Source organism: Salmo salar, chromosome ssa25 (genome assembly GCF_905237065.1).
Source record: "Salmo salar chromosome ssa25, Ssal_v3.1, whole genome shotgun sequence".
NCBI classification, from domain to species: Eukaryota; Metazoa; Chordata; class Actinopteri; order Salmoniformes; family Salmonidae; genus Salmo; species Salmo salar.
Genome location: NC_059466.1, coordinates 33,360,175 through 33,486,469, shown reverse-complemented (window position 1 = coordinate 33,486,469; position 126,295 = coordinate 33,360,175). Strand labels below are relative to the sequence as shown.

Sequence of the window (126,295 nt, the reverse complement as noted above, 5' to 3'; positions counted from 1 at the left end):
GTATCTTCAGATAACAGTTTGCAGTATCAACATTTCAAAACAAACAAAAACAGGGAGAAGGTAGAATCTGTAGACACGCAGAGAAAAAAGAACACACTCTTTGCCAGAATTCAGCCAGCCTTCACAAGACCATAACAAATCCAAATACAGGTGAAGTCATTAAAACTCGTTTTTCAACCACTTCACAAATTTCTTGTTAACAAACTATAGTTTTGGCAAGTCGGTTAGGACATCTTCTTTGTGCATGACACAAGTCATTTTTCCAACAATTGTTTACAAACAGATTATTTCACTTATAATTCACTGTATCACAATTCCAGTGGGTCAGAAGTTTACATAAACTAAGTTGACTGTGCCTTTAAACAGCTTGGAAAATTCAAAAAATGATGTCATGCTTTAGAAGCTTCTAATATGCTAATTGACATAATTTGAGTCTGTGGATGTATTTCAAGGCCTACCTTCAAACTCAGTGCTTCTTTGCTTGGCATCATGGGAAAATCAAAAGAAATCAGCCAAGACTTCAGAAAAAAAAATTGTAGACCTCCACAAGTCTGGTTCATCCTTGGGAGCAATGTCCAAACACCTGAAGGTACCACGTCCATCTGTACAAACAATAGCACGCAAGTATAAACACCATGGAACCACGCAGCCATCACACTGCTCAGGAAGGAGACGCGTTCTGTCTCCTAGAGATGAACGTACTTTGGTGCGAAAAGTGCAAATCAATCCCAGAACAACAGCAAAGGAACTTGTGAAGATGCTGGAGGAAACAGGTACAAACATATCTATATCCACAGTAAAACGAGTCCTATATCGACATAACCTGAAAGGCCGCTCAGCAAGGAAGAAGCCACTGCTCCAAAACCACCATAAAAAAGCCAGACTACAGTTTGCAACTGCACATGGGGACAAAGATCGTACTTTTTGGAGAAATGTCCTCTGGTCTGATGAAACAAAAATAGAACTGTTTGGCCATAATTACCATCATTATGTTGGGAGGAGAAAGGGGGACGCTTGCAAGGCAAAGAACACCATCCCAACTGTGAAGCACAAGGGGTGGCAGCATCATGTTGTGGAGGTGCTTTGCTGCAGGAGGGACTGGTGCACTTCACAAAATAGATGGCATCATGAGGAAGTACAATGTATGTGGATATATTGAAGCAACATCTCAAGACATCAGTCAGGAAGTTAAAGCTTGGTCGCAAATGGGTCTTCCAAATGGACAATGACCCCAAGCATACTTCCAAAGTTGTGGCAAAATGGCTTAAGGACAACAAAATCAAGGTATTGAAGTGGCCATCACAAAGTCCTGACCTCAATCCTATAGAAAATGTGTGGGCAGAACAGAAAAATCGTGTGCGAGCAAGGAGGTTTACAAACCTGACTCAGTTACACCAGCTCTGTCAGGAGGAATGGGCCAAAATTCACCCAACTTATTGGGGGAAGCTTGTGGAAGGCTACCCGAAACGGTTCACCCAAGTTAAACAATTTAAAGGCAATGCTACCAAATACTAATTGAGTGTATGTAAACTTCTGACCCACTGGGAATGTGATGAAATAAATCAAATCTGAAATAAATCATTCTCTCTACTATTATTCTGACATTTCACATTCTTAAAATAAAGTGGTGATCCTAACTGACCTAAGACAGGGAGTTTTTACTCGGATTAAATGTCAGGAATTGTGAAAAACGGAGTTTACATGTATTTGGCTAAGGTGTATGCAAACTTCTGACTGTATGTCCCCTTTTGTGTTTTACACCTCCAGCAGAGGAATGATATTTGAGTGCATGTAATTCAGTTTCACTGGCATATAGTAGGTTCTATGGATGGTCTTAAACTACAGCAATGTATGTCTGAGATGATATGAACATGACTGGGCATTCAAACATATCTGTACCTATTCATCATCATCATCAATAGCTTCTACCAGGTCTTCCTCATATTTTCTTTACATGTTTTGTGTCACCAGGAAAAGTTTTTATCGACCCTTGATACAGTTTGGAAATCAACTTTGGAGATTTGTCAGACTGTCTTAAAATAGCATCTGGCTTGACCAGTGTTTGCTGCCCTGTAACGGCCGTCGTCAAAATGAGACCAAGGTGCAGCGGAGGATGTGTTCATCGTGAATGATTTTAATGGACCGAATGAACACTATACAAAAATAAACCAAAAAACAACCAGCAACAGTTCTGTCAGGTTAACAAAACTAAACAGGAAAATATTCACCCACAAAACCCAAACGAAAAACAGGCTGCCTAAGTATGACTCCCAATCAGCAACAACGGTGTACAGCTAGCTGTTCCTGATTGGGAGCCATACCCGGCCGAAACAAAGCAATCCCAAACATTAAAAAACAGACATAGAATGCCCACCCAAATCACACCCTGACCAAACCCAAATAGAGACATAAAAAGGATCTCTCAGGTCAGGGCGTGACATGCCCAGAGAGAATAAAGTGTTGTATCAAAAATTCACATATTTTTTGCATTATTATTCACACACATTTGCTGCTTCAACTTCAGTAGTCTGCCTCTCCTAGTTGGACATGAGAGTTCAAGTACGCCTAGCATGTGTGGTCTCAATGAAATAGAGTAGGCTGCCTACATGAACGGAGAAACACATAACAGTTCACTTGAATATGAAATTAACTTAAATATGATTTGACTGTAGTTTACTACTGCGTCTGTAAATAAATATTGATAATGGAAAGAAGTGGATGGCGCTCAACCAACGGGAGTCGAAGTACAAAAATACAAAAAAAATCATAATTGAAATTGAAAAGGTACAACGCGCACATAGGTTGGGCTACTATGGTGAGCGAGCGTTGCCCCTTTTCGTTTTCAATAAGTATTGATTACCCATTTATAGGTCTCTGCCTGCAAATCGTCCTTCAACGAAGGCAATATCCAATAGACCTATGCAAAACTTAGCAAGTGTAGCTGTCATCGTTCTTGCTGCTTCTAAGTGGTGACCCACTTTTTTAGCAAAAAATAAACATTTTCAGTTTTGCATGTTATGTTGGCATTAATACGTGTCAAATATCAGTTTGAAAACACTGTAAAAAAATATCTAATAATCATGGAGTTAATAAAGCCTCAAACAAACATGGTCTCTTTTTTGTTTTCTTGACTAAGGCAGCTCCAAAATGCCGGTGTTTCAGCCTAGCTCAGTGCTTTCTGTGGTGGTGGGGCAGCCAGCGGAAAATACAGAGGGTAGAGGTTGGTAATGTTCTTTAGTTCCACCATGATTGGCTCAGTGTTCTGTCACTCATGGGGACACTACATCACCGCAAAATCTACTGGGAGAGCTCGGAAATTCAAGCCCGTTGGGTGCTGCCATAGAGTTACATTAGAAATGCCCATCCAAGAAGGCTCAAGGTCTTTGGCCACAGATAAAATAACGTCAAATCACGTTATATCTACCGTAGCCTTGATTGAACTGATCGTGTCAACATCATACTTTCAAAATCTTATCTAACAAGCTAGCAGTTATCATCATGAATCAAGTCAACAATCTACTGGCAAATCCTTTTCAATCCTTGTCATATGAAGAGAAATAATGAAGAGAAATTATGGATAAAATGTATCGGTGCACATCAGCCATTGGACATAAACATTACATAAGTTGGAAATTGCAAATTCAACAATGGGGGGTTTGGAAGGAATCCGTAGCCAACTGCAAGCATTGCAAAGCAATCACTAGCCTACTATTCAGTGGGTGTGTGGTCCAAGTCTGAGTTTAAGGGTCTCTTTTCCAAGCTTAAGAGGATTGTCAATGCAGCATGACTTCTGCCACATTCAAAACAACTGGAAACTCGGAACTGGGAAATCTCAGACTTCAGTGAGTTCAAGATAACTGGGAACTCTGAAAAAAATTAGCTCTGACTGGGAAAATAAGTTTTGAATGGTCATCCAACTTGGAATTGCAAATCGGGGACTCAGTCCTCTTTCTAGAGCTCCGACCTAAAGATAACTGACGTCAAGATTCAACCTTGTTTTTTTCCGCAGTCCCAGTTCTTGAAAGCACCATAAATCTAGAGAATGCCAGAATTTGATAACAAAGTTTGATGGCAAAATTTGCCCACAAAGAACTGCCACGCCACCTTCCTGTTCAAATGAGCACAGCACAACAAGATGAGTCCAAAAATGTATTTTATGCTGCTGCATAAATGATGTAATATGCCAGGGAGATATGTATACCATAGATAAGAAAGTAATATTAAGTGTATGTTGTGTAGTAAGCTGTTAGTAGCCCATGTGCCTCACCATAATAATTTGGTCCCTTCCCCCTCATAATTTAGACTACTGATCTGACTTGGTGGTGCACATCTAGCCTACAACCTGTTGTATTTTTAATTTAAAATTTGTATTTAACCTTGACTTAACTAGGCAAGTCAGTTTAGAACAGATTCTTATTTACAATGACTGCCTACACCACCCAAACCCGGACAACGTTGGGCCAATTGTGCACCGCCCTATGGGACCCCAATCACGGCCGGTCGTGGAACAGCCTGGATTCGAACCAGTGTGTCTGTAGTGATGCCTCTAGCACTGAGATGCAGTGCCTTAGACCGCTGGAGTTTTAGAGAAATGTCATCATCGAATATTGTAAGAGTTTAAATTGGCTGCTTATATGCCCCCTTTATTTATCCTACGGTTCTGACTTGGTGTACAGGGAGAATACTGTAAGAAAGGCCCATGTACTGCATTGTGTCGCTGTACATTTCAAAAGTGCTGAACACTACGTCCGCCCTAGCTCGCTCTTTAATGTCTTAATCTAATTTACGATTGCCTCTTATCCGCTCGTCATCCCCTTATACCATAGACAGACAAGGTTCTGCTGATAGCCAGGTGTAGCAGTGGTAAGGTGTTGGGACTGCTGTTGGGACTCTGCTGTTGGGTCAGCTTTATGTAGGCCCTAACAGTTTGTGGGCACCATTTGTCAACATTATAGTGCAATTAATGTTTGTCACATCGTTGTGTTGTATAGTGTCTTTGCTGGCATGCAACATTTTTGGGGGAGTTTGCCCCACCAAGATTTACATACTAAAATCACCCCTGCTGCTTCCAGTTCAGTAGCCATACCTGCAAGAACAGGTGTGCGTGTGGTCTCAATTAAATAAAGTAGGCTATAGCCTATGCATAGGTGGAGAAGCACGGGGCAGTTATCTTTCCAAGGAAATGTACTTCCTAAATAGGCCTATGATTAGGCTATAGTTTACTACTTTGCCTAGAAAATTGGCCTAAATATTGATCACCCATATTTCTCCGTCTGAAAGTCTTCCCACTCCTAAAAGGTAGGCTATCAAAATAGCTCAAGAGAAAGTGCAAATCTTTCCAACTCTGCTCTCTCCAAGTACGTCTAACATATTGGCTGATATAGCCCAGTAATACAATGTAAGGGCCATGTGAGAACCTCTGATAATTTAACCTATTTCTTAATACATTTTTGTGCATTTGACATTGTCTATGGGGCGCAAAATTGCTGGGACCATAGCTTGCAAGTGAGCTGCGTCACATACGGTTAAAATAACATTGAGGGACTGCGGTTGGGTTTGGGACCAGTTCTTGTTGTAACGGGAGTCGGACAAAAAGCCAGCAGGTGCAGGCGGGAACTGGAAGAAATCGGTCACACAGACCTCTACTGTGCACCATGACAGTGAAGCCTGTAATGTTAGAGCTGTTTATCACTGTGTCAGTGTGAAAAGTAGGGAATTAGCTAGGGAAACTGACAGATCAACAATGTTACATTGCCATACTGACTAATAAAACTCACATTGCACTGAAAATATCAATATCAGAATATCAATATTCAATCGCTTGGCCAATGGTTTCATCGTTTGATTCAGGTCTAGTGTGATTAACACAAAAAGAAAAGCTAAAGTTAGCCAACTTTTGGCCAGCTCTCTCTCAAACGGTACAGCAACTGGCAAAAGCCATCCAAGTTAATTTACTTCTGAAACGGGACAAAACAAAGGCTACAAAACATTTCCATACAAACAACAGCTGTTAGATAGCAATATGAGGTTGCTATTATTACTATCTGACATAACTACAGGCTAGAGCTGACCTGGCTGCGGTAGCTACTACTAGATAGCATAGCTTATTCATTCACCTCAGTCAAGACAGGATGAAACGTTAGCTAACGTTGCATGTCAGTTGCAATACTAGCTCAGCACTGTGAATAAACACTAGTTTCATTTTTTTCTGTTAAGTTAAACAGCAGTTACCTTGCCAGCAACATCAGTCAACTAATCAACACAATCAATGGGGGCCCCGAAAGGTCAGGGCTCCTGGGCACGTGCCCTGCATGCCTAGTCGACATGCAAGTTTAGATAGCTGGCTAAACTAAATACCATTTGAAAAATTGTTAGCTGGCATGGCTAATTGAGTGACTGCAAGTGACCGACATAAGAAATACACTGCTGATGCTCAACCAAATTTGGAAATTTCACCAGGTGTATTCTACTATTCTTACTGTCAAAAGTAAGTTGAGACCCTGACTGAGTTACAAAACAAACATATTTTTGGTGGGTTGGAGGCCCTAAGCGAACGCTTATGTCGCTTATGCCTTGAACCGGCCATGATAAGAGTATTGCCATACTCTGCCTACTTCCATAATCACTTTATTATATAATTATTAGCGTGCATGTAAACTTACTCAAACCAAGATGGCAAAAAAACTAACATTTGAGAGAACCAAACCCATTGCACAATTTCTGAGCGAATATTGCATTAACGGCCTCCTTTCCAGACCAGTGTGGTTAAAGCTGTTCCTGCGCTGTAAGTCACGTGGGCCTCGTCAACCAGGCTACTTGCATCTACCCAGAACACAATGCCTGCCTCCCCAGATGAAGTTATAACACCTGCATACTTATGTTATTGACTCTTAATGTTATGTCTCTAAGATTATCAAGCAAACATACACAATATACATCTTGAGCTCCATTTATTGAATCATTTTTTAATATTGGTTTTTATTTACAGACCATGATATATTCATTCTGATATTAAAAAGTTAGAATTTTCAGGAGGCCAGACATTCACATAATTTAGTTAAGCATTCACATGTGTAGAATAAAACGATGAGTGCTAAGTCCAAACATTTCCCAGAACACTTAAAAACAGACAAAAGTCAGAGTTCCCTTGAATAAAATACCAAATTGACACGCATGTTATTTTATTATATATCTAGAGGTTTTGCCATGTACACAAATCACATTCAATAATTTACCCTCAAATAAAACTGCAACATCATGAGTGATGACAAGCAGAGCTTTTTAAACATTTAAAACCAAACATCCTGTACTAAGAGCCTTAGAGTTCCCATAGTCACTGACCAGCAGGTATACTAACCTACTCCCGTCTCATTGGAATACATTACAGTCTGACAGTCAGACAGACACAACTTGCTAATAGGAGGGAGCAGGTTTATGGAAAGCTTTGTAGAGCGATGGAATGGAATCAGTAGTCAGTACTGCTGTCATTCCCTTTGTTACAGTGGTACTTCTTTTACAACCAGTACCACCTCTAAAAGCTACTGTAGCTAGCATCAGTATTACTTTTACTTTAAGTCAGCACATTCAGTCTTGTACTCAGAGAGCCCAATAACTACGACTCCGTTCCAGTTTGTGTCAGTTAATTGTAGATTATTTTAGAGTACCGGTATCTCAAATATAGAATATCCTATATAGACATGGAGTGTTCAGACTCAACCAAGTAAAGTAAACAATTCAACATTCAAAAGAACATCCCAAAAGATTGCCATTTAGCTGGCATACGCCTATAATAAAACATTGCTTTCAGCAGTTGTGGCCATTCTACAACATTCAATTGCTATAGTTCCAGTTCTCATTTCCTCAGCGTTCTAAGCTCTTGAACCTTGTTGGAGATCTAACTCTCCATGGAGTCCAGGAACTCTCCCTCAGTGATGTGCTCCAGTCGCTTCAGGACTTGGTGGGCGCTGGCTGTGGGGTAGTCTGCCACAGGGTAGTCTGCAGGGCTGCTGGGTGATGTACCCTGGAAGGAACAGCAGAGTGTATGGAGGAAGGGAACCAGCTGGGTGATGGAGGAGAGAGAGCGACGGGTGAGGAGGGGGAACTCCAGACGCTCCGTAGACGACTCGTCACTCAGCGCCTGGAATTATAGGACATAACATCAACAGAATGAGATGAGCAGATCGCACGATTGAGTCATGTTGTTATCATGGTGACTATAAGGACATGAGTTATCTTGCTCTATAGTGGTGTTTGCGTTCTCTTACCCCGTAGCGTTGGTGTAGAGCCTCTAGTACTTTGACAACATGGGGTTTGCACTCCTGCTCTTCCTCCAGGAGACCATTCTCTGGGCCACTGTAGCGGCTCATATCCACCTCTGGAACAAAGGCCCAGCGATACCTTGACACACACGCACACAGAATGAGCAGAGAACATTTAATTGTAATCATGCTAAGCACAGCCTATATAGATGCTAAGCTGATATTAAGCAGGGTGAGGCTCTCACATCTGAAAGAGGGGCATCTTCTCTGGGGGGAAGGCCAGGGCAGTGTCCAGGAACTTGCAGGCAGACATGTACATGTCCAACTCTGGCTGGGGGAATGTCAATGGCCCATTCCCCATGGACCCACGTACCACTTTAGTCAGCCTGACAGAGAGAGGAAAAGAGGAGGGAGAACAAAGAAAAGGGCATTAGACAACATATTGAAACATGGTGGTGATAGTTACATGAGAGACTGTCTCCTACATATTAGATAGATGGACAGATACAGTGATGCGTCTACAGTAGACTGAGTGATCATGGACTCACTTCGACACCTCTTTTTCTTCCGACAAGGCTTTCTCCAGACGAACAAATGTGTGAATCTGACAAACAAAGATCAAAGACACCATTAGAAGACAAACACTACCAAAGACTTTTTTGACATGCCACCTCCCTGCTGAAAACAATGTACATAGCTACGGTGTATACATGCATTGAAATGAGAAAATTAGGGCTGTGATGATATTTTCCATGGCAAAAAATAAAACTCGAAGCAGACAAAACTCTTTGGTCGTTTAAAAACCTGCTGTATGTAAAATATTGTGTGATATTGTAACGCCCTGGCCATAGAGAGGGGTTTTTGTTCTTTATTTTGGTTAGGCCAGGGTGTTACATTGGGTGGGCGTTCTATGTTCTTTTTTTCTAGGTTGGTTTGTTTTGTTGATTTTGGCCGTGTGGCTTCCAATCAGGCACAGCTGTAGTTTGTTGTTGCTGATTGGGAGTCACACATAAGTAGCCTGTTTTTCCTTTGGGTTTTTGTGGGTGATTGTTTCTGTCTAGTGTTTTCTGTTGAGTTTTTCCTGACAGGATTGTTTTGCTGACTTTGGTTTATTTTTGTATAGTGTTCTCCTTTTTTCATTAAATATCAAGATGAACACACATCCTCCGCTGCACCTTGGTTTTATTACTACGACAGCCGTTACAGATATAGCTTTGAAGATAAGCAAATGTGAATGAATGACAACATAATGATGTTTGTTTCAAACACTAGGGCTGTTTTCCTAAATGAGTTAAATGCGCTTCGTGATTTGTTTCCTTGCCATGATATACTAATGAGTATCTCGATACTGGTTCCTTCCGGCCCTACAGGAAACCAACAGTGACAGGAATTGATGTCATCAGGGTGGGGGTTGTTCCTCACCAGTTCTGTGACCATAATTGGCCAGAGGGAGGTGAGGTGCTGCGGGGAGATCCGCAGCATAAGAACACGGAACGTCAGAAACATTTGGGCAGAAACGGAGGGTGTTTGACCAATACGCAGAGCCTCTGTCAGCCGCTCTGAGGGAGAGGGGAGGAGGAGAGAGGATAGGATACCCGCATTACATTATACTGTATATTAATAATGAATATTGGCCTTATAAAATGTTAATGTCACACACACTCTCATTATCTATCAAATGTGATGGTCTACACCAGTATTTCTCAATCCTGGTTCTGGGGACCCAAATGGGTGCACATTTAGTTTTTGCCCTAGCGCTCACACACTTCATTCAACTAATCAGGTCCTCATCAATCAGGTGTGTGAGTGCTAAGGCAAAAACACCCATTTGGGACCCCAGGAATGAGAAACTGGTCTACACACTTTGTCAATACGCACAATGAAATGCCCAGAATACACAGAAACACAAAAAGCACACCCACCTTGGATGAGGGGCAGGTAGAGGTGGTACTGGTCTAACTCGCCACTGAACATGGCAAAGGCCTGACGCTTCAGTAACATGGGCTTCTGCTCTGCACTGGGGAACAGCTTCAGAGAACTGCTCTGCATGCCTGCAACACACACACATGAGTTAACACACTTACAAATGCACGCACACGGATGCACACACACATCTACTCTACTTACTCATGAGATCTTTGAACATGGTCTTCTCATGGGTCAGCAGGTGGTCGATGATGGACCTCCAGCTAAAGAGACAGAGGTCAAACACAGTCATTTTCTTTGAACAATTTATTTGATAATATTGATTTGTCAATATTTACATGGCATACACACACTCAAACACAAGCACACGCACAAACAAAATCTTACTGGGGGGCACAGGAGACATCCATGGTGAAGAACAGGGGATCCATGTAGAGTTCGAAGGCCTCTTTTTTCCAGGCCCTCTTGGTGTAGGCGTACCCACTCAGATTGCTCAGGAGCTGGGCACCTGCACCGAAACTGGGCATGTTGTATGCACTGTGGTTCTTCAGGTAGGGGAAGACGTAGTACATGAGGCGAGAGATGAGAGGGACGGCTTTCTCCTTTTCATCACTGCGATACACCATGTCCAGAAGAGGGGCTAGAACCTGCAGAGGAGGAGGGTCTGTCAGAAATAGAAACCCATACATAGGCATGAGAGCAATAGGTGCACAGATCCACACACGGACACACCTACCTCTGCCAATAGCGCTAGGGCTTGTACACTGTACACAGAGGGGGCTGAGGAGGACACCATAGTGCTGGCCTGAGCTTCAGAGTCTGGAGAAACGGAGAAAAGAGAGGAAAGGAAAGGAAAGAAGGAGATGGGAACAGAAGGGAGTTGTTACTCATGAATATGTATGACTTTCTTCTCCAGTGCCTGCCCTGAGGGCCGACCCAAGGCTTAACCTCCTCAGGGTAGAAGGATCTCCATCTCATCCTTCAGCCCACATCCTGGGTGCACTGCTCCCAGTGACGCAGCAGGGCACTTAGTTCCACTACTGTGGACCGGTTGACATGGGTAACACCAGAGGAGAGGCAATTTTGTGAGAATAGTGTCCTCCTTCCTCACTGGACCACTACACTGGGGGACATACTGTCGTGAGGAAGTGCTGCGTTTCCATGGTTACAGTATAAGTCTGTGGTCTCTCTCAGTGCACTCTAATGTAGACCTGAAGAGAGTGGAGGAGAGGATGGAGAGGAGAGGAGACTGTTGGTCGAGGTGGGCCCTCTTGCTTTTCTCAACTAATGATGTGGAACGTGCATTAGGTGCCGGGGTTTGGTTGCCATGGTTACTGAGGAGCATGTCCTGAGGGTTAAGGAAAGGGGTGTCAAAACTCATTCCATGGAGGGTTTAGTGTCTGCGGGTTTTTGGTATTTCTTTTCAATTAAGACCTAGATAACCAGGTGTGGGGAGTTATTTACTAATTACTGACCTTAATTCATCAATCAAATACAAGGGAGGAGTGAAAACCCACAGACCAGCGCTTCCCAAACTCAGTCCTCGGGACCCCAGGGGGTGCATGCTTTGTTTTTTGCCCTAACACTAGACTACTTGATGATTAGTTTATTATTGGAATCAGCTGTGTAGTGCTAGGACTTAAACCAAAATGTGCACCCCTTGGGGTCCTGAGGACCGAGTTTGGGAAACCCTGCTGCAGACACTAGGCACTCCATGGAATGAGTTTGACACGTGGTTAAGGAGGTTAGCAGCTCTGACCCATTTTAAAGCCTAATGTACACCTTCCACTTCAAAATAACGTCAATTGAACATCCGCTTCCATCCGCAGCTCCTTGGAAAGTGTCCTGGAAAAGTGCAGACATGTACGGACAGGAGTAGACGTTCGATATTGCATTTTTAGAGTGGACCTAGCATATGGTGCGGAAGCACAAGGTGTAAATTAGGCTTCAGTCTGTTCCTGATTGAAGCCAGGGATGTCTCCAGGTGTGTGTGTTTGGTTACCATAGAGGTCCAGGTTCAGTTCGTTGGATGGCTCCTCGGTCTCAGGACACACCTGTGGCTGGTTCTTGACCTCCAGATTGCGGCTGAGCCAGCTGGTCTGCTCCAGAGATGACCCCGCCACCCCGCCCACCGCCTCCAGGATCTTCTGGGTCACCTCCTACAGGACATCACCATAGTAACCATCATTATCATGCATCTCACACTGTAATCTCACACTGAAGCTTAATTTAGGCCTTTCGTTTTAATGAAACGTCTAGTCCTGTCCACACCGAAGTGTGTGGACATGGGTGGACAGGAGCGGACGTTTGATATTGCATCATTTCATTCAAGCGGACCTAGCTGATGGCGTGGAAGGTGTACATTAGGCTACAGCTAGGGCTGTGCTACATGTCTTACCTGCATGTCTCTAGTGTCCTTCTTATTGTCCAGGTTGGAGAGTCGGTTTACAAAGTCATTGAGGATCCTGAAGTAGGAGAGGAGAAAGATGTCTGTACAGCTATGGATTGGTAGACTAGAGTGCAATAATATCTTGTTGATTCTGATACAGTAGCAAAGCAAAGCATGTCTATTGATGTGGGATGTACTACTTATGTTTGGACATTTACATTGTTTCAAACAACAGAGTGTGTTACGCTGGGAACAATGTCTACAGTAACAAATTACTATGACCACAGATGTATGCACGCATGACTGTAAGATCAGTTATTTGTGAATCGAGTGCTGACGTCATTTCCTGTCACAACTTGTGAACTTGTTTACGTGCTGCTGTGCGTTTTGTTGCTAGCGTTACTTTGCTACCTGCCAACTAAGTATTTTTTTAATTACCGTTTTATATTTTCATTTTTTCCCCTCGCTCAACTTTTTTCATTCAACTTTTTCACCCTGGACACTTTATCTGGACATGGTTCTACAGGACCTCCACCAGCCGAAGCTAAGTAGTAACATTAACATCATCCCTTCTAATTGCAGTCGCTGTACTCATAATATACAGGAGAACAAATCGCCTTATGGTGAGGATAGCCGTGCTGCAAGCCCAGCTTCAGACGCAATAGTTAGGCAAGGGTAATTTGCCCCATAGGCAGGGCTCTAACTCTAGCTCCACAAGGAGATAGGGTGCAGGCCAGGCAGCAGGCTGTGCCACCAATAAGTACAGATAGTAGTATAAATCCCCTCGCACAGTCCCCGCAGCCGGACAATTTTCTCATGGCTTCTGGAAGGAAATGCTGTAGGAATGCACAACTGGTGTCGCTCATTCAGCCGACAGAAACTTTCAACCGTTTCTCCCATTAAGCAACGAGTCGGAGTCAGAGGCCGAGCCTTCTCTGGTCTCTCCTCCACCCATTACGGGGTCTGAGGCGCCGAAGCCTCCCACCATTAGGTCTGACAAATTGAAAACCCTAGTCATTGGCGACTCCATTACCCGCAGTATTAGACTTAAAAAGAATCATCCAGCGATCATACACTGTTTACCAGGGGGCAGGGCTACCGACGTTAAGGCTAATCTGAAGATGGTGCTGGCTAAAACTAAAACTGGCGAGTGTAGAGAGTATAGGGATATTGTTATCCACGTCGGCACCAACGATGTTAGGATGAAACAGTCAGAGGTCACCAAGTGCAACATAGCTTCAACCTGTAAATCAGCTAGAAAGATGTATCGGCATCAATAAAAAAAAAAAAAGACTACGTTTTCGTCTTTTGAGCTTCTAGTCATGAAATCTATGCAGCTACTCAATCATGTTTATAGCTACTGTTTACAGGCCTCCTGGGCCGTATACAGTGTTCCTTTCCGAGTTCCCTGAATTCCTACCGGACCTTGCAGTCATGGCAGATAATATTCAAATTATTGGTGACTTTAACATTCACATGGAAAAGTCCACAGACCCACTCCAAAAGGCTTTCGGAGCCTTTCCTCATAATCCTGGACTATCGGACCACCATTTTATTACGTTTGCAATCGCAACAAATAATCTGCTCAGTCACCAGCCAAGGATCATCAAAAGCCTTGCTATAAATTCTTGGACAACCCAAAGATTCCTAGATGCCCTTCCAGACTTCACCTACCCAAGGATGTCAGCGTACAACAATCAGTTAACCACCTAACTGAGGAACTTAATTTAACCTTCCGTAATACCCTAGATGCAGTCGCACCCCTAAAAACATTTGTCATAAGAAACTAGCTCCCTGGTATACAGGAAATACCCGAGCCCTGAAGCAAGCTTCCAGAAAATTGGAACGGAAATGGCGCTACACCAAACTGGAAGTCTTCCGATTTAGCTTGGAAAGACAGAGCAGCAGTGAGGGTACTATCATCCAATTTTTCCATCTTAATTGATGAGAATAAGAACAATCCTAAATTTATTTTTGATAGTGTGGCAAAGCTAACTAAAAAGCAGCATTCCTCAAGAGAGGTTGTCTTTCACTTCAGCAGTGATAGATTCATGAACTTCTTTGACAAAAAGGTAATGATCATAAGAAAGCAAATTACGGACTCCTCTTTACATCTGCGTATTTCTCCAAAGCTCAGTTTTCCTGAGTCTGCACAACACTGCCAGGACCTAGGATCACCGGAGACACTCGAGTTTTTTAATACTATATCTCTTGACACATTGATGAAAATAGTCATGGCCTCTAAACCTTCAAGCTTCATACTGGACCCTATTTCAACTAAACTACTGAAAGAGCTGCTTCCTGTGCTTCGCCCTCCAATGCTGAACATAATAAACGGCTCCCTATCCACCAGATGTGTACCAAACTCACTAAAAGTGGCCGTAATAAAGCCTCTTGAAAAAGCCAAACCTTGACCAAGAAAATATATTTAAAAAAAATTGGCCTTTATCGAATCTCCCATTCCTCTCAAACATTTTAGAAAAAGCTGTTGCCCAGCAACTCACTGCCTTCCTGAAGACAAATAATGTATACGAATACTTCAGTCTGGTTTTAGACCCCATCATAGCACTGAGACCGCACTCGTGAAGGTGGTAAATTACCTTTTAATGGCATCAGACCAGACCATCTGTCCTCGTGCTCCTAGACCTTAGTGCTGCTTTTGATACCATCGATTACCACATTCTTTTGGAGAGACTGTAAACCCAAATTGGTCTACACGGACAAGTTCTGGCCTGGTTTAGATCTTATCTGTCAGAAAGATATCAGTTTCTCTCTGTGGATGGTTTTTCCTCTGACAAATCAACAGTAAATTTCAGTGTTTCTCAAGGTTCCGTTTTTAGGACCACTATTGTTTTCACTATATATTTGACCTCTTGGTGATGTCATTCAGAAACATAATGTTACCTTTCACTGCTATGCGGACGATACACAGCTGTACATTTCGATGAAACATGGTGAAGCTTCAAAATTGCCCTCCCTGGAAGCCTGTGTTTCAGACATAAGGAAGTGGGTGGCGGCAAATGTTTTACTTTTAAACTCGTACAAAACAGAGATGCTAGTTCTAGGTCCCAAGAAACAAAGACCCTGATCTCTCTTTTGACGAACATATCAAGACTATTTCCATCTACATAACATTGCAAAAATCAGAAACTTCCGGTCCAAAAATTATGCAGAAAAATTAATCCATGCTTTTGCCACTTCTAGATTAGACCACTACAATGCTCTACTTTCCGGCTACCCGGATAAAGCACTAAATAAACTTCAGTTAGTGCTAAACACGGCTGCTAGAATCTTGACTAGAACTAAAACATTTGATCACTGTTAAGGCAAGGGCTGATTTCAAGGTTTTACTGCTAACCTACAAAGCATTACATGGGCTTGCTCCCATCTATCTTTCGGAGTTGGTCCTGCCGTACATACCTACACGTACGCTACGGTCACAAGACGCAGGCCTCCTTATTGTCCCTAGATTTTCTAAGCAAACAGCTGGAGGCAGGGCTTTCTCCTTATAGAGCTCAATTTTTATGGAATGGTCTGCTGCCTATCCATGTGAGAGACGCAGACTTGGTCTTGACCTTTTAAGTCTTTATTGAAGACTCATCTCTTCAGTAGGTCCTATGACTGAGTGTAGTCTGGCCCAGGTGTGTGAAGGTGAACGGAAAGACCAGTTCCCCTCTCTTCACTGGGATTCTCTGCTTCTAACTCTATTACGGGGGCTGAGTGACTGGCTTACTGGTGCTCTTCCATGCCGTCCCTAGGAGGGGTGCGTCACTTGAGTGGGTTGAGTCACTGACGTGATCTTCCTGTCTGGGTAGGCGCCCCCCTCGGGTTTGTGCCGTGGGGGAGATCTTCGCGGGCTATACTCAGCCTTGTCTCAGGGTATTTAGTTGGTGGATTGAAGATATCCCTCTAGTGGTGTGGGGGTTGTGCTTTGGGAAAGTGGGTGGGGTTATATCCTGCTTGGATGGCCCTGTCCAGGGGTATAGTCGGACAGGGCCACAGTGTCTCCCGACCCCTCCTGTCTCAGCCTCCAGTATTTATGCTGCAATAGTTTGTGTCGGGGGGCTAGGGTCAGTCTGTTATATCTGGAGTATTTCTCCTGTCTTATCCGGTGTCTTGTCTTCCCCCTCAGCCCTAGGACCATGCCTGATGACTCCTTGCTGTCCCCAGTCCACCTGGTCGTGCTGCTGCTCCAGTTTCAACTGTTCTGCCTGCGGCTATGAAACCCTGACCTGTTCACTGGACGTGCTACCTTGTCCCGGACACACACACACACTCACACTCACACTCACTCAAACTCTGAATGATCGGCTATGAAAAGCCAACTGACATTTACTCCTGAGGTGCTGACCTGTTGCCACTCTACAACCACTGTGATTATTATTATTATTATTTGACCCTGCTGGTCATCTATGAACGTTTGAACATCTTGGCCATGTACTGTTATAATCTCTACCTGGCACAGCCAAAAGACGACTGGCCACCCCTCATAGCCTGGTTCCTCTCTAGTTCTTCCTAGGTTCCTGCCTTTCTAGGGAGTTTTTCCTAGCCACCGTGCTTCTACATCTGCATTGCTTGCTGTTTGGAGTTTTAGGCTGGGTTTCTGTATAGCACTTTGTGACATCGGCTGATGTAAAAAGGGTTTTATAAAATCATTTCATTGATTGATTAGTCGCTTCGGATAAAAAAAAAGTCTGCTAAATGGCATATGTTATGTGATCAATGACTGAGACCGATTTCTGGACATTGGACATCAAGTGAACATTTTAGTACGTGTCAGACGGATAAGAAGTTGATGACTAACCCCAGCAGCAGGAAGTGGCCGGGCGGGGCCAGGTTGAGCTGCACAGACTCTCTGAGGAGACTGAGGAGGGGCACCACGTTCTCCTGGAGCGCCTGAGCTGAAATACTACCACAGACAGACAGACAGACAGACAGACAGACAGACAGACAGACAGACAGAGACAGACAGAGACAGACAGAGACAGACAGAGACAGAGACAGAGAGACAGAGAGACAGAGAGACAGAGAGACAGAGGGGGGTGAAACATTGTTAAATAATATCACATGTAGGCAAGAACTGAAGTGTATTACTAACTACATGGCAGTGTGAATCTCTGTGTTGATGTCGTTGTTCGTTACCTCTGGGTGTAGGCATAGCTGAACTGTAGCATGGGGATGTCTACCAGGGTGGACTTCTGCCACACAGACGAAGGAGAGACAGAAGGGAGTTGCATCAACTATGACCTTCAGATGACCACTATACCATCATGTCATTTCTCTCTGGGTTTAACAGTCAATTCTTTGTGTGTGTGTGTGTGTGTGTGTGTGTGTGTGTGTGTGTGTGTGTGTGTGTGTGTGTGTGTGTGTGTGTGTGTGTGTGTGTACCTGGTCTCCTTTGATCTGGTGAGGTTTCTTTACCACCTCTTTGACCATCTGCAGGATGTTGTCTGTATGGAGCGTTCCCAGGGACTTCACCAGATCCACAATGGTCAGATGAGACTCACTGGACACAGGCAATATCTACAGAGATATGGAGAGAGGAGGAGATAACATAGAGAGAGTGGGGGCATACTTTGTGTGTCACCCTCTTGTTGTGATGGAAGGGTGTGTGTGTGTGTGTGTATGTATGTATGTATGTGTCATCCGCTTGTTGCAAAAATAAATAATAATAATTTTAAAACACTCACTTTGTTTGTGGTGTGTCTCTTGCTCCTCCGGCTGCTCCACACTGCTCCCACTGAGGCCATGAGCTGCACCCCATACTGCCCCGTCAGAGGAGTCAGAAACTCCAACACACGCTGCCTCAGGATCTACACACACACACACACACACACACACACACACACACACACACACACACACACACACACACACACACACACACACACACACACACCAGTACCATCAGAGTGACACACAAATTCACATGCAATACATATCATAGCACTACTTACTTCCCATAAGAACACACTCCCACGCAAACATAAACACAGGCATACCTTGAAGCTCCTGAAGTAGACGGATGTGGAGGCATGTCTGGTGGTCTGGGCGGAGTCTGAGCCCCTCCTCTGGGACTCCTCCCTCTTGACCACACCCCACAGCAGAGCCATACTACTGACCATGTGCGGCAGCTCCTTGATCACAGCATTGCGTGCGTTTCGGACGTCTGCAGGGTCACAGGCCACCAGGGACTGAGAGGGACAGATGGAGACATTAAACATAATTGTTTTCTGCATTCAACTCTGTGTGTCTGAGTGGGTAGCAGAGTGATCCACCTACATGTTGCCAAATCAGTAGTGTATGTGTGTGTGTGTGCGCACGACTCACCTTCTTGTTGTCCAGTAGACAGTGGTGAGTGAGTGTGGTCAGTCCCTCCAGTAGGGTGAGAGGGTAATCAGGAGCAATGTTCTCCTTCCTGCTACTCTGCGTAGCCTTCCCCCCGTCGTGATCGTACTGTTTGACCAGCTCGTCCAGGTTCCTGCAGATCTGGGTGATGAGCGGAGCCACGATGATGCCCAGCGAGCTCCCGAGGTAGGGCAGAGACGAGCACAGCAGCGCCACCCAGTGGGGGTGCATGGCATAGCCGTACTGCGGCTGCAGAGCCTGGGCTGCAGCAGACACAAACATCCCCTGGGCTGTGATGGGCTGGGTCTGGACATACTGAGCTGCCTTGATGGACTGTTGGAACAGAACCCCTGTCTGCCATTCCTGCTTCATGGCTGAGGAGGCAGGGGTAGCTACAGGTGTGTCACGGGGCTCATCGGGGTGTGGGGTTGAACCAGACCCCCCTGGCCACACGTAGTACTCCAGGACGATGAGGGCCTGTAGGAGCTTGAGCAGCTCCATCTGTAAGGGGTATTGCTCCTGCCCCCCTCCCCCTCCAAGATTCACCAGGCTCTCCTCAGACAGGCCCACCTGTTCATCGAACAGATTCAGACACCCCATGGCAGAGTCCTTCTCCACCCCTTTCTGGCTGATGTACATGGAGGCTGAGAGGGTGAGAAGGGCGTACTGCTGCACCTTACACCCGGCCAGCAGCTTGCGGATGGCCTCTGGGCCGACCCCAGCCTCCCGCTGGGTGGAGCTGTCCCTCTGACCCCGCACCACACACCCCAGCTGGGTCACCAGGCGGGTCAGCACCCCCACGCTCTTCACCTGGACCTCCCTGTTCCCCTGCAGCTCCCTGGGGCCCAGGGTGAGGTAGGACGGGTAGTGGGAATGTAGGAACCTCAGGCACAGCGATACCAGCAGCTCGATGAGCAGGGAGGGGGGAATGGAGGGTGAGGAGGTGGGCGAGAGCAGGCGTCCATGGAAACCTCTTCCGTCCTGGGCCTGCTGGTGGCGCTGGAGAAGGTTGGAGACCAGGTTGAGGTGGGCGGCTGAGCTGGTGTCCAGGGAGGTGGAGGTGAGGGCGTCCACTAGAGGGCGCTGGGCGCTGCTCCTCAACAGACTGTCCAATAGGGCCAGGCCGTGGAGCAGGCGGGGCCAGCCGCCAGGCACAGAGTACAGCAGAACATGGCGGAACAGAGAGTCAATGACTTCACGCTTCTCACGCTCCTGTTTGAGGAGCCGCGACTGAGCCATGGCTTCACGCTCCATGTCATCGTCCTCGCTCGACAGTGAATCGGACACCTGCGTGTGTTCCGATTCCACCCTCCTCAGGCAGCTGACCACACCTCCTTCCTCTACGCTACAACCATAAGTGGCGGAGCTGGAGTTCTCTGTGGAGACCTGGGCACCACTGGTGTCAGCTGACTCGGTGTGTTCGCTCTCTTCCTCCTCCTCCAGCTCATCTTCCCCCTCTGTGGCTTCGCTCTCACTGCAAGACACCCCTGTGGAGTCAGCCGCTGGATTGGTCGTCTCTGGGTCACGCTCTAGCTCCCCCCACAGGGCCTCCCGGTCCACCAGGATCATGTGACCCAGTGTACCCTCATCTGGTTGGGTGCTGGTTGCCATGGCGCCCGTGGAACCCTTGGTGGTGCTTCGACTTCTGCTGTTTAAATCTTTCAGATTACCTACAGAGAGAAAGAGGTCTACCAAAACATATACACACTAGGAGAGCAACATCCCTAAACACTCCAACAGTCACCACTTAACACTCCAGAACACACAAACACCTGCGGTTAGCTTCTGTTTGACACTCTGGATGGTGCAGCGCTGGGTGGAGGGGTGGAGCAGCAGCAGCAGAACAGGCTCCAGGATGCGGACCACGTCCTGCAGGGAGAGAGCCCTGACCAGCCAGCACTGGGCTGCAGCACTCACAGAACCATCTGGGCTGTTCAGACAGTCCACCACCACACACAGAGACCTGGGACAGAGATACACAGAGTCAGTCATAGGGAGATGAGGGACAGACACAGAATCTTAAATAGTGCTCAGAGAGAGAGAGACAGACAGACAGACAGAGACAGACAGACAGACAGACAGAGACAGAGAGAAAACGAGTCCATCGCAGTGATCTGAGGTAAGCAGAACAGGTTCCTTATGGTAGTACAGTCGTGGCCAACATTTTTGAGAATGACACAAATATACATTTTCACAAAGTTTGCTACTTTAGTGTCTTTAGATATTTTTGTCAGATGTTACTATGGAATACTGAATTACAAGCATTTCATAAGTGTCAAAGGCTTTTATTGACAATTACATGAAGTTGATGCAAAGAGTCAATATTTTCAGTGTTGACCCTTCTTTTTCAAGACCTCTGCAATCCACCCTGGCATGCTGTCAATAACTTCTGGGCCACATCCTGACTGATGGCAGCCCATTCTTGCATAATCAATGCTTGGAGTTTGTCCGAATTTGTGGGTTTTTGTTTGTCCACCCGCCTCTTGAGGATTGACCACAAGTTCTCAATGGGATTAAGGTCTGGGGAGATTCCTGGCCATGGACCCAAAATATCGATGTTTTGTTCCCCGAGCCACTTAGTTATCACTTTTGCCTTATGGCAAGGTGCTCCATCATTGTGGAAAAGAGATTGTTCGTCACCAAACTGTTCATGGATGGTTGGGAGAAGTTGCTCTCGGAGGATGTGTTGGTACCATTCTTTATTCATGGCTGTGTTCTTAGGCAAAATTGTGAGTGAGCCCACTCCCTTGGCTGAGAAGCAACCCCACACATGCATGGTCTCAGGATGCTTTTCTGTTGGCATGACACAGGACTGATGGTAGCGCTCACCTTGTCTTCTCCAGACAAGCTTTTTTCCAGATGCCCCAAACAATCGTAAAGGGGATTCATCAGAGAAAATGACTTTACCCCAGTCCTCAGCAGTCCAATCCCTGTACCTTTTGCAGAATATCAGTCTGTCCCTGATGTTTTTCCTGGAGAGAAGTGACTTCTTTGCTGCCCTTCTTGACACCAGGCCATCCTCCAAAAGTCTTTGCTTCACTGTGCGTGCAGATGCACTCACACCTGCCTGCTGCCATTCCTGAGCAAGCTCTGTACTGGTGGTTCCCCGATCCCGCAGCTGAATCAGCTTTAGGAGACGGTCCTGGCGCTTGCTGGACTTTCTTGGGCGCCCTGAAGCCTTCTTCACAACAATTGAACCGCTCTCCTTGAAGTTCTTGATGATCCGATAAATGGATGATTTAGGTGCAATCTTACTGGCAGCAATATCCTTGCCTGTGAAGCCCTTTTTGTGCAAAGCAATGATGACGGCACATGTTTCCTTGCAGGTAACCATGGTTGACAGAGGAAGAACAATGATTCCAAGCACCACCCTCTTTTTGAAGCTTCCAGTCTGTTATTCGAACTCAATCTGCATGACAGAGTGATCTCCAGCCTTGTCCTCGTCAACACTCACACCTGACATGATGTCAGCTGGTCCTTTTGTGGCAGGGCTGAAATGCAGTGGAAATGTTTTTTTTTTTTTTGGCGATTCAGTTCATTTGCATGGCAAAGAGGGACTTTGCAATTAATTGCAATCATCTGAGCACTCTTCATAACATTCTGGAGTATATGCAAATTGCCATCATACAAACTGAGGCAGCAGACTTTGTGAAAATAAATATTTGTGTCCTTCTCAAAACTTTTGGCCACGACTGTAGAGTCATGAAACAGAATACACTGGGGACCACAGCACAAACTGCTTTTGGGCCCAGAGACCAACTACTGACCATACTTCAAGCTCTGTACTCACCGGTCAAATGAGCGGTTCAGAGACATGGTCCGGTTTGACTGGTTCTCCCTAGTCAGGTGCCACAGCACTGAGAACCTATGTAGGGCCTCCAACCGTACAGCCTGAGGGAAATACACACAACATAACGGACATGCTAGTTAAACACGATGACTTATTGTTTGTTATATCACATGAGTTTAGGCTGGAGAATTTGTTCATATGGCTATATGTAAAACTTTGGTGTTGTTTAAATGCGTTAGGAGTATTGGATGGCTCTTTGCTGTAGGCGTCTAGTGTCTTGATATTACAGTAGAATCTTGTTAGTGTGTGTTCTGTACCTTGTCTCTGTGCAGTAAAGCCTGGCAGACGATGTCCTCACAGATGGATGCGGACGGTGCCAGGCAGTGGAGCCGATAGAAGAGCTCCACACAGGAGGTGTGCTGCTCTCGACGCTCCACATCCAGCTGACCCCACAGCACCTGGGCCACCCGCTGCATGGGATCACAAAGGTGAAAGGTAAAATGTTAGAGGTGATGATGATTGGTGTTCATTTGGGTCAACTTAACACAGCAGCATCAGATTACTAATGATCCTGATCTGGTTAGCTAATAGGCAGCAGAAATGAAAAAGGTGATGATGCTGTTGGACATAGAGTTACAGATGACACATTCACTAAGGAAACGTACACATTTCATCATATTATACAGTAACACGTCAGACCAGCTAGGACTATTCATATTATGTTCCCTCTTTATGTGGCAGTAATACAAGCCACCTGCCATGGTAGACCATGATTTCCTGACCTGGTAGAAATCTGTGCTCTGCTCGATGGCGCTGAGCAGGCCTGGGTAGATGGGGGGCACAGTAACCATCTGCAGCCGCCCGCTCAGGGGGTTGGCGTTGCTGGCCTGGTAGCGCCTGGTCTTGTCCTGGATGACCAGGGCCAGGGACTGGGAGTGGTTGATGAGCTCCAGAAGAGAGGACACAGCCGTGTGCTGCACCTGGTAGTCCCTCGACAGGCAACACAGGGTCATCAAGGACCTCAGCCACAAAGGCAGGCAGCCCACGTCACTGTCTGAAGAGAAAAAAAAAACAATATTTTGGTTACTTCCCATTCAATGAGTTCAAATTAGTCAAGATCATGAAAGCATATCAGTATACTGACTTTAACCATGATAAAGTGGTCAATTCAGTCCTGTTAGTAAGCCATGTTAGGAGTAGGAGTACACACTAAAGCTTTAAGCTTTTCATTTGAATAGACAAACCAGCACCCCAGTAAACCTTTTGGTTAAGAGTAGAGTTGCAGAGTTATACAAATTCCCCTATGTGGACTCAATTGTGCGAGTCTGACATGCAAGACTACTGCGTGGCTAACTAACTACAGTAAGTTTGTGTAGAGCTGTATAGACTGACCTGTATGGGTAAACAACCATTATTGTGTAAAAGTGTATACTGTTACCTGTATGGTGGAACATGTCGCTGTAGAGCACCTGGCTCTCCTCCTCACTCAGGTACAGGGGGAAGGTGGTACACTCCAACAGTAGGTGGCATGCTGCGGTGAACGCCTGGCGGCACTCCTCTGAAATCTCCGCCCTGCCCCGGGGCATGTACCCTGCCCCCCAGTCCACCCCTCCTCCCGTGCCGCCTCGTCCTTTCTTCTTCTCTATAGGGGGGACAGGGAGGTCTGGGACAGGGGAGTCCGAGGTAGAGCGTGGTTTGTGTTTGTTGGGGGTGAAGAGCTCGGCTAGCTTGTCTTTGATCTGGGTCGTGGTGATCTGAGGGCCCTCCTGGAACGAGGTCTTCCCACCAGGGGAGAGTGCAGCGGGGTCCGGCTGTACAGCCTCCTCCTGCCCCCTGACGTCCTCCACCTGAACCAGCAGGTACCTGGGAGGGGACAGGAGGGAGAGAGAGATGGGGAGAGAGAGAGAGTTGATCAAGTTGTTTTGATTGGTGCATGCTGTGCTTGATGATTGTGTGTTACATGTTTTCCAGATGTGATCATGTTCTCTACCAGGTGGTTATGAAGGCCAGTATATCCAGCAGACACTGGGTCATGGTCTCCACATTGCCCCCCTTCCTCCACACACCCTGGCACTCTTTCACAATCCCCGCCCCCTCGGGGCTCAGTCCCGCCCCTGGTAAGAGGTGCAGTTCCGAGGGTGAGGCGCTGATGCCCAATCCGCTGTCTTCAGACCGAAGGAGCGGGAAGGCGCTTTCTCCCTCTACCGGGCCAGTCTCCTGCTCCACAACTCCATTCAGCTCTTCCTCTGGTTCTGCGTTGTCATGGTTAACGCTGACTCGACTGCCCTCTTCCTCCTCCTCGACCCTCTCCTTCTCCATATCCTGTATCTAAGGGGAGAAAATGTATGATCCAACCAGAATACCACCAATGAGTGAGAGGGTAGTATGACCTTAAAAGGATAGTTAGAGAACCGTCTCCTTGTCCTTAAACTCAAAAAATATTTTCTAAAATTCCTTACTGAGAAATCCCATCATGATCCAGTCAGTGACTGAAAGAAGCTAAAGATCAGTGGGAACTGTGTTTATCAGACAGACAGACAGACAGACAGACAGACAGACAGACAGACAGACAGACAGACAGACAGACAGACAGACAGACAGACCAGTGTTACAGCTGGACTCCAGACCTTGTTAATATCTGCAGGGAGAGTGAAATTAGAAGATTGGTTGGCCTATGTAGTCTGGATCTACCATCAAGACAAGAGGAGTACAGTACATGAGAGACAGCCTGACAAGGAGCTAACCCTGCCAGGAATGTTATCCCCCAGTCAGACAGGTCACCTACCAGACAGTTCATCCTGAGGGCATGACCATTCTTAACCTGTTAGGGCTAGGGGGCAGTATTTGCACGGCTGGATAAAAAAAATGTACCCGATTTAATCTGGTTACTAATCCTACCCAGTAACTAGAATATGCATATACTTATTATATATGGATAGAAAACACTCTAAAGTTTCTAAAACTGTTTGAATGGTGTCTGTGAGTATAACAGAACTCATTTGGCAGGCAAAACCCTGAGACATTTTCTGACAGGAAGTGGATACCTGATGTGTTGTATTACCTTTAAACCTATGCCATTGAAAAACACAGGGGCTGAGGAATATTTTGGCACCTCCTATTGCTTCCACTAGATGTCACCAGCCTTTACAAAGTGTTTTGAGTCTTCTGGAGGGAGATCTGACCGAACAAGAGCCATGGAACGATGATGGCCCATTAGACACCTGGCGCGCGAGTTCATGTTGGGTACCCTCGTTCCAATACGTTATAAAAGAGTATGCATTCGTCCACCTTGAATATTATTCATGTTCTGGTTAAAAAGGCCCTAATGATTTATGCTATACAACGTTTGACATGTTTGAACGAACGGAAATATATTTTTTCCCCTCGTTCATGAAGTGAAGTCCGGCGGGCTTAGATCATGTGCTAACAAGACGGAGATTTTTGGACATAAATGATGAGCTTTTTTGAACAAAACTACATTCGTTATGGACCTGTGATACCTGGAAGTGACATCTGATGAAGAGAATCAAAGGTAATGGATTATTTACATAGTATTTTCGATTTTAGATCTCCCCAACATGACGACTAGTCTGTATCGCAACGCGTATTTTTCTGGGCGCAGTGCTCAGATTATTGCAAAGTGTGATTTCCCAGTAAGGTTCTTTTTAAATCTGGCAAGTTGATTGCGTTCAAGAGATGTAAATCTATAATTCTTTAAATGACAATATAATATTTTACCAATGTTTTCTAATTTTAATTATTTAATTTGTGACGCTGACTTGACTGCCGGTTATTGGAGGGAAACGATTTCCTCAACATCAATGCCATAGTAAAACGCTGTTTTTGGATATAAATATGAACTTGATAGAACTAAAAATGCATGCATTGTCTAACATAATGTCCTAGGAGTGTCATCTGATGGAGATTGTAAAAGGTTAGTGCATAATTTTAGCTGGTTTTATGGTTTTGGTGACCCTGTCTTTGAATTGACAAAACATTACACACAACTCTTGTAAATGTACTGTCCTAACATACTCTAAATTTATGCTTTCGCCGTAAAACCTTTTTGAAATCGTAAAACGTGGTTAGATTAAGGAGATGTTTATCTTTCAAAGGGTGTAAAATAGTTGTATGTTTGAAAAATTTGAATTTTGACATTTATTTGGATTCAAATTTGCCGCTCTTGAAATGCACCTGCTGTTGATGGAGTGCACCACGGGGGGGACGCCTGCGTCCCACCTAGCCCATAGAGGTTAAGTACCTCAGTAGTGCTGCATCCCTAACTCCCATTTTCCTTCTACTCTCCATACGCATGCCAGTTTCTCTGAACCACTGCACACACTCACACAGCCACTGACCGGAACAAATTTGAAGCTCTCCTCCTGTGTCTGTGACTTCACTTTCTGTGTCTGTGACTCCACCTCCATGTCCATATAAGTCACGGGCATCTGGATCTTACTGAGCACCTTGAAGCAGGTGCGCAGGCCCTGTGTGAGCTCCGATAGGTCCAGACAGGTCATGTGGGTGCGGAGTGCATGCAGCATGCGGCCAAGCATCTGAGGCAGGAACTGAGACTGGATGTCAGCATGGAGCTCCTATTGGACCAGACACACAGAGACAGACCAATCAGATAGGGTTAGAGAGAGCAAGAGAGAGAGAAAGAGAGCGAGAGAGCGAGAGAGCGAGAGAAAGAAAGAGGGATAAAAAGAGAGAGAGAGGAAAAATAGAAGTGCGTGTGTGTGTGTACCAGAGGGATGACATCCAATAGGAATATGATGAGCGTGGAGATCTCTGTGACAGAGGGAGTAGGACAGTCACTGTGATACTGCAGAGGGGGCGGCGGCATGTCAGCTGGGTCGCTATGGAGACACAGAGACAGGTCAGCTAAACAATATAAAAGACATTCGAGTTGGAGAAAGATGCTTTATAACAGCAAAGCTACAGTGACTATTCCAGAGCAAGTACAGCAGGTGTTAGTAGAGGCGTTACCTACCTGAGGCAGGTGCAGAATTGGCAGGTAATGTAATCCCACAGGAACTCACTGTTCATGGAGCTCACCAGCATGTTCACCGTCTTTATGATTTCTGATGCGTTCTTGTTCTCTTTTATTTTACTGCACAGACAACACATCTAGGTAGTCACTATCATGTCAATCTCTTTTAGGAAAATTCCCAATAAATATCATTCATCTATATTAGTTCATTCTCCACTCGTCCCATCCTCTGACCTGGCTAGCTTGTTTCCTGTCAGGCCAGCGCTGGTGATAGACTCCTCTCCCAGCATCTCTCTGCAGTAACTGTAGAACGCTCTCACCACCTCCAATAACACACTGCCCACTACCAGAGGACCTGAAAGAGACCACCATCATTATCATCACACACAGCCCACTATCAGAGGACCTGAGAGAGACCACCATCATTATCATCATCATCACACACTGCCCACTACCAGAGGACCTGAGAGAGACCACCATCATTATCATCACACACTGCCCACTACCAGAGGACCTGAGAGAGACCACCATCATTATCATCATCATCACACACTGCCCACTATCAGAGGGCCTGAAAGAGACCACCATCATTATCGTCACACACTGCCCACTATCAGAGGACCTGAAAGAGACCACCATCATTATCATCACACACTGCCCACTATCAGAGGACCTGAAAGAGACCAACATCACTATCATCGCACGCTGCCCACTATCAGAGGACCTGAAAGAGACCACCATCATTATCATCACACACTGCCCACTATCAGAGGACCTGAAAGAGACCACCATCATTATCGTCACACACTGCCCACTATCAGAGGACCTGAAAGAGACCACCATCATTATCATCACACACTGCCCACTATCAGAGGACCTGAAAGAGACCACCATCATTATCGTCACACACTGCCCACTATCAGAGGACCTGAAAGAGACCACCATCATTATCATCACACACTGCCCACTATCAGAGGACCTGAAAGAGACCACCATCACTATCATCGCACGCTGCCCACTATCAGAGGACCTGAAAGAGACCACCATCATTATCATCACACACTGCCCACTATCAGAGGACCTGAAAGAGACCACCATCATTATCATCACACACTGCCCATTATCAGAGGACCTGAAAGAGACCACCATCATTATCATCACACACTGCCCACTATCAGAGGACCTGAAAGAGACCACCATCATTATCATCACACACTGCCCATTATCAGAGGACCAGGGAGAGACCACCATCATTATCATTATCATCACACAGTGCCCACTATCAGAGGACCTGAGAGAGATGAACATCATTATCATCACACACTGCCCACTATCAGATGACCTGAGAGAGATGAACATCATCAACCACTACACCCTTCTTACCAGCAGAGGGCTTAAGACAGATGGAGAGAGTGAGAAGGGGAGGGGTGGGAGAGAAGAGGCCTGAAGTAGGGTAGGTGTGTGTTCACCTATCTCTGGCTTATCTAAAAGGCTGATGATGATGCGGAAGGGTCGTAGATAACCAATCACGCTCTCCGGGTCCGCCTCCACATCCTTCTGATTCAAGATGTTGATCAAAGCCTAAGGACAGAGACACAGAGGACACACGGTTACACCACTGGGTATTTACTGAATTCAAGTTCACCTTGTTTTCATTGTTTCATATTAAAATGAATGACTTGCATTTAAGGGCAGGTGTTTTAAGTCCTTCATGAGGTTTAATCATCTGTAACAGTATGATTTATATACTGCAACTGATCAACAGTAGTGTTAGCTAGTGTGTCCGACCTGCACTAAGAGTTCTCTGGAGTGGGTGTTGAAGTAGAAGGCTGTGTGTTCCTCCATGGAGATGAAGAGGTCAGGGTCTGCAGCAACCATACCCCCCTTAATGTCTGTGCCTGGGGAACAGCAACACACACACAGATACAGTAATTCACTTATAATACCAAGGCATACATTTTAGTCTCTGAAAGGAGAGGTGCAAACAATTGAGGCTACATGGATACATTTATTAGGTAGACCTAAACGACATTAGCTACAACTTCATTTATTAGCTACATAGTGAAGTATATTCAGGCCTACTGCTAGAATACAACTCAAAGCCATAACTTCATTGTGTGTGTGTGTGTGTGTGTGTGTGTGTGTGTGAACATGGCCGTGGTGCATGTCTATCCACACTAAGTACCTAGCAGCCAGGCGTAGAGGCGTCTGTTGAGGGACATGTCTCTGCGGAGCAGCGTGAGGGAAGCAGCAGACACCACTGTGATCGTGTCCTCCCTAGTCATAGGAATACTGCCTTGGGTTGGGTCCTGAGGTAATAACAGGGACAGTTACACATGGGGCACAGGGAAAAGGAAAGGGGAGAGGATGAAGATAGAGAGGCAAAGAAGGATGAGTTGGAAGAGGAGATGAAAGAGGATTAAGGGAGGAGCAGGACAGAGAATATAAGGAGGAGGTGAGAAGGAGAATGAGGAAGAGGTGAGGAGAAGGAGGTGAGAGAGGAGAAAAGGAATAGGAGAAGGTGGTGGTGGAGGAAGAGGAGGAGGTAAACCTCTAACCTCTGAGAAAAACATTGACGCTTACACGGACACGGTGACTGAGTTCATCGGGAAGTGTACAGGGGATGTTGTTCCAACAGTGACTATTAAAACCTACCCAAACCAGAAACCGTGGATAGATGGCAGCATTCGTGCAAAACTGAAAGCGCATTTAACCATGGCAAGGTGACTGGGAATATACAAACAGTGTAGTTATTCCCTCCGTAATGCAAACAAACAGGCAAAATGTCAGTTCAGAGGCAAAGTGGAGTTGCAATTCAGCGGCTCAGACACAAGACTTATGTGGCAGGGTCTACAGACAATCACGGACTACAAAGGGAAAACTAGCCACGTCGCAGACACCGACGTCTTGCTCCCAGACAAGCTAAACACCTTCTTTGCCCACTTTGAGGAGAACACAGTGCCACCGACGCGGCCGGCTCCTAAGGACTGTGGGCTCTCGTTCTCCGTGGCCGATGTGCGTAAGACATTTAAACGTGTTAACCCTTGCAAGGCTGCCGGCCCAGACGGCATCCCTAGCCGTGTCCTAAGAGCATGTGCAGACCAGCTAGCTGTAGTGTTTACTGACATATTCAATCTCTCCCTATCAAAGTCTGCTGTCCCCACTTGCTTCAAGATGTCCACCATTGTTCATGTACCCAACAAAGCAAAGGTAACTGAACTAAATGACTATCGCCCTGTAGCACTCACTTCTGTCATCATGAACCTCTCTACCTTACCTGACATGCTAGACCCTCTTCAATTTGCATACCGCCCCAATAGATCCACAGATGATGCAATTGCCATTGTGCTGCACACTGCCCTATCCCATCTGGACAAGAGGAATACCTACGTCAGAATGCTGTTGATTGACTATAGCTCAGCCTTCAACACCATAGTACCCTCCAAGCTCATCCTTAAGCTCAGGGCCCTGGGTCTGAACCCCGCCATATGCAACTTGATACTGGACATCCTGAAGGGCCGCCTCCAGGTGGTGAAGGTAGGAAACAACAACTCCACTTCGCTGATCATCAACACAGGGACCCCACATGGGTGCGTGCTCAGCCCCTTCCTGTACTCCCTGTTCACCCATGACTGCATGGCCATTCACACCTTCAACTCAATCATCAAGTTTTCAGTCGACACAACAGTAGTAGGCCTGATTACCAACAATGACGAGACAGCCTACAGGGAGGAGGTGAGGGGCCTGGCAGAGCGGGGCCAGGGAAATAACCTCTCACTCAATGTCTACAAAACAAAGAAACTGATCGTGGACTTCAGGAAACAGCATGCCCCTATCCACATCGACGGGACCGCAATCGAGAAGGTGGAAAGCTTCAAGTTCCTCGGTGTACACATTACTCACAATCTGAAATGGTCCACCTACACGCAGACAGTGTTGTGAAGAAGGCACAACAGCGCCTCTTCAACCTCAGGAGGCTGAAGAAATTCGGCTTGGCCCCTAAAACCCTCACAAACTTTTACAGATGCACAATTGAGAGCATCCTGTTGGGCTGTATCACCGCCTGGTACGGCAACTGCACCGCCCACAACCGCAGGGCTCTACAGAGGGTGGTACTGTCTGCCCAACGCATCACCGGGGGCACACTGCCTGCCCTCCAGGACACCTACAGCACCTGATGTCACAGGAAGGCCAAAAATATCATCAAGGACATCAACCACCCGAGCCACGGCCTGTTCACCCTGCTACCATCCAGAAGGCGAGGTCAGTACAGGTGCATCAAAGCTGGGACCGAGAGACGAAAAAACAGCTTCTACCTCAAGGCCATCGGACTGTTAAATAGCCATCCCTAGCCGGGTCCCACCCGGCTACTCATCCCTACAACCTTACGAGGGTGCTGCCCTATATACATTGAATCACTGGCCACTTTAAATAATGAAAGACTATTCACTTTAATAATGTTTACATACTGCTTTACGCATATCATACAGTGGCAAGAAAAAGTATGTGAACCCTTTGGAATTACCTGGATTTCTGAATAGATTTGTCATAAAATGTGATCTGATCTTCATCTAAGTCACAACAACAGACAAACACAGTCTGCTTAAACTAATAACACACAAACAATTATACGTTTTCATGTCTTTATTGAACAGACTGTGTGCAGAATGGAAAAAGTATGTGAACCCTTGGATTTAATAACTGGTTGACCCTCCTTTTTGCAGCAATAACCTCAACCAAACATTTTCTGTAGCTGCGGATCAGACCTGCACAACGGTCAGGAGGAATTTTGGACCATTTCTCTTTACAAAACTATCAGTTCAGCAATATTCTTGGGATGTCTGGTGTGAACCAGTCTTTTGAGGTCATGCCACAACATCTCAAATCGGTTTGAGGTCAGGAATCTGACTGGGCCTCTCCAGAAGGCGTATTATCTTCTGTTGAAGCCATTCTGTTGTTGATTTACTTCTGTGTTTTTTGTCATTGTCCTGTTGCGTCACCCAACTTCTGTTGAGCTTCAATTGGTGGACAGATAGCCTAACATTCTCCTGCAAAATGTCTTGATAAACTTGGGAATTAATTTTTCCATCGATGATAGCAAGCTGTCCAGGCCCTGAGGCAGCAAAGCAGCCCCAAACCATGATGCTCCCTCCACAATACTTTATAGTGGGGATGATGTTTTGATGTTGGTGTGCTGTGCCTTTTTTCTCTCCACACATAGTAGTGTGTGTTCCTTCTAAACAACTCAACTTTAGTTTCATCTGTCCACAGAATATTTTGCCAGTAGCACTGTGGAACATCCAGGTGCTCTTTTGCAAACTTCAAACGTGCAGCAACGTTTTTTTTGGACAGCAATGGTATCTTCCGTGGTGTCCTCTCATGAACACCATTCTTGTTTAGTGTTTTACGTATCGTAGACTCATCAACAGAGATGTTAGCATGTTCCAGAGATTTATGTAAGTCTTTAGCTGACATTCTAGGATTCTTCTTAACCTCATTGAGGATTCTGCGCTGTGCTCTTGCAGTCATCTTTGCAGGACGGCCACTACTAGGAAGAGTCGCAACAGTGCTGAACTTTCTCCATTTATAGACAATTTGTCTTACTGTGGACTGATTGAACATCAAGGCTTTTAGAGATACTTTTGTAACCATTTCCTGCTTTATGCAAGTCAACAATTCTTAATTTTAGGTCAGTTGAGATCTCTTTTCTTCAAGGCATAGTTTACATCAGGCAATGCTTCTTGTGAATAGCAAACTCAAATTGTGTGAGTGTTTTTTATAGGGCAGGGCAGCTCTAACCAACATTTCCAATCTCGTCTCATTGATTGAACTCAATGTTAGCCGACTACAATTAGCTTTTATAGAAGTCATTAGCCTAGGGGTTCACATACTTTTTCCAACGTACACTGTGAAAGTTTAAATGATGTATTCAATATAGACAAGAAAAACACAATAATTTGTGTGTTAATCGTTGAAGCACACCATATTTGTCTATTGTTGTGACTTAGACAAAGATCAGATCAAATTTGATGACCAATTTATGCAGAAATCCAGGTAATTACAAAGGGTTCACATACTTTGCCACTTTATGTATATACTGTTTCTATTCTAGTGTATTTAGTCAATACCACTCCGACATTGCTCGTCCAAATATTTATATATTTCTTAATTCCATTATTTTACTTTTAGATTTGTGTGTATTGTTGTGAATTTTTAGATACTACTTCACTGTTGGAGCAAGGAACAAAAGCATTTTGCTACACCCGCAATAACATTAGCTAAATATGTGTATGTGACCAATAAAATGTTATTTTAACATTATTTACCAGGCAGGTGGCCAAGGAGAAGAAGAAGAGCAGGATCTCCAGCATGTTCCTCTGCACCAGAACATTAGAGTCCTGTAGAGACAGACACAACGCCTTCACCTGGGACAGACAGACAGACAGACAGACAGACAGAAAGGTTATACAACATATCCAACGTGGCCAACACAACCCTACACTCGCTCACACTAACACGCAGAAACACACAATAACTCACCACCAGGCGGTTGTCATAGCCCAGCATGCGTGTTTGCTGGTGCGGGGGGGTTAAGCGGTCAAAGTGTGTGACGATGAAGAGAGAGGCGGGCAGCCGGACTAGAGGGCTGACCAACACACTGCCCCACAGAGCCCCATAGAACACCTGCTGGCCCACCAACATAGACAGTCTCAGTAGCAACGCATCCGTCCTGGAGAGAGGGGGAAGAGGATTAGTAATATCATGCAATTATCTATGCAAAAGAAAATATACCGAGTGTACAAAACATTAGGAACACCTAATATTGAGTTGCACCCCCTTTTTCCATCAGAACAGACTCAATTCATCGAGGGATGGATTCTGCAAGGTGTGGAAAGCGTTCCACAGGGATGCTGGCCCATGTTGACTCCAATGCTTCCCACAGTTGTGTCAAGTTGGCTGTATGTCCTTTGGTGGTGGTCCATTCTTGATACACACGGGAAACTGTTGAGCGTGGAAAACCCAGCAGCGTTGCAGTTCTCAAACTGGTGCGCCGGGCAACTATTATCATACCCCGTTCAAAGGCACTTAAATCTTTTGTCTTGCCCATTCACCCTTAATGGCACACATACACAATCCATGTCTCAATTGTGTCAAGGCTTTCCCCTTCATCTACACTGATATTAAGTGGAATTAACAAGTGACATCAATAAGGGATCATAGCTTTCACCTGGTCAGTCTATGTCATGTTTTGTACACTCAGTGTATATTGCAATATATATTGCAATTTTGCAGGTGTGTGTACGCACGCGTACCTGTCATAAACCTCAGCCCCCTCCTCCAGGCCAGGCAGTAGTCCAGTGATGAAGGCCTGTAGGCTGGGCAGTAGGGCCCTCTGTAGGGGGAGGTAGTAGCGCTCATACAGCGTCAACAGGGCTGGCTTCACTGCCATTGCAGCATGGCCCAGCAAAGGGAACAGCCCCGAGCTAACACACACACAAAGATAGAGCTCAATACAACACATTAACTCACACACACACACACATTAACTCAACACACACACACACACACACACACACACACACACAAGTACAGGAGAACACACAATCCATTAACACATGGACAGGTAAATAGGCTTACAACACCTCAGGACAGACAGACAATACAGACAGACAATACAGACGGACGGACAGACGGACACATCCTATGGGTTAGCATGAGTCCTACACCTGTAGATGAAGAGGTCCTTGGCCAGCCATTTGGTGCCGATGATCTTGAAGATGACCTCATAGGTCTCCAGGGCCTTGATGTGCACTCCGCTGGGCAGGGCCGGGTGCAGACACTGGGCCAGACGCTTCCCAATGATTAGCCTCTTGGGCAGCAGAGAGTAGCGCAGGTTACTCTGCAGGGCCTGGGGAGGGAGGATTAGAGAGGGAGAGCGGTGATGAAGGGGGGTAACTACCTGGTACCAAATGGTGCTTGTGGTGGTAGTTAGTGGTGTGTGTTGTAATGAATACCAAAGAAATAAGTAATTCATGGGTAATTATTGTGTATCTAATATGTCATTTGTCTGGGCTATTGACAAAAAAAGAGGTCATGCAGTACTTACACTGTCAATATAACCAAATAGATGAGCAGGAACTGGAAGTGTTGCTTTGTTTACATGACAGATTAAAGTGGCCTGAAGGGATCCTCACTCATTCTCACATAGCCCCTAGACACACACAGGCATTCTACCATAACACTCTGAAGCAAACATCCTTCTTGCTAAATGTGTCACAAGCAGTGACCTACTAGTGTCCAAAATCCCCTTGAGTGGAACAAGAGACAGAGTTAGGCCATGTATTCTGGGCTACTGCAGTAGAACAGTTTACAAGAAATGTTAAACTGCGTGCCTGCAAAATCAATCAATACACTCTGTATGATATGTCAATGAGAGTTTGAATAATGTATTGTCTTCTAACTGCTTTAATAGTTAGAAGCATATACATTATCAAGTAAAAGGTATAGACTATCATCCTCTCCATTGAATGATTGTGGGCTAAGTGAATGAACACTGATGTAGGCTTATTTTCTGAAACTCGATTGATAGATTGGGAATGTTTTTCCATCTCATAGCGAATGCCAATCTCACAGTCCACTGATCCTGGAGCCAGATCCAGACAGAACCAGACGCAACCATGGCAACACCAGCAGGACGGACAAGTGACTGCAGGTAGTGACTGGGCCCAGAGCCAGAGAGCCACTCAAACACAGAAAGTACAATACACTGACCAAGAGCCCAATAACATGGCTAATTTGTCAATGCTAAAGAATAAGCAGTTAGCTTACTCTGTAAGGACATAAATACACTCAGAAAATGCAACCATTGATTTGGTCAGTCACTCTCACTCGGATATCAGAGTCTATTGACGTACAGGTGCGTCAATCTAAATAACATAATACAAAAATCTCCATCAAAATCAGTGAGTTTAAGCTGGAGATATCTATGGCGGCCTTCCACATCTGTGATGGAAGGTGGCTGAGCTACAGCGGTGTTTGTCAGAACATGAGACATCCTGAAAATTGGTCTTCTCACGAAAACGTCTGTGGCGTCCGAACGGTTTGGCCTTCAAACTCTATGGAAATATGAGATTCTCACGAACACGATGGTGGTCTCTACGACCCCCACAAGCCCCAAGGGAGTCGTCAGAAGTCAGTGCTGACAATGTGCCAACTTATGTTTGTGGAAAGGGGAGATTCTCATGAACACGATGGTGTTCTCGTTTTGCTCTAAGACCCCTACAAGTGTTGCGGGACTCGTTTGAAGGTAACGGTTATTAAAAAAAAAAAATGGTATGGGGGTAGTTTTGTGCCTACCCAAAAAAAGGGGTTAAATATGTGTTTAAAAAAACGAAATATTTATAGGACAGACACTTCAAACCCTTATTCCTTATGAATCATTTTTTGACTTTTTTTTGTTGCCAATTTTGGTCTGCCTGGTGACATAGCATTCATGAGCTTGGGTCCCAGGAAAACACTGAATTTCGCATTTTGGTCCCAGGCTGAAAAAGTTTAAGAACCCCTGGTCTAGAATGGCTTCATGTCTGAATATAATGTATCAGCCATGTCAACCGTACCTTGTTGAGTTTACCCAGAGAGGAGATGAGGTCGGCCCATTCGCTGGATGACTCAAAGTTCCGCAGGGCCTTCTCGATGACTGCCGCGTAACTACGGTAACGGTAGTCATTCTGCAGCTCCTGCTCCTCGGGATCCATAATGCCCGACTCACGTCCCAGCATGCTCAGCGTGTGTCTGAGGAAAGGGGGAGGAGAATGGGAAACAGAGAGGAGAGGGGGCGACAGAACATATATTTGTTGTCAGACATCAATCCCTACATCAGGGTCATGTCCACTAGGCTCAAATTGGAAGAAAACAGAGTGAAAAGTGGAGCCTGGTACTAGCCTACATGTACCTGAAATTGAATTGTTTTGATACGGTGTCCCCTAATGAACACAACCCAGATTTCTGTTTGTAACATTGAGCTATGTTGCAGAGGGTTTTCTCCTGCAAATGCGAATTGATATGGTCACAGTGACACAAGCGCTCACACACACGCGCACACACACACAGGAATCACAATGAGCTCATTCATGATTGGGTCTGCTCTGTGCTGGTCTGCCTGACCTGGCTTGAATTCTGAAAATAGTCTAACAGACAATTGGAATTTAGGACACAGGGCTACTGATTCCTGTTGAACACATCTACACATGCTCCCTGAGGAACAAACATCAGTGCCCCTATTCACAAAGTGTCTCAGAGTAGAAGTGCTGACCTAGGATGAGTTTTTCCTTTTAAAGACAGAATCCCCAGTAAGGGGAAACATCGCCACTGGCCGCGAGGTTTAAAATGTCAGTGGAGACACTTGCCAGTTGGTCAGTGCATGCTCCGAGTATACGTCCTGGTAACCATCTGGCCCTGCAGCCTTGTGAATGTTGACCTGTTTAAAAGTATTACTCACACCAGCTACAGAGAACGTGATAATACAGTCGTCCGGAACAGCTGATACTCTAATGCATGTTTCAGCGTTACTTGCTTCGAAGTGAGCATAGAAGTAATTTAGCTCCTTTGGTAGTCTTGTGTCACTGGGCAGCTCACGGATGTGCTTCCCTTTGTAGTCTGTAATAGTTTGCAAGCCCTGCCACATCCAACGAGTGTCGGAGCCGGTGTAGTACGATTCAATCTTAGTCCTGTATTGATGCTTTGCCTGTTTGATGGTTCGTCGGAGGGCATAGCGGAATTTCTTTTAAGCTTCTGGGTTAGAGTTCTGCTCCTTGAAACTGGAAGCTCTACCCTTTAGCCCAGTGCGGATGTTGCCTGTAATCCATGGCTTCTGGTTGGGGTATGTACGTACTAGAGGTCAACCGATTAATCGGAATGGCCGATTAATTTAGGGCCGATTTCAAGTTTTCATAACAATCGGTAATCAGCATTTGTGGACACCGATTATGGCCGATTACATTGCACTCCATGAGGAGACTGCGTGGCAGGCTGACTACCTGTTACGCGAGTGCAGCAAGGAGCCAAGGTAAGTTTAATGCAGCTAGCAACTTAACTTGTAAAAAAAAAAAAATCTATCTTAACATAATCACTAGTTAACTACACATGGTTGATGATATTACTTGTTTATCTAGCTTGTCCTGCGTTGCATATAATCGATGCCTGTTAATTTATCATCGAATCACTGCCTACTTCGCCAAACGGGTGATGATTTAGCAAGCACATTCGTGAAAAAAGCACTTTCGTTGCACCAATGTGTACCTAACCATAAACATCAATGCCTTTCTTAAAATCAATACACAAGTATATATTTTGAAACCTGCATATTTAGTTAATAATGCCTGCTAACATCAATTTCTTTTAACTAGGGAAATTGTGTCACTTCTCTTGCGTTCTGTGCAAGCAGAGGAGTCAGGGTATATGCAGCAGTTTGGGCTGCCTGGCTTGTTGCGAACTGTGTGAAGACCATTTCTTCCTAACAAAGACCGTAATTAATTTGCCAGAATTATATATAATTATGACATAAGATTGAAGGTTGTGCAATGTAACAGCAATATTTAGACTTAGGGATGCCACCTGTTATATAAAATACGGAACGGTTCCGTATTTCACTGAAAGAATAAACGTTTTATTTTCGAAATGATAGTTTCCGGATTTGACCATATTAATGAACTAAGTCTCGTATTTCTCTGTGTTATTATATTATAATTAAGTCTATGATTTGATATTTGATAGAGCAGTCTGACTGAGCGGTGGTAGGCAGCAGCAGGCTCGTAAGCATTCATTCAAACAGCACTTTCCTGCATTTGCAGAACATCCAATAGTCAAAAGGTATATGAAATACAAATGGTATAGAGAGAAATAGTTTGATAATTCCTATAATAACTACAACTTCTTACCTGGGAATATTGAAGACTCATGTTAAAAGGAACCACCAGCTTTCATATGTTCGCATCCGCTACAAGACCATGGTGATTGCCTACGGAGCTGTGAAGGGAACGGCACCTCCATACCTTCAGGCTCTGATCAGGCCCTACACCCAAACAAGGGCACTGCGTTCATCCACCACTGGCCTGCTGGCCCCCCTACCTCTGAGGAAGCACAGTTCCCGCTCAGCCCAGTCAAAACTGTTCACTGCTCTGGCACCCCAATGGTGGAACAAGCTCCCTCACGACGCCAGGACAGCGGAGTCAATCACCACCTTCCGGAGACACCTGAAACCCCACCTCTTTAAGGAATACCTAGGATAGGATAAAGTAATCCTTCTAACCCCCCCCCCCTTAAAAGATTTAGATGCACTATTGTAAAGTGGTTGTTCCACTGGATATCATAAGGTGAATGCACCATTTTGTAAGTCGCTCTGGATAAGAGCGTCTGCTAAATGACTTAAATGTAAATATGTTCTCATGTTCTGAGCAAGGAACTTAAATGTTAGCTTTTTTACATGGCACATATTGCACTTTTACTTTCTTCTCCAACACTTTGTTTTTGCATTATGTAAACAAAATTGAACATGTTTCATTATTTCTTTGAGACTAAATTGATTTTATTGATGTATTATATTAAGTTAAAATAAAAGTGTTCATTCAGTATTGTTGTAATTGTCATTATTACAGATATATATATAATAAAACAAATCGGTATCAGCTTTTTTTGGGTCCTCCAATAAATCAGTATCGGCGTTGAAAAATCATAATCGGTCAACCTCTAGTAATTACAGTCACTGTGGGGACGATGTCATCGATGCACTTATTGATGAAGCCAGTGACTGATGTGGTGTACTCCTCAATGCCATCGGAAGAATCCCAGAACATATGCCAGTCTGTGCTAGCAAAACAGTCTTGTAGCTTCATCTGACAACTTTTTTATTGACCGAGTCACTAGTGCTTCCTGCTTTAGTTTTTGCTTGTAAGCAGGAATCAGGAGGATAGAATTATGGTCAGATTTGCCAAATGGAGAGCGAGGGAAAGCTTTACACGTCTCTGTGTGTGGAATAAAGGTGGTCTAGAGTTTTTTTCCCTCTTGTTGCACATTTAACATGCTGGTAGAAATGAGGTAAAACGGATTTAAGTTACCCTGCATTAAAGTCCCCGGCCACTAGGAGCGCCGCCTCTGGATGAGCGTTTTCCTGTTTATGGCCATATACAGCTCATTGAGTGTGATCTTAGTGCCATAATCAGTTTGTGGTGGTAAATAGACAGTGACGAAGAATATAGATGAAAACTCTCTTGGTAAATAGTGTGGTCTACAGCTTATCATGAGAAACTCTACCTCAGGCGAGCAAAACCTTGAGACTTCCTTAGATATCGTGCACCAGCTGTTGTTTACAAATATATATAGACCGCCACCCCTTGTCTTAAGAGGCTACCATTCTATCCTGCCGATACAGTGTATAACCCGTCGTTCAGCCACAACTCGGTGAAACATAAGATATGTTTCATCAAGTCCAAGTACTGTCCCACGTAACGCACACATATGGTTGCTATGACAACCAATGGGATGACAAGAGTCATTTGAAAGATTTGAAATGGAGACAATCCTAGATATGCAATAAACTATTTTATTTAGCTCTGAAAAATAATGATCACTGACATAAGGTTTAACTGTATATGTTCAATGGCTCTCCTGCCAGAGGAAAGGTAGTTTCGTGTGTGTGTGTGTGTCTACACACAGTACACTCTGTAAATGTAATAGAGCAGAGAGACATGGAGAGAGAGGGAGAGAGGGAGCGAGAGAGAGAAAGAAAGAGAGAAAGAAAGAGAGAAAGAAACAGAGAGAGGGACTAACATATAGTGAGCGAGAGGGCAGGATTAGAGCAACAGAGACATCTGGACTCACTGTGGGAGAGAGAGGCTTTAACTAACATAGGCAAGCCTGCACAACACATGCCTTAATCCATGGAAACAGGAGAGAACATGGTGCTGCTGAGCAACACTAACATGGCAGCCACTAACCAAGTCAGAGTACATGTCAATGACAATGCCTTGATCACATCTACAGTGTCATTGCGCAAAATGGTATGCAGCATCATCTGGAGGCGTTTGCAACAAAAGGTCAACATTCACCTTCTGCTACCGTTTCTGTCAAGCTGTCTATGCATACAGTTTGACGCATTTGTTCGATAAATCCAACGCATGCGCCACACAGAACGCACTGCAACTGCCTCTGCAATGCAATGCTGCAAGGCAAACGCAGCGTTCCATTGAAAATGAATGTACTTCCGGTGTACCAAAATGCAATGATCGAGGCATGAAACTGCTATACCGGTCACGTGCCTAACCATAACCCCCTGCTTACATCCCAAGCTCAGGCCTCATGTCCCTCCCCTCTATATGTGTAATAGCCTAGCCCTCTGCGTCTCTTTGCGTCTGTGTGTTCAAGGCTGTGTGTGGATGGTGAGATCACAGTACGTTCAACCAGCTGATTAAATAGGGCCATCTCTAATGTTCTAGCTAGGGGCTGCTTGCTTGTTTGTTAGACATCCCTATAATTATTTATCTGTTTGTCTCCTCTACAACATTGATGTCTGTCAGTGTGTTGAAATCCTGGAAACAAGCTGAGCAGACACACACGGATTGATTTGTCTCTCTATACATTAATCTCAGACAAGCTTAGGGATTTGGAGACAGAATGGAAGACAAAGATAGACGGGAATCAGAGTTAGTTAGACAGACAGAAGAGAAACATAGGGAGCAGAGTCATATAACGGAGAGGGGGACCATAAAATATTTGTACATAATGTTGCTGCCATCGTCTCTTATGACCGAAAATAACTTCTAGACATCAGAACAGCAATTACTCACCAAGAACTGGTAGAAGCTTTTTCCTTTAATGAGTCCAACGTAAAGGATTTACTGCTTTCCTGGGAACAGGCCCAAATCCCCGTCATTTGCATGAAGAGAAGACGGAGAAAAAGGGGGCGGAGGTCGGGCTGCCTTCTGAGAATTCGTAGGCGAGCGAGTAAATCCCCACTGCCATCCGTTCTATTGGCCAACGTGAAATCATTGGAAAATAAAATAGATGACCTATGAGCAAGATTAAATTACCAACGGGATATTAAAAACTGTAATATCTTATGTTTCACTGAGTCATGCCTGAACGACGACATGAACAACATATAGCTGGCGGGTTTTACACTGTATCTGCAGGATAGAACAGCAGCCTCTGGTAAGACAGGGGGTGGCGGTCATTGTATAATTGTAAACAACAGCTTGTGCACAATATCTCCTGAGGAAGAGTATATCATGATAAGCTGCAGACCGCACAATCTACCTAGAGAGTTTTCATCTGTATTTTTCGTAGCCATCTACATACCACCACAAACCGATGCTGGCACTAAGACCGCACTCAATGAGCTGTATACGGCCATAAGCAAACAGGAAAACGCTCTTCCAGAGGCAGTGCTTCTAGTGGCCGGGGACTTTAATGCAGGGAAACTTAATATACCAAAATTTCCACCAGCATGTTAAATGTGCAACCAGAGTGAAAAACACTAAACCACCTTTACACCACACACAGTCGCCCTCCATTTGGCAAATCTGACCATAATTCTATCTTCCTGATTCCTGCTTACAAGCCGAAACTAAAGCAGAAAGCACTAGTGACTCGGTCAATAAAAAAAGTTGTCAAATGAAGCGGATGCTAAGCTACAGGACTGTTGTGCTAGCACAGACTGGAATATGTTCCGGGATTCTTCCGATGGCATTGAGGAGTACACCACATCAGGCACTGGCTTCATCAATAACTGCATCGATGACGTCGTTCCAACAGTGATTGTACGTACATACCCCAACCAGAAGCCATGGATTACAGGCAACATCCGCACTGAGCAAAAAGGTAGAGTTTCTGCTTTCAAGGTGCGGTACTCTTAGCCGGAAACTTATAAGAAATCCCGCTATGCCCTCCGACGAACCACCAAACAGGCAAACCGTCAATACAGGACTAAGATCGAATCGTACTACACCGGCTCCGACGCTTGTTGGATGTGGCAGGGCTTGCAAACTATTACAGACTACAAACTATTACAGACTCTGCTTGCAGATGTAGGAGAAGAAATCCGTACTGCCCTGCACACTTCACTGTTGCTCCAAGCAGAGAAAACTGCAGTTCTGAAATAAATCAAAAAGCGTGAAGACTTCTGCCTGAAGCCCATACACGCCGCAGCGTGCATGTTGGACCCCAAGTATGCTGGCAAGAGCATCCTATCTGGTGCAGAGATCAACAAGGCCTATGGTGTCATCTTGGTCTGGATGAGGGCAAGGTTCTTGGCAGTCTGGCGAAGTACACTTCCAAGCAAGGGCTTTGAGAAGGAGATGCCAACATATCTCATCAGCCACCTGGTGGAAGGGACTTTGTGGATCTGAGGCTATTTCCCCTGTTGCCTCCATCATCCTCCAAATCCCACCAACATCAGCCGCCTCAGCATGAAACTGGTCCTTGTTTGGGAACACACACACCAAAGCACGCAACAGGCTGACCAATACAAGGGTTGAAAAATTGGTGGCCATCCGGGCAAATTTGAGGCTTTTTGAGCCTGACAACGAGCCATCCTCAATAAGGTTGGAAAGTGACAGTGAAGATGAGGCCTCAGAGTCTGATGTTCAAGAGGTGGACATATAGGAGGTCCAGGGAGAAGACATGGAAGCCTGAGAGGAAGAGAACCAAAGCTTTAGTTTCTAGACTATCATTTTACAGATCTATGTTGAAAACGTTTTTGGGAGATGAGACGGATCATTCAATATTCCCTTTCTTTTGTTGTTAAGTGAAATAATCCCATGTGAAAAGTCAACTCATTTAACCTGTTGGGGATAGGGGGCAGTATTTGCACGGCCGGATAAAAAACGTACCCGATTTAATCTGGTTACTACTCCTGCCCAGTAACTAGAATATGCATATAATTGTTTGATTTGGATAGACAACACCCTAAAGTTTCTAAAACTGTTTGAATGGTGTCTGTGAGTATAACAGAACTCATTTGGCAGGCCAAAACCTGAGAAGATTCCAAACAGGAAGCGCTCTCTCTGACTATTTCTTGGCCTTCTTGATCATCTCTAACCAAAACAGGCGATCTCTGGCATAACGTGACATTTTCTAACACTCCCATAGGCTCTCAGAAGGCGCCAGAACGATGAATGGTGACTTTGCAGGCCATGGCTGAAAAACAGTAGCGCATTTGGATAGTGGTCGATCTGAGGACAATGAGACTGGAGGCGCCATCGAGAGTATCATGACTGGATGTATCACTGCCTGGTATGGCAACTGCTCGGCCTCCAATCGCAAGGCACTACAGAGGGTAGTGCGTACGGCCCAGTACATCACTGGGCCAAGCTTCCTGCCATCCAGGACCTTTATACCAGGCGGTGTCAGAGGAAGGCCCTAAAAATTGTCAAAGACTCCAGTCACCCTAGTCATAGACGGTTCTCTCTGCTACCACATGGCAAGCGGTACCGGAGCATCAAGTCTAGGTCCAAGAGGCTTCTAAACAGCTTTTACCCCGAAGCCATAAGACTCCTGAACATCTAATCAAATGGCTACCCAGACTAAAACGATTACCGTAAATTCCGGACTATAAGCCGCAACTTTTTTCCCAGGCTTTGAACCTAGCGGCTTAAACAATGACGCGGCTAATATTTAGATTTTTCCCACTTTCTATTTTCTTTTCTTAAAAAAAAAAAACACATTCTGTGACGTGCTCAGTTTTTTGGCGGCATGAAGCTTTCATTAGACCAATGAAATTGCCGAACGGGTTAAGGTCAAACAACTTTTTTGTTTACTGTTTAGATTAAATCGAGCGCTCTCAAACTTCCCATTATTCTGATTACGCTAGTCATTTTGTCACCCTCATCATGGCAAAGACACATAGAAATGCATATGATGCAGCTTTCAAGTTGAAGGCGATTGATCTGGCTGTTGGAAAAGGAAATAGAGCTGCTGCACGGGAGCTTGGTCTTAATGAGTCGATGATAAGATGTTGGAAACAGCAGCGTGAGGAATTGACTCAGTGCAAAAAGACAACTAAAGCTTACTGCTAATTGTTTCTTTTTTGTTACAAGCCGTGTTTCGTTAAAGCCTATTTATATTTGTTACAAGCCGTGTTTCGTTAAAGCCTGTGTAAAGTTAATTTGTTTCAATGTACCGGTAGGCACCTGCGGCTTATAGACATGTGCGGCTTATTTATGTTCAAAATAATATATATTTTTTAATTCAGTGGGTGCGGCTTATATTCAGGTGCGCTTAATAGTCCGGAGATTACGGTACCCTTGGCTGTTTTGTTAATGACACATGTGAGGAGTCTCATTCTGGTCACTCCAGGACAGTAGTAGGTCAGCTTCCCTTTGGAAATAATTCCTTCAATAACAGAACAACAGTGAGGAAGCACTATAAAACTAAATCCCTTGATCCATGGAAACTGGAGAGAACATTGTGCTGCTGAACAACACTAACATGGCAGCCACTAACCAAGTCAGAATAAGTGTCAATGACAAAGTACTCTGTCTGGGGTATACCTGATCACATCCCAAACTCAGACCCCATGTCCCTCTCATCTATATGTGCAATAGCCTAGCTCTCTGGGTCTATTTGTGTCTGTGTGTTAAAGGCTGTGTGTGGAAAGTGAGATCACAGTACGCTCAACCAGTTGATTAATTAGGGCAATATCAGGTCAACATCTCTAATTGACAGGAGTTAGCTAGGGGCTGCTTGCTTGTTTGTTAGCCATCCCCATAATTCTCTATCTGTGTCTCCTTGACAACATTGATCGTCAGTGTGTTGAAATCCTGGAAACAAGCTGAACAGACACACACACACACATGGATTGATTTCTGTCTCTGTTTGTCTCTATACCTTTATCTCAGACAAGCTCAGGGATTTGGAGACAGAATGGAAGACAAAGACAAAGAGACAGACGGGAATCAGAGTAGGAAAAAAGAGAGACTGAGATAACTATAGGGAGCAGAATTATATCACTGAGGGGAATCCAAGCTGATGAGTAAGCAGTGGCGTTGACAGACTTACATCACTTCCTCTTCGTCTCCTAGCCGACCATGCCTAACACACTCAGCCACTAAATCCTGCAAATCACTGCCAAACTCAATGCATTACACAGATTAATTGCAATTTACTGCTGTGGTACACACATACACACGCACAAAGCAGTAATTTCAGTATGACTGTAACAGTATGACTGTGACTACCTCAAAGCTGGTTGAGGGAATGCCAAGAGTGTGCAATGCTATCATCAAGGCAAACGGTGGCTACTTTGAAGAATCTCAAATATAAAATATATTTAGATTTGTTTAACACTTTTTTTGGTTACTACATGATTCCATATGTGTTATTTCATAGGTTAGATGTCTTCGCTATTATTCTACAATGTAGAAAATAGTAAAAAAAAAATAAAAACCCTGGAATGAGTAGGTGTGTCCAAACTTTTGACTGGTACTGTACATATAGATTGCATTTGGATTACTGTTACGTTCTTGATTTCTTTATGTTGTACTTTTTATTTATTTATATATATTTTTTACATTTAAATTATTTGTGTAATTGTTTGACATTTTACTGCATTGTTAGGCGCTAGTAACAATAATTTCACTTCACCCGCTATAACATCTTCTAAACTGTGTACCCGACCAATAAACTTTGACACACACAAAACACAGTAATATCAGTATGACTGTGAACTGATTGATTAGCCTAGTCTGTCTAGCTATGGACAGAAAATATGTGAATGGACCATTCTCTCACACAGCACAAGCCATTAGAACTACCTTTAATACAAGCTACGCTTTAATACAGATCCTGGATCAGAACCTCTCCTTTAAAAAGGTTCGGTCAGTACTTTGCCTTTAAGACAAAACTTACTGAAAAGGCTAGTCTCAGAACAGTTGCTGACGCATCCACAGATCTTCACAGTCAGATTCTCTCTTCTTTCCTTTCTGCCTCTCTTCCAACTTCTGCTAACGTTGTAAGTTCTCTCCTGACAAACAAGTAGGTAGGCAATGTGAACAGGTCAGGTTAGGTGCAGAAATACAGGTGGATTTGCATATAGGACAACCTCAAGCCTGCCAAGTGACCTACTAACCCTATGCAAACATCACTGTGTGGATACACAAATATCTTTCAAAAAATTGGTTTTAAACATTATTTTCCTGGAATTTCATCAAATCACAAAATGTCTGTTTGAATTCAAACAAGGAAATGTCAATATTTAGGCCTGGAGCTACATCGTGTAAATACTCAAATACATTATAGTTTATCCCAAAGTTTAACTTCAACACACAGAATAAAGCCTGGAGCAGCCCGTCAAACACTCATTCTCCGTCTCATGAACATGCTGATAGGGAGCCGCGAGCACTCCAGTAAGCCTGCAACGTTTTCTCCTGAAAGGGGGGGAGAGACACACACACGACTGTGTGTTTAGAGGGTGGACTCACAAAGAGCAAAGAGATATTCGTTACCAGATTATGAAACTGACAGTAATATATCACTATTGCATATGACTATGCCTTGTGAGACTTCTAATATGAATTGGACAGGCCAGAACTGCTAGGATGGGACAGACACTGCTGTTAAAGACTCAGTCATGACAGGGCTCTGAATGTGACTCTATAGACCAGACAGCATTATGTAAGATGGCATGGCTATGGAGAGTGAGAAAGCAAATCAGGGATTTCTGTATGTGTGTGTGAGTGAGAATGAGCGAGAAGAGGATTTCATCCAATCAGATGTTATTGGCAATGCATTTGGCAAACTCCCGCTCTTCCAGCTAAATACTGTCTGTCTCTCGCTCAGCATCTTTGACAGGATCTAAAGTACCGGGAACTCTCATGACATCATCATCCACTTGCTCTGTTGAAAATAACTCCTCAAATTCCACCACTTCCTCATCTTTCCTGTGGTGTTTATTTTTTGTTTGTTTATTTCGATCCCCATTAGATTTTGCAGAAGCAGCAGCTACTCTTCCTGGGGTCCACAAAAAAACATGACAAGTAACAAAACACTGATAGACAAGGACACAGCAATGTAAGATACAACAAAACACTAAAAATAATTAGAGTGTGTCCCCTTACAGTCCCCGCCATTCCATGAGATGTTGTTTTAATCCGATTTTTAATGGTCATTTTGCTGTTTGGTTGAGTAATTGAAGATGAAAGGGAGTTACATGGATGGCTCTGTATAATACTGTGCATTGCAGTGAATTCGTTTTGGACTTGGGGACTGTGAAGTGACCCCTAGTGGCATGTCTTGTGGGGTATATATGGGTGTCTGAGTTGAATGTTATTTGATCATGCAGACAATCTGGAACTTTCATCACGGTATTATTTCTCATAAAAACTAGAAGCAGTTAATCTCTCGTCAACCCTCAACCAGGAAAGACTGCCATGCATATTGTTGATGAAGCAGTGCAAAGAAATTGGATGTTTGTTGATGTTGCAGAGAAAAAGCAGGCCTTATAGCGTTGCCCACTCAGTCCATACAGTTGATTATGACAGCGGGTGGCAATCGCCACAAGACATGGCCCAAACTACCACGGTACATCATGTCCCTGTTGACCAACGAGTCAAAGGAATTAGTAAAGCATGCTACAATGCACCATATTTAGATCTTAATATTGATTCACAACAGGAAACCGTGAACTAGGGAGAAAACAGCAAATTAAAATGGGGAAAATGTTGATTTCAACGTGCTATCACGTGGTGCGGTAAACAATAAAACACAAGGTGCATCATATGGGTTCATCAATGACTCACCAACTGCAAAACAAGCTCCGGTTTGAGCTCTCAAATTTCCCTCAACCCCGGCAAAACGGTGACGTTTAACGGGTCTGGATGTAGCGTCCGTTCTGCTTGGAGAAACCGCCAACCAACCGTGCTGTCTAGAGTGCGTTTCCCATTCCCCAAATTTGTCTTGAGCAGATCATGCTAAACGCAAAGGGGTGGCATCCCCAAACTCAGCTGATTCAATGCACTCGAGCGGAGCTAGGAGAGTGCACTTCCTGCTCTTGGGGGGGTGAATATGTACGACCGCTAAGAAGCAGTTTTTATCTTCACAAGCTATTAAAGCCCCTCACAAGGTCACTTAAACGTCTTCATGAATAAACGAGTCAGCCGTGGTGGGTAAACCTGTTTCTTGCATTCAGTTTTCAAATCTGAAAGTATTATTCTCTCTTGTCTCACTGCCACCCCCGGCTTTGGTACATTCCGGGATGTGCGATGTTTACAAACCTCTAGAGTCACTGTCAGGTATTGGTCAAAGCTGGGGCGAAGAGGACTGACAAAATAACTGCAAACAAGCTGCATGTTTAATCTGTTTACTTTTTATCAAGCAATCGTTTTCATTACATGTTTACAGAGAAAATTAAGTGACGTGTTTAACTATTCAGTCCACATCAACCTATCCCCTGGCTCGTTTTCATAACATTTTTAGTCATTTTTGAGACAATATAGTAACGTGTATAACTATTCAGTGGACATAAACCATACCCTCTGGCTCTGCAAACACTTCACAGTGCAGTAGATAGACTTCAAATAAAAGACAAATTACAATGGTTTTTTAATTGCTCTTTACTGATGTGGTTATTAAATGGTTATTATACAGCAATACCTATATGGGTAATTCACACATATATATAACTGCCAAAATAATGGAAACACGAGTTAATGAGGGATAGGCCTACAAAGTATATTGAAAGCACTTCCACTCAGGTGTGGCTCCTGAGTTATTTAAACAATGAACGTTCTATCATAAAATGCTGTGTAGGCCATTATTTTGGCTATAGGATGACAATGCCCCCATCCAGTGGCGTAGGCAGAAATCAGTTGATGGCAGAAATCTGTTGATGGTACATAATAAACCATAGACCTATTAGATTAGAACATGATGCCCTGATATAGTCTAGCGGTTAAGAGCATGATTTCTGAAAGTGTTGAATGAAAACATTGTTGTAGTGCTGATCGTTGTCTCTGAATGTACTGAAAATCTCTTTAAGGCCCTTGATAAGACCAATGCAATCAGTGATTGATATAGGGGGACTGGCCGGCCTTCATGGCAAAATCACTGATATCAAATATCAAACTCTCCAACATCCTCTTCTATGCACGGTCTCTTTAAAAAAAAAATTACACTGAGCTTTGTTTGGCCATTTTAACTTGTTTTTGCTAGCTAAGTTGACTAGTGAGTCTTAGCTAGCTAACAGTGAGTAGCCTACCCAGTGTAGCCTTGCCAACACAGCAATAGCTACTGTTTACCGCACATGCAGGGGCGAAAATCTGATATCAACTTTGGGGGGGACAATTACATGAAATTTTCTCAAGAGCAATTCCTGAGGGGGACACCAAAAGTAGTGCTGTAACACATAGCCTACATTGTAATATGGTAAATGTATATTGAGGAACCAAAGAAATAAGGTGTTTGCCGTACTCCTAACTACCGGTACCCAAAACTACACAACTACTCACAACAGCAATACCATTGCCTTTAACAAATCTTAGTTCAGTCACCAGTTTAAGTTGAGAGTGGGGGTATCCATGGCATTTTCCAATTATGTTCCTATTTTACAAGTAAAAAAAATGGAGAACCTTTCATAATGTTGCCAAACAAAGACTCAACAAACTTACCTGAGACTCCCTGTCCCTGCATATCTGTCCCCAACTCTGCTGTCTGTGTGCCATCTGTTGCCTGCTCTGCCTAATGACATCATTGTGAAACATTTCCATTAGAATTTCATTTCTTTCTTATGAACATTTTATCAACATTTTGGTGTACTGAAAAATACTCTGATGTCCGTCTTTAATTTTTCTGCCATTTTTCTACCTGGCTGGCTGGCTACACACACACACAGTGTGTAGGTTATTTACAGTAGGAGATGGGCTTCTATCATCTTATCTTTTATCATTCTATTTGGGCTTCGATCTAAAAGGTAGCTAGCAAATGTGAAACGGATTAAAATGACAAGAGTTGACAGCTGTATGAGTTTACCATTTACACAACATATGCTGCAACCTTTTGTAATTTTAATAGTTTGTTTCATATTGGCTGGCTTCCAACAATAGCTGAATTTGCAAAGCTAGCGAGCACCAATTCAGTTTCAGTGGTGTTTGCTATAATCTTTGCTACCCGGGTTAAATAAAATAAATAAATAAAAGTTCCCTTGCGACAATTTAGCTTTTGCAACAAGACCATTAAATATATTTAAGACAATGGTAGAAGAGAGTGTAGTTCTGTTCAGTTTGGACTTCAGTTTATCGCTAACCTTATCACAGGGACTTTGAAGCACTAACTTACATCATCTGCATGCTGATCTCGGAATAAATTGACGATAGCAAAGATTCCATCTTTGACAAGGCCACATAAATGGAATAGGTACTAGCTAGCTTAATAGTTCATATTTGCGCGCTAGCTCTGCATATTCAGCTAGTGTGTGTGCGCGATTGACTGGATTAACCTTACGTCAGTTACGTTCATTGAGTGCCTTTCAGACAGTTGCTACGACCCCTCTGTTACCTTGCCAGTGGATCAAACCATTGTGAGGAAAAGGGTGGGGGGGGGGGGTCGCAATCTTTTGAAACTTAAAAACGCGCTATTAAGTGTCTATAATCAGCACAATTGCTTTCATTGCGTATTATTAATATTATTTAAATTACATAGTTATGTTTCAGTGATATATTGGGGGGGGACAAATCATATTTTTCCCAGGATGGGGGGGTCGTGTCCCCCCCGTCCCCCCCGCGATTTCCGCCCCTGCGCACATGGTATCAGTATGAAGTGACACAACACACCCTTTATTTAGAAATTGATAAGCTGATTGTTTAGTTTTTGTTGAATTAGTTTAACAGTAAATAATCAATAATAATTGAAATTCATTATATAGGCCTAAATTAAAATAGATTTTAGTACAGCACTCGATTTTATGTAAGATGTCCTTGAGTGTCCTGAAAAGCATCTGCCAAATAAAATATATTATTATTAATATAAATATCCCTTTCGATGTCCCACCCCCTCCCTACTGCTTGCTATGAATTCTATCTGATGGTGTATGCATGTTTAGACCAGTGCTTGACTTGTACTGAAATAAGTGCCGGTACTATTTATATTTAAGTGAACTCCTCAATACTTTTGTGCTAATATTCTATAGGAGGTGAAGGAACTCAAGCAGAAGAAAATTTGAGGTGCCGGTACTCAGTTCCAGGTGAGCTCCTGCCCAGGTCAAGTACTGTGCTTAGGTAAAAATTAAAATAATGTCCCATTTGTAAAATATTATTATCACTTTTTGCTCAATCTGATTGGTTGGACTTGCACCCACCCAGGCCTACGCCACTGCCCCTATCCACAGGGCAGGAGTGGTCACTTAAATGGTTTGATGAGCATGAAAACGATGTAAACCATATGCTCACCAGATCACCAGATCTCAACCCAATTGAACACTTATGGGAGATTCTGGAGCGGTGCCTGAGAGCATTTTCCACCACCTTCAACAAAGCACGAAATAATGGAATTTCTCAAGGAAGGATTTGTGTCGCACACCTCCGATAGAGTTCCAGACACTTGTAGAATCTATGGCAAGGTGCAGTGAAGCTGTTCTGACTCACGGTAGGCCTACATCCTACTAAGACACTTTTTGTTGCTGTTTCCTTTATTTTGGCAGTTACGTGTATATATTATAGCAGCAGATGAAAGGGTCCTAAATCAGGGTCCCTCATCCACTGTTGCACCTGTTGGTGACCCCGCCCATACCTGTACCTGTCTATCCACCACAAACTCCCCCTGGGGCTCCTGTGTTGCTGGAGGCAACAGCGCCAGGTACACAGGTGTGTCAGCCCCCTCCGCAGGCGTCTTGGTCCCGTTGGGATAGGTCATGTCAGACTTCACCCAGCCCGGGCAGCAGGAGTTTATCAGAATCCCTCTCTGGGGCATCTCTCTTCTTAGCCTGCGGGCCTGGATCCGGGTAAGGGCCATCAGGCCTATTTTGGACACCCCATAGACAGAATTTGGCCAGCCCTTGTTGATGTGGTCTCCATCTTTGGCCTCGGCAACAAAGCGCTTCATCAGAGCCACTAGCTCCTCCTCTGTGATGTCATCACTGCAGAGCCTGGCCTGGAGGTCCGGAGAACACATATAGAGGGTGATATAGCCCACGATGCTGGCAACATTCACTATCCTTCCTATAACAGACAGACAGACAGACAGTTAAATTAAAGGAAAAAACATATGGAGATTAATTAAGTGATTTGGCATGGGTGTTGTTAGGCCCAAAACGAAGTCGAGATAATGTCTAGATGCTTTTTATAGTGGAGATCACGTTTATAAAGTGCCTGGCTGGGGTGATGAGACAGTGGATTGCGCAGTCAGATGATACAGAGTAAATAAGCATTTTAAAGTCATAGATTTTGCCGGTGGTAACTTGTGGAATAGACACCCCGGCTGGAATGCGGTTATAACCAATCAGCATTCAGGATTAGACCCACCCATTGTATAATTAAGTCATAATGCCCGAGAAGCCGGTATTTGGAGGATATATTGGCACGGGTGTTGTTCGTCTCAGGCCGGCAAACCGCGCCAATATATTCTCCAAACAACGGCTTCGAGGGCATTATCACTTTTATACAACGGGTTAGCAATACATTAAAATAATGATTGACATATTTTAATTAAAAACGTTATTTTGATGAATTTATTCATACTGTGACGACCCTGGGTTTATAAACGCGGACATCGACTGTGCGGCTCGAGCATGCTTTTGCGGCACGGTCGATAGCGCGCCGGACTTCGGGCTAGAAGGTCCAGGGTTCGAGGCCTGCTCCCTGCTGTTTCATTACAATACTATTCCACAAGATATAGTCCCGACACAAATCTAGGCTTGCTACCCAAGCCTGCTGGTCGTTCGGTCTGTTGCCAGAGATACAACCAAGTCGTTCCGTCTTTTTGTTCTGTATCTATGGACGCGACCCAGTCGTTCGCTCTAAATGTTCTATTGCCATACTGACTGGCAACATTATGCCTTGCTTGCTATCTAACTAACTACGGCTAATTTACAGTCACGTCAAAAAGTGCAGCCAATAACAGCAAAGTAGCCGCATTTGTTAAAGCTGTTTTCCAGTGACATTTATTTGGATACATCCATAACAATGAGCTTAACAAGGCGCGATTTCGGCTGGCATAGAAAATGTGCTCACTCGTCAGAACACATTTACATTTGAGTCATTTAGCAGACGCTCTTATCCAGAGCGACTTACAGTAGTAAATGCATATATTTCATTCATCTTTTTTTCCCCCGTACTGGTCCCCCGTGGGAATAGAACCCACAACCCTGGCGTTGCAAGCACCATGCTCTACCAACTGAGCCACACAGGAACACTTTTATTCAGAGGAGCTCGCCAACAACACAGCTAACACTATCACTTCAAACGGAAGCTGGAAAGACTACAAACTAGCTGCACTTCGTTTCGTTTTACCTTTTTTCCAACTGATATTTCTTTGTATATATCCATAAAAAATAATGCCAGCTGATTCATGATTTCGACTGGCTGAGAAACGCTGCCTGCCTGTCTGTCTCCTCCCGACTCCCAACACGTTCATTACTACTGGACAGCTGAAAATCGAATTTGAATATTGAAACAATGTTTCAAATGTCGGAGAGATAGTGGATTGAGCGGTCAGATGTAACAGATAAATAGGCATTTTAAGGTAATATATTTAGATTTAGCCTTTGGTAACTTGTGGAATAACCAATCAGTATTCAGGATTAGACCCACCCATCGTATAATAAAAAATGATCACGGGGTACACTACCAAATCAGTGATAGTTTTCCCCCATGAAACAAGGGTTTACCATCTTTCTTCAGGAGAGGGAGAAATTCATTGCACATGTCTCTGGTGGCGAAGAAGTTGGTTTGGAGAATGCGTTCTGCTTGGCTGCCAATGGATGCAGGGTCACCTCCTGGACATAGAGGGAGCTATTAGTTCACTTTAAATGGCACTGCATCCCAGGCCAGCTAACACACAATACTCTTATTGCAGTGTTTCCCAAACTCGGTCCTGGGGCTAGTTTAGTTTTTTGCCCGAGCACAACACAGCTGATTCAAATAACCAACTCATCATTAAGCTTTAATTATTTGAATCAGCTGTGTATTGCTAGTGTGTCATAGACTTATGGTCTGTGTTTGTGTAACATTAATGTGTAGTTACGTTTTGGGGCGATGCCTGCGTTGTTGATCAGCACATCCAGACCCCCGTACTCCTTCATGAAATGCTGCCGGGCCGCCTGGATGCTGACCGGGTCTGTGATGTCCAGCTGGAGGAGTCTGGGCTTGAGTCCCTCCCTCTGCAGATCCTCGACAACCATGGCCCCCCTCTGGACGTCCCGGGCACTCAGATACACATCTCCTTTAAAGCCCTGGCACAACGTCTGCACTATGGCTAACCCCAAGCCACGCGTGGAGCCAGTAACCAGAACCACCTGTGGACCAGACATCACCTCAGAGAGAGAGAGAAAAATAAAAAGCTATAGATTCACAAAGTTATAGAGCAGGGGTATTCAAATCTTACCCTATGAGGTCTGGAGAACTGCAGTTTTTCTGTTCTACCTGATAATGAATTGCACACAACTGGCTTCCCAGGTCTAAACTTGTCCCTGATTAGAGGGGAAGAATAAAATAAAAACATCTATGGAACTGGCTTCAAGGTGCACATTTGAATTTGAGGGCTAGTCTGAGCTACCGGTAAACATACAATTCACAATACATTAACATGTATTTAACATGTCGCCAATATAAATGAAAGGTATGTTGCCCCAGCACAGGGCTAGCATGCCTAATTCAACTCATCAAGGTTGATTTGGTAGTTTAATCAGTTGTTTTGGTGCTGGTCTAGAACATTAGCTGGCACACCGTAAAATAGATTTGAAAAAATCCATCACATAATCTAAACATACATTAAAATGTACTCCCTGAGCAATTTAAACGGTGCAGATTATAATTAATTTACACCTGTGAATAAAGAACCATTTATATTCAGATGTATCACTTACCAGTGTGAATGTATAAACTGTTACAACGTAGTATGGAGCACACCACCGTCTTTGCAGCTAGCACAGTATGGATTGATACACCGAGAAGTGGCAGAGCATATTCTCTTGAATGAGCGGAGGTCTAGAATGTGACAAAATGTCACCGTACTTTTTCAGCTAACAAGCTCGCACTGTTTCTCCCTCTTATCTCCCCCTAATCTTCTTCCTCATTCCTTCCTCCCACCCACCCCCACCCCTTCCCCCTCCATCCTCAACCTCTCTTATAAACCCAAAGTGGGAGTTTTATCTCAAAAGTGGGAGTTTTATGTCAAAAGAAAGATACATTAATAATCCATTATGAACAGCAACTTACAGTATCTTTCAACACAATAACGGTCAGAGAAGTAGAAGCCCTGCCCGAGCATTTGATTTCTTCAAGGTGCTGATCATGACAGGAAGGAACAACTGAGATCAAGATTCAAGACATAACATGCAACATACAGTACAAGTCAAAAGTTTGGACACACCTACTCGTTCAATGTTTTTTCTTTATTTTTTCTATTTCTACATTGTAGAATAACAATGAAGACATCAACACTATGAAATAACACAAATGAAATGATGTATTAACCAAAAAAGTGTTAAACAAATAAAAATATATTTTATATTTGCGATTCTTCAATGTACCCACCCTTTGCCTTGATGACAGCTTTGCACACACTTGGCATTGCATAGTCCACAATGCATAGTAGAAGCTGTTAAGAAGTATTTTGGTCCAAGACTTTGCGCTCCGCTACTGAATGCCGTGCGGTAGCAGAGTGAACAGTCTATGACTGGGGTGGCTGGAGTCTTTGACAATTTTTAGGGCCTTCCTCTGACATCGCCTGGCATAGAGGTCCTCGATGGCAGGCAGCTTAGCCCCAGTCATGTACTGGGCCGTACGCACTACCCTCTAAAGTGCCTTGTGGTCGAAGGCTGAGCAGTTGTCGTACCAGGCAGTGATGCAACCAGTCGGGATGCCCTCGATGTTGCAGCTGTAGAACCTTTTGAGGATCTGAGGACCCATGTCAAATCTTTTTAGTTTCCTGATGGGCAAAAGGCTTTGTCGTGCCCTCTTCATGACTGTCTTGGTGTTTGGACCATTCTAGTTTGTTGGTGATGTGGACACCAAGGAACTTGAAGCTCTCAACCTGCTCCACTACAGCCCCATGCATGAGAATGGGGGCGTGCTCGGTCCTCCTTTTACTGTAGTCAACAATCATCTCCTTTGTCTTGATTACGTTGAGGGAGAGGTTGTTATTCTGGCACCACACGTCCAGGTCTCTGACCTCCTCCCCCTATAGGCTGTCTTGTCGTTGTCAGTGATCAAGCCTACCACTGTTGTGTCATCTGCAAACTTAATGATGGTGTTGGAGTCGTGCCTGGCCAAGCAGTCATGAGTGAACAGGGAGTACAGGAGGGGACTGAGCACGCATCCCTGAGGGGCTCCAGTTTTGAGGATCAGCGTGGCAGTTGTGTTGTTACCTTCCCTTACCACCTGGGGGCGGCCCGTCAGAAAGTCCAGGATCCAGTTGCAGAGGGAGGTGTTTAGTCCCAGGATCCTTAGCTTAGTGATGAGCTTTGAGGGCACTATGGTGTTGAACGCTGAGATGTAGTCAATGAATAGCATTCTCACGTAGGTGGTCCTTTTGTCCAGGTGTGAAAGGGCAGTTTGGAGTGCAATAGAGATTGCATCATCTGTGGATCTGTTGGGGCGGTATGCATATTGGAGTGGGTCTAGGGTTTCTGGGATAATGGTGTGCATGTGAGCCATGACCAGCCTTTCAAAGCACTTCATGGCTACGGACGTGAGTGCTACGGGTCTGTAGTCATTTAGGCAGGTTACCTTAGTGTTCTTGGGCACAGGGACTATGGTGATCTGCTTGAAACATGTTGGTATTACAGACTCAATCAGGGACATGTTGAAAATGTCAGTAAAGACACCTGCCAGTTGGTCAGCACATGCCCGGAGCACCCGTCATGGTTATCCGTCTGGCCCATCGGCCTTGTGAATGTTTAAAGGTCTTACTTACATCGGTTGCAGAGAGCGTGATCACGCAGTCGTCCAGAACAGCTGATGCCCTGTGTTGCTTGCCTCAAAGTGAGCATAGAAGTGATTTAGCTCATGTGGTAGGCTCCTGTCACTGTGCAGCTCGCGGCTGTGCTTCCCTTTGTAGTCTGTAATAGTTTGCAGGCTCTGCCACATCCGACAAGCGTCGGAGCCGGTGTAGTACGATTCAATCTTAGTCCTGTATTGGTGCTTTCCTGTTTGAGGGTTCGTCTGAGGGCGTAGCTGGATTTCTTATGAGCGTCTGGGTTAGAGTCCCACTCCTTGAAGGCGGCAGCTCAGTGCGGATGTTGCCTGTAATCCATGGTTTCTGGTTGAGGTACGTACGTACAGTCACTGTGGGGACGACGTCATCGATGCACTTATTGAGGAAGCCAGTGACTGATGTGGTGTACTCCTCAAAGCCATTGGAGGAATCCCAGAACATATTCCAGTCTGTACTAGGAAAACAGTCCTGTAGCTTAGCATCTGCGTCATCCGACCACTGTTTTTATTGATCGAGTCACTGGTGCTTCCTACTTAATTTTTGCTTGTAAGCAGGAATCAGGACGATGGAATTATGGTCAGATTTGCCAAAGGGGGGGGGGGAGCTTTGTACACGTCTCTGTAAAGGTGATATAGATTTTTTTCCCCTCTGGTTGCACATTTAACATGTGGTTAGAAATTAGGCAAGACTGATTTAAATTTCCTTGCATTAAAGTCCCAGGCCATTAGGAGTGCCGCCTCTGGGTGGGCGTTTTCCTGTTTGCTGACTGCGGTCTTAGTGCCAGCATCCGTCTGTGGTTGTAAATAAACAGTCACGAGAAATATAGATGAAAACTCTCTTGGCAAATAGTGTGGTCTACAGCTTATCATGAGATACTCTATTTTGTTCGCTTGATTCTTCAAGCGAACAAAATCTAGAGACTTCCTTAGATATTGTGCACCAGCTGTTTATAAACATACACAGACCGCCCACCCTTGTCTTACTGGAGTGTGCTGTTCTATCTAGCCGGTGCAGCGTATATCCCACCAGCTGAATGTTATCCATGTCGTCATTCAGCCACGATTCAGTGAAACATAAGATATTACAGTTTTTGATGTCCCGTTGGTTGGATATTTGGGATCGTACCTCTTTTAATTTATTGTCAAATGATTGTACGTTGGCAAGTAATATTGATGGTAAAGTCAGATTTCCCACTCACTGTTGGTGTATCCTTATTAAAACGCACCCCGCCCTGTGTCCTCTATACCTGCATTTCTTTCTCCTGCCAATGGCGGGGATATTGGCCTTGTCAGGTGTCTTATGCATATCCTGTGCGTCCTGCTTGTTGAAGAAAAAATCTTTGTCTAATCTGAGGTGAGTGATTGCTGTCCTGATATCCAGAGGCTCTTTTTTGCCGTAGGATACGGTGGCAGATACATTATGTACAAAATAAGTTACAAATAATGCGAAAAAACCCCACATAACAATACAATTGGTTAGGCGCCCGTAAAACGGCTGCCATTTCTTCCGGTGCCATCTTCAACCTGCAGGTCAGGATGACTGACCTCAAGGGGAAAGAAATTGCACACTCACGGTCCTGCCCCTGAATCTCACTGATGCAGTTCAGCATGCAAACACACAACTCACACCATAGATAGATGTATCAGCAGTTCATGCGTACAGTATTTGGGACTAATCCTGGCTATTCAACGCAACTAATGCTCAGTAGCAGTTGAACTGCGTCTCAGAGGAAATAGAAAAACAGAATTACAGATAAAAAAATGTATCTAGTAATTAGTTGATACTGGCCCATCCACCTCATCGAATGAAAAAGGCTACCTATTTTACATACGTAAGGTAGGGGAGAATATAGAACAGCCAGGCATAGCCATTGATTGGCCACACACAAAAATAAACCATTATTTTTGCAGGGGCAAGACCTGTACTGGTAATCTCAATCAGATGGACAACTGCATGTAACAATGTTCTTATCCATTTGTGTGCTTTGCACTTTTGACTTTACATGCAGCAACCTTAAAACTGACATGAATGTGGAGTAAATGGACACGTAGCTCATTAGATTTCATCCAACCTTGCCGACAGCAACACTGAAAAGTGAATCTCATGTTTTGCCACTACAGACAAAAAAGAATGTATGCAGTGTGTTTCAACACGTTTGCTCAATGGCACTGGTCTGATAGACTGGTTATTCAAGTATCATAAATTACAGTGCCTTCGAAAAGTATTCAGACCCATTTACTTTTTCCAAATTGTTACATTACAGGCTCATTCTAAAATTGATTATATTGCTGAGGACATTTTATTATTTACACATAATACCCCATACTGACAAAGTGAAAACAGTTTAGACATTTTGGTAAATATATTAAAAAGAAAAAACAGAAATACCTTACTTACATAAGTATTCAGACCCTTTGCTATGAGACTGAAGTTCAGCTCTGGTGCATACTGTTTCAAATGATCATCCTTGATATGCTTCTACAACTTGGAATCCACCTGTGGTAAACTCAATTGATTGGACATTATTTGGAATGCACACACCTGTCTATATAAGGTCCCACAGTTGCCAGTCCATGTCAGAGCAAAAACCAAACCATGAGATCGAAGGAATTGTCGGTCGAGCTCCGAGAATGGATTGTGTTGAGCAACAGATCTGGGGAGGGGTATCAAAACATGCCTGCAGCATTGAAGGTCTCCATCATTCTTAAATGGAAGAAGTTTGGAACCACCAAGACTTTTCCTAGAGCTGGCCGCCCAGCCAAACTGAGCAATTGGGGGAGAAGGGCCTTGGTCAGGGAGGTGACCAAGAACCCAATGGTCACTCTGACAGAGCTCTAGAGTTCCTCTGTGGATGGGAGAACCTTCCAGGACAATCATCTCTGCAGCACTCCACCAATCAGGCCTTTATGGTAGATTGGCCAGAAAGGAGCCACTCCTCAGTAAAAGGCACGAGAGCTCGCTTGGAGATCGCCAAAAGGCATCTAAAGGACTCTCAGACTATGAGAAGGAAGATTCTCTGGTCTGATGGCACCAAGATTGAACTCTTTGGCCTGAAAGCCAAGCTTCACGTCTAGAGGAAACCTGGCACCATCCATACAAAGAATGGTGGTGGCAGCGTCTTCCTATGGCGATGTTTTTCAGCAGCGGGGACTGGAAGACTAGTCAGGATCGAGGGAAAGATGAACAGAGCAAAGTACAGAGATCCTTGATGAAAACCTTCTCCAGAGCGCTCAGGACCTCAGACTGGGGCGAAGGTTCTCCTTCCAAAAGGACAACCCTAAGCACACAGCCAAGACAATGCAGGAATGGCTTCGGGACAAGTCTGTGAATGCCCTTATGTGGCCCAGCAAGAGCCTGGACTTGAACCCGATTGAACATCTACATTTTACATTTTAGTCATTTAGCATACGCTCTTATCCAGAGCGACTTACAGTAGTGAATGCATACATTTCATACATTTTTATTTTTCTCTGTACTGGCCCCCCGTGGGACTCGAACCCACAACCCTGGCGTTGCAAACACCATGCTCTACCAACTGAGCCACAGGAGAGACCTAAACATAGCTGTGCAGCAACACTCCCCATCCAACCTGTCAGAGCTTGAGAGGATCTGCAGAGAAGAATTGGAGAAGCTCCCCAAATACAGGTGTGCCAAGTTTGTAGCGTCATACCCAAGAAGACTCAATCGCTGCCAAAGGTGCTTCAAGAAAGTACTGCGTAAAGGGTCTGAATACTTATATAAATGTGTTATTTCAGTTTATTTACTTGCTTTGTCATTATAGGGTGTTGTGTGTAGATTGAGGGGGAAAAAAACATAATTTTAAACAAGGTTGTAATGTAACGTGGAAAAAGTCAAGGAGTCTGAATATTTTCCGAAGGCACTGTAACTAAGCTGATAAAAACAAGCTTTTGATATTCCCTGCGCCAGCAACAACCAGTCTGCATGGACACAGAAATAAAGACATTTCAAATACAAAGTATATGTTACAGAATATTTTATTATGAACAACTAGACAGGATCTTAGCGGACATAGCGCTGTATAGGTTGCAGAAAGAAGAGAAACATCCCCATGCCCAGCCGGACGAGACAGACTTAACTATCTCTGATGATCTTGGTCAATTTGTGGATTTTTGTCTTGGTGGACATGTCCACATACTTATCCCCAATGCTGACAATCATACCGCCCAGGATGGAGGTGTCAGACTGGAGGGAAAAGCAAAATAACACAGGAAGTTAAAGCACCAGTCGACACCATAGCAATGTATGTGACTGGATATCAGCATTTTCTTGTTTTGTGCTAGCCTTACAGTCCTAAACCATTGCATCTATCGTAAATTGATGGTAGATTACTTAAAATCCGTATTGTGCCACAGAGGGCACGAATTGAGTATGGCCTCACCTTGGTCTCTAGTATGAGAGTCTCTCCCTTTGTCAGGAAGCCGTTCAGAGCCACCTTCAGATCTGCCAGGTTAGCCTCATCCAGGGGCTGTTATACACACAAACAAAAATATCAAATCAAATGCTACAATAACTGACATGTAACTTGGATTGACAACCATATACCAGGGGTTCTCAAACTTTTGGGGGCCGGGGACCCCTTTTGTGATAGCAAACTCCTCAGGGACGTCCTCATAACGGGGCGGAAGGTAGCCTAGTGGTTAGAGCGTTGGGCCAGTAACCAGAAGGTTGGTGGATCGAATCCCCGAACTGACAAGGTAAAAATCTGTCGTTCTGCTCCTGAACAAGCCAGTTAACCCACTGTTCCTAGGCCATCATTGTAAATAAGAATTTGTTCTTAACTGACTTGCCTAGTTAAATAAAGGTAAAAAAATATTATCTGAATATCTCATGTGAGATAAAAAAACAGTATACAAGGACTGTCAGATTTTATATCCAGCCTGTAAGCTACAGAAAAGGCCATATACTCAGATATCATATATCTGCTACATAATTTGTTAGATCATTTTTTTGGACGGAATGTTGGTGGTGTGCCACAGCGATGCGTCTCGCCAACAGCACCTTTAAGAAGCGAGCTGGGATTGGACTAGCAAAATATTTTGCACCCCTGCCTTTGACCGAGGGTGCACTGCTTATCACAGGGCGGCATCAGTACTCACCTAAAAAGCCCATATGCCACTGGTTGAGAGAAATTGTCATTGTTTTTATTTATGTGGTGTTGTTGGAGGTGCGTCTTGGTCAGTTTAACTCAGAAAATGCCACCCTCGTCAATCTGCCGCCATAGGCGGACGCCTAATCCCACTTAGTGAGCGCGGCGGCTGTGCATTTGATTAAAAAACAAAATTAGGAATACAATAAGTATTGAGCTGTCCATACCAAAATGTATAATTGGTGGAGTACTGTGCATACCAATACCGCTGTGAGCCTGCCAGTCCCATGTTGCTCAGGGTTAAAGACAAACATGATTTTCCTGTGTTTTATATACATTTCCACACTATGAGGTTGGAATAATAATGTGCAGAAATATTAGCCAACAGAGAGAAGCACAAGATTGAATTGGATTCAACTTTCTAGAGCAGTGGTTACCAAGGCATTCCTAGTCGATCGCCAAACTTTTTTTATTAGTCTCGGGCTGTTGGTGGTAGGTGCACCTGATAGTGAGTTATTAGCCCAGTTATAGATCAGCAATAGGGTCGTGATTGCTTCCTACAAGAGCACAAAACGTGTACAGTTCTAGAAAAGCGAGTCAGGTAAAAATGTTTTTTTTTTTTTTGTCTTAAAGGGGCAGTGCTATATTTTGAGATTGCCTATTGGCTACTTAGGCTTGAATAAGCTGAGGGTAGCATAATTTGTCTGATTCTCTAATAAGGGAATGGGAATAATAATTAATTTTATTTTGTAAAGTGGTTTGTAGCATCAAACAACATTTTCAGTCACCTTGTCTGAAGGACAAGTGGATAAACAGGTTACTGTCAAGCCCTGCATGTTTTTTCTTCTCCAAAGTCTCATGCAATGTTGGCCTACATTGAACACCAGACATTGGCTGCTACTGTAGGCTGAATGATAGAACAGCTGTATCCATGTTAAACTGTTAGGCCTACAATATGATCAAATAGCCACAGCCGTCTACATGGCCATTGTGAAAACTAATTTAAAGCGGGTACAGCCTCAGTGTTCACAAACGTGCGCCAGAAGTTGCACAGAATTTTCACAACGTTTAAGTTTGCACCCGGCAGACCTGAAATTTGCTCAGTGCCCCCCTCCCCCAAAAATGGAGGGAACATTGGTCCTGTCAAAATTCTTGCTTGAGAAATTGCTATTTTCTAAGAAGCTATTTGTTTCTTTTTGACCACTTTGTTTTTAATTAATCACAGTAAGGTACTTAATTGTTACCCAGAAATGACTGATTTGATATTGTGATAGAAACAGCTGCATTGGCATACAATAATTGTAGATTAGGCCTAATAACATTACAATGTATTGTATTATACCGTCAAATTATTCCACAGATCACATGGACAAAACTTTGTTTAATCTGTTGTTAGTAAGTATGTAAATGAGAGAATGGCAAAAGTGTGCAAAGCTGTCATCAAGGCAAAGGGCGGATACTTTGAAGAATCTCAAATATAAAATATATTTTGATTTAACACTTTTTTGCTTACTACCGTAAATTCCAGACTATTAAGCGCACCTGAATATAAGCCGCACCCACCGAATTAAAAAAAATATTATATTTTGAACATAAATAAGCCGCACATGTCTATAAGCCGCAGGTGCCTACCGGTACATTGAAACAAATGAACTTTACACAGGCTTTAACGAAAAACGGCTTGTAACAAAAAATAAACAATTAGCAGTAAACAGTAGCCTACCAAGAAAGTCATTGCTCCAGACCAAGCTCCCGTGCAGCAGCTTTCCTTTTCCAACAGCCAGATCAATCGCCTTCAACTTGAAAGCGGCATCATATGCATTTCTCCGTGTCTTTGCCATGATGAGGGTGACAAAATGACTACCGTAATCAGAATGATGGGAAGTTTGAGCGCGCTCGATTTAATCTAAACAGTAAACAAAAAAGTTATTTGACCGTAACCCGTTCGGCAATTTCATTGGTCTAATGAAAGCTTCATGCCGCCAAAAAACTGAGCACGTTTTTTTTTTGAAAGCGGGAAAAATCCATATATTAGCTGCGTCATTGTTTAAGCCGCGAGGTTCAAAGCGTGGGAAAAAAGTAGCGGCTTATAGTCCGGAAATTACGGTACATGATTCCATGTGTGTTATTTCATAGTTTTGATGTCTTCAATATTATTCTACAATGTAGAAATGAGTAAAAATAAAGAAAAACCCTGGAATGAGTAGGTGTTTCCAAACCTTTGACTGGTACGGTACATATTTTGTGATCTTGGCCGTGGAACCCCTGTAGTACGACCCCACTGAGAACCCATGCCATATAGAACAAGTGTGTGTATGTGTGTCACCGTACATGTGCTGTGGTGACAGTGCAGATGACCTCGCCACGGTGAGCGCTCATCATTTTTGCAAAGGCACCAATGACATCTGCGGTCAGGGTCAGGCGGCCATTATCTGCCAACACAGCTGAGGAGGAGAGAGGAGGACAATGAAACCACGTTAGCCTAGCCAGTAGACACAACTAACATTTTCACTAATTGCATTTGCATCATCATTTGCATGAACTAACATTAGTAAGGGTGAGGATGTTGTCATAACAATAGCCAAAATACTCTTAAAGGACTCTTTCCTACTCTCTCATGTGCATCACTAGCTAATTAAGATCACTTGTAGCTAATTAAGATCACCATACTAATACTCTTAGCTGACATTTACTTTATATTCATGATTACAACTAGCCGATCAAAAGGTATGGCGTGACATCCATATTGATTTTTCCATTTTAACATTTCAAACGGTCAAGAGGGACAGAAAACACAGAAAGGAAGACAAGCAGTAGTTTGGTAGATGAGTCTTGACAGCAGAACAACAACGTTATCCTCCACAAACCTGCCCCATTTAATTTTCTTACACAACAGCAGTCTCCAGAACAAGAGTGGCATGTGCAGTATAACTTAGTAAGGCTGGGCAACTCACTGATGAGGTTAACTGTGATTGGGGAGAGATTTGCCTTAGTCATGGCGGCACCGAAGTACTTCAGCTTGAGGCTGCGCTTGACATGGGGGTTCATCACGATACTGGACAGCTTGGGGTCCTTGATCAGAGACTGACGGAGAAGGAAAAGACAGAAAGAGAAAGGAAGCTGGTCAAAAAGTATATTGTGGCCACAGACAGTGCCAAACAGACAAATGTATGGTTTCCCACAACTAGCTGTGATTGGGAGTTCCGTAGGGCGGCGCACAATTGGCCCAGCGTCGTCTGTGTTTGGCCGGTGTAGGCCATCATTGTAAATAAGAACTTGCTCTTAACTGACTTGCCTAGTTAAATAATGGTAACACAGTTCCCTCAAACTCAACTCTGGACCTTGAAGCCAGCTCCACTGCCTATTTTCATTTTTCCTTAATATGGGACTGATTAAGACCTGGGAAACCAGGTGGGTGCAATTAATCATCAGGTAGAACAGAAAACCAACAGGCTCCGTACCTCGTTGGGTAAGAGTTGAATAGCCCTGCCCAAGTTAAAAGAGTGTATATACATTACACACTTGTGGCCAGACTGAGGACTAAGACAGGAGAGAGAGGTGCAGTGGATAACTTACTGACAATGTGCCCATCTCCTTCTCTACTTGTTCCAGTTTCTTCTGCTTGCTGGCAGCAGAGAACAGGGCTGTGGCATAGCGGCCTCCGACCCCATACACGTCGATGGGGGGCTAGAATAGAAAACGGACACAAAAATAAGCTATAAAACAACCATGTACTTTAATCACAGAGCCAACGACATTACTCAAGCTGTGGCGTGCGTTAACATCATTACCAAAGAACACGAGTCGTCATTGACTTAATATTACACTGATCAGAGGACATGGGCAGTACTTCATTCATTCTTACCCTGATCAAAGCTTGTCGAAGAACTGAAGTGCTGAACTGACGCACCTGCAGAAGGAAAGAGATCCTAATCAGCCAATGAATATCTTCATAAGTGACGTCTGGAGTGCCGTAGGAAGTTAACGTTGGTTAGCTTGACCACATTTTCTACAATAAAGTTATGTCATTCGCATGGCGATAATAATACCTCTGTCTTATGGGCGTTGGACAATATTTAACAGTAGTGCCATCGGTTCGTAGGAAAATGCCCAACAAACGTAGATAGCTATCCAGCCAGGTACCTAACAATGTTGATGAAATTAGCCGGGTGTCGTTAGCTTGCCAGCGGGCTTGTCAAGTTCATGCCAGCATGCAAGGCCTCGCGTATTCTGTGTTAAAAACACATTCTGCGCGATATCAAAACAATACACATTGATCCGTTTTGTCCTTGTTAATAATCTAAATACATTCCCAAATTAAAAACAGAGCCACAGATCGCATAACATTCTTGTTTTTAGAAAGTCATACCTGCAGCCCAAGTCCTAAAGCTGCCATGTTCTCCTGCGACTGTGTAGGTCAAAACTTCTGCGCATGACAGCCTGTCACAAAAAAGGACGTAAATTCAGAAACGAGAAGCATTACGGGAAACGTAGTTCATATGTCAATAAGCGGAAATGTATTTCCTCGAACAAAAAAAATGAGCAAGTGGAAATGTACTGTCCTCGTCAGCAGACAAGCAAACAACTTAGTTGCGTGGATAAACATGTGTGGGGCCAGCATGTCTCTACACCCGCAATCACATCTGCTATGTGCATGAGACCAATAACATTTGATTTGATTTTGATGTAATTTGAATATTTTTTATCAAAGCCAATTATAGTACTTATCAGGTTCTCAGGTTTCAATATTAGGCCTATTTTATTAAAACATGAGCTCAGCTTTATATAAAGCTTCTAAGTGCATTTTTGCTGATATCACCTCAGGTATGTATTGACACAGGCCTAGTTGTCCCAGCATCACCTGTATGAAGATACTGTGCGACTGTGTCAGTGTGTAGTTTACAGGGTCTGTGTAGATTGATGCCCATTGTTGAGGCATTTGCATTTCATTGTGCTCCTCCTACATTCTCACAGGTGAGCAGTGACACAGCCTTGGTGGTTTCTCCAGACCCATCTTGATCACCTTCCACCATACTAAAACAAATGCCTATTGTCACTTCTGTGTGTGCAGAACTGAAGGGTTTATCCTTGCATGCACAGTAGGCCACCTATTGAGATGAAGGTATAATTTTGGTAGTCTTTAATGTGTCTCATCCTACATCAGACAGACAGAGCCTATTTATCAGAGAGAATGACAGGAGCTATTCACTGACTTCATCTTCTATAAATTCATCCAAATGAAATTGTATTGGTCACATACACATATTTAGCAGATGTTATTGCATATTGAAATGCTTGTGTATCGTATCCAGGTCTCTTCTAGGCCAGCCTACTAGCTGATATAGGACTACCTCTGTGGCCAAGTAGGCTATTGAAGCCCCTCACAATGTAAATTGATGTAAACGATGGAAGCACTGAATGGAAGACCCAGCGGTCACTGCATTGTGTTATTGAGACTATAAATAACTTTAATAATTAAACATAAAAGCAATGTCAAATATCTCCCCATATTAGGCTATGCCATTGCATTCTAGATAGATCCACGAGTTGTAGACTGTTTGGAGGGTGGAGCCACAGTGTCTCCCGACCCCTCCTGTCTCAGCCGCCAGTATTTATGCTGCAGTAGTTTATGTGTCGGGGGGCTAGGGTCAGTCTGTTATATCTGGAGTATTTCTCCTGTCTTATCCGGTGTCCTGTGTGAATTTAAGTATGCTCTCTCTCTTTCTCTCTTTCTTTCTTTCTTTCTTTCTTTCTTTCTCTCTCTCTCTCTCTCTCTCTCTCTCTCTCTCTCTCGGAGGACCTGAGCCCTAGGACCATTCCTCAGGACTACCTGGCATGACGACTCCTTGCTCTCCCCAGTCCACCTGGCTGTGCTGCTGCCCCAGTTTCAACTGTTCTGCCTGCGGCTATGGAACCCTGACCTGTTCACCGGACGTGCTACCTGTCCCAGACCTGCTGTTTTCAACTCTCTAGAGACAGCAGGAGCGGTAGAGATACTCTCAATGATCGACTATGAAAAGCCAACTGACATTTACTCTTGAGGTGCTGACTTGTTGCACCCTCGACAACTACTGTGATTATTATTATTTGACCCTGCTGGTCATTTATGAACATTTGAACATCTTGGCCATGTTCTGTTATAATCTCCACCCGGCACGTCCAGAAGAGGACTGGCCACCCCTCATAGCCTGGTTCCTCTCTAGGTTTCTTCCTAGGTTTACCTTTCTAGGGAGTTTTTCCTAGCCACCGTGCTTCTACACCTGCATTACTTGCTGTTTGGGGTTTTAGGCTGGGTTTCTGTACAGCACTTTGAGATATCAGCTGATGTAAGAAGGGCTATATAAATACATTTGATTTGATTTGTATGAGTGGGGTCACATTGCCAGACTTGTGACATCAGACACCTGTGCAATAGGACTAGGCTTAATGAGGATGCACATTTCTGAGAAGTTCAACACCTTGAAGGAAGATTACAAGGGTTTTAAAAGTGCATATATCCAATAGTGTGATTTTCCAGATTGTTCTGTTATTATGCAACTGTTAAAGCTGATTAACCAGCAGGATCTCCTGCCCAGTCAGTTAATTAGGTAAAGTGGGGTTTCTTTCTGGCAATTTCCACCCAAGTAGGCTAACAGGTTGAACGTCATGAGGCAAACCAATCCCCTGTTAGAAAACAAAAACAAAGGTTAATTTACAGTAGTATGCAAAGGTAGTTTGTTCCTCAAAACAATACGGTATTTTAAAATTAGAACAATAACCAATGGGCGTGTTGCGACCGAAGCCATCCGAAACGTCACACGTGTATTACACGTGTAGGGCGTGGCATAGGGGGAAGAAGCGGAGTCGATGCTTATAAAGCCTAGCTACCTTGTCCTATTCAGTCACCTGTGCGCTATTACACTTAACTGCTGGAGAACAGAGCATACGGCAGGACAAAATACGAATTATCGCTACATCGGAAGGACTGACGCAGGAAGAGACACATATCTACTGTCGCTAAAGAAGCAGGCTCACAGTCAAATCCTCAACTTGTGGATTGATGTTGTCAGTAGCTACAATATAGCGTAATGGGAATGGTGAGTGTGCATTTTTGTGATGACCGCCCGTTTTAAATTGTAGCCTGGACAATGCGTAATGGGTGCTAAAAAAGCAGAGAATGGACAAGCGATGGAGAAAAGAAAAAGCAGGTCGAGCACTTAAGTCACTATTTTATTGAACCCAGAATGCATGGAATGTAAATTAATGTAGGCTACTAGGTCAGGGTCAAATACTATTCTTTTTGACAAATTCAACCACACATTTTGCTCATTACTACGAGGCTACACACCTCCTTGGCAATGTGGACAGTGCGTGCGCTTTCTTTCTAGAATATTCCTTTGCTGCTGTATCATTGGTTGTGGTGCGTGCCACATGTCTTGATGGTGCTTTGACAACAATGCCCTGATCCCATATCTCCGATATCGGTTCATGTTGATACTGTATCTCAAACGGTCAGCTCCTGAGTCCCTTTTTAGCATCAGGGGGCATCTTGTCTAGAAAATGTCACCTTGAAGCTACCCATACAGCTGTCAGCATATCTATGCACACCACCATGTAATGATAGTAAAACAAGTCTTACAATACATGGATATTACTACATCACATGCGTTATAGCCTACCTGTCTGTTTTAAGCCTTTATAAAGAACATTATAAGACATTCTAAATTGTCATACATGCTCATAACAAGTAATAAAGTATTCAACTTTTCAAGTGTATCTAAGACAGTGAAGGCATTGGCACCCTCTTCTCTACCCTCGATTGATTTGTAGTATAGCATAACTTTGGCCAGGTCATATGCAAACGTTTCTGTTCCATTGAACAACCGTTTTTGTTGTTTTAGAAGGGTCTGCTGGCGACATGTAGTCCAATGAACACGGAGCTGAAGAGACAAACAAAGAGTTATTTTAGTGCAAGGGGCAGGGATAGGGCGGACGGTTGGGTTTATGCCAGCACGTGATGAGGGCTGAAATCACTAAATATGTAAACTACAGGCGGGAAGAATGACCGCTGTGTGCGGGTGGACAAGAAGAGTGATTGTCTTGGAGCATGTTGTTGGATCAGGACAGTTCTCTTACAGTTCTGTTAGTGTAGGATATTGAGGCCGGTCATGTTTGAGGTTGGTTGATGCTAAGTGATATTGAGCTGTAGATGATGCTAAAACTGACCAGAGAAATAGCCATCTAAAATATCATATTGTTTAGTAAATAATTTGCAAAGTTTGACTCGGGATAATGACTTCAGCTGCAATGGTCGGGGGATGATGTAATCATAATGCATCTAAGTCATGATTGAAAATGTATTTATTACATTTCAAATTACAATAACAAAAAAACATAGGACATCACTATATGTGTATTTTCTCTAAAGAAACATAAATTAACTAAAGTAAAAAAAAAAGGTCTGGGGTTACAATTGTATAAACCTATTATAGAGTTGTAAGAATACAATGAATACGAAGTAAAAATGTACTGCATTTGGGGACATATTTAAAATATTTGTTTTTGTATATGTAAAATTTACCAGATAATGAAGAAATTAACTACTAATTCAGTAGTTTTGTTTTTATTTGAATAATAACGTATTACGTATTTCATTGTAAATACATGGGTCTTATTAATGAAATAAATAATGTAATTACTTGCCCCTAAACAACTTCAGAGTCACACTCATAAAAAATTTGTATAATAGTTTCCCCTTCATCACAGAAAAGGCATATGTCCTCTAAATCCATGCATTTAGACAAGTTATTGCAAGGGTATATTTTGTGCAAGATTTAAGTGAATTTCTCTAACTTTATTTTATATACAAAATTTGTGAGTGAGAAGCCAAACTTTCTTCCATTCAATTTCAGTAATGTATGCATTTCAGAAGAATTTCCCTCTAGGAGAGATCTTGTTCTTGGAGTTAAAAAGTTATCTTAAGAATGTATTATTACATTTGTTGTCCAGCAGGGAGAAACCTTCTAACAAGTTGTGCATCAATCGTGACATGTTCTCCAAAATACAAATGATATTTCATTAATTGAGTAAATCCTGAAGGTATTGCTTTGCATATAGAATTCAATTCTTTATAATGTATTTGTTTCCAAGAACTTTCTATAAGAGTATATTTCCTTTTTCAAATAAATCAAGCACAAATATAATATTTATTTCAAACCACTTAGGGAAGAACAAAGACTTGTTTTTTAACAACAATATCTTTGTTGTTCCACAGAAGTGTTTTGTGTGGGGATAAGTTGTGGATATAACACAGTTTCAGGCTAAAAGGGCTTGTTCATGAAATTTGGACAGTTTGATGGGTAATTTTGCTGGAGAGTAGTTGCACTTCCACAAATTGAAGACAAGACATTTTCATAAAAATATGACGGAATTAAGTACCCTATAGATTCAGAGCTAAGCATGCATCTTTTTCTTAATCCAGTTTACTTTAAAGGTATTATTGATAGCAATTCAATCTAGTACTTCAAGCCCACCATCAGCTCTTTTGTTTGATATTATTGATTTCTTAAATTAGTTTATTTTTCTATATAATGTCTGGAAAGTTTTGTTGCTATCAGGGTGGTCTGATCAGCTACAAATAGGGATAGAGCAGGGAAGACAATGTGACAGACCCTCTTTGGACAATAAAACCCTTCCAATAATAGAGGTCACGCTGGAGCCAGTTATTAAAGATGGATTTTTTTGTCTTTAATCTCTTGAATGAAATTGAGATGCTGACGGACAATATGGTTTTTTGCCATGTGCTCCCTTAAATATTTCAGTGTCTTTCACTGGAATATTGTCCATAGATTGGTAATTTGAGTTACATATGGACAATATTTATAATTAATTGAAATTAAGTTCCAGACCAGAAGCTGAAGAGAATTATTTGATAATAAGTTTAATAGCAACTTGATCCTTGTCTTTTAGAAACAGAGCTGTATCATCTGCTAACTGAGATTTATTTATTTATTTTCCAAATATTGAAATACCTTTTAATTCAGGGTTGTTTAAAATGCAACCAAAAGGAATAAGAAAGCTGAAATAGGACAACCCTGGAGTGCACTATGGTGAATATTAAATATTTTAGATGTGTTACGATTAATCATATTAGAAATATTAATATCTTTATAAAACATATTGATAACAGAGACGAAGCTAGGCCCAAAACCAAAAGTTTACAATGAATGTTTTAGGAATTTCTGTTCTTTTGTATCAAATGATTACAAAAGTGGAGGAATAAAATAATAGCCTCGGAGTCAATTGAATCAGCGTGATCAATCAAGTCTGAAACTAACCTAATGTTACAGCCAATGTGGCGACTTTTCATGAAGCCAGTTTGGTTTTTAATTAATGTGCTTTTGGCCCATTTTAAGTCTATCATATGCTAAAGTTATCAATTTATAATTTATATTTAATAATGTAATAGGTCTCAAATTAACTATGAAAAGGGGATCTTTATCAGGTTTTGGTATTAAGGAAATATTTTGTGGTAGTAATCATTTATCTCACCCACAGCTTGGCATTCTTGGAACATGTTGAATACTGGTCCCTCTAAATGTTCCCAAAAGTGTAAATAAAATTCCACAGAAAGACCATCTGTTCCAAGTGCTTTGCCCTTCTTTATATATTTAAGAGCATTTCCAATCTCTAGTATAGAAAACTTATCATCACATATGGATTTAAACTCATCAGAAATAATTGGAACATGGACACGTTTCACAAAATGTTCACATTCAATCTAGTTAAAATTTGATTTATACAGAATTTCATGAAAAGAATACACAAAGTTACAGATTATTTTAGGGTCTTGAACATGATGCAAAAAATGCTAATATTGGGTCTCATGACTTGAATGGGGTTTGTTCTACAAATGCTAAAATGTTAACATGTGGAAACAGAGCCAGGAAAACTAAACCAAAGCATGGATTGCTGTCATATCTTGTCCATAGACTGCTTACAGGGTAAGGAAACCAATATGTAATTTTGTAATTTGGGTGAACTATCCTGTTAAACAATATAGGCTACAAAGGCATTTTTGTTCTCTTTTCACATGGACTGAGCTGCTAGGCTTTTTAGTTTCTTACATGACATCATTAGTTTGCTTTGAAGCTCTGATAGGGGCATGGCTCTTAATCTTTTGGTTTAGCCAATACTTAGAGATTAGAGGGCTAAAGACAAAGTTACTGTAATTTGTAAATCTGTTAACCTCTATGGGCTAGGTGGGACGCAGTGTAATCCCGTGGCGCGTTATTCAAATACCTCAAATGCAAAAACGTCAATTTTTCAAACATATGACTATTTTACACCATTTTAAAGACAAGACTCTCGTTAATCTAACCACACTGTCCGATTTCAAAAAGGCTTTACAACGAAAGCAAAACATTAGATTATGTCAGCAGAGTACCCAGCCAGAAATAATCAGACACCCATTTTTCAAGCTAGCATATAATGTCACATAAACCCAAACCACAGCTAAATGCATCACAAACCTTTGATCTTCATCAGATGACAACCCTAGGACATTATGTTATACAATACATGCATGTTTTGTTCAATCAAGTTCATATTTATATCAAAAACCAGCTTTTTACATTAGCATGTGACTAGCATGTGACTAGCATTCCCACCGAACACTGCCGGTGAATTTACTAAATTACTCACGATAAACGTTCACAAAAAGCATAACAATTATTTTAAGAATTATAGATACAGAACTCCTCTATGCACTCGATATGTCCGATTTTAAAATAGCTTTTCGGTGAAAGCACATTTTGCAATATTCTCAGTAGATAGCCCGGCACCACAGGGCTAGCTATTTAGACACCCAGCAAGTTTAGCACTCACCAAAGTCAGATTTACTATAAGAAAAATGTTATTACCTTTGCTGTCTTCGTCAGAATGCACTCCCAGGACTTCTACTTCAATAACAAATGTTGGTTTGGTCCCAAATAATCCATTGTTATATCCAAATAGCGGCGTTTTGTTCGTGCGTTCAAGACACTATCCGAAAGGGTAAATAAGGGTGACGAGCATGGCGCAATTCGTGACAAAAAAATTCTAAATATTCCATTACCGTACTTCGAAGCATGTCAACCGCTGTTTAAAATCAATTTTTATGCCATTTTTCTCATAAAAAAGCGATAATATTCCGACCGGGAATCTGCGTTTAGGTAAACAGACGAAAGAAAATAAAGCATGGGGTCGACTCGGGCACGCGCCTAAGCCCATAGTACTCTGATCGGCCACTTGCCAAAAGCGATAATGTGTTTCAGCCAGAGCCTGCCTCGATATCGTTCAGCTTTTTCCCGGCCTCTAAGAGCCTATGGGAGCCGTAGGAAGTGTCACGTTATAGCAAAGATCCTCAGTCTTCAATAAAAAGAGACAAGATGAAACACAACTTGTCAGACAGGCCACTTCCTGCATGGAATCTTCTCAGGTTTTGGCCTGCCATATGAGTTCTGTTATACTCACAGACACCATTCAAACAGTTTTAGAAACTTTAGGGTGTTTTCTATCCAAAGCCAATAATTATATGCATATTCTAGTTACTGGGCAGGAGTAGTAACCAGATTAAATCGGGTACGTTTTTTTATCCGGCCGTGTCAATACTGCCCCCTAGCCCTAACAGGTTAACATGCTCAGTTTAATTCACCTGTTAAAGCTTTCCCCCGCCCTCCTTTGTTCTGGGTAACCTCAGAGAATAATATCAACGTATACGCTGATTTGGTGAGTGAGTTTATAAGGAAGTGTATATGAGATGTTGTACCCTGTGACTATTTAAACCTACCCTAACCAGAAACCGTGGATAGATGGGGACATTTGTGTAAAACTGAAAGCGCGAACCACTGCATTTAACTATGGAAAGGCGACTGGGGAATATGGCCGAATACAAACAGTGTAGTTATTCCCTCCGCAAGGCAAGCAAAATGTGAGTATAGAGACAAAGTCGAATGGCAATTCAACGGCTCAGACACGAGATGTATGTGGCAGGGTCTACAGACAATCCCAGACTACAAAACGAAAACCAGCCACATCACGGACAGACGTCTTGCTTCCAGACAAACTAAACACCTTCTTTGCCCACTGAGGATAATACAGTGTCACTGACGCGGCCCGCTGCCAAGGACTGTGGGCTCTCCTTCTCCGTGGCCGATGTGAGCAAGACATTTAAACGTGTTAACCCTCGCAAGGCTGCCGGCCTTGATGGCATCCCTAGCCGCATCCTTAGAGCATGTGCAGACCAGCTGGCTGGTTTGTTTACGGACATATTCAATCTCTCCCTATCCCAGTCTGCTGTCCCCACATGCTTCAAGATGGCCACCATTTTTCCTGTACCCAACAATGTAAAGGTAACTGAACTAAATGACTATCGCCCCGTAGCACTCACTTCTGTCATCATGAAGTGCTTTGAGAGACTAGTCAAGGATCATATCACCTCCACCTTACCTGTCACTTCACCTAGACCCACTTCAATTTGCTTACCGCCCCAATAGGTCCACAGACAATGCAATTGCCTGCACACTGCCCTATCCCATCTGGACAAGAGGAATACCTATGGAAGAATGCTGTTCATTGACAACAACTCAGCATTCAACACCATAATACCCTCCAAGCTCATCATTAAGCTTGATGCCCTGGGTCTCAACCCCACCCTGTGCAGTTTGGTCCTGGACTTCCTGATGGGCCACCCACAGGTGGTGAAGGTAGGAAACAACATCTCCACTTCGCTGATCCTCAACACTGGGGTCCCACAAGGGTGCGTGCTCAGCCCCCTCCTGTACTCCGTTCACCCATGACTGCATGGCCATGCATGCCTCCAACTTAATCAAGTTTGCAGAATGCACAACAGTAGTAGGCTTTATTACCAACAACAATGAGACAGCCTACAGGGAGGAGGTGAGGGCTCTCGGAGTGTGGTGTCAGAAAAATAACTTAAACAAAACAAAGGACATGATCGTGGACTTCAGGAAACCGCAGAGGGAGCACCTCCATATCCACATCAACGGGACAGTAGTGGAGAAGGTGGACATTTTAAGTTCAGGAGGCTGAAGAAATATGGCTTGTCACTTAAAACCCTCACAAGCTTTTACAGATGCACAATTGAGAGCATCTTGTTGTGCTGTATCACCAACTGGTAAGGCAACTGCACCGCCCACAACCGCAGGGCTCTCCAGAGGGGGTGCGGTCTGCACAACTGGTCAAACTACCTGCCCTCCAAGACGCCTACAGCACACAATGTCACAGGACGGTCAAAAAGATCAAGGACAACAACCACCCGAGCCACTGCCTGTTCACCCCGCTATCATCCAGAAGGCGAGCTCAGTACAGGTGCATCAAAGCTGGAACCGAGAGTGAAAAACAGCTTCTATCTCAAGGCCATCAGACTGTTAAACGGCCATCACTAGCACAGAGGCTGCTGCCTACATACAGACTTGAAATCATTGGCCACTTTAATAAATGGAACACTAGTCACTTTAAAAATGTTTCCATATCTTGCATTACTCATCTCATATGTATATACTGTATTCTATACTATCTATCGCATCTTAGCCTATGCTGCTCTGTCATTGCTCATCCATATATTTATATATTCTTATTCCATTCCTTTACTTAGATTTGTGTGTATTAGGTATATGTTGTGGAAACTAGAAGCACAAGCATTTCGCTACACTCACAATAACATCTGCTAACCATGCGTAAGTGACCAGTAAAATCTGATTTGACTTTTGTGTTTTCTCAGAAATTCTGCCTCAGAGGTCTTGTATAAATGTGTCACCTTTCTCACTTCCTGTCGAAAAAGGGCTCTAATCAAGTGTTTTGTCTTTGCTGTCTTGCAGGAATGTAAATTCTAGGCTATACTAGACTGGAGGCCTGCAGCATCCTCCTTTAAACCGGGAGCGTCCTCATTCCTGGTAGATTCTCCCCCGAACGCACACCCCTAGTGCATTTGACCAGACGGTGGATACTACAGCGTCCATGCAGACAGCAAACCAAAGGATAGTGTTTTTATTGCCCTTCTGTTACTTTAAACTTTGATTTTTGCAGGGTTTGAAAGGAGTTTTTCATCAGTTTTGAGCGAGTAATTCTGTTTAGCACTCGCAATGAGTATGGGTACTGGTGTCATGGAGGCAGCGGACATAGCTGTGGTGGCTCTGTACTTCATCCTGGTGCTGGGCATCGGGTTCTTTGCCATGTGGAAGGCCAACCGCAGCACGGTGAGTGGATACTTCCTGGCAGGACGCTCCATGACATGGGTGGTGATCGGAGCGTCGCTGTTTGTCAGTAACATTGGCAGTGAACACTTCATAGGCCTGGCGGGGTCGGGAGCAGCCAGCGGCTTTGCTGTGGGAGCATGGGAGTTTAACGCTCTTCTCCTGCTGCAGCTGCTGGGCTGGGTGTTCATTCCTGTGTATATCCACTCTGGGGTGTACACCATGCCGGAGTACCTGTCCAAACGCTACGGAGGTAATAGGCTAAAGGTGTACTTTGCTGCCCTTTCTGTGCTGCTCTATATCTTCACCAAGATCTCTGTGGACTTATACGCCGGTGCGCTTTTCATCCAGGAGTCGTTGGGCTGGAACCTCTATCTGTCCATCATCCTGCTCATCAGTATGACCGCAGTGCTTACAGTCACCGGTGGCCTGGTCGCAGTCATGTACACGGACACCCTCCAGGCCGTGCTGATGATCGGTGGAGCTCTCAGCCTGACCGTCATCAGCCTGATCAAGGTCGGAGGTCTTGAAGGGGTTCGGACCAAGTACATGTTAGCTGTCCCAAATGTAACAGCTATCCTGGCCAGTGGGAACTTCACCTACTCAGCTTCCTGCCGCATAGAGCCCAAGCCAGATTCCCTGCGGATCCTCCGGGGCCCACTGGACGAGGATATCCCCTGGCCTGGCTTCCTTCTGGGCCAAACCCCAGCCTCCATCTGGTACTGGTGTGCCGACCAGGTCATCGTCCAGAGGGTGCTGGCTGCTAAGAACATTGCCCATGCCAAGGGTGCCACGCTGATGGCTGGCTTCCTGAAGGTCCTGCCCATGTTCATTATCGTCATCCCCGGGATGATCTCACGGATCCTGTTTGCGGATGAGATTGCCTGCATCGGACCGGAGCACTGCCTGGCCGTTTGCGGCTCTAAGGCGGGTTGCTCCAATATCGCGTATCCGCGACTGGTCATGTCAGTGATGCCCATGGGACTGCGAGGGCTGATGATGGCTGTGATGATTGCAGCTCTCATGAGTGATCTGGACTCCATCTTTAACAGTGCTAGCACCATCTTCACCCTGGACATCTACCAGAGCGCAAGGCGTAGTGCATCCCAGAAAGAGCTACTGTTGGTGGGCCGGCTGTTCGTGGTGTTCATGGTAGTCATCAGTATTGCCTGGATCCCTGTCATCATCGAGATGCAGGGCGGCCAGATGTATCTCTACATACAGGAAGTAGCTGGATACCTGACCCCGCCCATCGCCGCCCTCTTCATGCTGGGTGTGTTCTGGAAGCGTTGCAACGAAAGAGGTGCATTCTGGGGCGGTATGACCGGATTCGTGCTGGGTACCACCCGGCTGATTCTGGCGTTTATTTATCGCGAGCCTCCCTGTGACCAGCCAGACGACAGGCCTTTCTTCATTACACATGTCCACTACATGTATGTGGCTGCTGGGCTGTTCTGGGTATCTGGACTGGTGGCTGTGGTCGTCAGTCTCTGCACCCCTCCTCCAGATGAGGAGCAGATTCGCACCACCACATTATGGGGCCTGCGTAACATTGGAAAGCTTCCCCCCAAAGACCGTGAGGAGATGTACAAGCTGACGGATAAGAGCCCTGTGCAGTTAAATGGGAATGGAGGCCTCTATAAGGATCTGCCCCCAGACATCTGTAGAGCTAGGTGTCTAGATGGGGAGGACGTCACGTTGCTAACGCCGCCTAATGACCATGACCCCACGACCCCCAGCGACGGGACAACCCCGGCAACGACTCCAGCAACACCTGCCAACCAGTTTGATAATGGTCACGCAGGGCTCATGCATGCAGAGGAAGGTTGTTGTGGGGAGGGTGGGAGGGGCATGCGTCTGTTGGAGTGGTTCTGTGGGTTTAAAGAAGCAGCATACAATGCCCATCCCAAAAGGACAGAAGAGGACAAGAGAGCCGTCATAGAGATGTTGTACGAGCCACCCAGAACCAAACTGCTGCTCAACTGTGGGCTGTTTCTGGTCTGCTCGTTGGGAATATTCCTGTTTGTCTACTTCTCTCAATAGATTGGACCAAATTAGGGGTTGTTGGGGATTGTTTCAAAGACAGTTACAATTTTCTGAGATTTGATGTGAATCTGAAGAATTTACAGTGCAGCTTCCTAAAAATGATTCACTGAGCTTTTTGAAATCATTCTTTCGAAATGATTGAAGCTTCTCCCCCTTGTCACATTAAAATAATCAAACTCCAAAGCACTTTGTGGTATCCTAATAGTGTCCTTCAGATTTTCCATATACTTCTATGCTACTGTATGATTACTAGATGCTTATTAGCATATGTGAATAAGACGTATGAATTTCTTGTTTATTAGAGATTATTAGTCTGCTTCTGTGTTATTCCAAAGCCCTTTTTTGTGTTTCTTTGTAGGGCAATTTTAAGAAACCAGCTCAAGGCCTTAGTTATAATATATAATACAGTGCCTATGGAAAGTATTCAGATCCCTTGAATTTTTCCACATTTTGTTAGGTAACAAACAGCCTTATTCTAAAATGAATGAAATTATTTTTTTCCTCAATCTACACACAATACCCCATAATGACAAAGCAAAAACAGGTTTTTAGAAGAAAAAAAAATCTAAACAAATGACAAAAAAAAGGAAATAACACATTTGTGTAAGTATTCAGACCCTTTACTCAGTACTTTGTTGAATCACATTTGGCAGCGATTACAGCCTTGAGTATTCTTGGGTATGATGCTACAAGTTTGGCACACTTGTATTTGAGAAGTTTCTCCCCATTCTTCTCTGCAGATCCTCTCAAGCTCTGTCAGGTTGGATGGGGAGCGTTGATTTACAGCTATTTTCAGGTCTCTCCAGAGATGTTCGATCGGGTTCAAGTCCGGGCTCTGGCTGGGCCACTCAAGGACATTCATAGACTTGTCCCAAAGCGACTCCTGCGTTGTCTTGGCTGTGTGCTTAGCGTCGTTGTCCTGTTGGAAGGCAAACCTTCGACTCAGACTGGGGTCTTTTTGGACCAGGTTTTCATCAAGGATCTCTCTGTCCTTTTCTCCGTTCATCTTTGCCTCGATCCTGACTAGTCTCCCTGTTCCTGCCGCTGACAAACATCCCCACGGCATGATGCTGCCACCACCATGCTTCACCGCAGGGATAGTGCCAGGATTCCTCCAGACGTGACACTTGGCATTCAGGCCAAAGAGTTCAATCTTGATTTCATCAGAACAGAGAATCTTCTTTCTCATGGTCTGAGAGTCCTTTAGGTGCCTTTTGGCAAACTCCAAGTGGGCTGTCATGTGCCTTTTACTGAGGAGTGGCTTCCATCTGGCCACTACCATAAAGGCGTGATTGGTGGAGTGCTACAGAAATGGTTGTCTTTCTGGAAGGTTCTCCCATCTCCAAAGAGGAGCTCTGTGAGTGACCATCGGGTTCTTGTTCACCTCCCAGACCAAGGCCCATCTCACACGATTCCTCAGTTTGGTCAGGCGGCCAGCTCTAGGAAGAGTGGTTCCAAACTTCTTCCATTTACGAATGATGGAGGCCACTGTTCTTGGAGACCTTCAATGCTGCAGAAATGTTTTGGTACCCTTTCCTAGATCTGTGCCTCGACACAATCCTGTCTCTGAGCTCTATTAGCAATTCCTTCCACCTCATGGCATGGTTTTTGCTTTGACTTACACTGTCAACTGTGGGACCTTTTTATAGATGTGTGTGCCTTTCCAAATCATGTCCAATCAATTGAATTTACCATAGGTGGACTCTAATCAAGTTGTAGAAACATCTCAAGGATGGTCAATGGAAACAGGATGCACCTGAGTTCAATTTCAAGTCTCATAGCAAAAGGTCTGAATACTTATGTAAATAAGGTATTTCTGTTTTTTATATTTTACTTTTATGGGGTATTGTGTGTAGATTGCTGAGGATTTTTGCAATTTAATACATTTTAGATTAAGGCTGTAAAGTAACAAAATTTGGAAAAAGTTAAGGGGTCTGAATCTTTTCTGAAGGCACTGTATATGCTATTTAGCAGACGCTTTTATCCAAAGCAACCCACGGTCATGCAAACATTTTACGTATTGGTGGGCCCGGGAATTGAACCCAATGTCCTGGCGTCGCAAGCGCCATGCTCTACCAACTGAGCTACGGAGGACCAACTGAAAGTTATGCAGGGACCATGCAGTGTTATGCAGGGGCCACCGCAAAATGACACTACAGCGTCACTCTCTACCACCGTTAGATGTAGAATAAAACTCTGAAATTATTATTTTTTATTCCTATAAGCTTTATACATTGTTTGTAAATGTGGTGTGGCTATGGTTGCAAATGCTTTGAGTTTACAAAAATATTTTTGTTTTCATGTTTGGACAGTTACTTTTTATTTACAATTCTTAAGAATACTTAGGTGAGTTGCTGTAGAGTAGGAGATGTCAAAATAATTGTGTTAAATGTAAGTATGTTTGACAATTTGTTGAGAATATAATTTTTTTGTTTTAACTGTATTGTAGCATTGCAAAGAATTGAACATATCAATTAATGGTCATGGTTACACTTTCATAATGTGTTGTGTATGATTAGGCTAGCTACTGTTTGGAATTTCTCATGGTGTTTGACTTAATGTTTTTTTTTCTTCCAAGGTTAATGTTGTGAAATTGTTCAGTGAGCTACTTTGTTAACTTGGTGATAAACCACACTAAAATCGAGCCCAGTTGTTTTTTTGGTTTCTTTTGTTTACCCTTTTTATATATTCCTGAATTTGTTGCTGTATTTTAAATGGTTTATAATTTTATCTGATTTGAGTGCGTACTGTATTTCATAGAAACCTATTTTACCAAATGTGTCTTCGTGTGCAATGCTAAAGCCTATCTAATGGAGATTGACATGTGATTTTCAGACTTCTTTTTTTCCTTTTTGCAAATGTAGGCTTTGCTAACCATCCCCTGTTCCCAGTCTGGTTAATGGAGGATTATTGTATATATCTCTGAGAATCAGGTAAAGACTGTATTGAGAAGAATAGATTTGTTTCTTTTTCTTAGAGAAATATATAATGTTATTTTTATGGATTTTATTTTTAGAAAGAAATCAACAAATAAAGTTCCTGTGGAAAATAATAAACTTGTGTTGAATGTCTTATTTTTTTAACATTTTTGTTTTGTCCTCACATTAATTAAAAGGGTATAAAAAAAACATGGTTGTCTTCTGGAAAGTTCAAATTCACTGTCTAACATGAATCCCTGGGGCTTAGTGCCTCATATGTAACCCTGGGGCCTATTAATAATCTGTTCAAAAATTGGAGGGGATTGGATGATTCAAGGCTTCTTTACAGATGATGCAGCCAAGGAGAAGGCCAGATCAGTTTCTCATAAATGTCTCTATCACCTCTTTTCTCCCCACCTCCTGCATATCTTAATCTGTCATCCTCCACTGTCTTGCTCCCCCTCCGCAATTTTCCACAGTAGTGTGACTTGCCTGACATATCCAGTAAAACAGCTTTTAAGTCAAATAAATTGCTACATACTTTTTAAACATACAGTGCCTTGCGAAAGTATTCGGCCCCCTTGAACTTTTCGACCTTTTGCCACATTTCAGGCTTCAAACATAAAGATATAAAACTGTAATTTTTTTGTGAAGAATCAACAAGTGGGACACAATCATGAAGTGGAACGAAATCTATTGGATATTTCAAACTTTTTTAACAAATTAAAAAACTGAAAAATTGGGCGTGCAAAATTATTCAGCCCCCTTAAGTTAATACTTTGTAGCGCCACCTTTTGCTGCAATTACAGCTGTAAGTCGCTTGGGGTATGTCTCTATCAGTTTTGCACATCGAGAGACTGACATTTTTGCCCATTCCTCCTTGCAAAACAGCTCGAGCTCAGTGAGGTTGGATGGAGAGCGTTTGTGAACAGCAGTTTTCAGTTCTTTCCACAGATTCTCGATTGGATTCAGGTCTGGACTTTGACTTGGCCATTCTAACACCTGGATATGTTTATTTGTGAACCATTCCATTGTAGATTTTGCTTTATGTTTTGGATCATTGTCTTGTTGGAAGACAAATCTCCGTCCCAGTCTCAGGTCTTTTGCAGACTCCATCAGGTTTTCTTCCAGAATGGTCCTGTATTTGGCTCCATCCATCTTTCCATCAATTTTAACCATCTTCCCTGCCCCTGCTGAAGAAAAGCAGGCCCAAACCATGATGCTGCCACCACCATGTTTGACAGTGGGGATGGTGTGTTCAGGGTGATGAGCTGTGTTGCTTTTACGCCAAACATAACGTTTTGCATTGTTGCCAAAAAGTTCGATTTTGGTTTCATCTGACCAGAGCACCTTCTTGCACATGTTTGGTGTGTCTCCCAGGTGGCTAGTGGCAAACTTTAAACGACACTTTTTATGGATATCTTTAAGAAATGGCTTTCTTCTTGCCACTCTAACATAAAGGCCAGATTTGTGCAGTATACGACTGATTGTTGTCCTATGGACAGAGTCTCCCACCTCAGCTGTAGATCTCTGCAGTTCATCCAGAGTGATCATGGGCCTCTTGGCTGCATCTCTGATCAGTCTTCTCCTTGTATGAGCTGAAAGTTTACAGGGACGGCCGCGTCTTCGTAGATTTGCAGTGGTCTGATACTCCTTCCATTTCAATATTATCGCTTGCACAGTGCTCCTTGGGATGTTTAGAGCTTGGGAAATCTTTTTGTATCCAAATCCGGCTTTAAACTTCTCCACAACAGTATCTCGGACCTGCCTGGTGTGTTCCTTGTTCTTCATGATGCTCTCTGCGCTTTAAACGGACCTCTGAGACTATCACAGAGCAGGTGCATTTATACGGAGACTTGATAACACACAGGTGGATTCTATTTATCATCATTAGTCATTTAGGTCAACATTGGATCATTCAGAGATCCTCACTGAACTTCTGGAGAGAGTTTGCTGCACTGAAAGTAAAGGGGCTGAATAATTTTGCACGGCCAATTTTTAAGTTTTTTATTTGTTAAAAAAGTTTAAAATATCCAATAAATTTCATTCCACTTCATAATTGTGTCCCACTTGTTGTTGATTCTTCACAAAAAAATACAGTTTTATATCTTTATGTTTGAAGCCTGAAATGTGGCAAAAGGTCGAAAAGTTCAAGGGGGCCGAATACTTTCGCAAGGCACTGTATAAACAAATTCCTTTATAAATGTTTCTAAGTTAATGTCTAAAGAATTCCACCCTGAAACATATAATTCTAATAATGTATGTGTGGGACAAGTTTAGAGCGAGGAAACAGAGGCTGGTAGACTACACATGATAACTCTGAAAAAGCTGATGACAGGAGAGCATGTTTATCACTTCCAAGGCCTCTCTAATATAGGGAGGAGAGGAGAGAACAGCGAGAAACTGCCAAGGCTGGTAGAAAAGTGATAAACATGTCTCTGTGTGTGCGTAGAGGGGGTTATAAAGACTGTTCAAATTTTGGTTGACGGGAGAGCTCTCATGAAAAAACTACAACGAACATTTTGCAGAATCTGAGTCTGCCTAATTCTTATTAATCCTAGCTTTACAACCTAGGGGGAATTGGTCAAAGCTATAGTGATTGTTATCATCATTGGGATTGAAAATTCTCGTGACAGCTTGGTCCTTCGAGCCGGATCTCAATACCTGTTTCAGTCGTCCCATGGGAGCGCCGAAACCCGTGCACGGGTGGATCAGAGATACGTAGATTAAAGACCTAGCCCCATTCTGAGGGTTCTTTACAGGCCGGTGGCGAACTGGTACACGACAGAAACGGTGACGAGATCCAACCTACATTGAATTCTCAGCTGCAAGATGAGGTCAGTAATCTTTATTCATTAGTTTGGGGTTAAATTCTAAACTTACTAAAATTGACTTAGAATGGACTGGATTAAATTCCTATAAAGCATTGGTCAAGATAAACGTGAAGGAGGATTTTAACTGTAAAACTAACTGTAAGTAAGATTTCTATCGGGTATACCGTCCATAGAATCTAATGTAGAGAAAGTTTAAGGCAAAAGTATCTATGTTAGTGTTGGCGGCACTGGGTCACAGATCTCAGGAAGAAATTTCGAAGTAAGTAAGTTTGGGTCCGTAATGACCCAAGGTATCTGTGGCCACTACCACTACCAATATAAACTATCTAACAGTAAGACCTAAAAGTAAAACTGGTTGATATAAATAATCCGGAAAGCATAATGTAGAAGGCAAAATATAATCATATAAATATGGATAAGAAGGAGATTAAAATAGTTAACAGATAGAAATCCCGCTAGGATTGAACGTGTTGAGTATTGGTGTAGAGACACATTAAGATAATTAACAGATAGAAATCCCGCTGGGATTGAACTTGTTGAGTATTGGTGTATAGTAGGAGGGAAACCTAAAATAGAGCGTGTGAGATATGAGATATTAACCGAGTCAAAAGTCATAAGAAGCGGTAATTCGCTCACGTGTGAGACCTAATATTCGATCAAAAATCACCTCTATAGATAAGTTTCAATAAAGTAGGCCAGGGACATAATTTGTATGAATATACAGTGGGCTCCAAAATTACTGGCACCCCTGACTGGCAATGCACAAACAATACTTAAAATAATATAAACAAAATAATTATAGAGAGAAACTCAAAATACCAACATGTGAGAAATACTGTACTTTATTAATGTTTCAATGAAACCCACCAAAATCATACAATTATTTAATAGAAAATACATTTCACCAAAATCAAAGTTTCATAATTATTAGCACTCCTCATTTAGTACTTAGTGCAACCACCTCTGGCAAGGATAACAGCATGGTCTTGTCCTGTAATGTTTGACAAGGTTAAGGAACACATTTGGAGGGATTTTGGACCATTCCTCTATGCAGATCCTTTCAAGATCCTTCACATTCTTGGGTTTGCGCTTATCAACTGCCCTCTTCAACTCAGCCCACAGGTTTTCGATTGGATGGAGGTCCGGCGACTGAGATGGCCATGGCAGAAAATTGATTTTGTTGTCACAGAACCATTTCTGTTTGGATTTTGAGGTATATTTTGGGTCATTGTCTTGTTGGAAAGTCCACATTCAGGCAAGTCCCAGCCTTCTGGCAGAGGCAACCAGATTGGCAGCCAAAATTGCCTGGTACTTGGTGGAATTCATTATGCCATCAATCTTAACCTCTGGAATTAAAACAGCCCCAAGACATCACTGACCCACCACCATATTTCACCGTGAGTATAAGGTGCCTCTCCTTGTATGCATCTCTGTTTCGACGCCAAACATGCCGATGCTGTATCTGACCAAAACGTTCAATTTTGGTCTCATCTGACCAGAGCACCTTCTTCCAATCATAATTTAAATGACGTTTGGCAAACTCCAAGCGCTTGCGTCTGTGTCTTTGAGTCATTAACCTGTCTGGGCTAGGGGGCAGTATTTTCACGGCCGGATGAAAAATGTACCCAATTTAAAAAGGTTACTACTCTGGCCCAGAAACTAGAATATTAGTAGATTTGGATAGAAAACACTCTGAAGTTTCTAAAACTGTTTGAATGGTGTCTGTGAGTATAACAGAACTCATATGGCAGGCAAAAACCTGAGAAGATTCCTTACAGGAAGCGCCCTCTCTGACCATTTCTTGGGCTTCTACACTCTCTTTATTGAAAACTGAGGATCTCTGCTGTAACGTGACACTTCCTACGGCTCCCATAGGCTCTCAGGCGGCAAAAGGCTGAATGATGTCTTTGCAGGCCCTGGCTGAAAAACACTAGCGCATTTGGATAATGGTCGATCAGAGAAAAATGAGACTTGCACGAGGCGACACCATGTTTTTATTTTCTCTGTCTTTGAACGTAAACAGGGTTTCCCGGTCGGAATATTATCGCTTTTTTACTAGAAAAATCACATAAAAATTGATTTTAAACAGCGGTTGACATGCTTCGAAGTACGGTAATGGAATATTTAGAATTTTTTTTGTCACGAAACGCGTCGGGCGCATCACCCTTCGTCACCCTTCGGATAGTGTCTTGAACGCACGAAGAAAACAGAGGATATTTGAACATAACTATGGATTATTTTGAACCAAACCAACATTTTGAAGTAGAAGTCCTGGGAGTGCATTCTGACGAAGAACAGCAAAGGTAATCAAATTTTTCTAATAGTAAATCGGAGTTTGGTGAGGGCCAAACTTGGTGGGTGTCAAAATAGCTAGCCTGTGATGGCCGGGCTATCTACTCCGAATATTGCAAAATGTGCTTTTGCCGAAAAGCTATTTTAAAATCGGACATAGCGATTGCATAAAGGAGTTCTGTATCTATAATTCTTTAAATAATTGTTATGTTTTTTGTGAACGTTTAACGTGAGTAATTTAGTAAATTCACCGGAAGTGTTCGGTGGGAATGCTAGTCACATGCTCGTCACATGCTAATGTAAAAAGCTGGTTTTTGATATAAATATGAACTTGACTGAACAAAACATGCATGTATTGTATAACATAATGTCCTAGGAGTGTCATCTGATGAAGATCATCAAAGGTTAGTGCTGCATTTAGCTGTGGTTTTGGTTTTTGTGAGATTATATGCTAGCTTGAAAAATGGGTGTCTGATTATTTCTGGCTGGGTACTCTGCTGACATAATCTAATGTTTTGCTTTCGTTGTAAAGCCTTTTTGAAATCGGACAGTGTGGTTAGATTAACGAGAGTCTTGTCTTTAAAATGGTGTAAAATAGTCATATGTTTGAGAAATTGAAGTAATAGCATTTCTAAGGTATTTGAATAACGCGCCACGGGATTCCACTGGCTGTTGAGTAGGTGGGACGATTTCGTCCCACATACCCTAGAGAGGTTAAAGCTATTTTAAAATCTGACACAGTGGTTGCATACAGGGGTAGTCTATCTATAATTCTTTAAATAATTGTTATATATTTTGTCAACGTTTATGATGAGTATTTTTGTAAATTAATGTGCACATTCACAGGACGTTTTGATTGAAATACATTTTCTGAACATCACGCGCCAATGTAAAATACTGTTTTTGGATATAAATATGAACTTTATCGAACAAAACATACATGTATTGTGTAACATAATGTCCTAGGAGTGTCATCTGATGAAGATCGTCAAAGGTTAGTGCTTCATTTAGCTGTGTTTTGGGTTTTATTGACACATATCCTTGCTTGGAAAATGGCTGTGTGATTATTTTTGTCTATGTACTCTCCTAACATAATCTAATGTTTTGCTTTCGCCGTAAAGCCTTTTTGAAATTGGACAATGTGGTTACATCAAGGAGAAGTGTATCTTTAAAATGGTGTAAAATAGTTGTATGTTTGAGAAAGTTGAATTATGACATTTTGTTGTTTTTGAATTTGCCGCCCTGATATGTCACTGGCTGTGTCCTGCACGCTAGCGTCCCACCTAGCCCATAGAAGTTAAGGGCTTTCTTCTGGCAACCCTTCCAAAGAGCCTGTGGTTGTGGAGGTGGGGTTTGATGGTGCTTTTTTAAACCTGGTGTCCCCAAGATGCCAACAAGGCCTGCAATTCTTACACAGTGAATCTTGTGGATTTTGTTGCTTCTCTCACAATCCTCCTCCCTCTCCTAGGGGGCATAATGCATTTGCGTCCTCTACCCGTGAGGCTTTCAACTGTTCCATATCTTTTGAATGTTTTAATAATTGCCCTGACAGTGCTCAGTGGTATATTCAATCGTTTGTGGATCTTCTTGTACACATGACCAGATTTATGAAGGTCTACGACCATGTGTCCCTTTTGAACTGCCAGTTCTTTTCTTTTCTTCATGGTGTTGCATGCCTGTTACCTCATTTTTATACCCTAGTGAAAAAGGAAGTGATGTAATGGCTCAATATACCGTAGTTCCTTAACACTTAGATAAACTTAAATAAGTGGAATTTCATTCCTGGTTTAATGTTGGTAGATGTTATTTACAATAATATTTAAGGGTGCCATTAATTGTGAAACTTTGATTTGGAGGACATTGATTTATAACTTCTCTAGGGCCAGTGGGATGATTTCGTCCCACCTACGTAACAGCCAGTGGAATCCCGTGGCGCGTTATTCAAATACCTTAGAAATGCTATTACTTCAATTTCTCAAACATATGACTATTTTACACCATTTTAAAGACAAGACTCTCGTTAATCTAACCACATTGTCCGATTTCAAAAAGGCTTTACAACGAAAGCAAAACATTAGATTATGTCAGCAGAGTACCCAGCCAGAAATAATCACACACCCATTTTTCAAGCTAGCATATAATGTCACAAAAAACAAAACCACAGCTAAATGCAGCACTAACCTTTGATGATCTTCATCAGATTACACTCCTAGGACATTATGTTATACAATACATGCATGTTTTGTTCAATCAAGTTCATATTTATATCAAAAACCAGCTTTTTACATTAGCATGTGACGTTCAGAACTAGCAAACATACCGAAAACCTCCGGTGAATTTACTAAATTACTCACGATAAACGTTCACAAAAAACATAACAATTATTTTAAGAATTATAGATACAGAACTCCTTTATGCAATCGCGGTGTCAGATTTTAAAATAGCTTTTCGGCAAAAGCACATTTTGCAATATTCTGAGTAGATAGCTCGCCATCACGGGCTAGCTAATTTGACACCCACCAAGTTTGGCGTTCACTAAACTCAGAATTACTAGAAGAGAAATTGGATTACCTTTGCTGTTTGTCAGAATGCACTCCCAGGACTTCTACTTCATCCACAAATGTTGTTTTGGTTCAAAATAATCCATAGTTATGTTCAAATATCCTCTGTTTTGTTCTTGCGTTCAAGACACTATCCGAACGGTGACGCGCGGACGCATGTCGTGACCAAAAAATTCAAAATATTCCGTTACCGTACTTCGAAGCATGTGAAACGCTGTTTAAAATAATTTTCTATGCGATTTTTCTCGTAAAATAGCGATAATATTCCGAATGGGAGACGTCGTTTTCGTTCAAAGACTGAAATAAGAAAATGGACTCTTCACGTGCACGCGCGCACCCGTGTCATTGTTCTCAGATCGACCACTATCCAAATGCGCTACTGTTTTTCAGCCAGGGACTGCAGAGTCATCATTCAACGTTCTGGCGCCTTCTGAGAGCCTATGGGAGCCTTAGAAAATGTCACGTTACAGCAGAGATCCTCTGTTTTTGATAAAGAGGCTATAGAAGGCCAAGAAATGGTCAGAGAGGGCACTTCCTGTACAGAATCTTCTCAGGTTTTGGCCTGCCATATGAGTTCTGTTATACTCACAGACACCATTCAAACAGTTTTAGAAACTTTAGGGTGTTTTCTATACAAATCAAACAATTATATGCATATTCTAGTTTCTGGGCAGGAGTAATAACCAGATTAAATCGGGTACATGTTTTATCCGGATGTGAAAATACTGCCCCCTACCCTAGAGAGGTTAAGATTTATCTGTGCTGCTTTGTATGGTTTTAAATGCCTATGTGCTTGTCTGTGTAAATAGTAACTTTCCTCTCCTTTCTTATTTCGCCGGCTCTAGTCAATGCTACTATTTCGGCCTGCTGTGCAGAATAGTGTCTGGGCAATGGTTTAGTGTCTAACACCTTAGTTCCTGCAACCAACTAAGCTTTCATTCCCCTTTTAGTTAGGATAACAACTACTTTCAACAAAATCATCATATCTCTTCCTAGCGAATTTACTAAACATAAACTTAAATTCAAAACTAAAATACATGCCTCTCCTCCTAACTTTTCATATATATATTTTTTAAACCAATGGAGCCGATAGTCTCTCCATGAATTAATATCCTAAAGCTAAGCGAACCAAATTCTCTTCCCCTTTTATTTTTTATTCTGTATTTTTCTTTCTGTCACGGTATTATTTCTGTCCCCCATTTCTCGGGAGAGCCTTAATCTCTGCCATCTAATCCTGTTTACAATTTAACTATGCTGGTCTCCACTCAGTAACTGTTATCTAACCCTTCTGTGTCGCATAACTTCTCTTCCTGGCTTATGCTCTCCTCCTGCTACTCCCAAACCACCAAGGTCTCAGCAGTGCAGTGGAGGACTTCTCTATCTGCCCTTCCTTCTATCTGTCTGTCGCTTTTTCTCATAACAGTCAGTATCAAATATGGGTTGTTTCCAAATATTAACTTCCCTGGGCTAGGTGGGACGCTTGCGCCAGTGGAATCGCGTGGCGCGAAATACAAATACCTCAAAAATGCTATAACTTCAATTTCTCAAACGTATGACTATTTTACACCATTTTAAAGACAAGACTCTTGTTAATCTAACCACATTGTCCGATTTCAAAAAAGCTTTACAGCGAAAGCAAAACATTAGATTATGTCAGCAGAGTACCCTGCCAAAAATAATCACACAGCCATTTTCAAAGCAAGCATATAATGTCACAAAAACCAAAACCACAGCTAAATGCAGCACTAACCTCTGATGATCTTCATCAGATGACACTCCTAGGACATTATGTTATACAATACATGCATGTTTTGTTCAATCAAGTTCATATTTATATCAAAAACCAGCTTTTTACATTAGCATGTGATGTTCAGAACTAGTATACCCACCACAAACTTCCGGGGAATTTACTAAATTACTCATGATTAACGTTCACAAAATACATAACCATTATTTTAAGAATTATTGATAAAGAACTCCTTTATGCAAACGCTATGTCAGATTTTAAAATAGCTTTTCGGCGAAAGTACATTTTGCAATATTCTGAGTACATAGCTCAGCCATCACAGGCTAGCTAATTTGACACCCACCAAGTTTGGGGCTCACTAAACTGAGAATTACTATTAGAAAAATTGGATTACCTTTGCTGTTCTTTGTCAGAATGCACTCCCAGGACTTCTACTTCAACAACAAATGTTGTTTTGGTTCCAAATAATCCATAGTTATATCCAAATAGCTCCGTTTTGTTCGTGCGTTCAGGTCACTATCCGAAGGGTAACGCGCGAGCGCATTTTGTGACAAAAACTTTCAAAATATTCCATTACCGTACTTAGAAGCATGTCAAACGCTGTTTAAAAGCAATTTTTATGCAATTTTTTTTTTTAAATAGCGATAATATTCCAACCGGGCAACGTTGTATTCATTCAAAGGCTGAAAGAAAAAAATTGAGAAGTCTCGTGAACGCGCATCTCAGTCTCACTGTCCCCAGGCTGACCAATTATCGGACAGGGCACTTCCTATATGGAATCTTCTCAGGTTTTGGCCTGCCATATGAGTTCTGTTATACTCACAGACACCATTCAAACAGTTTTAGAAACTTTAGAGTGTTTTCTATCCAAAGCTAATAATTATATGCATATTCTCGTTTCTGGGCAAGAGTAGTAACCAGTTTAAATCGGGTACGTTCTTTATCCGGCCGTGAAAAAACTGCCTCCTATCCCCAACAGGTTAACCGTAATTCTTGGCCTTCTTTAGCCTCTTTATTCAAAACAGGGGATCTCTGCTGTAACGTGACACTTTCTAAGGCTCCCATAGGCTCTCAGAAGGCGCCAGAACGTTGAATGATGACTCTGCAGTCTCTGGCTGAAAAACAGTAGCGCATTTGGATAGTGGTCGATCTGCGAACAATGAGACGGGTGCGCGTGTGCACGTGAAGAGTCCATTTTACTTTCTCTCTCATTGAACGAAAACAACGACTCCCGGTCGGAATATTATCGCTTTTTTAAGAGAAAAATCGCATAAAAATGGATTTTAAACAGCGTTTGACATGCTTCAAAATACGGTAATGGAATATTTTGAATTTTTTTGTCACGAAATGCGCCGGGCGCGTCACCCTTCTTTACCCTTCGGATAGTGTCTTGAACGCACAAACAAAACGCCGCTATTTGGATATAACTATGGATTATTTGGAACCAAACCAACATTTGTTGTTTAACCTGTTGGGGGTAGGGGGCAGTATTGACACGGCTGGATAAAAAACGTACCCGATTTAATCTGGTTACTACTCCTGCCCAGTAACTAGAATATGCATATAATTATTGGCTTTGGATAGAAAACACCCTAAAGTTTCTAAAACTGTTTGAATGGTGTCTGTGAGTATAACAGAACTCATATGGCAGGCAAAAACCTGAGAAGATTTCATGCAGGAAGTGGCCTGTCTGACCATTTCTTGTTCTTCTTGTCTCTGTTTATTGAAGAGTGAGGATCTTAGCTGTCCCGTGACACTTCCTAAGGCTGCCATAGGCTCTCAGAAGGCGGCAAAATGCTGAATCGTGGCTTTGCAGGCTCTGGCTGAAACAAAGTAGCGCGTTTGGGTAGTGGCTGGTTACAGTACTGTGAGACTCAGGCTCGTGCCCGCGTCGACCGAAAGCTTTGTTTTCTTTCCTCTGTTTAGCTAAATGGACATTCCCGGTCGGAATATTATCGCTTTTTTACGAGAAAAATGGCATAAAAATGGATTTTAAACAGCGGTTGACATGCTTCGAAGTAGGGTAATGGAATATTTCGATTTTTTTTTGTCACGAATTGCGCCATGTGCGCGACCCTGATTTACCATTTCGGATAGTTTCTGGAACGCACGAAGAAAACGCCGCTATTCGGATATAACGATGGATTATTTTGGACCAAACCAACATTTGTTATTGAAGTAGCAGTCCTGGGAGTGCATTCTGATGAAGACAACAAAAGGTAATCAAACTTTTGTAATAGTAAATCTGATATTGGTGAGTGCTAAACTTGCCGGGTGTCTAAATAGCTAGCCCGTGATGGCTGGGCTATGTACTTAGAATATTGCAAAATGTGCTTTCACCAAAAAGCTATTTTAAAATCGGACATATCGAGTGCATAGAGGAGTTCTGTATCTATAATTCTTAAAATAATTGTTATGCTTTTTGTGAACGTTTATCGTGAGCAATTTAGTAAATTGTTAGTGAATTCGCCGGAAGTTTGCGGGGGGTATGCTAGTTCTGAACGTCACATGCTAATGTAAAAAGCTGATTTTTGATATAAATATGAACTTGATTGAACAAAACATGCATGTATTGTATAACATAATGTCCTAGGGTTGTCATCTGATGAAGATCATCAAAGGTTAGTGCTGCATTTAGCTGTCTTCTGGGTTTTTGTGACATTATATGCTAGCTTGAAAAATGGGTGTCTGATTATTTCTGGCTTGGTACTCTGCTGACATAATCTAATGTTTTGCTTTCGTTGTAAAGCCTTTTTGAAATCGGACAGTGTGGTTAGATTAACGAGAGTCTTGTCTTTAAATAGCTGTAAAATAGTCATATGTTTGAGAAATTGAAGTAATAGGATTTTTTAGGTATTTGAAAATCGCGCCACTGGATTAGACTGGCTGTTGCGTAGGTGGGACGAATTCGTCCCGCCTAGCCCAGAGAGGTTAAGTAGAAGTCCTTGGAGTGCATTCTGATGAAGAACAGCAAAGGTAGTCCAATTTTTCTTATAGTAAATCTGAGTTTGGTGAGTACCAACCTTGGTGGGTGTCAAAATAGCTAGCCTGTGATGGCCGGGCTATCTACTCCGAATATTGCAAAATGTGCTTTTGCCGAAAAGCTATTTTAAAATCGGACACCGCGATTGCATAAAGGAGTTCTGTATCTATAATTCTTTAAATAATTGTTATGTTTTTTGTGAACGTTTAACGTGAGTAATTTAGTAAATTCACCGGAAGTGTTCGGTGGGAATGCTAGTCACATGCTCGTCACATGCTAATGTAAAAAGCTGGTTTTTGATATAAATATGAACTTGACTGAACAAAACATGCATGTATTGTATAACATAATGTCCTAGGAGTGTCATCTGATGAAGATCATCAAAGGTTAGTGCTGCATTTAGCTGTGGTTTTGGTTTTTGTGACATTATATGCTAGCTTGAAAAATGGGTGTCTGATTATTTCTGGCTGGGTACTCTGCTGACATAATCTAATGTTTTGCTTTCGTGGTAAAGCCTTTTTGAAATCGGACAGTGTGGTTAGATAAAGGAGAGTCTTGTCTTTAAAATGGTGTAAATTAGTCATATGTTTGAGAAATTGAAGTAATAGCATTTCTAAGTTATTTGAATATCGCGCCATTGGATTCCACTGGCTGTTGACTAGGGTGGGACCAAACGTCCCACCTAGCCCAGAGAGGTTAACTACTCAGTTTGTATACCAGAAGGTGTAAGGTTCCGGTTGAGAGAAACAGACTGAGACCCAGCCTACAATGATCAGAACATTTATTTACGAGAGCTCTAAAATCCATACAATGCACACAGTCTTTTATATTACACATTTTGTCATACAAATGAACTTACATCAGTAGAGAACTCCACCCCGCTTTAGGCGGCTGTATTTTTCCACAGTACACAGACCACCTGTCTCCTTATCTTTTGCCAGGCTAGCCGTTTAGGGCAGTTGTTCCCCTCCCTAACTTAGGGAGGCTCATTTTCCTGTTCCTTTCACAAGGTCGTCTTATTAACTATGCCCTGTTCATTTTGAAATAGTAACAGTGTCTTACAGTCTACTCACACACAGTATTGGGTTATAGTTTTTAACACATTAACCTGTTTAGGATAGGGGGCAGTATTTTCACGGCCGGATAAAAAACGTACCCAATTTAATCTGGTTATTACTCCTGCCCAGAAACTAGAATATGCATATCATTTTTTGATTTGGATAGAAAACACCCTAAAGTTTCTAAAACTGTTTGAATGGTGTCTGTGAGTATAACAGAACTCATATGGCAGGCCAAAACCTGAGAAGATTCTAAACAGGAAGTGCCCTCTCTGACCATTTCTTGGCCTTCTATAGCCTCTTTATCGAAAACAGAGGATCTCTGCTGTAACGTGACATTTTCTAAGACTCCCATAGGCTCTCAGAAGGCGCAAGAACGGGGAATGATGACTCTGCAGTCCCTGGCTTAAAAACAGTAGCGCATTTGGATAGGGTGCGCGCATGCACATGAAGAGTTCATTTTACATTTTCAGTCTTTGAACAAAAACGACGTCTCCCGGTCGGAATATTATTGCTATTTTACGAGAAAAATCGCATAAAAATGTATTTTAAACAGCGTTTGACTTGCTTCGAAGTACGGTAATGGAATATTTTGAATTTTTTTGTCACGATATGCGCCGGCGCGTCACCCTTCGGATAGTGTCTTGAACGCAAGAACATAACGCCGCTATTTGGATATAACTATGGATTATTTGGAATCAAAACAACATTGGGTGTAAACTAGAAGCCCTGGGAGTGCATTCTGACGAAGAACAGCAAAGGTAATTCAATTTTTCTTATAGTAATCTGAGTTTGGTGAGTGCCAAACTTGGTGCGTGTCAAAATAGCTAGCCATGATGGCCGGGCTATCTACTCAGAATATTGCAAAATGTGCTTTCACCGAAAAGCTATTTTAAAATCGGACATAGCGATTGCATAAAGGAGTTCTGTATCTATAATTCTTAAAATAATTGTTATGTTTTTTGTGAACGTTTATCGTGAGTAATTTAGTAAATTCACCGGAAGTTTCGGTGGGTATGCTAGTTCTGAACGTCACATGCTAATGTGAAAAGCTGGTTTTTGATATAAATATGAACTTGATTGAACAAAACATGCATGTATTGTATAACATAATGTCCTAGGAGTGTCATCTGATGAAGATCATCAAAGGTTAGTGCTGCATTTAGCTGTGGTTTTGGTTTTTGTGACATTATATGCTAGCTTGAAAAATGGGTGTCTGATTATTTCTGGCTGGGTACTCTCCTGACATAATCTAATGTTTTGTTTTTGTTGTAAAGCCTTTTTGAAATCGGACAATGTGGTTAGATAAAGGAGAGTCTTGTCTTTAAAATGGTGTAAAATAGTCATATGTTTGAATAATGGAAGTTTTTGGATTTTCGAGGAGTTTGTAATTCGCGCCACGCCCTATCATTGGATATTGGAGCGGTGTTCTGCTAGCGGAACATCTAGATGTAAGAGGTTAACCTGTTAGGGCTAGGGGGCAGTATTGACACGGCTGGATAAAAAAACATACCCGATTTAATCTGGTTACCACTCCTACCCAGTAACTAGAATATGCATATACTTATTACATATGGATAGAAAACACCCTAAATTTTCTAAAACTGTTTGAATGGTGTCTGTGAGTATAACAGAACTCATTTGGCAGGCAAAACCCTGAGACATTTTCTGACAGGAAGTGGATACCTGATGTGTTGTATTACCTTTAAACCTATCCCATTGAAAAACACAGGGGCTGAGGAATATTTTGGCACTTCCTATTGCTTCCACTAGATGTCACCAGCCTTTACAAAGTGTTTTGAGTCTTCTGGAGGGAGATCTGACCGAACAAGAGCCATGGAACGATGATGGCCCATTAGACACCTGGCGCGGAGTTCATGTTGGGTACCCTCGTTCCAATACGTTATAAAAGAGTATGCATTCGTCCACCTTGAATATTATTAATGTTCTGGTTAAAAAAGGCCCTAATGATTTATGCTATACAACGTTTGACATGTTTGAACGAACGTAAATATATTTTTTCCCCTCGTTCATGACGAGAAGTCCGGCTGGCTTAGATCATGTGCTAACAAGACGGAGATTTTTGGACATAAATGATGAGCTTTTTTGAACAAAACTACATTCGTTATGGACCTGTGATACCTGGAAGTGACATCTGATGAAGAGAATCAAAGGTAATGGATTATTTACATAGTATTTTCGATTTTAGATCTCCCCAACATGACGTCTAGTCTGTATCGCAACGCGTATTTTTCTGGGCGCAGTGCTCAGATTATTGCAAAGTGTGATTTCCCAGTAAGGTTATTTTTAAATCTGGCAAGTTGATTGCGTTCAAGAGATGTAAATCTATAATTCTTTAAATGACAATATAATATTTTACCAATGTTTTCTAATTTTAATCATTTAATTTGTGACGCTGACTTGACTGCCGGTTATTGGAGGGAAACGATTTCCTCAACATCAATGCCATAGTAAAACGCTGTTTTTGGATATAAATATGAACTTGATAGAACTAAAAATGCATGCATTGTCTAACATAATGTCCTAGGAGTGTCATCTGATGGAGATTGTAAAAGGTTAGTGCATCATTTTAGCTGGTTTTATGGTTTTGGTGACCCTGTCTTTGAATTGACAAAACATTACACACAACTCTTGTAAATGTACTGTCCTAACATACTCTAAATTTATGCTTTCGCCGTAAAACCTTTTTGAAATCGTAAAACGTGGTTAGATTAAGGAGATGTTTATCTTTCAAAGGGTGTAAAATAGTTGTATGTTTGAAAAATTTGAATTTTGACATTTATTTGGATTCAAATTTGCCGCTCTTGAAATGCACCTGCTGTTGATGGAGTGCACCACGGGTGGCACGCTAGCGGCCCACCTAGCCCATAGAGGTTAATAATACTTTTAATTCTAATACATTTCACAAAGTTACATGGTTTCAGAGTGCAATACTTTAGTCAAAACCTCAGACATATAAATCCTTTTATCAGAAAGAGCGTCAGACAGATAGAAGGAAGGGCAGATGGAGAAGGGCTCCCCCGCATTGCTGAGACCTTGATTTACATTTACATTTAAGTCATTTAGCAGACGCTCTTATCCAGAGCGACTTACAAATTGGTGCATTCACCTTATAATATCCAGTGGAACAACCACTTTACAAAAGTGCATCTAAATCTTTTAAGGGGGGGGTTAGAAGGATTACTTTATCCTATCCCAGGTATTCCTTGAAGAGGTGGGGTTTCAGGTGTCTCCGGAAGGTGGTGATTGACTCCGCTGTCCGCTTGATGGTTTGGGAGTAGTAGGTAGAGAGGAGGGGGGCCAGGAGGAGGAGAAGATAGAAGTGACACAGAATGGTTATATAACAGTTACTGAGTGGAGACCAGCATAGTTAAATTATTGACAGGTTAGAAGCTGTACCCTCCATGTTATGGTCCCAAGGACCCGTTGATGTGGGCTTAGTTAAAGGGGTTATTTCAGTATAAGAAGTGCCGAAGTCAAATTATAGATTTTATTAAAAGTAATATTTCATGAATCCCGAGGTTAAAGTAGGGATTACTCCCATATTTGAGTAATTGGTAAAAGGGGGAGTAATCAGAGAAGGAGATGAAGCATAATGCTTATATATATATATATAACATCCTTCTGTTATAACTCGGGCTGCTTTCTTTACCAAAACATTGGAGAATTGCATTATGCTTCATCTCCTTCTCTGATTAATCAGACACCCATTTTTCATATATATATATATATATATATGTGTTTCAGCCCCAGGCTGAAACACATTATCGCCTTTCTCAAGTGGCCGATCAAGGGACACTGGGCTTATGCTCGTGACCCCGACCGCCCCCGCCTTTGGGATTTTTTCCTCTGTTTGCCGAAAAGGAGATTCCCTGTCGGAATATTATCGCTTTTCTACGAGAAAAATGTCGTAAAAATTGATTTTAAACAGCGGTTGACATGCTTCGAAGTACGGTAATGGAATATATATATATATGAAAAATGGGTATCTGATTATTTCTGGCTGGGTACTCTGCTGACATAATCTAATGTTTTGCTTTCGTTGTAAAGCCTTTTTGAAATCGGACAGTGTGGTTAGATTAACGAGAGTCTTGTCTTTAAAATGCTGTAAAATAGTCATATGTTTGAGAAATTGAAGTAATAGCATTTCTAAGGTATTTGAAAATCGCGCCACGGGATTACACTGGCTGTTGCGTAGGTGGGACGATTTCGTCCCGCCTAGCCTAGAGAGGATATATACTAGCAGAACATACGAGAAGACTGTTTGTTAACCAAACCTGTATGTCCAAGATGTTGTGTCCAACAGGTGAATTACAGGAGAAGGTGATTCAGTCATTCCAACCAGGAGACTGGGTGTGGATCCAGTCCCTGAGGAGAAAAGACTGGAAGCAGCCCCGTTGGGAAGGCCCATACCAGGTTCTGTTAAACCACCGCCTTTGCCATTAGAATAGCTGAGAGAGTCACTTGGGTCCACGTTGCTCACTGCAAAAAGGTATGTACACATATAAGCACTGCTGATCACACACAGAGTTAGGAGAAGAACTGAGTACCAACAGGGTTCGGGGGGTTACCTCCTTAACGAAGATTCCCTATCCCGACCGTTCATCACTGTGTGTGCTCCTAGAGGTGTGAGTATGGGGTGGTACCTAGCAAACCGACTAAGGGCAGAAGAGGGTTGGCGGTTTTTGGGAAGATTAGGGACTCTGAGCTGCATCATAGTCTTGGTAATCTTTCTGAATCATTCAAATCCACCACCTTCCAATACTAATTATATGACACCGTTGTCATTGATAAGAAGTAAAAGACAAACAATATAAAATAATGACCATCAAGGACGAGTGATTTACAGAATAGGAGTCAAAGAAGGTCAATATATAGGATTTAAGGTAAACATTAAACAATTCCCTCGGAAAGCAAATAACTTTACAGGGATTGGGTTGGCCAGATTGAAGTACTCGGCCAACCCACCTCGGTTCACTTTAACTCCTGATGAGTACCAGTGTTATAGATACAAGAATGCCACCGAGAATTTAGGAGATTTTAATGGAGGTAAGTCTGATAGTTAACCTGTTATGGATAGGGGGCAGTATTTTCACAGCCGGATAAAAAATGTACCCGATTTAATCTGACTATTACTCCTGCCCAGAAACTAGAATATGCATATAATTATTAGCTTTGGATAGAAAACACTCCAACGTTTCTAAAACTGTTTGAATGGTGTCTGTGAGTATAACAGAACCCATTTGGCAGGCCATAACCTGAGAAGATTCCTTACAGGAAGCGCCCTCTCTGACGATTTATTGGCCTTCTTGATCATCTCTATCCAAAACAGGGGATCTCTGCTGTAACGTGACACTTCCAACGGCTCCCATAGGCTCTCAGAAGGCGGCAAAAAGCTGAATGGTGGCTTTGCAGGCCCTGGCTGAAAAACATTAGCGCATTTTGATAGTGGTCGATCAGAGAACAGAGACTGGAGGCGCGTGCATGAGGCGACACCATGTTTTTATTCTTTCGTCTTTGAACGAAAACAACGACTCCCGGTCAGAATATTATCGCTTTTTTACGAGAAAAATAGCATAAAAATTGATTTTAAACAGCGGTTGACATGCTTCGAAGTACGGTAATGGAATCTTTCGATATTTGTCACGAAACGCGTCGGGCGTGTAACCCTTCGTCACCCTTGGATAGTGTCTTGAACGCACGAACAAAACGCCGCTATTTGGATATAACTATGGATTGTTTTGAACCAAACCAACATTTGTTATTGAAGCAGAAGTCCCGGGACTGCATTCTGACGAAGAACAACAAAGGTAATCCAATTTTTCTTATAGTTAATCTGAGTTTGGTGAGGGTCAAACTTGGTGGGTGTCAAAATAGCTAGCCTGTGATGGCGAGCTATCTACTCAGAATATTGCAAAATGTGCTTTCACCGAAAAGCTATTTTAAAATCGGACACCTCGATTGCATAAAGGAGTTCTGTATCTATAATTCTTAAAATAATTGTTATGTTTTTTGTGAACGTTTATCGTGAGTAATTTAGTAAATTCACCGGAAGTGTTCGGTGGGAATGCTAGTTCTGAACGTCACATGCTAATGTAAAAAGCTGTTTTTTGATATAAATATGAACTTGATTGAACAAAACATGCATGTATTGTATAACATAATGTCCTAGGAGTGTCATCTGATGAAGATTATCAAAGGTTAGTGCTGCATTTAGCTGTGGTTTTGTTTTTTGTGACATTATATGCTAGCTTGAAAAATGGGTGTCTGATTATTTCTGGCTGGGTACTCTGCTGACATAATCTAATGTTTTGTTTTCGCTGTAAAGCCTTTTTGAAATCGGACAGTGTGGTTAGATAAAGGAGAGTCTTGTCTTTAAAATGGTGTAAAATAGTAATATGTTTGAAAAATGGAAGTTTTGGGATTTTTGAGGAATTTGTAATTCGTGCCACGCCTATCATTGGATATTGGAGCAGGTGTTCCGCTAGCGGAACGTCTAGATGTAAGAGGTTTTAATGTGACTGACTTAGGTTTTGAAGTACAGGAGAAAATTCTTAACCTCACAGCACCTATAACTGATGTATGGTGGGCTTGTACCAGCAAAGGACGCATACCATAGACACTACCAAAAGGGTGGTTAGGAACTTCCGACCCGGGGTTATTGGTCCAACCAGTTCGAGTTAGTCATCAGAGGCCAGTTATAGGAGGCTAAAGTAGGCACAGGAGGAGTTTTGACCAGGATGGATGCTATTGGAATCCCCAGGGAAGTTCCAGATGAATACAAAGCTATGAATCAAATAGGTGAAGGCTTTACTATTACGTTCTTTTGGTGGTTGACTATAAATACAAATGTGGACTGGATCAATTATATATTATAATTAACAATGTTTTGTGAATCAGACTAGAGATGCGGAGAAGGGGATCTCTGACCAATTATCCGCCACCTCCCTCATGACCTGGCAAAATAGGCTGGCTCTCGATATGTTATTGGCAGAAAAGGGCGGGGTATGTAGAATGATTGGGGTTCATTGCTGCACGTTTATTCCTAATAATACAGCTCCAGATGGATCAGTGACCAAGGCCCTGGCCGGTTTAACCACATTGGCTAACGAGTTGGCGGAGATCTCTGGGGTGGATACCTCACTGACTGGGTGGTTTGACAGTATGTTTGGAAAATGGAAAAATGTTATAATTACCGTGTTATGAGCTGCTTTCACCTGTATGATTGTGTTGATATTGTGTGGTTGATGAGTATATGCCATGTGTGAGAGGTTTAATCACCAGGACTCTAGAAAGATCGATGACGCAACAATTGATGAGGTATGGACAGATTCTGAGCTCCAACGAGTGGGATGACAACTTCATGCCTCCAGGCCTAGTAGATGGCTCCATTTCTTTCAACCACGAGGAGCCCATGTTGGATGAGACTATCTTCAATGTTTAGACAGACTGTTCATTTAATGAAGATAATAATGAAAATCCTAAAAAGAAGATTTATAATTGGAGATAGGCGTAGAACAGTTGTTGAAGAGTATATGAGGTTAATACATGTATATTGGTTTTGTTTGATTTTGTGTGACATTTATAATTCCAATCACAATCAAGGTTGATGTATCAGTATGTAATATTTAATCAAATGGTGGATTGATAAAGGAATTTATATGTTTAACCTCTCTAGGGTAGGGGGCAGTATTTGCACGGCCAGATAAAAAAAGTACCCGATTTAATCTGGTTATTACTACTGCCCAGAAACTAGAATATGCATATAATTATTGGCTTTGGATAGAAAACACCCTAAAGTTTCTAAAACTGTTTGAATGGTGTCTGTGAGTATAACAGAATTCATATGGCAGGCAAAAACCTGAGAAGATTCCTTACAGGAAGTGCCCTCTCTGACCATTTCTTGGGCTTCTACACTCTCTTTATTGAAAACTGAGGATCTCTGCTGTAACGTGACACTTCCTACGGCTCCCATAGGCTCTCAGAAGGCGGCAAAACGCTGAATGATGCCTTTGCAGGCTCTGGCTGAAAAACAGTAACGCATTTGGGTAGTGGTCGGTCAGAGAACAATGAGACTGGGGCGCGTGCACGCGGCGACGACCAGGTTTTGTTTTCTTTCGTCTTTGAACGAAAACAGGGTTTCCCGGTCGGAATATTATCGCTTTTTACGAGAAAAATCGCATAAAAATGGATTTTAAACAGCGGTTGACATGCTTCAAGTACGGTAATGGAATATTTAGAATTTTTTGTCACGAAGCGCCTGTGCGCGACGCGTCACCCTTTGGATAGTGTCTTGAACGCACAAACAAAACAGAGGATATTCGAACATAACGATGGATTATTTTGAACCAAACCAACATTTGTTATTGAAGTAGAAGTCATGGGAGTGCATTCTGATGAAGAACAGCAAAGGTAATCAAATTTTTCTAATAGTAAATCGGAGTTTGGTGAGGGCCAAACTTGGTGGGTGTCAAAATAGCTAGCACGTGATGGCTGGGCTATCTACTCAGAATATTGCAAAATGTGCTTTTGCCGAAAAGCTATTTTAAAATCGGACATAGCGATTGCATAAAGGAGTTTTGTATCTATAATTCTTAAAATAATTGTTATGTTTTTTTGTGAACGTTTATCGTGAGTAATTTAGTAAATTCACCGGAAGTTTGCGGTGGGTATGCTAGTTCTGAACGTCACATGCTAATGTAAAAAGCTGGTTTTTGAGATAAATATGAACTTGATTGAACAAAACATGCATGTATTGTATAACATAATGTCCTAGCAGTGTCATCTGATGAAGATCATCAAAGGTTAGTGCTGCATTTAGCTGTGGTTTGGGTTTATGTGACATTATATGCTAGCTTGAAAAATGGGTGTCTGATTATTTCTGGCTGGGTACTCTGCTGACATAATCTAATGTTTTGCTTTCGTTGTAAAGCCTTTTTGAAATCGGACAGGAGTAGTAACCAGATTAAATCGGGTACGTTTTTTATCCGTCCGTGCAAATACTGCCCCCTATCCCCAACAGGTTAACGAGAGTTTTGTCTTTAAAATGGTGTAAAATAGTCATATGTTTGAGAAATTGAAGTAATAGCATTTCTAAGGTATTTGAATAACGCTCCACAGGATTCCACTGGCTGTTGAGTAGGTGGGACGATTTCGTCCCACATACCCTAGAGAGGTTAAAGAATTCCACCCTGAAACATATAATACTATAATTCTAATAATGTATGTGTGGGACAAGTTTAGAGGGAGAAAACAGAGGCTGGTAGACTACACATGATAACTCTGAAAAAGCTGATGACAGGAGAGCATGTTGTTTATCACTTGCAAGGCCTCTCTAATCTAGGGAGGAGAGGAGAGAACAGCGAGAAACTGCCAAGGCTGGTAGAAAAGTGATATACCTGTCTCTCTCTCTCTCTCTGTGTGTGTGTGTGTGTGTGTGTGTGTGTGTGTGTGTGTGTGTGTGTGTGTGTGTGTGTGTGTGTGTGTGTGTGTGTGTGTGTGTGTGTGTGTGTGTGTGTGTGTGTGTGTGTGCGCGTGTAGAGGGGGTTATAAAGGCTGTTCAAATTTTGGTTGACGGGAGAGCTCTCATGAATAAACTACAACGAACCTTTTGCAGAATCTGAGTCTTTGCCTAATTCTTATTAACCCTAGCTTTTTAACCTAGGGGGAATTGGTCAAAGCTATAGTGATTGCTATGATCATTGGGATTGAAAATTCTCGTGACAAAAATGAATGTTCATTTTTACTCTTTACTCAAATTTTCACTTCTAGCTTTGTGTGTATTCTCACTGCGTGACACTGACACATTCCACTCAATACTTACAGTCAATGGTAGAGATGTAGTATAAGAAGAGTCGGTATGAATGATGCTCCATGAATCCATGAATGAACGGATAAAGGGCGAGAGGTAGCCTAGCGGTTAAGAGCGTTGGGCCAATAGCCGAATTCCCGAGCTGACGAGATAAAAAATATGCCGATGTGCCATTGAGCAAGGCACTTAACCCTAATTGCTCCCGTAGGTCGCCCTGGATAAGAGCATCTGCTAAATGACTCAAATGTAAAATAACAGATGTAGTTTTGATTGCTGGACTGGCCATGAAAGAGATGAGCCAATAAACACTAAAACATGAACACTCAACCTCTCGCACAGTGAGCCACTCACAGGAAAACAGCCTGAGAGGCAAAATGTGCTCATTTCTCTCATTTGGGTTAATTGGGTTAACAAGGTACACTAATCTCAGCCATAAGTGTGCCGTGATCATGGTTTCTGTCTGAGTCCTAATAAACAACGGGTCAACAGAAAAGAAACATTGCATATGATTAACACCTCAATGTCCCACACTCATGATAAGACTGACTCAGAGAAGGGTCTAGTGCAGGCATCCGCAACTAGATTCAGCCCTTGGACTATTTTTTATTGAGCGGCTGGAACATAATTACAAATAATATGTATTCTGCAAATTGACCGCAAGAATCCCAAACAGATATCATTTTTTCACAAAAACATGCTAATTTTAAACCTTGCTTACATTTGTATACGATCACTGTCTCTCTATTATACGTGGGAATACTTGGGAACAGATTTATTAAATTAAAATCACTTGGAGCTGATTTTCTCATGTTTTTACAGTCTTTTATGTCCAACAATGGAACATAAAAAAAATTAAAAAAAATGTTTGCTCAGAAAACTTGAGGGGTCAAATAAAACCTCAGGCGAGCCAAATTCGGGGAACTCTAGTCTAGTATTTCAGGCCAATTTCATTTCTAATGAAGCCAAGCAGGAAATGTGGAATGGGACAATACACATGAACACTGCCTCGCTAATTAAAGTAATGCTCCAGTGGTTCTGAAAGTGGACAGGTGAAAACATTTAAGAAGAGCTCACTCAGTATCCCCATGTTGTTGTTAATAACCAAAACAAATCACAACCTAATTTATGGCCTGTTCACATGGCAAAAATCTGTTTTTTAAATGGATGTGTGATACTCTTACACGTCTCTCTATTTAGCTGTCCATGCATCAGTACTTCTGCTCTTGATGGTCTCAGTTAGCCTAGCGAATGCCTGTAATTGGTTGACTAAAGCTCCCTGTTTTCTCTGAGTGTATATATGCTGCCAGCAGGGTGGTATTTGAACCTCTGCTGCTGTTGGGTCAACGGTGTCTCAGTCTCTCAGTCTCACATCTTCAAAGAGAGTTTAATCCACAGGGATCTAACGGTTCATCTTACTGGTCGCGATCAGTCATCTGCCACTCCTCCTCCCCAGCCGAAACCAATGATATCATCCTCCTCGGTGGAAAATCACTGGCAGTCAGACCACTCTTTGTTTATTGTTGTTTTGGGCCAAGATAACGAGCAACAGGACAAAGAACAAACACTATTGTAATAAAGTACCCTATCTTACAAATATATTTAGTCTATAGTACACTGAGTATACGAAACATTAACACCTGCTCTTTCCATGACAGACTGACCAGGTGAATGCTATGATCCCTTATTGATGTCCCCGGTTAAATCCACTTCAATCAGCATAGATGAAGGGGAGAAGACAGGTTAAAGAAATATTTTTTTTATTTGTATTATTATAAAAAAAAAAAAATTCACCCTGTTTTCTCCCCAATTGGTAGTTAGTCTTGTCTCATCGCTGCAACTCCCGTACTGACTCGGCAGAGGCGAAGGGTTGAGAGCCGTGCGTCCTTTGAAACACATCCCAACCAAGCCGCACAGCTTCTTGACACAATGCCCACTTAAATCGGAAGCCAGCTGCACCAATGTGTCGGAGGAAACACCGTGCACCTGGCGCGATGGGACAAGGACATCCCTGCTGGCCAAACCCTCCACTAACCCGGATGACGCTGGGCCAATTGTGCACCGCCACATGGGTCTCCCGGTCTTGGCCAGCTGCGACAGAGCCTGAACTCGAACCCAGAAGCTTTAGTGGCACAGCTAGCACTGCGATGCAGTGCCTTAGACCACTGCGCCACTCAGGAGGCCCCAAATTATTATTTTTTAGCCTTGAGAATTGAGCAGTGGTGTAAAGTACTTAAGTAAAAATACTTCAAAGTACTACTTAAGTAGTTTTTTGGGGTATTTGTACTTTACTATATTTTTGACAACTTTTACTTCACTACATTCTTAAAGAAAATAATGTACTTTTTACTCCATACATTTCTCCTGACACACAAAAGTACTCATAACATTTTGAATGCTTAGTAGGAGAGGAAAATGGACCAATTCATGCACTTATCAAGACAACACATGGTCATCCCTTCTGCCTCTGATCTGGCAGACTGACTAAACACAAATGCATCTTTTGTAAATTATGTCTGAGTGTTGGAGTGTGCCCCTGGCTATCCATACATTATAAAAACATCAAAATTGTGCAGTCTGCTTTGCTTAAAATAAAGAATTTAAAATAATTTAAACGTCTACTTTAACTTTTGATACTTAAATATATTTAGAACCAAAACCTTTTAGACTTTTACTCAAGTAGTATTTTACTGGGTGACTTTTTACTTTTACTTGAGTAACTTTCTATTAAGGTATCTATACTTTTACTAAAGTATGACATTTGGGTACTTTTTTCACCACTGCAATTGAGACATGGATTGTGTACAGTCGTGGCCAAAAGTTTTGAGAATGACACAAATATTAATTTTCACAAAGTTTGCTGCTTCAGTGTCTTTAGATATTTTTGTCAGATGTTACTATGGAATACTGAAGTATAATTACAAGCATTTCATAAGTGTCAAAGGCTTTTATTGACAATTACATGAAGTTGATGCAAAGAGTCAATATTTGCAGTGTTGACACTTCTTTTTCAAGACCTCTGCAATCTGCCATGGCATGCTGTCAATTAACTTCTGGGCCACATCCTGACTGATGGCTGCCATTCTTGCATAATCAATGCTTGGAGTTTGTCAGAATTTGTGGGTCTTTGTTTGTCCACCCGCCTCTTGAGGATTGACCACAAGTTCTTAATGGGATTAAGGTCTGGGGAGATTCCTGGCCATGGACCCAAAATATCGATGTTTTGTTCCCCGAGCCACTTAGTTATCACTTTTGCTATATGGCAAGGTGCTCCATCATGCTGGAAAAGGCATTGTTCGTCACCAAACTGTTCCTGGATGGTTGGGAGAAGCTGCTCTTGGAGGATGTGTTGGTACCATTCTTTATTCATGGCTGTGTTTTTAGGCAAAATTGTGAGTGAGCCCACTCCCTTGGCTGAGAAGCAACCCCACACATGAATGGTCTCAGGATGTTTTACTGTTGGCATGACACAGGACTGATCACCTTGTCTTCTACGGACAAGCTTTTTTCCCGGATGCCCCAAACAATCGGAAAGGGGATTCATCAGAGAAAATGACTTTACCTCAGTCCTCAGCAGTCCAATCCCTGTACCTTTTGCAGAATATCAATCTGTCCCTGATGTTTTTCCTGGAGAGAAGTGGCTTCTTTGCTGCCCTTCTTGACACCAGGCCATCCTCCAAAAGTCTTCGCCTCACTGTGCGTGCAGATGCACTCACACCTGCCTGCTGCCATTTCTGAGCAAGGTCTGTACTGGTGGTGCCCCGATCCCGCAGCTGAATCAACTTTAGGAGACGGTCCTGGCGCTTACTGGACTTTCTTGGGTGCCCTGTAGCCTTCTTCACAACAATTGAACCGCTCTCCTTGAAGTTCCGATAAATGGTTGATTTAGGTGCAATGAAACCCTTTTTGTGCAAAGCAATGATGACGGCACGCGTTTCCTTTCAGGTAACCATGGTTGACAGAGGAATAACAATGATTCCAAGCACCACCCTCCTTTTGAAACTTCCAGTCTGTTATTCAAACTCAATCAGCATGACAGAGTGATCTCCAGCCTTGTCCTCGTCAACACTCACACCTGTGTTAACGAGAGAATCACTGACATGATGTCAGCTGGTCCTTTTGTGGCAGGGCTGAAATGCAGTGTAAATGTTTTTTGGGGATTGTCATTTGCATGGCAAAGAGGGACAATTAATCTGATCACTCTTCATAACATTCTGGAGTATGTGTAAATTGCCATCATACAAACTGAGGCAGCAGACTTTGTGAAAATTAATATTTGTGTCATTCTCAAAACTTTTGGCCATGACTGTATGTATGCCACTCAGAGGGTGAGTGGGCAATACAAACAATGTAAGTGCCTTAAAACGGGGTATGGTAGTAGGTGCCAGGCACACTGGTTTGTGTCAAGAACTGCAACCCTGCTGGGTTTTTCACTCTCAAAAGTTTCCCGTGTGTATCAACAATGGTCCACCACCTAAATGACATCCAGCCAACTTGACATAACTGTGGGAAGCATTGGAGTCAACATGATCCAGCATCCCTGTTGGGCCAGACAGGGATAAGAAAGCTTGCTTGAACTAGTCTAAATATATTGTGTGAAATGAGGTTGTGCAGCTATTAGAACATGATGCACGACAGGTTCTTACTAGATATTCACTAAGGTGTAATATTCATTAAGGTGTAAATTCACCTGTATTTACAATACATGCAGAAAGGGGAGGTGAAGGAAACGTTTTCAACCCCAGAGCCCATCAGAGCCCACTCTCCACCAAGCTGAGAGGGAAATTCACTGGGAACATCACACCAGCATCCTCACATCACATGTGGGAGTGTGTGTGTTTGCATCAGAGACCATCAGAGTCCACTCCCCACAGAGAAGGAAATTCACTGGAACCATCACGCCAGCATTCTCACATCACTTTGTGTGTGTGTGTGTGTGTGTGTGTGTGTGTGTGTGTGTGTGTGTGTGTGTGTGTGTGTGTGTGTGTGTGTGTGTGTGTGTGTGTGTGTGTGTGTGTGTGTGTGTGTGTGAAAGGTTATCATACATATTCAACACAAATGATAACAATCAACTGAATGTTTTAATTCATTTTATATGCAGTACTCTGTACAATCAAGTGAGTGAGTCATTGACCAATGCTTTGTGAACGTAAACACTTAATTCCAAGATATTCCCGCTCATGGGGGGTGACGGTCCGGAATCAAACATGGTGGGAATGTGGTCTGAGCATTAACTAATGCTGTGTAACATACCGCAAACACAGACCCGACACATTCCACTCATACCATACACTCCTGACCAAACTATTGGCGGCGTGTCTGGGATTCAGAAGATTACAGAATTAATCCACAGAAAAAAGACCTCAATGGCAAAATTAAATATTTACCTCACTTTGGAATCACAGTTTCGGATGAGCAGGCTATTTGGGGACATGGGAATTAGTGGACAGTCAATGAGGCTTATCATAAGCTCAGCTCACTTAGCTAGTAATTTTCCTCTCAATGTATTGTTTGGTTTAACATTCCACAGCCAATGACGTGTTAGCAATGTACATAGTTTCTCCTATATGCGCAACATAATTGGTGGTGGTGATGTGTACGGGATGGGGCAGTGATGTTGTGAAATAGGTAGTCACGGGACAGAGAAAGGAGAACACACACACCCACTAACATACACTACCAGAGAAAAATTTGGCACACCTACTCATTCAAGGGATTTTCTTTATTTTTACTATTTTCTACATTATAGAATAATAGTGAAGACATCAAAACTATGAAATAACACACATGGAATCATGTAGTAACCAAAAAGGGTTAAACAAAATCAAATATATTTGATATTTTTCAAAGTAGCCACCCTTTGACAGTTTGCACACTCTTGGCATTCTCTCAACCGGCTTCATGAGGAATGCTTATCCAACGGTATTGAAGGAGTACCCACATATCCTTGATTACCTGCCCTATATATGTCATTCCCTTTGGTTCCTTCCCACGGTGTCCTTGTTTCTGTTTCTGGTCTGTACGTTGTTCGTGTTTCTTGGTTTGTATTGTCTTTCTATTCAATTATTCACTCCCTGAACTTGCTTCCCGACTCCCAGCGCACACATTTCAACAACAAGTAGGTCACATGGGGGAGAGGCGTGGTGCCGTGAGATGTTGCTTTGTTTTTTTAAACCAGGTTTGCTGTTCACTTGCGCTATGTAAGATGGAAGGGAGTTCCATGCACTCATGGCTCTGTATAATACTGTACTTTTCCTTGAATTTGTTCTGGATCTGGGGACTGTGAAAAGACCCCTGATGACATGTCTGGTGTGTGTGGGCCAGCGCTGTGTGTAATTTGACAATGCAAACAATTTGGAATTTCCAACACATTGTTTCTTATATAAATAAGAAGTGACATAGTCAGTCTTTCCACAACTCTTAGCCAAGAGAGACTAGCATACATAGTATTAATACTAGCCCTCTGATTACAATGAAGAGCAAGACGTGACTCTCTGTTCTGGGACAGCTGCAGCTCAACTAGGTCTTTCTTTGCTGCACTTGACCATATGATTTGACAATAATGAAGATAATATAAAAACAGAGCCTGCAGGATTTGCTTTGTGAAGTGTGGTGTCAAAAAAGCAGAGCATTTCTTTTTTACTGGCAGACCTCTCCCCATCTTTACAACCAATGTATCTACAGTGCATTCGGAAAGTCTTCAGACCCCTTATTCTAAAATGTATTAAATTCATGTTTTTCCTCATCAATCTACACACAATACCCAATAATGACAAAGCGAAAACAGGTTTTTAGAAATCTTTGCAAATGTATTAAACCTAAAAAAGAGAAATACCTTACTTACATAAGTATTTAGACTCTTTGCTATGAGACTTGAAATTTAGCTCAGGTTCATCCTCTTTCCATTGATCATCCTTGAGATGTTTCTACAACTTGATTGGAGTCCACCTGTGGTAAATTCAAATGATTGGATACGCTCAACCCAACACCCCATGGTTTACCACTATATATATACACTGCTCAGAAAAATAAAGAGAACACTTAAACTCTCTGGGCCAGTGGGACGCCCACCTACTCAACAGCCAGTGTAATCCCATGGCGCGATATTCAAATACCTTAGAAATGCTATTACTTCAATTTCTAAAAACATATGAATATTTTACACCATTTTAAAGACAAGACTCTCGTTAATCTAACCACACTGTCCGATTTCAAAAAGGCTTTACAACGAAAGCAAAACATTAGATTGTCAGCAGAGTACCCAGACAGAAATAATCAGACACCCATTTTTCAAGCTAGCATATAATGTCACAAAAACCCAGAAGACAGCTAAATGCAGCACTAACCTTTGATGATCTTCATCAGATGACACACCTAGGACATTATGTTATACAATACATGCATGTTTTGTTCAATCAAGTTCATATTTATATCAAAAACCAGCTTTTACATTAGCATGTGACTAGCATGTGACTAGCATTCCCACCGAACACTTCTGGTGAATTTACTAAATTACTCACGATAAACGTTCACAAAAAATATAACAATTATTTAAAGAATTATAGATACAGAACTCCTTTATGCACTCGCTATGTCCGATTTTAAAATAGCTTTTCGGTGAAAGCACATTTTGCAATATTCTGAGTAGATAGCCCGGCCATCACAGGCTAGCTATTTTGACACCCATCAAGTGTGGTACTCACCAAACTCCGATTTACTATTAGAAAAGTTTGATTAATTACCTTTGCTGTTCTTCGTCAGAATGCACTCCCAGGACTTCTACTTCAATAACAAATGCTGGTTTGGTTCCAAATAATCCATAGTTATATCCAAATAGCGGCGTTTATGGGAGCGTTAGAAAATGTCACGTTATGCCAGAGATCCCCTGTTTTGGTTAGAGATGATCAAGAAGGCCATGAAATGGTCAGAGAGAGCGCTTCCTGTTTGGAATCTTCTCAGGTTTTGGCCTGCCAAATGAGTTCTGTTATACTCACAGACACCATTCAACCAGTTTTAGAAACTTTAGGGTGTTTTCTATCCAAATCAAACAATTATATGCATATTCTCATTACTGGGCAGGAGTAGTAACCAGATTAAATCGGGTACATTTTTTATCCGGCCGTGCAAATACTGCCCCCTCTCCCCAACAGGTTAAACAACACAATGTAACTCCAAGTCAATCACACTTCTGTGAAATCAAACTGTCCACTTAGGAAGCAACACTGATTGACAATAAATTTCACATGCTTTGTGCAAATGGAATAGACAACAGGTGGAAATTATAGGCAATTAGCAAGACACCCCCAATAAAGGAGTGGTTCTGCAGGTGGGGACCACAGACCACTTCTCAGTTCCTATGCTTCCTGGCTAATGTTTTGGTCACTTTTGAATGCTGGCGGTGCTTTCACTCTAGTGATAGCATGAGACAGCGTCTACAACCCACACAAGTGGCTCAGGTAGTGCAGCTCATCCAGGATGGCACATCAATGCGAGCTGTGGCAAGAAGGTTTGCTGTGTCTGTCAGCGTAGTGTCCAGAGCATGGAGGCGCTACCAGGAGACAGGCCAGTACATCAGGAGACGTGGAGGAGGCCGTAGGAGGGCAACAACCCAGCAGCAGGACCGCTACCTCCAAGGAGGAGCAGGAGAAGCACTGCCAGAGCCCTGCAAAATGACCTCCAGCAGGCCACAAATGTGCATGTGTCTGCTCAAACGGTCAGAAACAGACTCTATGAGGGTGGTATGAGGGCCCGATGTCCACAGGTGGGGGTTGTGCTTACAGCCCAACACCGTGCAGGACGTTTGGCATTTGCCAGAGAACACCAAGATTGGCAAATTCGCCACTGGCGCCCTGTGCTCTTCACAGATGAAAGCAGGTTCACACTGAGCATGTGACAGACGTGACAGAGTCTGGAGACGCCGTGGAGAACGTTCTGCTGCCTGCAACATCCTCCAGCATGACCGGTTTAGCGGTGGGTCAGTCATGGTGTGGGGTGGCATTTCTTTGGGGGGCCGCACAGCCCTCCATGTGCTCGCCAGAGGTAGCCTGACTGCCATTAGGTACCGAGATGAGATCCTCAGACCCCTTGTGAGACCATATGCTGGTGCGGTAGGCCCTGGGTTCCTCCTAATGCAAGACAATGCTAGACCTCATGTGGCTAGAGTGTGTCAGCAGTTCCTGCAAGAGGAAGGCATTGATGCTATGGACTGGCCCGCCCGTTCCCCAGACCTGATTCCAATTGAGCACATCTGGGACATCATGTCTCGCTCCATCCACCAACGCCACGTTGCACCACAGACTGTCCAGGAGTTGGCGGATGCTTTAGACCAGGTCTGGGAGGAGATCCCTCAGGAGACCATCCGCCACCTCATCAGGAGCATGCCCAGGCATTGTAGGTAGGTCATACAGGCACGTGGAGGCCACACACACTACTGAGCCTCATTTTGACTTGTTTTAAGGACATTACATCAAAGTTGGATCAGCCTGTAGTGTGGTTTTCCACTTTAATTTTGAGTGTGACTCCAAATCCAGACCTCCATGGGTTGATAAATTGGATTTCCATTGATTATTTTTGTGGGATTTTGTTGTCAGCACATTCAACTATGTAAAGAAAAAAGTAGTTAATACAATTATTTCTTTCATTCTGATCTAGGATGTGTTGTTTAAGTGTTCCCTTTATTTTTTTGAGCAGTATATGTATATATATAGTACCAGTCAAAAGTTTGGACACACCTACTCATTCAAGGGTTTTTCTTAATTTTTACTATTTTCTACATTGCAGAATAATTGTGAAAACACCAAACAGTGAAATAACACATGGAATCAGGTAGTAACCAAAAAAGTGTTAAACAAATCAAAATATATTTTATATTTGAGATTCTTCAAAGTAGCCACGCTTTGCCTGACAGTTTGCACGTTCTTGGCATTCTCTCAACCGGCTTTGTGAGGAATGCTTTTCCAACAGTCTTGAAGGAGTTCCCACATATGCTGCGCACTTGTTGGCTGCTTTTCCTTCACTCTTCAGTCCAACTCATCCTAAACCATATCAATTGGGTTGAGGTCAGGTGATTGTGGAGGCCATGTCATCTGATGCAGCACCATCACTCTCCCTATTGGTCAAATAGCCCTTACAAGTCAAAATCAAATCAAATTATATTTGTCACATGCGCCGAATACAACAGGTGTAGACCTTACAGTGAAATGCTTACTTACAAGCCCTTGACCAACAATGCAGTTTTAATAAAATACCTTAAAAAAGTAAGAGATAAGAATAACAAATAATTAAAGACCAGCAGTCAAATAACAGTAGCGGGGCTATATACAGGGGTACCGGTACAGAGTCAATGTGCGGGGGCACTGGCATCGAGGTAATTGAGGGAACGGGTACATATAGGTAGAGTTAATAAAGTGACTATGCATAGATAATAACAGTGAGTAGCAGCAGCGTAGAAGGGGGGGGCAATGCAAATAGTCTGGGTAGCCATTTGATTGGATGTTCAGGAGTCTTATGGCTTGGGGTAGAAGCTGTTTAGAAGCCTCTTGGTCCGAGACGTGGCACTCCGGTATCGCTTGCCGAGCGGAAGCAGAAAGAACAGTCTATAACTAGGGTGGCCGGAGTCTGTGACATTTTTTAGGGCCTTCCTCTGACACCACCTAGTATAAAGGTCCTGGATGGCAGGAAGCTTGGCCCCGGTGATGTACTGGGCCGTACGCAGTACGTTGCAGTCGGAGTCCGGACAGTTGCCATACCAGGCAGTGATGCACCATGTCAGGATGCTCTCGATGGTGCAGCTGTAAAACCTTTTGAGGATCTGAGGACCCATGCCAAATCTTTTCAGTCTTCTGAGAGGTAATAGGTTTTGTCGTGCCCTCTTCACGACTGTCTTCGTGTGCTTGGACCATGTTAGTTTGTTGGCAATGTGGACGCCAACGAACTTGAAGCTCTCAACCTGCTCCACTACAGCCCCGTCAATGAGAATGGGGGCATGCTCGGTCCTCCTTTGCTTGTAGTCCACAATAATCTCCTTTGTCTTGATCACGTTGAGGGAGAGGTTATTGTCCTTGCACCACACGGTCAGGTCTCTGACCTCCTCTCTATAGGCTGTCTTATCGTTGTCGGTGATCAGGCCTACCACTGTTGTGTCATCGGCAAACTTAATGATGGTGTTGGAGTCATGCCTGGCCGCGCAGTCATGAGTGTACAGGGAGTACAGGATGAGACTGAGCACGCACCCCTGAGGGGCTCCCGTGTTGAGGATCAGCATAGTGGATGTGTTGTTACCTACCCTTACCACCTGGGGGTGGCCTGTCCGGAAGTCCAGGATCCAGTTGTAGAGGGAGGTGTTTAGTCCCAGGGTCCTTTGCTTAGTGATGAGCTTTGAGGGCACTATGGTGTTGAACGCTGAGCTATTGTCAATGAATAGCATTCTCACATAAGTGTTCCTTTTGTCCAGGTGTGAAAGGGCAGTGTGGATTGCAATAGAGATTGCATCATCTGTGGATCTGTTTTGGCAGCATGCAAATTGGAGTGGGTCTAGGGTTTCTGGGATAACGGTGTTGATGTGAGCCATGACCAAACTTTCAAAGCATTTCATGGCTACAGACATGAGCGCTATGGGTCATAAGTAATTTAGGCAGGTTACCTTAGTGTTCTTGGGCACAGGGACTATGGTGGTAGGCTTGAAACATGTTGGTATTACGGACTCAGACAGTGAGAGGTTGAAAATGTCAGTGAAGACACTTGCCAGTTGGTCAGCACATGCTTGGAGTACACGTCCTGGTAATCCGTCTGGCCCTACAGCCTTACTCACATCAGCTGCGGAGAGCGTGATCACACATTCGTCCAGAACAGCTCTCTTGTATGTTTCAGTGTTACTTGCCTCGAAGCGAGCTTCGAAGTTATTTAGGTCGTCTGGTAGGCTCGTGTCACTAGGCAGCTCTCGGCTGTGCTTCCCTTTGTAGAGTGTAAATAGTTTGCAAGCCCTGCCACTTCCAAGAAGGGTCAGAGCCGGTGTAGTACGATTCGATCTTAGTCCTGTATTGACGCTTTGCCTGTTTGATGGTTCGTCTGAGGGCATAGAGGGATTTCTTATAAGCTTCCGTGTTAGAGTCCCGCTCCTTGAAAGCGGCAGCTCTACCCTTTAGCTCAGTGCGAATGTTGCCCTTAATCCATGGCTTCTGGTTGGGGTATGTACGTACAGTCACTGTGGGGACAACGTCATTGATTCACTTATTGATGAAGCCAGTGACGGATGTTTTGTACTGCTCAATGCTATCGGAAGAATCCAGGAACATATTCATTTACTTTTACATTTACGTCATTTAGCAGACGCTCTTATCCAGAGCGACTTACAAATTGGTGCATTCACCTTATGATATCCAGTGGAACAACCACTTTACAATAGTACATCTATATCTTTTTTTTGGGGGGGGGGTTAGAAGGATTACTATATCTTATCCCAGGTATTCCTTAAAGAGATGAGGTTCCAGGTGTCTACGGAAGGTGGTGATTGACTCCGCTGTCCTGGCGTCGTGAGGGAGTTTGTTCCACCATTGGGGTGCCAGAGCAACAAACAGTTTTGACTGGGCTGAGCGGGAACTGTGCTTCCGCAGCGGTAGGGGGGCCAGCAGGCTTGAGGTGGATGAACGCAGTGCCCTTGTTTGGGTGTAGGGCCTGATCAGAGCCTGAAGGTACGGAGGTGCCGTTCCCCAGTTTGTTGTTGGCAAACAGTCCTGTAGTTTAGTATCTGCTTCGTCTGACCACTTTTTTATTGACCGAGTCACTGGTCTTTCCTATTAAAATTTTTGCTTGTAAGCAGGAATCAGGAGGATGGAATTATGGTCAGATTTGTGCGGGTCTCTGTGTGTGGAGTAAAGGTGGTTTAGTTTTTTCCCTCTGGATGCACATTTAACATGCTGATAGAAATGAGATAAAACTGATTTAAGTTTCCCTGCAGTAAAGTTCCCGGCCACTAGGAGTGCCGCCTCTGGATGAGCGTTTTCCTGTTTGCTTATGGCGGTATACAGCTCATTGAGTGCGGTTTTAGTGCACGCATCGGTCTTTGGTGGTATGTAGACAGCTACGAAAAATACAGATGAAAACTCTCTTGGTAGATAGTGTGGTCTACAGCTTATCATGAGATACTCTACCTCAGGTGAGCAAAACCTTGAGACTTCCTTAGATATTGTGCACCAGCTGTTGTTTACAAATATACATATGCCCCCGCCCCGTGTCTTACCAAAGGCTGCTGTTCTATCCTGCCAATAGAGTGTATTACCTGCTAGCTGTGTACTATTAATGTCGTTGTTCAGCCACGACTCGGTGAAACATAAGATATTACAGTTCTAATGTCCTGTTGGTAGGATATACATGCTTTCAGTTCGTCCCATTTATTTTCCAGCGATTGAACATTGGCTAACAGTACGGATGGGAAAGGCAGATTAGACACTCGTCGCCTGATCCTCACAAGGCACCCCGATCTCTTTCCGCGAAATCTCAGTTTCTTTCTCAGCGAATGATGGTGATGAGGGCCTGTTCGGGTGTTTGGAGTATATCCTTCCCATCTGACTCATTATAGAAAAATTATTCGTCCAATTCATGGTGAGTAATCGCTGTTCTGATGTCCAGAAGCTCTTTTTGGCCACAAGAGATGGTTGCAGCAACATCATGTACAAAATAAGTTACAAACAATGTGAATTAACCTGTTATGGATAGTGGGCAGTATTTTCACGGCCGGATAAAAAACGTACCCGATTTAATCTGTTTATTACTCCTGCCCAGAAACTAGAATATGCATATAATTGTTTGATTTGGATAGAAAACACCCTAAAGTTTCTAAAACTGTTTGAATGGTGTCTGTGAGTATAACAGAACTCATATGGCAGGCCAAAACCTGAGAAGATTCCAAACAGGAAGTGCCCTCTCTGACCATTTCTTGGCCTTCTTTAGCCTCTTTATTGAAAACAGAGGATCTCTGCTGTAACGTCACACTTTCTAAGGCTCCCATAGGCTCTCAGAAGGCGCCAGAACGTTGAATGATGACTCTGCAGTCTCTGGCTGAAAAACAGTAGCGCATTTGGATAGTGGTCGATCTGAGAACAATGAGACGGGCGTGCGCATGCACGTGAAGAGTCCATTTTACATTTTCAGTCTTTGAACGAAAACAACGTCTCCCGGTCGGAATATTATCGCTATTTTACGAGAAAAATCGCATAAAAATGTATTTTAAACAGCGTTTGACATGCTTTGAAGTACGGTAATGGAATATTTTGAAATGTTTTGTCACGATACGCGCCGGCGCGTCACCCTTCTTTACCCTTCGGATAGTGTCTTGAACGCACAAACAAAACGCCACTATTTGGATATAACTATGGATTATTTGGAACCAAACCAACATTTGTTGTTGAAGTAAAAGTCCTGGGAGTGCATTCTGACGAAGAACAGCAAAGGTAATCCAATTTTTCTTATAGTAAATCTGAGTTTGGTGAGTACCAAACTTGGTGGGTGTCAAAATAACTAGCCTGTGATGGCCGGGCTATCTACTCAGAATATTGCAAAATGTGCTTTCACCGAAAAGCTATTTTAAAATCGGACACCGCGATTGCATAAAGGAGTTCTGTATCTATAATTCTTAAAATAGTTGTTATGTTTTTTGTGAACGTTTATCGTGAGTAATTTAGTAAATTCACCGGAAGTGTTCGGTGGGAATGCTAGTTCAGAACGTCACATGCTAATGTAAAAAGCTGGTTTTTGGATATAAATATGAACTTGATTGAACAAAACATGCATGTATTGTATAACATAATGTCCTAGGAGTGTCATCTGATGAAGATCATCAAAGGTTAGTGCTGCATTTAGCTGTGGTTTTGGTTTTTGTGACATTATATGCTAGCTTGAAAAATGGGTGTCTGATTATTTCTGGCTGGGTACTCTGCTGACATAATCTAATGTTTTGCTTTCGTTGTAAAGCCTTTTTGAAATCGGACAGTGTGGTTAGATAAAGGAGAGTCTTGTCTTTAAAATGGTGTAAAATAGTCATATGTTTGAAAAATGGAAGTTTTCGGATTTTCGAGGAATTTGTAATTCGCGCCACGCCCTATCATTGGATATTGGAGCGGTGTTCCACTAGCGGAACGTCTAGATGTAAGAGGATAACAAACAAAATAGCACGGTTGGTTAATAGCCAATAAAACAGCAGCCATCCTCTCCAGCACCATCTATTATATTACACAGTGTTTTGGGTCATTGTCCTGTTGAAAAACAAATGATAGTCCCGCTAAGAGCAAACCAGATAGGATGTATCGCTGCAGAATGCTGTGGTAGCCATCCTGGTTAAGTGTGCCTTGAATTCTAAATAAATCACAGACAGTGTCACCAGCAAAGCAGCCCCACACCATCACAGTCCTCCTCCATACTTCACGGTGGGAACCACACATGTGGAGATCATCCGTTCACCTACTCCGCGTCTCACAAAAACACGACGGTTGGAACCAAAAATCTCAAATGTGGATTTACCAGACCAAAGGACAGATTTCCACCAGTCTAATGTCCATTGCTTGTGTTTCTTGGCCCAAGCAAGTCTCTTCTTCTCATTGATGTCCTTTAGTAGTGGTTTGTTTGCAGCAATTCGACCATGAAGACCTGATTCATGCCGTCTCCTCTGAACAGTTGATGTTGAGATGTGTCTGTTACTTGAACTCTGTGAAGCATTTATTTGGACTGCAATCTTAGGTGCAGTTAACTATAATGAACTTATCCTTTGCAGCAGAGGTAACTTTGGGTATTCCTTTCCCGTGGCGCTCCTAATGAGAGACAGTTTCATCATAGTGCTTGATAGTTTTTACGACTGCACTTGAAGAAACTTTGAAAGTTCTTGACATTTTCCGGATTGACTGACCTTCATGTCTTAAGGTAATGATGGACTGTCATTTCTCTTTGCTTATTTGAGCTATTCTTGCCATAATATGGACTTGGTCTTTTACCAAATAGGGCTATCTTCTGTATACCACCCCTACCTTGTCACAACACAACTGATTGGTTCAAACACATTAAGAAGGAAATAACTTCCACAGATTAACTTTTAGCAAGGCACACCTGTTAATTGAAATGCATTCCAGGTGACCACCTCATGAAGCTGGTTGAGAGAATGCCAAGAGTGTGCAAAGCTGTCATCAAGGCAAAGGGTGGCTACTTTGAAGAAACTCAAATATAGATGTTCCGCTAGCGGAACACCTGCTCCAATATCCAATGATGGGCGTGGCGCGAAATACAAATTCCTGGAAAATCCGAAAACTTCCATATTTTACACCATTTTAAAGACAAGACTCTCCTTTATCTAACCACACTGTCCGATTTCAAAAAGGCTTTACAGAGAAAGCAAAACATTAGATTATGTCAGCAGAGTACCCAGCCAGAAATAATCACACACCCATTTTTCAAGCTAGCATATAATGTCACAAAAACCAAAACCACAGCTAAATGCAGCACTAACCTTTGATGATCTTCATCAGATGACACTCCTAGGACATTATGTTATACAATACATGCATGTTTTGTTCAATCAAGTTCATATTTATATCAAAAAACAGCTTTTTACATTAGCATGTGACGTTCTGAACTAGCATTCCCACCGAATACTTCCGGTGAATTTACTAAATTACTCACGATAAACGTTCACAAAAAACATAACAATTATTTTAAGAATTATAGATACAGAACTCCTTTATGCAATCGCTATGTCCGATTTTAAAATAGGTTTTCGGTGAAAGCACATTTTGCAATATTCTGAGTAGAAAACCCGGCCATCATGGCTAGCTATTTTGACACCCACCAAGTTTGGTACTCACCAAACTCAGATTTACTATAAGAAAAATTGGATTACCTTTGCTGTTCTTCGTCAGAATGCACTCCCAGGACTTCTACTTCAATAACAAATGTTGGTTTGGTTCCAAATAATCCATAGCTATATCCAAATAGCGGCGTTTTGTTGTGCGTTCAAGACACTATCCGAAGAGTAAAGAAGGGTGACGCGCCCGGCGCGTTTCTTGACAAAAAAATTCAAAATATTCCTTTTCTGTACTTTGAAGCATGTCAAACGCTGTTTAAAATCAATTTTTATGTGATTTTTCTCGTAAAAAAAGCGATAATATTCCGACCGGGAAACCCTGTTTTCGTTCAAAGACTGAAAATAAAAACATGGAGTCGTCTCGTGCACGCGTGCGCCAGTCTCATTGTTCTCAGATCGACCACTTACCAAATGTGCTACTGTTTTTCAGCCATGGCCTGCAAAGTCATCATTCAACGTTCTGGCGCCTTCTGAGAGCCTATGGGAGCGTTAGAAAATGTCACGTTACAGCAGAGATCCCCTGTTTTGGATAGAGATGATCAAGAAGGCCAAGAAATAGTCAGAGAGGGCGCTTCCTGTTTGGAATCTTCTCAGGTTTTGGCCTGCCAAATGAGTTCTGTTATACTCACAGACACCATTCAAACCGTTTTAGAAACTTTAGGGTGTTTTCTATCCAAAGCTAATAATTATATTCATATTCTAGTTTCTGGGCTGGAGTAATAATCAGATTAAATCGGGTACGTTTTTTATCCGGCCGTGAAAATACTGCACCCTATCCATAACAAGTTAACACTTTTTTGGTTACTACATGATTCAATATGTGTTATTTCATAGTTTTGATGTCTTCACTAATATTTTACAATGTAGAAAATAGTAAAAATAAAGAAAAACCCTTGAATGAGTAGGTGTGTCCATCCTTTTGACTGGTACTGTATGTGCACAGATACAAGACATACATAATTCCAGGTGGGATTTGTACAGTATAATCATGACTTCTGACTCTCACAGACACTCACCCACTATTCAACCCTCAAAGCTGTTTACTGTTTATGTTATCATAATAATATCATAATCCAGGCATGACTTCACACAAACCACAGACTTACACGTTTGACCGCATGCACATTTGGCCACACACACACACACGCACGCACGATGCACATTTAAAAAGGAAACAAATTTACTGAAACAACTGATTTAAGAGAAGGTACTATTTACCCATTTATGTAGAATCTGAATCATATGTTTAATGACTATGGCACCCAAGTTGTTAATTATGCGTGTTTGTGTACATGGGTCTTTGCATCCATTTCTATGTCTGATTATGTAACATGAGTCTCTAACAGGAGGTCCATGACACATTGGTTCCTGTGATGCTGTTCTCATAAAGTAGTCCTTCCTCCAGCTCATTGTTATACCGGTCAACCTCTGACCCTGCCTGTGCGTGTTATGTTTTAATATGTCCCTTCAGTCATCCTGCGGCGAGACATTGAATAACCTTCCAGTCATGTCTGGGTGTTATTATGCCTCTAAATTCCCCCACCGACACAGTGTTAGTTTCCAGTAACACCTCCTGTCTCCAATCTGCCTGTTACATGTTGCAACATGCCCTCCTTTCAATAAATTGACGTTTGGTCGGTGGTTTCTTCGCAAAACAAATACATAACAGTATCTTACTTAGAAACAACGTTATAAAATGCCGATAGTATTCATGGTTGATTCCTGAATGACTGATAAACAACACACTTTATCACTACATTTTTAGTGTTTTATTTCTACTGAGGAGATGGCACTCTAAAAATGAAAGGATTAGCTGCAAACATAATCTGGATGAATGTTGACCTGAGAAAGAGAGAGTACCACTGCAGATTATTGTTTTGTTGGACACACCGATATTAGACACCAGACCCTTTGATAAGAAAACACAGAGAATAGAACGCAATGTGAATGCATTTATTGTACGGAACATTAGCAAATCTGTAGATATACATGCGTATTTCATTTGA

General features: G+C 42.8%; 4 protein-coding genes across 7 annotated transcripts; 1 reads left to right on the top strand and 3 right to left on the bottom strand.

Moving 5' to 3' along the window:
• Nucleotides 1-6,933: 6,933 nt before the first annotated feature.
• On the bottom strand, nt 6,934-49,734 carry LOC106586632 (protein dopey-2). 3 transcript variants are annotated; one of them, XM_014174124.2, is made up of 37 exons: nt 49,493-49,725; nt 47,604-47,718; nt 37,322-37,496; nt 35,432-35,613; nt 35,018-35,188; nt 34,245-34,434; nt 34,031-34,129; nt 29,890-30,013; nt 29,493-29,602; nt 29,174-29,285; nt 27,939-28,059; nt 27,705-27,824; nt 27,459-27,570; nt 27,058-27,306; nt 24,702-25,039; nt 24,150-24,574; nt 23,494-23,765; nt 23,029-23,181; nt 22,712-22,812; nt 20,694-20,884; nt 18,904-20,591; nt 18,576-18,767; nt 18,264-18,386; nt 17,962-18,096; nt 17,716-17,771; nt 17,378-17,482; nt 12,583-12,649; nt 12,187-12,343; nt 10,921-11,003; nt 10,572-10,831; nt 10,386-10,447; nt 10,181-10,309; nt 9,681-9,817; nt 8,807-8,862; nt 8,504-8,644; nt 8,265-8,397; nt 6,934-8,137 (listed from the first exon to the last, which is right to left on the bottom strand). In XM_014174124.2, exons 3-37 carry the CDS (start codon nt 37,481-37,483, stop codon nt 7,895-7,897), a joined length of 6,999 nt encoding a protein of 2,332 aa, XP_014029599.1. In that variant the 5' UTR covers nt 37,484-37,496; nt 47,604-47,718; nt 49,493-49,725; the 3' UTR covers nt 6,934-7,894. The 3 variants fall into 3 exon arrangements, with proteins under 3 accessions (XP_014029599.1, XP_014029598.1, XP_014029600.1); XM_014174123.2 differs by lacking the exon at nt 47,604-47,718 and having other exon boundaries at nt 49,493-49,734; XM_014174125.2 differs by lacking the exon at nt 47,604-47,718 and having other exon boundaries at nt 27,070-27,306; nt 49,493-49,734.
• Nucleotides 49,735-52,356: 2,622 nt separating this feature from the next.
• Nucleotides 52,357-56,980, bottom strand: LOC106586631 (carbonyl reductase [NADPH] 1). Of its 2 annotated transcripts, none has more exons than XM_014174121.2 (4): nt 56,767-56,980; nt 55,926-56,214; nt 55,570-55,677; nt 52,357-53,902 (listed from the first exon to the last, which is right to left on the bottom strand). In XM_014174121.2, the coding sequence occupies exons 2-4, from the start codon at nt 56,209-56,211 to the stop codon at nt 53,427-53,429; spliced, it is 870 nt and encodes a 289-aa protein (XP_014029596.1). In that variant the 5' UTR covers nt 56,212-56,214; nt 56,767-56,980; the 3' UTR covers nt 52,357-53,426. The 2 variants fall into 2 exon arrangements, with proteins under 2 accessions (XP_014029596.1, XP_014029597.1); XM_014174122.2 differs by having other exon boundaries at nt 55,926-56,196; nt 56,767-56,963.
• Nucleotides 56,981-62,817: 5,837 nt separating this feature from the next.
• LOC106586630 (ATP synthase subunit O, mitochondrial) lies at nt 62,818-68,428 on the bottom strand. Its single transcript, XM_014174120.2, has 7 exons — nt 68,315-68,428; nt 67,811-67,855; nt 67,522-67,632; nt 66,900-67,029; nt 66,277-66,389; nt 63,238-63,324; nt 62,818-63,041 (listed from the first exon to the last, which is right to left on the bottom strand). Exons 1-7 carry the CDS (start codon nt 68,339-68,341, stop codon nt 62,931-62,933), a joined length of 624 nt encoding a protein of 207 aa, XP_014029595.1. The 5' UTR covers nt 68,342-68,428; the 3' UTR covers nt 62,818-62,930.
• Nucleotides 68,429-70,760: 2,332 nt separating this feature from the next.
• Nucleotides 70,761-81,747, top strand: LOC106586629 (sodium/myo-inositol cotransporter). Its single transcript, XM_014174119.2, has 2 exons — nt 70,761-71,021; nt 78,804-81,747. The coding sequence occupies exon 2, from the start codon at nt 79,068-79,070 to the stop codon at nt 81,219-81,221; it is 2,154 nt and encodes a 717-aa protein (XP_014029594.1). The 5' UTR covers nt 70,761-71,021; nt 78,804-79,067; the 3' UTR covers nt 81,222-81,747.
• The last annotated feature ends 44,548 nt before the right edge of the window (nt 81,748-126,295 follow it).

Bases quoted from the DNA above. Each gene is read 5' to 3' on its own strand.
- LOC106586629 (XM_014174119.2), top strand. From the start codon at position 79,068: ATGAGTATGGGTACTGGTGTCATGGAGGCAGCGGACATAGCTGTGGTG.
- LOC106586631 (XM_014174121.2), bottom strand. From the start codon at position 56,211: ATGTCTGGTCCACAGGTGGTTCTGGTTACTGGCTCCACGCGTGGCTTG. The intron at 55,678-55,925 runs GTAACTACACAT...CTCTATGTCCAG, and splicing joins CGCAGGCATCGCCCCAAAAC to GAGGTGACCCTGCATCCATT. The intron at 53,903-55,569 runs GTAAACCCTTGT...TGTCTGTTATAG, and splicing joins CCCTCTCCTGAAGAAAGATG to GAAGGATAGTGAATGTTGCC.
- LOC106586630 (XM_014174120.2), bottom strand. From the start codon at position 68,341: ATGGCAGCTTTAGGACTTGGGCTGCAG. The intron at 67,856-68,314 runs GTATGACTTTCT...TTCCTTCTGCAG, and splicing joins CTTTAGGACTTGGGCTGCAG to GTGCGTCAGTTCAGCACTTC. The intron at 63,325-66,276 runs GTACGGTGACAC...TGTGTATAACAG, and splicing joins GCACTGTCACCACAGCACAT to CCCCTGGATGAGGCTAACCT.
- LOC106586632 (XM_014174123.2), bottom strand. From the start codon at position 37,483: ATGCTGGGACGTGAGTCGGGCATTATGGATCCCGAGGAGCAGGAGCTG. The intron at 35,614-37,321 runs GTACGGTTGACA...CTCCCTCCCCAG, and splicing joins CTCTGGGTAAACTCAACAAG to GCCCTGCAGAGTAACCTGCG. The intron at 27,307-27,458 runs GTACACACACAC...CTGGTCCAATAG, and splicing joins TATTGGATGTCATCCCTCTG to GAGCTCCATGCTGACATCCA.